At 50.1% G+C, this 117,097-nt stretch overlaps 3 protein-coding genes across 8 annotated transcripts; all 3 read right to left on the reverse strand.

Annotated features, from left to right (window-relative positions):
* Positions 1-4,752: 4,752 nt before the first annotated feature.
* LOC112545555 (stonustoxin subunit alpha-like) lies at positions 4,753-31,728 on the reverse strand. Of its 3 annotated transcripts, none has more exons than XM_075916918.1 (4): positions 30,426-31,029; positions 27,317-27,448; positions 16,970-19,006; positions 4,753-7,974 (listed from the first exon to the last, which is right to left on the reverse strand). In XM_075916918.1, the coding sequence occupies exons 2-4, from the start codon at positions 27,411-27,413 to the stop codon at positions 7,445-7,447; spliced, it is 2,664 nt and encodes an 887-aa protein (XP_075773033.1). In that variant the 5' UTR covers positions 27,414-27,448; positions 30,426-31,029; the 3' UTR covers positions 4,753-7,444. The 3 variants fall into 3 exon arrangements, with proteins under 3 accessions (XP_075773033.1, XP_075773031.1, XP_075773032.1); XM_075916916.1 differs by lacking the exon at positions 30,426-31,029 and adding an exon at positions 31,606-31,728 and having other exon boundaries at positions 4,754-7,974; XM_075916917.1 differs by lacking the exon at positions 30,426-31,029 and adding an exon at positions 31,594-31,716 and having other exon boundaries at positions 4,754-7,974.
* A 22,604-nt stretch (positions 31,729-54,332) lies between these two features.
* Positions 54,333-59,415, reverse strand: LOC142825179 (stonustoxin subunit alpha-like). The gene is made up of 2 exons (XM_075916952.1): positions 57,020-59,415; positions 54,333-55,198 (listed from the first exon to the last, which is right to left on the reverse strand). Exons 1-2 carry the CDS (start codon positions 59,022-59,024, stop codon positions 54,669-54,671), a joined length of 2,535 nt encoding a protein of 844 aa, XP_075773067.1. The 5' UTR covers positions 59,025-59,415; the 3' UTR covers positions 54,333-54,668.
* An 11,032-nt stretch (positions 59,416-70,447) lies between these two features.
* Positions 70,448-99,835, reverse strand: LOC102447044 (uncharacterized). Of its 4 annotated transcripts, none has more exons than XM_075916927.1 (4): positions 99,265-99,835; positions 82,018-82,195; positions 80,778-80,906; positions 70,448-77,640 (listed from the first exon to the last, which is right to left on the reverse strand). In XM_075916927.1, exons 3-4 carry the CDS (start codon positions 80,872-80,874, stop codon positions 73,919-73,921), a joined length of 3,819 nt encoding a protein of 1,272 aa, XP_075773042.1. In that variant the 5' UTR covers positions 80,875-80,906; positions 82,018-82,195; positions 99,265-99,835; the 3' UTR covers positions 70,448-73,918. The 4 variants fall into 4 exon arrangements, with proteins under 4 accessions (XP_075773042.1, XP_075773044.1, XP_075773043.1 ...); XM_075916929.1 differs by lacking the exon at positions 82,018-82,195 and adding an exon at positions 86,195-86,359; XM_075916928.1 differs by lacking the exon at positions 82,018-82,195 and adding an exon at positions 86,172-86,359.
* Between the last annotated feature and the right edge of the window lie 17,262 nt (positions 99,836-117,097).

A 117,097-nucleotide genomic window follows, 5' to 3' on the forward strand; every position in this document is an offset into this window, starting at 1 on the left:
CGTACACTGGGGCAGCATTTCTTCTTGGGATTTGCTTCTGTGCTGGTTGACGCTGTTTGCCATCACTTGTACCTGACTGTTCAAAGGAGCAGAAGGAGATCCTGTAATATTATGTATCCCGCTTTTAAGAAAAATCATGGCGTGCCTGATGTTAGTAGTTAATGTGGAATATCTGTAATTGTGGTGGATGTTTATGACATGTTCATGATCTTAATGTTGAACCAGTGATTTGATGTAAAACAAAATGGAGTCGGGTCCCTTTGACCCCTGGGCTCCATCTTGGGCTTTGCCCTCCCCCTGTGGGACATTCAGTGACCGTTGGGAACCGGTTCCAACCGGATTTTCCCGCCTTGCTGAGAGTTCCGCTCCCCTCAGGTTTCCCGCCAAGCAGCCTGCCCATGCCTGGGAGTGGCCCCCGGCGCTGCGTCCGCCCCAGAGCCTCTGTGGGGCCCACGGGCTGACGGCCCCGAGCCGCTTCCAGCCGCAGCCCCATCGGGCACTAGAGCAGATCTTTGTACGGGGGTCTCCTTGCCCTGCCTGCCCTGGCAGGGCCGGGGTTTGCCCCGCGGGGCCTGGGCTTCAAGCCCCCAGAATGAGTCGCTGGGTCGCTGTTTTCTCTGTTGTTTGGCTTACCGGGCTGTCACCTCTCGACCCCAAATCCCCTGAATTTGTCTCATCCTCTCACACACCTTATCCTGGTTCACTTTATGCACAGCCCCCCCTTTATCTGGGGAGGGGAAGGGGGTTACAGGGCACTGGGGCAAAGCGCAGGGGACAGACCCTGGATCTGTGGAACGGGGCTGTGACCTTCAGCACAGAGAAATCAGTCAGGGTACGTCTACACTAGCTCGTTAGTTCAAGCTAGGTAGGGTAATTAGGGCAAGCGGAGTTGCAAATGAAGCCTGGGATTTAAATATGCCGGGCTTCATTTGCATGTTCCTGGGTGCCGCCATTTTTAAATCCCTCTTAGTCCAAACTCCATGCCCGCGGCTACATGTGGCACGGACTAAGTAGTTTGAATTAAAGATCCTAATTCGAACTATCATTACTCCTCATTCCCGGGCCTCATTTGCAACTCCGCTTGCCCTCATTACTCTACCTAGCTCGAACTAGTGAGCTAGTGTAGATGTACCCTCAGACATCAAATATCCACACACCTTATTAACCTTTTAAATTCTCTGTGCTAACACCCCCCACCCCATCCTACCCCAACCCCTCACTGTATCCCTCCCTGGTCCATCCAGTCCTGGGGCACTTTATGTCCTTTGAAGCTCTGTCCTACCATCCCCAGGCGCCTCACCCCCCTCCACTCTTGCACCCCATTCACCTCTGTACATGACTGCACCCACATTTTGTGCCTGTACTCTCCTGTTCCCGCACATCTGTATGCATCTGCAGCCTCCAGCTTCCCCTCTACCCCTAACCACCCCACATAACCACACAGTGTTCCCTATAAACTGGGCATTTTTGTGGCTGCTCAGGAGAGATTCAGTTGCTGCCCAGCAATTTAGCAAAGTGCCCACTGCTTAAGGCACACACACCTTGGTGAACCTAAAAAAGTTATTCTGCACATGGATGGAAAAGATTAGAGGGATCTCCCCCCCCACCCCACATACACAGAGACCCTCCCTTCGTTCTCTTTTCTCTGCTCCCTCTCACACCCATCCTGCTCACATCCTTGGCCTCTGTCACTCTCTCCCCTTCCCCCCCCTTTTCCCTTCCAGCCCCCCATCCACAAACTGGGTGACTTAGCCAGCCCCTGGAAATGTGTCTCTCTGCAGGCAAGTGTGCACAGGCAGGCAGTGTCCGTGTGCAAGAGATGGCTCTGAGCGGTTTGGTTTCAGGTGCTTTGTTCGCTGGCCAGGTACATTCACTATTTCCAGGGTCTGTGCGGTGCCACTTCTGGGCAGTTCTCTCCCTCCCCTGGCAGCCAGTGACCTGCCCCCCGGTTCTCCCGCGCACACACTTTCTGCCGGGCTTTGGATCCAAAACTGTCAGCAGCTCAGAGACTCTGTCCCACAGGGACACAATGAGCTGCCAGAGCCGGGTCCCTTTATTGAGCCCTGCCCAGAGGCTCAAGGCCCCCCGCAGGGCGCTCAGCTGGCGGCTGGCGGAGGTGCCTTCTCCCTGAGCAGCAGCCGCTGCCTGCTGGAAATGGAGGAGCTCCCAGAGCAGGTAGGGAGGGAGAAATAAGGGGGAAGAGTTGTAGGGTAAGGGAGTTTGGGGAGATGAGGAGGAAGGAAGGGGGAATTGCTGGGGGTAGCCAGAGGGGGGTAGTTTGGGGAGTCCTGTCTCTGCCTGGAGAGGGGAGAGAAGCCGAGGTAGAGACAGAAACCAGCACTCCCCTCAAGTCTCCTGGGCTGGGAAGTGGGGTAGGGGGAAGCTGACTGCATGGAGTAGGTAGGGGAGATAGAGGGTGGGTGGCTGCCGGCATTGGGGTGAGGCAGGGGCAGAGAGTTTGTGCTCTGTGTCCTAGGCTGAAGTGGAGAGTTTGTGCCATGTCCTGTAACTCCCAGCTAGGCTGCTAGTGCCTGCAAGTCTGAAAAGCAGGATTTATCCCAGCCCCTGGCTGGACTGGGGGGAGCAGATTGCAAAGGGGTAGGTGGGGAGAGAGGGGGTGGGAGGTGTTGGCATTTGTGCAGTGAGGTAAAAGCAGGGGAATTTGTTTGGGGTGTCCTGACTCGCTTGCTGCAGTCCAGATGGGAGAGTGAGAGGGATTGCAGGGAGGGAAAGCAGACGACATGGGGTGTTAGTGTGCTGGGACATTTGCATGATTATATTTAAAAGAAAATTTACATTAGTGTTAATGGCTTCAGGAAGGAAGGAAGGAAGGAAATAAATTCTTTTAACAGAATCTTTTGGCGTGTTGAAGATTATCTAAATCTAAATCTAAACTCTGATATTAATTTTCTTTAATCTTGTGTTACGAATTAATACATGGTAAATTGTATTGCAGTAAGACCAGATCTTTGCTATCTGACAGAGTTCTGGCTCTTATGAGTCGGAAGTAGCAATTACTGTGCGTGATGCTAGCTGCTTTGTAGGATGAAACCTTATTTACAAGCTCTTTGAAACATGTCCACAAACTCTGAAGCTGGGTGTTAGTTTCCTCTGGGGCTTCTCTGTGAATTAGTGACACACATGCCAAGATCTTTAAGTTGTTAAGTGAAGGGTGTGTTCATTTTAATGTAATCAATTAAATGCATATTATTTATAATTGTTGTCCTGGAGCTAGATCCAGATTATTGATGCAGTAGTTTGGATATTAGGAAAATACAATGCATGTGTCCAAAGAAATGTGCATTCCTTCCTAGTTTAATGTCTATACCGTCACATTAGGCATATCAATTTGTACACAAGGGCTACGTCTAGACTGGCATGATTTTCTGCAAATGCTTTTAACGGAAAAGTTTTCCGTTAGAAGCATTTTCAGAAAAGAGCGTCTAGATTGGCACAGACGCTTTTCCGCAAAAGCACTTTTTGTGGAAAAGCGTCCCTGCCAGTCTAGACGCGCTTTTGCGCAAAAAAGCCCCGATCGCCATTTTTGCGATCGGGGCTTTTTTGTGCAAAACAAATCTGAGCTGTCTACACTGGCCCTTTTGCGCAAATCATTTGCACAAAAGGACTTTTGCCTGAACGGGAGCAGCATAGTATTTCCACAAGAACCCTGACAATCTTACATGAGATCATCAGTGTTCTTGCAGAAATTCAAGCGGCCAGTGTAGACAGCTGGCAAGTTTTTCCGCACAAGCAGCTGCCAGTCTAGACACAGCCAAGATGTAATGTTTCTGTCATGTTCACAGAGTTTTCATGTATCCTTATCAAAGTGACAAACCGATTATTCAGAGCCACCTTAACACTGTGTCCCTAATATTACGTTTTCCCCCTCATTCTTTTCCTATAAAGAATGTTATTAATCCTTCCGCCCCCATTACAAAAAAAATGTGGCTGCATTGGAGAGGAACCCGTTGGGGGCAATGAAAATGATGAGGGGACTGCAGCACATGACCTACGAGGAGAGGCTGACGAATTTTGGCTTGTTTAGTCTGCAGAAGGGAAGAGTGAGGGGCATTTGCTAGCAGCCTTCAACTTCCTGAAGGGAGGTGTCAAGAAAGATGGAGAAACATTTTCTTAATGGTGGCAAATGGCAGAATGAGGAGCAATGGTCTCAAGTTGTAGACAAGGAGGCCTAGTTTGGATATTAGGAAAATCTCTTTCCCTAGGGCCGTGTCCAGACTCAGGGTTTTTTTCAGGAAAAGTAGCCTTTTCCCGAAAAAACTTCCCCTGCGTCCAAACTCAAGCCGCGTTCTTTCGAAATTATTTCGAAAGAACGCGGCTTTTCTTTCGATGGCGGTAAACCTCGTTTCACGAGGAAGAACGCCTTCCTTCAAAAGTTCCTCTTTCGAAGGAAGGCGTTCTTCAATGTAAAGAGGCCGTCTTCGAAAGAGAGCATCCAGACTCGCTGGGTGCTCTCTTTCGAAAAAGCGGATTTTTCTTTCGAAAGATCCGCGTGCAGTCTAGACGCGATCTTTCGAAAGATGCTCTTTCGAAAGATGCTTTCGAAAGAGCATCTTTCGAAAGAAGCCTGCAGTCTAGACATAGCCTAGGAGAGTGGGGAAGCACTGGGATGGGTTCCCTAGGGAGAAAGTGGCATCTCCATCCCTAGGGGTGTTTAAATCATAGTTTGACAAAGCCCTGGTTGGGACAATTTAGTTGGGTTTGGTCTTGCTTTGGGCAGCGGGTTGGACTCAATGACTCCTGAGGTCTCTTCCAGCCCTTTGATTCTGTGTTTCTAAGATTCATGAAGCAACAGTCACCTCTGCTTGTGGCTTTCGATGCAGAGTCTCTAGCAGCTCATGAAGACCATGGACAGTGACACAGACATTCACAAGTACCACGTCTGGTCTGTATGATACGTTTTATTAGAGACAAGCGTCATTACAGTTACTCAAGCGTATAGAAGCCCTGCCAATTCCCATGCCCAAGTGACCAGTGTAGTCGCACTCTCAGCCTTACAGATGTTCCTAGAGTGATGGATTCCTCCCCCACTGAGGGTCAGGAGAGGGATGGTTCTTGCTGGGGATTTTCCCTGGGATGCTCCAAGTTCTGCTCACTCTGTGAACCTGCTTTTCTATTGTTATTTTGACCCCCTCTAACATACTCCACATGTGCATGAAGGGGTCAACCCTCTTTGTCCTCATCTGTATTTCCATCCCCTAGAACTACATGGTGCCCTGTTTCCCACAGGATCTCTCTAGTGCCTCTCATTTCCAGTGGCACCTGTGCACAGTGCACACCCTGCAGTCAGGACGTGCTGTGATCCATGTTACAGTGAGGTACAATCTCATTATCTCACAGAACATTGTGGTCGATTTTCCGTAACATCACCTGTGGGCCCATCTCTCCAGGCATCTTGGGCTCTTACGGGCACAGGGTCCTTCTGCAGTCACTTGTTCACGTCAAACTTTCCTATCCCCATGGCAAAGCTGAAATCTCACAGGCCTCAGCCTGCAGGCCTTGCGTTTCTGCTTCACTTTACTGATACAGCTAATGCTGAGCATCTCTCTGATAGTCCTGAAACCCTACAGCTGGCATCCAGCTAGCACCCCCTCAGTCTGCGTAACTGAGCATCGTAGTGACTCCTCGCCTCACACAGCATCCTGTGATGGGGATAGTGACATGACCTGATTGGCTTCCCCTTGTTCCTCCAGCTCATTCTGTGTCCGTCTTCAGCCACAACTGTTCTAGGATGGGGTGGGAATCACACTGCCAGTGGCAGCCTGGCACTGCCTACAGGTCCCTGTGCTTTCCCTCCTGCCATCGGCGCCATGTGCAGCCCAGCCAGACCCTCGCACAGACACTGCCTAAGGGACCCTTCCTGCCATGGGCCCCGGAGCCTGGGCCATGACCCAGAGATGGCTCCTGCCCCGGGACAGAGAATCTTAGGCCAGGCCTACACTATGAACTCACATCCTATAACTTAGTTGCTCAGGGGTGGGAAAAATCTGCTCCCCCAAGTGATACCCCTGCTGTGATGAAAAAAGGGAGTTTTGGAGGTTTGGGGGGGGGGGGCTCATACAGAAGAGGGCGCTCAGTGTCCCAAGATGTTACTGGTTCAATGAGAAGAAGGAGAGGGAGTTTGTTCTTACAGGGAACAGCACAGAACTGGGGTCCCAGCGCCTGGTGCCTGACAGATCAAGCTTGGGGGGCACAGCTGGGTGTGGCCGGAGGGAGGCCAATGGGCTGCAGAGAGGAGACCTTGGTTCCCTGCCCCACTCATTCCAGCCAGGGGAGAACAAAGGGCAGAGGAGAGGGAGAGGGAGAAGGAAAAGGGGGGCCCTGGTGACCCTGCTACCTGGGGAAAAGACAAGGCCGGGGTGGGGCTGCTGGAGAAGACTATCAAGGCTTGGCTGGATATCCTTCTGAACAGGACAGGGAGGGGGTAGGACGAGCCCCCTTGGCTGCAGGGGAGACTTAGACGTGGGGGGCTGGGAGAGTCAGGTCGACAGGCCTGAGGGATCCTTTGCTGCATTCAAAGCTCAATAAACCCTCCTGTTGGGTGCTGGATGAGAGTCGCTCTGGGCCGGGGACCAGGGCTGTGCTGTTCCCTCTGGGGGAGGGGGGGGCTCAGAGTGAGGGGAGTCCCCCAGAGGCCTATGGAAGAGACAGGGTAAAGGCTCTGAGAGACCCAGCCCAGGAGGTGGGGGACAGGCTCCGGGAAGAGATGGGCTCCCTGAGAAGGGAGGAGGGATCAGGCCAAGTGTGGGCCTGACCTGTGAGGCCGCGACACGTGCACGACCCAACCCGTGTAGCCGGCGCCGTGTCGACCTAACTGCAGCCCCTTGGGCAGGTGCAGTAACCACGGGTATGTCTAGACTACATGGCTCCGTCGACAGAGCCAGGTCGATGAGTTTACTAGACATAGCAAAATGAAGCGGCGATTTAATGTGGGGCACCCCTGGGCCTCACTGTCCCCCCACCTGCCTCTTCCCACCCCTGTTCTGTGGCTTCCTTGGAGAGGGTCCAGTGCACTGAAAAGGGGCCCAGCCTGCCAGAGCTGTAGGAAGCAGCACTCAGCCTGTGACAGCACTGTTGAAGTGGCAATGGAGCCATTCCACAGGCATCTAGACTGCCGGGGCCTAGACGGCCGGTTTCTCAATGTGCCGTGAGAGTCGACAGGACTGGAGATTAACATTTGCTTTAAAACTATTTCATTAGCGTGTTGCTGAGGATTATAACATTGCAGCTCGAAAAAATCATCCTCCCCTCTCCCCCGCCCCTGGCTGCCGTTGGGCAGGGGGGCCCTGGTTTCATAGCGCTGCGTAGGGACCAGAAATCTTAAGGATGGCCCTGGCCAGAGCCAGGCAGCGTGAGGACAAAGCAGGCTGGGCAGGATCTGCAGACCTTGCATGGGTGTATCCAGCCTGCTTTGGCAGGGCCCGGCTCAGGGGCAGAGGGTCAGCTGGAAGCCTGAGCCCCACACCCAGAGGAAAGGGAAGATTTTCTCCCCATTGAAACAGGCCTGTTGGAAAGTGAAGATCGGGGCCAGGTCATCAGCATAATTAAATGCCACCTGCCGCCCTTCATAGTCCAGGGAGACCAAGATCTCGCTGGGTTCTCTGCTCAAGGACAGGCGGGTGATAGGGGAGGTGTGAGCCCGGTAATCTATGGCACTGCCCCACTTCTGCACCACCCAGAACCCCTCCTCAGGGGTGAAGCCAACCTCTTCATCCCTTTGCACAGACTCCCTAGCCACCCCCACAGCCCAGTCTGCAGTGAGCCCTCCCTCCACCTTCACCAACCAGGAATGTTTCCCAGAGGGGAAGCCCTCAGAGCCCAGCACACAAAGCAAATAATCAAATCTCCGTGGATTGTGAGGCACCATCTGGCACTTTTCTCCCCGGCGCACGCTTCTTCCGTCAGCAGACAGGACGAGCTCAGGATGTGCTGTGGCTGGATCCAGAGACAAATTCACTGGGGAGAGACGGAATGGGAGTGTTTAGAGGCGGACATGGGTCAATGACGGAGGAATCAGGCAGTGTGACGTGTGTTAGCATGGGCCTGTTGGTTCTGCACTTTGTATTAGCTAAAGAACTACCCAGAGAGCGAGATTACATGGCAACACTTCACTGACCCCGCGATAAGATGCCTGGGGATACCTGGTGCCCCACAAGAAAGCCAAGTTCAGCAACACTGAACTGTGTGAATGCCAGGAGGTAGCAAGTTCAGGTAAATGCCCTCACAGCCTTAACTCTGCCCCCTGGAGCTGGGAATAGCCTCTGGGAATTAGCTGCCTGCATGCACTGTGCTAGGTATCACTGTGCTGACCGATGGAGGAATAAGTTGGTGCAGGGTGGGTGGAGATTGCGTCTGGCAGGTGTGGGGCGCTGCTTTCCATTACAGCACGAAGACAGAGTATGAGTCTGTGTTATGGGTGCCCTGGGGCATCGCTCAAGGGGGGCAGAGTTAAGGTTGTCCGGGCATTTCCCTTAGCTTGGTGTTTCCTTGTTTTCACAGAGGTGAGTTTTGCTGCCCTTGATGCTCTGGAAGGACGTGATTTGTCCCCAGGCAGCCTCAGCCCAGGGTTAATGACGTTTTCTGACATTTGATTTCCAAGATGTTTTTCAGCAGAAGGAGAATTGTTGGTGGGACAATCCCCACGTATTCACCTCCCCATAATGTCCCCTCCCGTGGCTGATCCCCCAAACACTCTCCCCTATTCCCCTGCCCCAGCCCCTCCCCTCCAACCAAACATTCATGGGACCATTTCTTCCCCAAAACAACAAGAAAAGATTTCCTGTCTTGGGGTCCTCTTGGCGCTGATTGGCAGAGGGCCCAGAGGCACATGAGGGTTGCAGGGCTCTCCTGGATCTGTTCTTTGCATTCTGGTTCACAGACAGTGTCCCGCGAGGTCCCTGCGGAAAGCCTGTGGCACGCTGGTTGCTGGAATCGCTGTGGGATGTGAATGTGGCTGAGAGGTCGGGGAAGCGTGGGTACCCTCACAGTCATGTCACTGTCTTCAGTGTTCTGCTGCATTCATGTCAATATACGTCCCATGTTAAATCCAGGCCAATATGCTTAGGAGCCAGGCAGTGTGACATGTGTCAGCGTGGGCCCCTCAGTGCTGCTCTTTGTATTAGCTAACGAGCTACCCAGAGAGTGAGATTACGCTTATTAAGTTTGCAGATGATACCAAACTGGGTGGGGTTGCAACTTCTTTGGAGGATAGGGACATAATTCAAAATGACCTTAGCAAGTTAGAGAAATGGTCAGAGGTAAACAGGATGAGGTTTAATAAGGAGAAATGCAAAGTGCTCCACTTAGGAAGGAACAATCAGTTCCATACATACAAGATGGGAAGCGACTGTCTAGGAAGGAGCATGGCGGAAAGGGATCTAGGGGTCATAGTGGACCACAAGTTGAATATGAGTCAACAGTGTGATGCTGTTGCAAAAAAAGCAAATATGATTCTAGGTTGTATCAACAGGTGTGTTGTAAGCAAGACTCGTGAAGTCATTCTGCCGCTCTACTCTGCACTAGTTAGGCCTCAGCTGGAGTACTGTGTCCAGTTCTGGGCGCCACATTTCAAGAAAGATGTGGAGAAATTGGAAAGGGTACAGAGAAGAGCGACAAGAATGATTAAAGGTTTAGAGAACATGACCTATGAAGCCAGGCTTCATGAACTGGGCTTGTTTAGTTTGGAAAAAAGAAGATTAAGGGGGGACATGATAGCGGTTTTCAAATATCTAAAAGGGTGTCACAAGGAGGAAGGAGAAAATTTGTTCCTCTTGGTTTCTGAGGACAGGACAAGGAGTAATGGGCTTAAAGTGCAGCAGGGGAGGTTTAGATTGGACATTAGGAAAAAATTCCTAACTGTCAGGGTGGTCAAATATTGGAATAAATTGCCAAGGGAGGTGGTGGAATCTCCCTCTCTGGAGATATTTAAGAACAGGTTAGATAGACATCTGTCAGGGATGGTGTAGACGGAGCTTGATCCTGCCTTGAGGGCGGGGGGCTGGACTCGATGACCTCTCGAGGTCCCTTCCAGTCCTATTATTCTATGATTCTATGATTCTATGGCAACAACACTTCACTAACTCTGTGATAAGATGCCTGGGGATACCTGGTGCCCTGCAAGAAAGTCAAGTTCAGCAAAATTGAACTGTGTGAATGCTGGAGGTAGCGAGTTCAGGTAAATGCCCTCACAGCCTTAACTCTGCCCCCTGGAGCTGGGAATAGCCTCTGGGAATTAGCAGCCTGCACTGTGCTAGGTATTGCTGTGCTGTACTGAAGGGGGAGAAATATGTTGATACAACTTGGAAGAGCTGTCATATGATAGAAGGGGAACTGGGGGCTGTGGCCCTCTGAAGTGTGTGTGCATGCGTGTGTGCTTGTGTACCTGTGTGCACGCTCTTCTCCCTAGCCCTTGTGCTGGTGATCAGAGGGAAGAGGTCACCTTGGAAGGCAATGACAATGCTGAGGGGGCTGGAGCACATGACCTATGAGAAGAGGATGAGGGATCTGGGTTTGTTTAGTCTGCAGAAGAGAAGAGTGAGCGGGGATTTGAGAGCAGCCTGCAACTCCCTGAACGGGGTTTCCAAAGAGGCTGGAGAGCGGCTGTTCTCAGTGGTGGTAGATGACAGAATGAGGAGCACTGGTCTCAAGTTGCAGTGCAGGAGGTCTAGGTTGGATATTAGGAAAAACTATTTCCCTAGACGGGTGGGGAAGCGCTGGGCTGGGTTCCCTAGGGAGGGGGTGGAATCTCCACCCCTTGAGGTTTTGAAGTCCTTGCTTGACAAAGCCCTGGCTGCGCTGATTGAGTTGGGGTTGGTCCTGCCTTGGGCAGGAGTTGGACCTGGTGACTCCTGAGGTCTCTGCCAGCCCTGGGATTCTGTGTGAGCATTAGGGTGCAGTGACAGTGAAAGGAGGGGAGGGATTGTGAGGTTTAGCAGCCCCTGTTCTCTCTGTAGGGTGGATGGAGATCGCGTAAGGCAGGCGGGAGGAGCTGCTCTCCCTTAAAGCACAGAGTGTGAGTCTGTGTTATCATGGGTGCCCTGTGGCATCGCACAAGGGGGGCAGAGTTAAGGCTGTCTGGGCATTCCCCTTCGCTTGGTGGCATTTGCTGCACTTGATGCTCTGGAAGGACGTGATTTGTCCCCAGGCAGCCTCAGCCCAGGGCTAATGACGTTTTCTGCCATTTGATTTCCAAGTTGTTTTTCACCAGAAGAATTCTTGGTAGGACACGGTGGCCAGTCAGGCTGTTGTAATAATCATGTATGTGGCCCCCCCAGCCAACCCCAGGTATCCACCGCCCCATAATGTGCCCTCCCCTGGCTGATGTCCCAAACTGCTGCGAAAAGCCTGTGGCACACTGGTTGCAGGAATCACTGCAGGGTGTGAATGTGGATGAGAGGGCAGGGGAGGTGGGGGTGCCCTCGTAATCATGGAACTGTCTCCAGTGTTCTGCTGCCTTCATGTCAGTCAGTGTGCCATGTTGAATCCAGGCCGACATGCTTTCTCCGGAGACTGATCTCAGTGCTGTGTTAAGCAGAGCTGGGTTCCACCTATGGGCTGCTGGTTTTCGCCCGTTGGGAATGTGGCTCTGCTCATTCCCCGGGTGTCCAGCGGAGCAGGGACTGGACACTGCAAGTCGATGCTCAGGGGACTGGAGCATGGGGAGGCATAAGGATCTTCTGCAAAAAGGATTTTTGCGCAAAACAGACCCATCCACACTGCTTGTTGTCATGCAAAAACCCCTTGCGCAAAAACAGACCGGAAGAGATTATGCAAATGAAGCATGAGAAAATGCTAATCTGCGCTTCATTTGCATTGCCTCTTCCAGCAAAACTCGTAGTGTAGAGTTAGCCCAATTGAGGATCCCTACGAGCAAGAGGAGAGATGGCTCAGACTCAGCGTATGGGGCAGTGTTGATGATCAGAGGCACAAACTGAGACTTTGGTGAAATACATCTCAGATTATGGCAGCTCTCAGTCTCTTCTTACTGTGTTTGTGTGGACTGAACTGTTCACATTTTACTTTTAGTTTTTCTTATGGTTACTGTAACCGTGAACAATATCCGTGGGTTATAAATAGCTGTGTTCTGTTATGAGAATTAGATTATTTGTTTCTTCATAAGATTTTATAAAGTTCTTAAATTCAATTCATTTCTTCCGTTTCTTTTGGAATGTGAAGGTAGGGAGGCTGGCACTGGCAGTCCTTGCTGAAATTCCTTACAGCAAGTGAAACTCTGTCTCCACTACTGCTGTGGGAGTGGGGTAATTTTCCACATTGGAGAAGGGAAGGAAAGCTCTTGCCCATGTCTATTCCATATTAAGTGACTCCCAAACAACATCCATGCAGGTAATTAAGGAAATCATAGGCAAACACTTGGAAGGTAATAAAGTGATAGGGAATAGCCAGCATGGGTTTGTGAAGAACAAGTCATGCCAAACTAATCTGATAGCTTTCTTTGATAGGATAACGAGCCTTCTGGATAAGGGAGAAGCGGTGGATGTCGTATACCTAGACTTTAGTAAGGCATTTGATACGGTCTCTCATGATATTCTTATTGGTAAACTAGGAAAATATAACTTAGGGTATGTCTACACTACCCCCCTAGTTCGAACTAGGGGGGTAATGTATGCATACCGCACTTGCTAATGAAGCCCGGGATTTGAATTTCCACGAGGCGTACAGATAGTTCGGAATAGCTTGCTAGTCCGAACTATCTAGTCCATGCCGCGTGTAGCCGCGCGGCACGGGGTTCGCACTAGCCGGCTTTTAAAAATGGCGGCGCCGGCTTTATGCTAATGAAGCCCGGGAAATTCAAATCCCGGGCTTCATTAGCACGTTCGGTATGCATACATTACCCCCCTAGTTCGAACTAGGGGGGTAGTGTAGACATACCCTCAGGTAGGGCCACGATAAGGTGGGTGCATAATTGGCTGGATAACCGTAGTCAGAGAGTTGTTGTTAACGGTGCTAAATCCTGCTGGAAAGAGATAACAAGTGGAGTTCCGCAAGGGTCTGTTTTGGGACCCATACTGTTCAATATCTTCATCAATGACGTAGATATTGGGATAGAGAGTATGCTTATTAAGTTTGCAGATGATACCAAACTGGGTGGGGTTGCAACTTCTTTGGAGGATAGGGACATAATTTAAAATGACCTTAGCAAGTTAGAGAAATGGTCAGAGGTAAACAGGATGAAGTTTAATAAAGAGAAATGCAAAGTGCTCCACTTAGGAAGGAACAATCAGTTCCATACATACAAGATGGGAAGCGACTGTCTAGGAAGGAGCATGGCGGAAAGGGATCTAGGGGTCATAGTGGACCACAAGTTGAATATGAGTCAACAGTGTGATGCTGTTGCAAAAAAAGCAAATATGCTTCTAGGTTGTATCAACAGGTGTGTTGTAAGCAAAACTCATGAAGTCATTCTGCCGCTCTACTCTACACTAGTTAGGCCTCAGCTGGAGTACTGTGTCCAGTTCTGGGCGCCACATTTCAAGAAAGATGTGGAGAAATTGGAAAGGGTACAGAGAAGAGCGACAAGAATGATTAAAGGTTTAGAGAACATGACCTATGAAGCCAGGCTTCATGAACTGGGCTTGTTTAGTTTGGAAAAAAGAAGATTAAGGGGGGACATGAGAGCGGTTTTCAAATATCTAAAAGGGTGTCACAAGGAGGAAGGAGAAAATTTGTTCCTCTTGGTTTCTGAGGACAGGACAAGGAGTAATGGGCTTAAAGTGCAGCAGGGGAGGTTTAGATTGGACATTAGGAAAAAATTCCTAACTGTCAGGGTGGTCAAATATTGGAATAAATTGCCAAGGGAGGTGGTGGAATCTCCCTCTCTGGAGATATTTAAGAACAGGTTAGATAGACATCTGACAGGGATGGTGTAGACGGAGCTTGGTCCTGCCTTGAGGGCGGGGGGCTGGACTCAATGACCTCTTGAGGTCCCTTCCAGTCCTATAATTCTATGATTCTATGATTCTATGTATAGGAGTTCAGGCACACGTTGCTTGTAGCACAGCACTGACAAAGCAGGGTCCTCCCTGGCTTGCAGATTAAGGGCATAGTCAATCATGAACATGTATACAGAAGACCATGTCATAGACCACAGATGTCCTGAGTCAGGACAGGAGCAAGGTATGCACTCAGTGCCTGCATACTTGTTGAGTGAGCCTTTACAACTAGTGGTGCCAAATCATAACATGCCATGATGCAGGAGGTAACTCCATGTGGAGACTGGAAGGTAACTCAATGTGGAGACTGGAAGGCACTGCATCCTGTCTGCAGTTGCTAGGAAGAGCTAGGTTGATATCTTAAAGGGCCTGGTACACTCCAGATAAAAGCCAGGGCATGCCAGATGCCCAAATCATGAAGCCTCCTCTCCTTGCTGTTGGTTTGTGGCTTACAGAAGAAAAAGAAGAGGAAAATATCCTGGTTAGCATGGAAGAACAAAACCATCTTTGGTAAAAAAAAGCCAGGTGGGGTTGGAACTGGACCTTATCCTTAAAAATACTGTGTATGGTGGTTCCAAAGTTCAGGTTTTAAGCTATGATCCCAGTCTGGGTGACGTCACCACCACAAGGACGGCAATCTTGCATGACAAATGAGTCGAAGGTGGATGGATAGGAGTGCTGTCCTTTTCTGGGCATTCCAGCATTTGGTGACTAGAGGGTTAAACGCAGATAGCTAGAAGGTGTTGGCAGGAAGCTAGGAGAGCCAATGGGAAAAGGTGTTGAGATTTGAATGGAAAGGAACCCTGCTTGCTTCTTTTGTGTGTGTGTGTGTGTGTGCGCGCGCGCGAGCGCATAAGTTAAAGCCAGGAAATGGGTGAATAAGATGACTTGAACCAGGCAGGATTCCGATGCCACAAACATAGAAATGGACTGGACCTTGAAGCATGAATCCATGTGTAGATAGGCAATGTCTATTTTGACATGATCAGATGATTTTCTTTGTTTTGAGGAGTTCTGTGGCACCTTATAGACTAACAGATGTGTTGGAGCATAAGCTTTCATGGACAAAGCCCCACTTCGTCAGATGCACGTAGTGGAAATTCCTGAGGCAGGTATAAATACACAGACATATAAAATGTGGGCTCAGTGCCTATAGATGAGGGGCAGCATATGGTGCCATGGAACCATTGTTGTTCATGTTAGCTGCGTTCAGTAGTGGTGCAGGGCCAGGGCAGGGATAAGCCGCCTTAACCTCACTACTCCACTGTCACGTTGCTGGATCTTGAGGGGAGCAGCCAGATCACTGATGCACCCATAGCTGGGGGTGTTGGCCCCAAAAATGGTATAGGAGGGGGCCATGTGAGGTATTGAATAGAAGCTTATTATCTGATAATCCTATGTACGCTGTTCATGAGTTTGTATAATGTCTGTGTGTGCAATTATTAGCATGTACTTGTATGGACACTGAAGATTTCCCTGCATGTGGTTGAGCATTGGGCAGGGCCGGGCCTGTGGACATGCTAATTACCGAGGCCCTGTGGGACAATGGCTCTCAATGGGCCGAGGACACACCTAAAGAATGGGGGCTGTCACCTGAGATTGGCCTCTGTCCAGGTGACCTGCTACATACTAGAAGAGGCCAGGAAGGAGGTATAAAGAGGCCATGCGGTCGATGCCATTTTGTTCTCAGCTCAGCACTTCATCCCAGAGGCAGCAGTGCAGGGATCGAAGAGCCCGGAAGACCTGTGAACCCATCCTGATGCTAGGATGTGCAACAAGAACTTTTAAACCAGCAGCTGTAACATCTCTGCTAGAGCCTTCATCGAGGACTGGGAGATTCGGTGCAGGTAACATAATAATCTTTAACAACCTTACTCTCATGTTTTTCTTTCTTGTGATAATAAACCTTTAGATATAGATTCTAAAGGATTGGCCCAGAGTGATTCGTGGGTAAGATCCAGAGGGTAAATTGACCAGGGATCTGTGGCTGGTTTCTTGGAACCGGACAGGACTTGTTTGGGGTAGGTGGGATTGGGTGCTAGGACCCCCCACCTGTGTATGAGGCCCGGGGCCATCTGGGGCACGGATATTGCTGGGGTGTCAGAGGGGTTTTGCTCATGAGGCTTCAGGCAGGCAGCTGAAGCGCTCTGTGGGACTGGTTTGTGGCCTGTTTGGAGAGGTCACCAGTCTGGGGGCTGTAAGGAGCCCCGGATTTGAGCAATTCGCCCTGAGCGGATGCCCTCAGCTGTGCCCAGACACGGCCCGGTCCGTCACAGTGAAATGGTGCCTAGTCAGAGCCTGCTTCCTGAATCTCTCTCCCAACCTGAACTTCCCCCTGCACACAAACTCCTTCTCTGAGCTTGCACCCTGAATCTTCTCCTGGATCCCAATTCCCCACCCATGGCTAAGCCCAGAGCCCACCCAGGCCAAACACCTTGACCCAAGACCAGAGCCTGCACCCCAACCTTCTGTCCCAGCCTGCTGCAAGTCAGTGAGGCTCAAAGGGGGAAGGAGGAGTAGGATGAGGCCTTGGAGAAGGGGTGGAGCTGGGGCAGGGACTCAAAGAAGAGGCAGGAAGGAAGCGGGGCAAGGGGATTTGGGTTTGAAGTAGATCTTACATTGCACTTCAATTGAAAAAGTGATCTTGTGTTTAAAAAGGTTAGAGACCCATTCCATAAACCATTCCCCACTCCATATACCTAATATTACACGTAGGAATGATACACACACCAAAATAAGATCAACAGATCCAGCAGATCATGACATGAAGATTGATAGATTAAATGAGGTATTTTGTCCCAAGCATCCTAGAGTTATGCATATCTGTGTCTATAGGTCCGTTTAATAAAGTGCTGGATGATGTCCATCACAATTCGCACATTATCACCTAGGATCAATCAATTTCCTTCCAGTGATAAATACAGCTTTACCTAAATTAGTTACCTCAGGGTCCTGTGCTAGGGAAGGGAGGGGGAGAATGTGCAAATATATTTAAATGTTACCTTTCTTTAGTGTTGAGATGTGAACCTCCTCGCTTGGGTCACTCACAGATCCGTCTGCACACACGGCCGACACCCGGAATCTGTAGGGCGTCTGTGGCATTAATCCATCAATGGTGCAGGATTCGGTTCTCTTTCCTGTCCTTCGCTCCAGCCATTTGGCTTCTCCAGCCTCCTCTGTGTATTCCACCTTGTACTCGCTTATACTGACTCCATCTCCAATGGCACATGGACTCTCCCAGGCCAGGGCCAAGGCAGATGATATTACAATTGATGCTACAGGTTTCCCAGGGGAGCTGGTAGGAGGAAGCGTCTTCACTATGTCACTCACATCACTGCTCTCGCTGAGCCCTGGTTTGCTCACGGCCGCGTATCGGAACTGGTACTGGGTGTTTGGACGGAGCCCTGTGACTGTGAGTGTCTCTTGTGTGTTACTGACATTCACAGCCACCCAGTTCTCCTGCCCGACAAGTCTGTACTCTGCCTGGTAGCCGCATATCTCAGCTCTGCCATAGGCTGCCGGTTTCAGCGTGAGCTGCACACTGTCACATTGGACTCCACCAGTCAGGAGAGGAAAAGGCTTCGATGGAGGCTGGAAGTCAGTGCTGAGCAAGTCTCCATCTGCATACAGGTAAATGGAAGCACCTGGATTGGACTCGTCTGGAACAGAGGCCACTATGAACCGGGTCTTCTTGTTAGATTCATTAACACGGGCAAAATCTGAAAAGCACTTTGCAGCTTTTCGAGCTTTTTTATATATTTCCTTGTCCTCAAACCAGGCTTTGGATTTTGGTTTCTCACTAGAAGAATTGGCTGGTGCAGGATCCTGAGTGTCCCTCATAGACTGGGTGCGAAGCCAAAGATCTAAATCTGCTAAATATGGCTCTTCGTTGTGTAAGGAGGTGAATGTAAAAGAAACAACAAAATCAAGCCCAGGGTTGAGCACTATTTTCTCTAGCTCACTCTGGGAGGGCACCACGCCTACATTGCTTAGGGCACTGAGATAGGAATTCACATAATTCATCTCTCGCTCCTTTGTGTTCAAGAATTCATTGAGTTTCTGAGTATTGAAGGGAGACAGGTTTCTGCGTGACAGAATGTCCACCAGGGCCCCTTCCTCTTCTCCTCCTCCACGGATGGACGGTAAGTGTCCTGCCAGCTCTTTCTGGAAAGTCTGTCTGTGTTGCATGCACAGACCTTTGAACTGTTGGACTTTCCTCTGGATTTCAGGGAAGGTTCTGGCAATTGGATTCTTCCCCATGTCGTTGCATCTCATGTCAAGTTCTGCCAGGTCCTCCATTGAAGTCTGAGCATCAGAAAGCAGCGTTAAGCTGATCTCACGCACCAGCTGAGCAGCTTTGGAATCCAGCTTGGTCAGCGGGTACAGCCAGACTCTCATGGCTACGGCCTTCTCCCCGTTCTCACCCAGCATCTTTGGAAGGGTGGCATAAATGTTCATGGCATCTTGGAAATTAGTTGGATTTCTCTCAAGAACAACATCACCATGGAACCTGCAGTTAAATTTGTCAGCATTTTTTTTGTCTTTTTCATCCATTTTGATTTCCGCTTTCCCTTCCAGAGAAACAAAGGGTATATTTTTAATTGCAATCTGGAGTGATCCCTCAATCTCGCGGACATTCTCAGAAGAAGAAACTTCTCGATCAAACACGAAGAAAGCCTGGGCGCCGTACAGCACAGCCGTGACCACGTGGGTGGCCGTGCCTTGGTCAAACACAGCAGGATAATAGACATTCCCTGCTCCTAATTGGCTCATGGTTAGGTGCTCAAACCTTGTTGTGGCCGAATACCGGAGAGTGACTCGGGCCTGTTGTTTGGATGTTTTGGTGTCATTTAAGTATTTGGCAGATCCACTTACTTCAATCATGCCCCCCAGGAAGCTGGCCTTGAGCGATGCCGTGACATTGAGGGCGTTGGCCTTATCCTCAATGGTGTCAGATGCGATGATCTCAAATTCAGCCCTGGGTTGTGGTTTTTTCTTTACATCCCTTTCAAGATCATTCGGGCGCCACAGAGTGATCCCTGCAATGTCAGAAAGAAGCACACGGTAATGTTGCTGATGGGTTACACAGCACACAACATCTATGCAGGGTTTAACTGTGTGTCATTTCTGAGACTGAAAAATAATGAGACAGTAAGGTTACCAGAGGGTTCAAAAAAATACCAGACACACTTGATCTCAGGTGGATTGTGGGAAGGGAACAGCCAGGAGGGAAGCAGGGCTGGCCAGGAGGAGGTTGGGGGGAACAGGTTGACTGAGGGAGATTGGCAGGTGGAGGGAACTAGCTAGCAGACAGCAAGGCTGTCTGGGAGGAATTTAGGGGAGAGCGGGGCTGGCCGGGAAGAGGAAACAGGGAGGGGAAACTGGCCAGCGGGGAGCTGGGCTGGTCAGGAGGGAGGTGGGAGAATCATAGAATCATAGAACCATAGAACTGGAAGAGACCTCAGAAGGTCATCAAGTCCAGCCCCCTGCTCTAGGCAGGACCAATCCCAACTAAATCAACCCGGCCAGGGCTTTGTCAAGCTGAGACTTAAACACCTCTAGGGATGGAGACTCCACCACTTCCCAAGGGAACCTATCCCACTGCTTTACCACCCTCCTAGGGAAATGGTTTTTCCTAATATCCAACCTGGAGCTCTCCCACCGCAACATGAGACCATTGCTCCTTGTTCTGCCATCCATCACTACTGAGAACAGCCTCTCTCCATCCTCTTTGGAACCTCCCTTCAGGAAGTTGAAGGCTGCTATCAAATCCCCCCTCACTCTTCTCTTCTGCAGACTAAACAGACCCAACTCCCTCAGCCTCTCCTCATAGGTCATGTGCTCCAGCCCCCTAATCATTTTGGTTGCCCTCTGCTGGATCTTCTCCAATGCGTCCACATCCTTTTTGTAGTGGGGGCCCCAGAACTGGACACAATACTCCAGATGTGGCCTCACCAGAGCTGAATAAAGCGGAGTAATCACATCTCTGGATCTGCTGGCAATGCTCCTCTTAATGCAACCTAATATGCCATTAGCCTTTTTGGCTACAAGGGCACACTGTTGACTCATATCCTGCTTCTCATCCACTGTAACCTCCAGGTCCTTTTCTGCAGAACTACTACTTAGCTGGTTGGTCCCCAGCCTGTAACAATGCTTGGGATTCTTCCGTCCCAAGTGCAGGACTCTGCACTTGTCCTTGTTGAACCGCATCAGATTTCTTGTGGTCCAATCCTCCAATTTGTCTAAGTCACTCTGGACCTTATCTCTTCCCTCAAGCATATCTACCTCTCCCCCTAAATGGCTGGCAGGGAACTAGCTGGTGGGGAGCGGGGCTGGCCAGGAGGGGGTTGAGGGAAGTGGGCCTAGCTAGGGGGAACCAGCTGGCGGGGAGTGGGCCTGGCCGGGATGGGGTTGTTGGGAGCTGGGCTGGCTGTGGTGGAACCAGCTGGTAGGGAGCAGGGCTGGCCGGGAGGGAGTTGGGAGGAGCAGAGCTGGCTAGGTAAGGAGCTTGGGAGGGGGAGAACCTGCCAGGAAGGAGTGGGGCTGGCTCGGGTGCATACAGACCCCAGAGTGCTGCCCGTCCCACGCACAGTCCTGGCAGGGCACATGAGTGAGTCTGGCCCCAGGCATTTCATCCCACCTTGGTCCTGGCCCCCTCCTCTCTATTGTGTAGCTGCATACTGCCTGGCTTACGCAGTATTACTCACGCAGTGTGAGCATGTCTACCAACCAACTACGGACATGCTGATACTCATAATAATAATAAAACTTACTTAATTAGAAAATATCAGACATTTATATTTTCTCAATTCATTTCCTGGACAGAAATCTCAAATACTGGACTGTCTGGTTCCAAACTGGACACCTGGCAACACTATAAGCGAGGGACACCAAGTGAACTGGCCTGGTATCACACAAACATGCCTAGTCAAGACTGAACAACATGGCTAACAACTTCCTCTTACTCCTGCCTCTATACAGGACTTTGGAAGACATGATCCTGTGTGATTTATTTTGAATAAAGCCCTCTCTGCAGTGACCAAGTTCACTCCCCACGCTGGGTTCGCTGTTCCAGGGAGCAAGTGCTACACTTACAGTTGAAATACCACGTCCATTAGAAACACCTGGCTCTTCGATTTAGGCAGCTTGGAATTGCCACATTTGACCTGGTCCATGGTCTGTTCAGCCCAGTGATCTCTCTGAGAATGGCCAGCCCCAGACCCTTTGCCGGAAGGTGCATGAAACATACTTTCTGTCAAAAAAGTGGCTTGCTTTGTTGACTGAACTGGCTGTAGTCTAGACACTCTTTTTCAAAAGAGGCTTTGTCGACAGTATGGCTGTGTCCAGACTCAGGGGTTTTTTCAGGAAAAGTAGCCTTTTTCCGAAAAAACTTCACCTGCGTCTAGACTGCAGCCGCGTTCTTTCGAAATTAAATCGAAAGAACGCGGCTTTTCTTTCGACGGCGGTAAACCTCATTTCACGAGGAAGAACGCCTTCTTTCGAAAGTGCTTCTTTCGAAAGAAGGCGTTCTTGAATGTAAATAGGGATTCTTCGAAAGAGAGCATCCAGACTCACTGGGTGCTTTCTTTCGAAAAAGCGGCTTGCTCTTTTGAAAGTTCCGCGTGCGGTCTAGACGCTCTCTTTCGAAAGAGGCTCTTTCGAAAGTATCTTTCGAAAGAGCCTCTTTTGAAAGAGGCTTGCAGTCTAGACATAGCCTATCTGTCGACAAAGCCTCTGTTGACAAAAGCCTGTTGTCTAGACGTACCCAAAGTGTCCAATCAGCTCTTGGAATATGTGAGACACAACTTCCTGTTTTGGAAGAAGGAGAAATAAGAAGGGGGCAGCCATTTTAGACTTAATTCTGACTAAAGGGGAGGGATTGGTTGCAACTCTGAAGGTAAAAGGCAATTTTCTAATATATTGATCTTCAGGAAAGGAAAGAGTAAGAGCAGAATAAAAATAATAGATGTAAAAAACAGACTAGTAAGGTCACCGGGGGAAAAATCTGAGGAAAAAGAGTAGTCTAGGAGAGCTGACAGTTTCCTGGTAAGACAGTATTAAAGGCACAAATGCAAATTCTCCCAATGTGAAGGAAAATTAGCAGGAGAACAATGTGACTACACCAGGAGCACTGTCAGAGGCAGCAGTGGGGGGGAGTAGGGGAAGGAAGGGGAGACTGACGTGAAGCATCCTCTGTCCATGGGGGGTCCACATTCCCCATAGACAGGGGTTGCTCCGGCATCTCAGGGAGCAGCCTCTGTGTGTGGGGAGTTTAGACCCCTGCAGACAGGGGGTGCTGCCACACGCACTGCTCCCTCTGTATTAGAACAGCAGCATGGGGCGACAGGCAGCCGTTCTGTGTGGGGAGCTGGTTTTAAAACTGGTTCCCCTTCTGACCAGCTCTGCTTTCTACCCTGCAGCAAGGGGTTGTCTGGGGTCTCCCTGGGAATGGGGCCAGGAGCAATTACCTGCTGCCCTGCCCCCAGGGACTATCAAATAGTTCTGTACCCACTAAGATTTGATGCTGTTACTCGACTGTTCTCTTACCTGATGGCTAACATGCCTCACAATGACTGCTCTTCGTAACCTGAGCCACAGGGAAGATGCAATCAGGTAACACAGGCTGGAGGAGAAGCAATGGGTGTGTTAGGGGCCAGGCCGCTGGAAGCAAATCAGTCTTGGCAGGCTGGGGGTTCAGAGCAATGGCTCCCCTCCCCCTGAAGATGGACTTTACTGAGTGCTCCGGATTTCTGGGCTCCCAAGCTCTGCTCTGCTCTGCTCTGCTCTGCTCTGTGTCCCTGTCGACTAACAAACCTGCCATTTGACATGCTGCCTGAGTTCCTGCTGGCTGCAGAACTGGGCACAGCCCTCTGGCTCCCCAGGGCCCTGCCTCGGCAGACTCACTGCGGGACGCGCAGTGTAGAGAAAGTTGCTGGGTGCTCTGAGGTGAGACCAAGGAGGCTGCGTAAGGTTCTTGCCCTGGGGACAGCACGCTCTGAGTGAGGAGGGGCTGCCCCGAGTCCTGATAGAGGAGTCAGTTCTGGAGTGTTTTCCCCACAAATCCATGACAGTTACAGCACAGGAAAGATGTGGACAAGTTGGAGAGTCCATAGCAGAGCAACAAAACCGATCAATGGTTTAGAGTCCATAGCAGAACAACAAAACCGATCAATGATTTAGAGTCCATAGCAGAGCAACAAAACCGATCAATGGTTTAGAGTCCATAGCAGAGCAACAAAACCGATCAATGGTTTAGAGTCCATAGCAGAACAACAAAACCGATCAATGGTTTAGAGTCCATAGCAGAGCAACAAAACCGATCAATGGTTTAGAGTCCATAGCAGAACAACAAAACCGATCAATGGTTTAGAGTCCATAGCAGAACAACAAAACCGATCAATGGTTTAGAGTCCATAGCAGAGCAACAAAACCGATCAATGGTTTAGAGTCCATAGCAGAACAACAAAACCGATCAATGGTTTAGAGTCCATAGCAGAGCAACAAAACCGATCAATGGTTTAGAGTCCATAGCAGAGCAACAAAACCGATCAATGGTTTAGAGTCCATAGCAGAGCAACAAAACCGATCAATGGTTTAGAGTCCATAGCAGAGCAACAAAACCGATCAATGGTTTAGAGTCCATAGCAGAGCAACAAAACAGATCAATGATTTTTCACCTTTGAGCAGAGGTGGAAAACCAGGAATGGTCAGTCCAAAGAGAAAACGACCGAGGAGAGCCCTGATAACAGTCTTCACATTGGTCACAGGCTGTTAAAAAGGGGAGGGTGAACTGTTCTCTGTCCCTGCTGAATGGGGAGGGAAGCGGGAGAACAAAAAGTAACCCTGGTACAGGTGTCCAAGGGAAGTTGTGGAATCCCCGTCACTGGAGGTTTTGAAGTTCAACAAACACCTGCCAAAGGTGGTCCTGGTGCATCTATTCCTTCCTCGGTGCAGGTAGCGGGACTAGATCCCCTTCCCAAGTCCCTACCAGCCCTACATCTCTGATTCAACTAGCTGGGGGCAGACACTTCCTCATGCTCATCACATCACTTTAAGTGTATTTCCTTTGTTCACATTAGCTGCATTTTAAATTCATTGAGGACCCTTTGTTCTATGAGAGAGTAAATCGGTGCCATGCTGCCCCACTCGTTGTTCTGCCACCCGGTAGCATATCCCCCCACTTCTCTCTCTAGGAAATGTTCTATCTTGTGACTCCTGCATCTGTGAAATCCTCTCCAGGCTGCAGCCAGTCTCATCACCAGTCTCTGCCCCTCCACTTCTGCCCCATGCTCTGTGATGGGCTGGCCAGCACTGGTGCAGCTTCCTGGGGAAGGTGGATGGAAGCAGGATTTGCACAAGCTCTCCACTATCACTCGCAGGGGAGGGGCAAAGGCTTCAGGACCAGGCTGTGTCCATGAACACACCCACTCTGCCTCGGGCCCCAGCAGACTGAGCTGTGTGGCCCAAGGGATCCATCTGGCTGGCGTGGGACACAAATCACTTTGTATTGAATGCAGGGGCAGTGACATGGGCTTATCCTCATGGCCTGCGGGAAGGGGAGCAGGACGGTGCTCAGCCTGTGCTGCCTGAGGGTCGTCACCCTCCACAGAACAGAACTTGCTATTCCGGGGGTGTCAGATGCCAGCCGCCTGCGACAGTCCGAGGGGACAGGTGTCCTGCTTGAGGGGATGCTGCCCAAGGGTGCAGGCCATGTCTTAACCCACTCACAGACAGGGCCAAGCAGGCACCATGTGGAATCTCTTGTGTTGTTCAGGGATCACTAGCTCTGAAATCACCGTTGTGGGGCCGTGGTCCTGCCCAGCCTGACAGTCACTGGGAGCTGGAGGAACCTGCAGAGACCGACCTGCAGGGCTCACAGGGAAGAGGCAGATGCAGCAGAAGTGATGTTGTGAACTGATGGGGGCTGCCAGGTCAGGTGATGGAGCAAAGGGGGAGGGGCTGGCAGGGCCACCAAGGGAGCAGAAGGGGAGGGGCTGGAAGGGCAGCTGAGGGAGCAGAGCGGTCAGTGATTGCTTGAGCATGCAGGGGAGTTATCAGGAAGGCAAAAGCACAATTAAAATTGCAGCTAGTAAGGGATGTGAGGGGTAACAAGAAAGGTTTCTACAGGCAAATTAGCAATAAGAGGATGATCGGAGAGGGGGTAGGGCCCTTACTGGATGCGGGAGGTAACCTAGTGACAGATGATGTGGGGAAAGCTGAAGTACTCAAGGCTTTCTTTGCCTCTGTCTTCACCAATAAGGTCAGCGCCCAGACTACTGCACTAGGCAACGTAGTATGGGAAGGAGGCAGGCAGCCCGTGGTGGAGTAAGAGTAGTTTAAGGGCTATGTCTAAACTACACCATCTATCGTCAGAGGCATGTAAATTAGATGTATCAAAAGTGCAAATGAAGCTGTGATTTAAAAATCCTGTGCTTCATTTCCATAATGGTGGCCACCACTTTTTTCCAAAATGGGGCTTTTTGAAAAAAATTGGCAGTTTAGACAGGGCATTTTCGACAGCAATGCCATTTTCAAATATCCTGTAGGAGGATAGACTCTTTCGAGATGGGGCATTGCTGTCGAAAATGCGCCATTTAAACTGCCAGTTTTTTTCAGAAAGCCCCATTTCAGAAAAAAGTGGTGGCCACAATTATGGAAATGAAGCACAGGATTTTTAAATCACAGCTTCATTTGCACTCGATACATCTAATTTCCATCCCTCTGACGACAGACATGTGTGATTTAGGTGTAGCAAAGGACTATTCAGAAAAGCTAGACATACACAAATTCATGGGTCAAGATTTAATGCATCCATGTGTACTGAGAGAGTTGGCAAATGTCATTGCAGAGCCTTTGGCCATTATCTTTGAAAATTTGTAGAGATCCTGAGAGATCCTGCATGACTGGAAAAAGGCAAATGTAGTGCCCATCTTTAAAAAAGGGAAGAAGGACGATCCAGGGAACTACAGACCAGTCAGCCTTACCTCAGTCCCTGGAAAAATCGTGGAGGGGATCCTGAAGGAATCCATGTTGAGGCACTTGGGAGAGGGGGAAGTGATCAGGAATAGTCAACATGGATTCACAAAGGGCAAGTCATACCTGAGTAATCTGATTAGCTTCTATTATGAGGACATGGGGAACTCAGCGGATGTGATGTACTTTGACTTTAGCAGAGCTCTTGATACAGTCTCTTGCCACCAAGGTAAGGAAGAATGAATTGGATGAAGGTGGATAGAAAGCTATCTAGACTGTCGGGCCCAATGGGTAGTTATCAATGGCTTGATGTCAGTTTGGTGATCAGTTTCAAGCAGAGTGCCCTAAGGATTGGCTCTAGGGCCAGTTTTGTTCAACTTTTCTATTAATGATCTGGATGAGGGGATGGATTGCACCCTCAGCAAGTTTACAGATGACAATAAGATGGGGGGAGAGGTAGATAGCAGCCTTCAACGGTATGAAGGGAAATTTCAGAGAGGATAGAGAGAAGCTGTTCCCAGCGGTGACAGATGGCAAAACAAGGAGCAATGGTCACAAATTACATTGATGTCTTAGTTGGATATTAGGAAAAATTATTTCCCTAGGAGGGTGGGAAAGCACTGGGATGGGGAGGAATCTCCATCCCTAGAGGTGTTTAAGTCTCAGCTTGACAGCCCTGGCTGGGCTGATTGAGTTGGGATTAGTTCTGCTTTGGGCAGGGGGCTGGACTCAATAACCCCGGAGGTCTCTTCTAGCCCCAAGATTCTGTGATTCTACGAATTGTCTCCCAGTGGTGCCCAGGGTGAGGTGTAATTGTCCAAAGTCACTGGCTGGGGGCTGGAGCCGGTTCTGTGCTGCACTGTTGAACATGCACCCCTAGATATTGAGCCCAGCCCTGCTTGCTGCTGGCTCCACCTGGCAGGGGGTTACATACAGTGCCCTTGGGGTCGTTTGGTGGCATTTCCATCCCATTCCTCCTGCCCCTCGCACCCTGGCTTGGGCTGCCCCCGCACAGAGCGGGTGTTTGCACTGAGCTGGGCACAGCCTGGCCCAGGCCTTTCCTGGGGGTTACCATTGCTGTGGAGCACCAGGAGGTGTGTGCGTAGCTGGAGCTATTCCTTCCAATGCCTCCCAGTGAGCCCCAATGTGCTGGGTGCAGAGAGGGGCCTTTCCAATGAGACCTGCCCCCTCGTACAGGGAAATGGGGAGGTAGGAGCCAGGTCTGTGGCTCTGCCCCTTTTCCTAGCCTGACAGCGCTGCCAGGGCACTGCATTGATGCTGCCGTGGCCGGGGAGCCGATGGGCAGTTTCCCTTTTCTCCTAGTGCCCTGAGAAGGGCCAGCTCTGCAGGGCCCGTTCCTCCCCAGCGACAGGTACCTGGGATGAGGGCGTCCGTGCGGCAGTCGTACAGCATCCCCAGCTGGAAGGGGCGGCCCAGGGCCGGCATCTCAATCGTGTCTCCTGACCCGGCCATCGTTCAGCACCCAGACGCTCGCTCCTCTCTCTGGCCTGCGAGAAATAGGTTGGACGTTAGGAAAAACTTCCTACCTGTCAGGGGGGGTTAATCACTGGAATGAACTGCCCAGGGGGCTGTAGAATCTCCAACCCTGCAGATATTGAAGAGCAGGTTGAAAAGTCAGGGATGGGCTGGATCAGGGTTGGGGAACCTTTTCTGGGTCGGGGGCTGCTGACCCACAGGAAACTCAGTTGAGGGCCACACACAAGTGAGAAGCAGAAAAAAAACCCCAGCGTGGCCCCAACAGAGAAGCAGAACGACCCTCCCCACATTCCCCTCGCACACCAGACCCTAGATTTTCTGTGCTCCGGCCCCACAGGCAGGCAGCAGGGGGACTGGAGCACCAGCGCAGACTCCCCAGTGTTGGGGGGCGGAGGGGCTGAGCCTTGGGTGCTGGATCCTGGCAAGCTGAGGGCTGCATCCTAGGCCTGAGGCTCCCCACCCGTGGTCTAGACGGTGCTGGGTCCTGCCGTGAGTGCAGGCGACTGGACTCGATGAGCTCTCGAGGTCCCTTCCGGTTCTAGTGTTCTGTGAGTCTGTGAACTAATTGGGTTACACTTCATGATGATTCTAACTGTTCCATTTTAAAGGCTTCAGGGTGTAGCCGAGTTAGTCTGTACAGGGTGAACTTCAAAAGCAACACCTGGCTAACAGCACATGTAGATGGGATCGTGAGCTTTCGTGGGCTGCCAGTCATCTGAAGAAGTGGGCTGTGCCCACGAAAGCTCATGATTTGTCTTGGGGCAATTCATAAATTCAGGTGAGAGCCTGCAGTAACCAGGGAGATCCCGTCACATGCAAAATGATTTCAGATGCATTCGGAGGGTGTGTGAACAGGTGCCATTGGTTCAGTGTTTGCATTGGGAGGAGAGCTGTCTCTGGACGCATGGAGGGGGCTCAGGGTGCTAGACCCTGCCCCTACAAACTCCAACATGGTCTGAACTTGGCTTAATAAACACACATTGCCAGAAAACCAAGCTAGTTCCAAAGCATCACATTAGCGCTCATCAGGAACCTGGCTGCTCAGGCCATGGAGCTAAAGGCCTTTTGTCCGCAGCTACAGTCACTGGCATGAACCAGACTCACTCAGGAGGTGAGACAGCAGATCTAGAGAAGTCATTATTCCCCTTTATTGGGCTCTGGTGAGGCCACATCTGGAGTACTGTGTCCAGTTCTGGGCCTCTCACTATAGAAAGGATGTGGACCCATTGGATAAAGTCCAGCGGAGGGCAACAGAATGCTTAGGGGGCTGGAGCACATGACCTACAAGGAGAGGCTGAGGGATTTGGGTCTGTTTAGTCTGCAGAAGAGAAGAGTGAGGGGGGATTTGAGAGCAGCCTGCAACTTCCTGAAGGGGGGTTCCAAAGATGCTGGAGAGAGGCTGTTCTCAGCCATGACGGTTGGCAGAATGAGGAGCAATGGTCTCAAGGTGCAGTGGGGGAGGTGTAGGTTGGATATTAGGACAAACTATTTCCCTAGGAGGGTGGGAAGCACTGGGCTGGGTTCCCTAGGAAGGGGGTGGAATCTCCATCCCTAGAGGTGTTTAAGTCCCAGCTGAACAAAGCCCTGGCTGGAATGATGTAGTCGGGGTCAGTCCTGCTTTGGGCAGGGGGCTGGACTCAGTGACCCCTGAGGTCTCTGCCAGCCCTGGGATTCTATGATTCTAGGATTCAGAGAAAACCTGAGTCCTATAGGTTCAGAAACAATAATGTAAATAAATCACCATTGTACGGTCTCATGATTGTAGAGCCGATTTCGCAATGGGGAGGCCGTGGGTTCTGAACGCCCGGGGGCGCTGACACCACTTCAGAGCAGCACAAACAGGATCAGAGTTTCGTGTCTTTCAAGGAGGTTGCAGAAATCTCAGCGAAATCTCTGACTTCAGTGAATTCTGCACTAGCTGCTGTGGCCGACCCCAGGGCTGCCCAGGCCTGGCCCCAGATCGAGCTGCTCAGATGGCCACTGGGACGGACACGCCCGTTGCTGCTGGAGCGGTTCTGCAGCCAAGTGCACTGGTGGCCCTGCAGCCATCTCTGCCCTCTGCTCCCGCAGCCACTCTTAGGAGCTGGCCTGAGGGGGTGCCTGAGCGATGGCTCCTGAGCCTCCAGCAGCAGTGGTATCCCCAACAGTGACACCCACTGCCCTTCCCCTCCTCCCTCCCCCTCCCCCAACGCTTAGTCAGGGCTGTTCAAAGTCCTGACAGGTCATGGGCTGGGGATTTGTGCCTGGTGCCTCTGATCTGTCCCTGACTTTTACTCATGTAACCCCCATTTTCCTTCCTGGGTCCTTGAGGGTAGGTCACACTCACAGGCGTGCCTGGGCACCTGATGGTTTTAACATAGAAGGAGATCCTGAGTACCCCAGTGGTGATGTTGTTTAGTTGGGGAATCCCTATACAGCCCCTTGCTCATAAAGAACATACAATAGCAGTGCCTCCACCTGGCATGCCCTGTACACACTTAATGGTGTGCCTTGGGAGCCTCCAAGAATACAATTATTCCAGTAATAATCTGGATCTAACCCCTGGACAAATGATTATAAATAATATACATCTAACTGCTTACATTAAAATTAACCCACCTTCACGTAACAACTTAAACAAACAGGGTTTAACAGATTAACAGTGAATAACATCAATTAACAAAGTACACAGAAGTAATAGGAACTGATCTAGCTGCATTTGCACTGCCACCGTTTATCCCACCCCAGAGTGTGCACTCCTCTGGATTCAGAGTCCAGACACTTGAAGATCTCCTGCTGGAGTGGATATTCTCTGTAGGTTGTGCGTGGGTGAGCCCAAGCTGTGCAGCCAGCTGCAAACTCCCTCTGCCACTGGAGCCAGCATTTCATCAAATGCCAGGAGCTCTAGTTCTCTGGGCTGGCCACTCTGCCTCTCTTTGGACCCAGAGTTAGTCAGTATCTCTGAGGTCTGTCCCAGGCAGCACTTTCCCAAAGAGCCCAGTTACTTACAGCCCGCTCCTGTGTGCTGGTTGTGGTGTATCCTTCTGAGCCAGAGGCACAGCCAGACTTTCTCTCCAATAGGGCTGCCCCAGAAGCAGCCTGCTCGATCTAAGTCCCAAAGGCTCTCAGTCCCAGGCTGTAGCTGCAACACAACAGCTCCTGGACTGGATAAAGCTCCTCCACAGCAGCCTGGCTCCTCTGTCCCAAAAATGGAGAGCCCCCAGGCTCCTGAGACCCTCTCTCCACATGCCTGGACAAGCCTTCCCTTCCTGGTTTCCTCAAGGGCTCATGGGAGTTGTAGTCTGTAGGGCTAGATTTCAGCACACAGATCCTCCCAGAAAAAGCCAGAGGCACCTTTAGTAAGGGGACTACACTAAAAATATCTGTGACTTAATTACAGCCTGACCTGTCACATGTCAGAAATGTACTGACCGGTGTTCAAGTTATCTGCCCCAGTGTGTCACTTGGTGCATGGTGTGACAGACCGGGCCGGGTCTGGGCACAGCTGAGGGCATCCGCTCAGGGAGAATTGCTCAAACTTGGGACCTTCCCAAACTGGCCATACACCAGTCACACTGAGCCCTCCAGCTTCCTATCCAGCCATCCTGAAGCCTCATGAGCAAACCCCTCTGACACCCCAGCTCTTCCTGTGCTGCAATCAGCCCTGGGCCTGCACACAGATGAGAGGTTTTAGAACTCAATTTCACCTACCCTGAACAGGTTCTTTCTGTCCCCAGAAACCAGCCACAGGTCCCAATCAATTTACACTTTGGATCTTATGCACAAGACCACTCTGGGCCAATCCTTTAGAAGCTAAAATCCAAAGGTTTATTAATAAAAGAAAGGAAATCATGAGAGTAAGGAGAATACATTACATGCATCGAATCACCAAGTTCTCAATGCAGGCTCTCAGCAGAGATGTTATAAACTGCTATTTTAAAAGTCTCTGGTGTACATCCTATGTCAGGACGGGTCCACAATTCTTTCTGGCTCATGGTTCCCTGCAAGGCTACACGAAAAGCTTCCGGAATAATGTATCCCACTCAGGACTACACACAAACCTTCAATCTCCATTAAATAGCAGACAGAAGTGTCACCAGGAAAAGAACAATCTAACAAACAAAAACTTCCAATGTTTGCAGAGGCCAATAGCTTCCATTCTGACAAAACGACTTACTTGAATCCTTACCTGGATCAGTCCCTTGACTCTAATCATAAAACTTCAGCAGGCGAGTTCAGGAAACTTTGCTGCTTTCTCCAGGAGCTTGGCACAGAATCTTCAGCAAACCTGAAAGTGAAACAATCATCACGTGACACCCATACCCGCCTCCACTAGCACCGGGTTGTTGCATTTCTGGGAAAGCTTTCAGACACAGAACATCCCTGTCCTAGAGGCCAAAGGCCCCTGTGCTCTAACCAGGTCACTTTTGCAGGGACACAATTTCTAGGGAGATAAAAGCAATTTCTAGATAAAAAGGATCTAGAGCTAACAGCCCTGTTTGAAGAGGAGCACACTCTAGAATGTGTTTACAAAACTGATTTTTGAAAGAAGGGGGTTTGGGCTGAAAAATGTGCATTTGGGTCACTGAAACATTGTGTGAACTCACCTTGAATTGGTCAAATTGTTTGAGCTGGATTTTTTTCAAATAGTCAAAACTTTTTGATTCAAAATAACTTTTCCTTTCAAAAACGACAAGGAGGCCTGTGGCACCTTATACACGGAGGTATGTCTACACTACACCGTTAATTCAAACTAACTTAATTCAAATTAGTTAATTAAAATTAAGATACATCGAATTAGCGCATCTATACACAAAAACTAATTTGAATTAGCAAAATGCTAATTCGAATTAGTGCGTCCACACTGATTGGACGCTGGGTTACATTTAAAGGCAGCTGAAACCAGTTCCAGCAGGGCATCAGGTCAGTAGTTGCTTTGTGTGGCTGCTGTCTGAGGCCAACTGAGGCTCGTGCTTAAAGGGACCCCCCTGGACCGCTGGTTCTCAGCTTTTTCGCTTGCTTGCCAACCTCGCCGAGGGACAGCAAAGCGTCTTCCTCTCTGCCTGTCTGTTTTGGTCGTTCTCATTGGGAACACTGAAGCACTCGGCACCATGGAGCCAGAGCTGCACCTGGGCATTCTAATGTAGTTTTTGGATTTGTTACTGCAAGCCTGGCACCAATGGCTGGAGGCTGCCTGGCATCAGCTAGTGCACGTCAGTCTCCTGCCCCTTTCCCTGGACTCCCTGGGGGCCATAGAGGAGCCACAGCAGCGCCCAGATGCCAGCATGCCCCGCCGCATTTGGCGTCTGGACACCAGCAGGGACTGGTGGGACCACATCGTTCTGGAGCGCTGGGGAGACCAACAGTGGACCCAGAACTTCAGGATGAAGAGGGACACCTTCCTGGAGCTCTGCGAGTGGCTCGCCCCTGCTCTGCAGCGATGGGACACTCGCATGAGGCCCGTCATTCCCCTCCACAAGTGGGTGGCTATCGCCCTATGGAAGCTCTCCCCGCCGGACAGCTACCAATCCATCGGGAACCAGTTCGGCGTGGGGAAATCCACCATCAGAGCAGTGCTCATAGAGGTATGGCACTCACTGGCCACTGGAGCGGCAGGGGGAGGAGGGCTGCAAGGAGGAGATGGGCTGCCCGAGGGAAAATGGGGGGGAGGAGGCAAAAGTCCCCTGCACTGGAGGGTTTGGTCTGTCCCGACTGTACTATACACCACTCTCGGCAGCCAGGATCACAGCGGGGGTTGCTTCTGGGATTGGGGTGTGGTGCAGTGACAGGGAACGAACACCCCAGCCACCTGGGCACCCTAGTGATTCTCGGTTTCGTGTGTCTCTCTGCAGGTGGTCAAGGCCATCAACCGGGTGCTGCTCCGCATGGTCATCTGCCTCATCGACCTGGACCTGGTCATCCAGGGGTTCAGTGCCTTGGGCTTCCCCAACTGCGGAGGGGGGGCAATCAATGGGACGCACATCCCTATCCGTGCCCTGGAACACCAGGCCTCCTGTATATAAACTGGAAGAGCTACTTCTCGGTGCTCCTGCAGGCCGTGTCTGACCACCGGGGCCAGATCATGGACATCAATGTGCGCTGGTCTGGCAAGGTACACAACACCAGGGTGTTCCACAACTCATCTGTGTGCCAGAGGCTGCACGCCAGGACCTTCTTCCCCAACCGCCACATCAGGGTCAGGGACGTGGACATGCCCGTCTGCTTGGTAGGGGTTGCAGCCTACCGCCTACAGCCCTGGCTGATGAAGCCATACACAGGGCACCTCAAACCCTCCTGGCAGGCCTTCAATGCCAGGCTCACCAGGGCCTGCATTGTGGTGGAGGGGGCCTTTGGATGCCTGAAAGCCAGATTTAGATGCCTCCTCATCCGCCTCAACCTCGCCGAGCACAATATCCCTCCCGTGGTGGCAGCATGTTGTGTGCTGCACAATTTACGTGAGAGGAAGGGGAAGGCTTTCCTGCCAGCCTGGATGGCTGAGGCAGAACACTTGGCTGGCCTGTATGCACAGCCCCGCACCGACGCCGTCCGGGAAGCCCAGCGGGGGGCTGTCCAGATCCGAGAAGCACTGCGGGAGAGCTTCCAGGTGGAGGAGGACTGAACTATCCCTGGAATGCCTCACTGGGGCCTTCTTCCACCCTCACCTCCTTCCCCTTTCCCCTCCCTAACCCTCCTTCCTAATGTAAAATAAAAACACCTTTTTGCCCACATAAATCTCTGTTTATTGCACAGAACTGAGGTGGGGGGAGGGGGAAATGAGGGTGAGAGAGGGGAGGGGGAAACCTGGGAGGAGGGAGATGGAAGGGGGAGGCAAGGGGGGGAAGGGAAGGGAAGGGAAAGCTTAGGGTTGGGGGTCCTTCTGGCTCTCCCGTCTCACAGCACTGTGGGTGCAGAGGTGTCAGGGGGAAGTGGATGTAGAGGGTGGGTTGGGGGAGGGGGTGGAGGAAGCGGGAGAGGGAGCAGGGGTGGAAGGAGGAGCGAGAGCTGGGACGGCCGCAGGGGCCGGAGCAGGAGGAGGCAGGAACCTGTCCACCAAGGTCTGGAGGTGGCCTCTGAGGGCACAGCCCTGCTCCTCCAGCACCTCCAAGCTCCACTGCCGCAGGTCCTCCCGGACCCAGTGCTCCTGGATGCGGAGCTGGTGCTCCAGTAGCCATGGGTGCTGCTGATGGTACTCCTCCTGGTTCCAGGTGTGCCTGCTGGTCCGGGTGCGGGTGGCTGTTCTAGACAGGGTGGTGCACCCTGCACTCACAGGTGCTGCAGCTGTCATGAAACAAGAGCAGTGGTCAGTTCTCCCTGGGGACACAGTGGATGAAACTCAGCCCTCCTCTGCAAAGCAAGGTCGGTGTGTGGGGAACAAGCCAGGGCCCCTGTATGACACCCAGCTGCTGCTCCATGGTGGGCAAGGCCCAGGCGCATGGTCCCTGCACTCCCTCTCCCTCCCTCCCCCCCGCCCCACATGAGGGGACCATGATGGCACTCATGTGGAGCCATCCCCGGCATCAGACGACACAGCTGATGGGCTCTGTGGGATGACTCGGGGGTCCTGGGTGCTGGGCAGGCTCCCTGCAGGCTCCTGGCTCTTGGCATCCTCCTCCTTCTCCTCCGTGTCAGGGACGGGTCCCTCTGCCCCAGGGTCGATCACCACCTGGGGGGCATGGACTGTGTGAGCCCCCAGGATGCGGTCCAGGGCCTCATAATGAGGGCAGGTGTCTGGATCAGCCCCTGGTTGGGAGCCCCTGATGTAGGCATGCCGCAGATCTTTAATTTTGCAGTGCACCTGCTCCTGGCTGCACATGTGGCCTCTGGTGGCCAGGCTGGCAGCCATGCAGCTGTAGATGGCCGCATTCCTGTCCTAGTGCGGAGATCATGGGCATTGGAGGCCTCCCTCCAAACCTCAATGAGGTCCACGATCTCTGTGGGCGCCCATCTTTTTTGGCCCCTGGCAGGCTCCTGGGGGCTTCCAGCTTGGTCCTGGGGAGTGGTGGAGGGCTGGGTGGCAGCGGGTGCCTGGCTCATGGTGTGCCAGGTACAGGGTCTGCTGGCTGGATACTGGCAGGCTTGCAACTGGCACAGGCACTGTGGCCAGAATCTGCCCCTTTAAGGGCTCTGGGGCTGGGAGGGGGGCAGAAGAGTTTTCCTGGGCTGGTCCAGAGTGGCCACCGGGGGAACCTGGGAAGGGCTAGCCTCCAACTAGTTCAAATTAAGTGGCTACACAGCCCTTAATTCAAATTACTTAATTCAAATTTGGCGTTACTCCTCGTAGAATGAGGTTTACCTAGTTCAAATTAAGCGCTCCACTAGTTCGATTTAAATTCGAACTAGCAGTTTGTATGTATAGCCACTATTAAAGATAATTTGAACTAATGACTGTTAGTTTGAATTAACTTTGTAGTGTAGACATACCCTTACAGATTTATTAGTCCCAAAGGTGCCACAGGATTCCTCTTTGCTTTTGCAGATCCAGACTAACATGGCTACCCCCCTGATACTTTTCCTTTCAAAATGTACTTGCATTTTCTTTCTTTATTTAAAAGGTAGAACGATGTAGAAAATGGAAAGAAACATGGTGTTCTAAATTAATTGTTTTGGGGGGGGGTTAAATTTTATTTCACTATTACCTTTTGAGGAAACAGCTGCCTGGGTTACTTAAGATCAGTCAGCATTCAGTAATCTCTTGGGGAAATGAAACAGCTGAGCAAGCAATTTTTTAACGGTTAAGAGGAAGAGTGTGTAATTCACCCTTTTCTAGCTGGAAGACCTCCTGAGGTTGCCAGAACCGGAGTCTGGAATCAAATGCTTCACCTCTTTGTCTCAGGCTATGGGCACATCTAGACCAGTGGTCACCAACCAGTCGATCGGGATCGACTGGTAGATCTTGGAGCCTCTGGCAGGTGATCCTGACTGGTTTGGCCAAGAGGCTGTCAAGTGCCGGCACTTCAACTGCCCTTCCTCACACTGTTGCGCAGCTCCTGTCCTTTGTCTTGGAACTGCCCCTTCCCCTGGGGAGCATCCTGCTTTCTGCACAGATGTCAAGATGCCCCCTCCCACTCTGTATCCTTTCTCCGCAGAGCAGAGAGGGGGCACAACAGGAGTTGGGATTGAGAAAGTTTGCTGATTGCTTTTGAGAGTGGTCCATGGCCAGGACAGGGGGGAGCCTGTCTTAGCCCCACTGCACCACCACCCAGGAGCCACCAGGGGAACTCTTACCCCAGTCATTAACCCCCTCCTGCACTCCAAGCCCCGAGCACCCCTGCATCCAAACACTGTCCCAGAGCCTGCACCTAGAACCCCCTCTCCTACATCCCAACTGCTTGACCCAAGAGCAGCTCAGAGCTCCTCTCGCACTCCAGATCCCTTAATCCAATACCAGAGCCAGCACCCCAACCCTCTGCTCCAGCCTGATGAAAGTGAGGGAGGATGGGCAATAGAGGGATGATAGAGTGAGCAGGGGCGGGGTTTCGGAGAAGGGACAGGAGGGAGGCGGGACAAGGTGTTTATATTTGAGGTAGATCTTGGACTGCACTTAAATTCAAAAAGTGATCTTGTGCTTAAAAAGGTTGGAGACCACTGATCTAGACTGCAGAGTTTTTTCAGAATACCAGAGGCATCCCAAAAAACTCCACTGTGTCCAGGGAATGTGTTTGCTCGTATGTGTGTGTGTGTGTGTGTGTGTGTGTGTGTGTGTGTGTGTGTAGAACACACGCCTTGTTTTACGAGGAAGAAGGGATCATCCAAAAAAGGAGGCTTTTCTGCCATTTGGCCCCATCCACATGGCATTTTGCATACCTTTATCTCATAGATCCTTGTAGTCTAGACATACCCTATGTCTACACTACTGCTTTTTCCAATTGTTGCTCCGGAAGAGTCTTTTCCAACATTTGGGGCCAAATGGCAGAAAAGCCTCCTCTTTCACAGGAGCCCTTATTCCTTGTAGAACGAGGTATACAGGGCTCCCCGAAGGACGCGTCTGCTCTTCCGTGAAAAAATGCAGAAGCACAGATGTGTTCCCCGAATGCAGCAGGGTTTTTCTGGATACCTGAAAGCACTCCTTCCCTTGTAGCGTGGACATAGCCTCATTTTTGCAACAATTACTAGATCAGTCTGTCAATGTGCTCCATACCCGTACATCTTTGCACAATAGTTACACACTTCCCTGAATTTTTTCACCAAATTGTGACAATCGTCCTACTGACAGGAAACATCTTTACTCTGTCATTAGATCACTCCTTTCCTTTCTCAGCTCTGAAATGATCTAGACAGTGCCTGGTCCTGCTGTGAGGGCAAGTGACTGGACCTGATGACCTCTAAAGGCCCTTTTCAGTTCTTGTGTTTTATGATTCAATGGAAAGAAACGGGTTGTCCTAAATGAATTGTTTTAGTCTTTTTTATTTCACCATTGCCATTTCTGGTAATGCTGCAATGTCTGGTTACTAGATGACTGGGAGACCCAGCTAGGATTCACCCATCTCTGGTCAATGTTAAGACCGTGGTCTGTGGAGAAAGGACCTCAGTGACATTACCAACTTGAGAAAATATAACATAAGAATATCAGAGTGGCCAGGGTGGGTCAACCAAAGGTCCATCCAGCCCAGCGTCCTGTCTGTCCACAGTGGCCAGTGCCAGGCACCCCAGGGAATGAACAGAACTGGGAATCATCCAGTCATCCCTCCCCTCTTACCCATTTCCAGGCACTGACAAAAAGAGGCCAAGAACCCCATTCCTACCCAGCCTGGCTAACAGCCATTGCTGGTGTTGTCTGATCAAAGATTGCTCATGAATTTCCAGCTACCACCTTTAGGGTTGACAGCTTCTTTGTGCCAGGATCAGGCCCAGTGTTGGCTTCTTCTGTGGTTAGGAACTCTGATGGGCACAGATGCAACACTCACACTATAGGAACTCCTGCTCATTTGCAAATATAGTTTGTTCATAAATTTAGCAGAGTCACAAACACTCATATTTCATAAGACGAATAGGGAATGTGAATCTGTATTTCCATACCACAGACTCACCCCGTTCCTCCTAGAGCAACCCGACGTGTTAGCCATCATCTTCCTTATCAGCACCAAGGGCCTCATTCTGGCACCTCCCAAAGATGGCATCTCCTCCTACCGCCCCGGGTTGGGATGCCCCTCTTATCATCTCCCACGCTGACTTTATGTTAGATGCACATTCAGTCGGGGATGTTTCCTTTCTCTTTATTTGTATTTCCTCACCTTACTAATGGGGAATTGTCTTTTCCAATAGTTCAAGATGTCACCGAACTCAACTTACTATCATACGCGTCAGTTCGTTACCATGGGCCACTTGTGGTTGTCTGTCACATTTATTATTTCTGTCTTACCTCATTATTCCGTCTGGTCTCAACCTGTTATTTCAGGTTTTTCTCGAAGTAATGATGTATCTGCTACATTTGAGCGGATTCCTGAAAGCACCCCATAGAACGTCACCCTCCCTTATCACCCAATTTATGCACTCTGATTATAACTAGTGTGATACCACAAAATTATTATTAATATTTATCTTGTGCACACTTGTGTGCAAAAACCAGCCTTCTCTGCTGAAATATCCTCATTCGCTGGGCATCTTTTAAAGGTGCCACCACATGTCAAAGGACCTGTCCAAGTGCTGATTGGACAATCTGGGAAGCTATTTAATGCATAGGATGTTAGTTACACAGTCTCATAGGACAAGCCAGAATACCTGCTTTATTTGTACTGTACTTTTATTGTGCAGTAAAGTTCTATCAAATATTAAGTCCTAAAATATTAACTATTTGTTTAAATGATGTAAAAGAGGAAGCGGCAAGAGAAAGTCAAATACATTCTTTTGTAAAATGTAAACTTGTAACAATCTCTAGCTTGTGAGTAACAAAGGCAGCTGAGATACTTCCTGTGGAAAGCAGAAGGAATACACGTTGCTGGTTTCTTTTACTAGATGAGGTATGATTGAAATCGCAACTAACTCAACTCCCATTTTTTTGTCATGATGTGCAGCAACAGAATCAGAGCCGATGTTTGTGATTACATCTGGCCAATACAAACATATATAATTAACAATATTAATACCTGTATGTCACCTAAGGGTGAAATTACCCTCCGTCCCTTTGTGACACGTGTTTCCTTTCCTATTGCCTCCCACTTACAGAGTTGGGGAAAGGGGCCATGCTGGGCAGGAGTTTGCTTTCATTCCCCAGGGAGTCAGTCCCAGGTGGGGGCCTAAAAGCTAAGTCCTGACACTTTGGGCTTCGGCCCAGGTCATGGTGCTCTGGCTGCAGACCCAGGCTCTAGCAAATCTCAGCAGGTCTTGGTAACCCCACTGCCATGGGGCACAACCCACTAGACTCCTGATTTGGAGACACATTTTATCTTGAGCCTGTTTACCGAACCACTGCGCACCGGGTATTTATGGCTTCCTGAGTCCTGGGAGACACCCGGCTTGCTGGCCTGTCACAGCATTCTTGTAACCTGCCCAGAAGAGTCCAGCATGGCTGCAAAATACAACCGGGGGTTGCTTCTTGGCTCCTGTCTCTCTAACCAGCAGCAAATTATAATTATGTCCCTTTCTTGCTAAAAGCAACAAGCCCTTTGAAATGTAACAGTCAGAACCATCATTAAATGTAACCTGGTTATTTCATACACTCACAGAACACTAGGACTGAAAGGGACCTCAGGAGATCACTGAGTCCAGTCCCCTGCCCTCATGGCAGGACCCAGCACCATCTAGCTCAGGGGTGGGGAGTCTCAGGCATGGGGGCCAGATATGGCCTTCAGCTTGACTGGATCTAGCACCGGAGGCTCAGCCCGCCCCCCCTCCCCCCATGGTGCTGGATCCAGGCACAAAATCTACTAGCCTGGCCCCCCAGGCTGTGGTGTGTGAGGGGAATGTGGGGAGGGCCTTTCTGCTTCTCAGTCAGGGCCACACTGAGGGGTTTTTCTGTTTCTCACTTGTGTGCGGCCCCCGACTGATTTTTCTGTGGGTTAGTGGCCCCTGACTCAAAAAAGGTTCCCCAGCCCTGATCTAGCCACCCCTGACAGGTGTCCGTCCAACCTGCTTGTGACGGGGGAACTCACCCCCGCACTCCCAGCTTTGGAAACCGAGGCCCCACGCCCCACACACAAGATTCGCCGGTGCCGAGAGCATGGCGTGGCACGGTGGCAGGGGCAGCGGAGCCAGGGCTGACCGGCTTGGTCCCCGCACATGCGCCGGCCAGCCAGGGTGGAAGCTGGCGGGCGCTAGGACCCAGGAGACCGGGGGCAGCCCCAGCTGGGGTAGAGAGCGTCAGGACGCCGGGCGGGGAATTCAAAAGGGAGGCGGGGAGGGCACGAGAAGGGGGGGCAGTGGGAGAGCAGGGGGATTCTGCTCTCAGCCTCCTACACAGGGCCAGCGAGGAACCCTGATGGTGGCAGTGCAGTGCCGGGAACAGGAGGGGAAGAGATCGGCACCGGCAGATGGCAACCAGGAGAGGGGGATCAGACGGAGGAGCCTGGGGGTGGAGGCTTCCAATGGGCAGCAGTGTTCGAGCGGCCACACGGAGGCACTGACGCCGACCGAGGCGGCCGACCAGACAAGAGAGCCCTCGGGGAGAAGGTCGCAGGGAGTGGACCATGGGAGTGGAGCGGTAGAGGCCAGGAATAGGGGCTAATCGGGGCCAGCCGGGGCAGTGTCCCCTGAACTGAAGGCGCTCCTGAGCCCCTGAGAGATAATGAAGAGCAGGTTGGACAGACACTTGTCAGGGATGATCTACAGCAGTGGTCTCCAAACTTTTTTATGCCCAATGTAAATCACTTTTTAAATGTCAGGACAAGCCAAGATCTGCCTCATCCTTTCCCCAAGACCCCACCCCTTCCTTGAAGTCCTACCCTCTCTGTTTTCCCCCCTCTCCAACACTTGCTATCCCCAGCCCTTCTACACTTTCAGGGAACAGCTGCACTACCACTTTTTTTCAATCCTTCTGTTGAAGGTTTTTCCAACATTTGGCCAGTCTAGACTGTGTGGGTACGTCTAGACTACAGGCTTTTGTCGACAGAAGTTTTGTCGACAGATACTGTCGACAAAGCTTCTGTCAACAAAGAGCGTCTAGATTACATTCAGTTCTGTCGACAAAGCAAGCTGCTTTGTCGACATGATAGTGTAGACGCAAAGGACAGTTTACATGCAATAACACCTTCTGTCGACAGAATTCTGTCGACAGAAGGCGTTATGCCTTGTAAAATGAGGTTTACCAGCGTCGACAAAACTATTGCGTCGACAAAACTGCTGAGTTCTGTCGACAGAACTCAGCGGTAGTGTAGATGCAGGTATAGTTTTGTCGACAAAAGTCCACTTTTGTCGACAAAACTCTATAGTCTAGACACACCCTGTAAGTGTGTGAGTGCCCGAGGGCAGGAATAAATGTGTGTGAATGAATGGAGGGGTACGTGTGTGTGTGTGTGTGTGTGTGTGTGTGTGTGTGAGAGAGAGAGAGAGAGAGAGAGAGAGAGATCTGATTCCCCTTTAGTTTAAACATTTGGTGACAGCTCTATCCTCTTTAGCTCTACTTTTGTAGTGCAATAGTGAAGTGCTAATTCCTCAAGCAATAAACCCATGCTAGTGTAACCCTAGGCGGTCTCCAGTGGGAATTTTTGGGGGTAACACAATGTTCCCCTGAATCTTTTCCATCCATACATGCAATGCTTTTTATTTTGTGCACTGGAGCATGTGTGAATTTTTATAGATGGGCATTATATTTGCCCCTTTCCAGTCTTCTGGAATCCCAGTATCCATTATTTTTTAAAAGTGGTAGCTAAAGGCTCAGATAACTCCTCTATCAGCTCCATAAGAATTCTAGGACACATTTCATCAGCCCTGGTGACTTGAAGACATCTAACTTTTCTAAGTAATTTTAATTTGTTTTTTTTTTATTTTAATTTCTAAACCTACCCTATTTCTACTACCACACACTAGCTACGTCTAGACTGGCCCCTATTACGAAATAGCCATGCTAATTTCCAACTTTGGAATAGGGAAATTCGCGGGGGATTTAAATATCCCCCGTGGGATTTAAATAAACATGTCCGCCGCTTTTTTTCCGGCTTGGGGAAAAGCTGGAAAAAAGCGTCTAGACTGGCGCGATCCTCCGGAATAAAGCCCTTTTCCGGAGGATCTCTTATTCCTACTTTCAGGTACACAAAAGGAGGGGATAGGTGAAACTGGTTTGAACCTGTTGTAAGGCCTGCAAAGGGACTGTGAAGGGACAAATAATGATTGGAGGGAATTTGGTGCAAAGGGGTGTGACCTGTATATGCATTCATTTGTAAGTGGTCAGTGAAAAAGGGGTAATTACCATGCAAGGCAGTACAAAAGACCTTGCCTTTTGTTTGGGCAGTTGCAAAAACTTTTTCCTGAGTATCCTAGAGATTTTTGCCCTGGAATGCATTCCTGAATAAAGCTGGTTGCTTAAGAAGGGTGCCTGGAATTGATTTGGTAGGGGTTTTGGGCCCCCATCCGAACCCTCGGATTAAATTCTCCATCAGTCTCTATCTAGACTCTGCCCTTCTACTATTCCCTGCATACTTGCATTTATTAGCTTATATGCATCCTTTGTAATTTGACCTAGATTCCATTTTTATACAACTACTTTTTTATTTTATATCCTGTAAGATCTCCTGGTTACACCAAGGTGGTCCCTTGCCATACTTTCTATCTTTCCTATGCAGTGGAATAGTTTGCTTTTGAGCCCTTAATGTCCCTTGAAAAACTTCCAACTCTCTTCAGTTATTTTTCCTCTTAGCCTTGCTTCCAAGGCTCCACTTGACCTGCTGCTCACAAACAGGGAGGAAATAGTAGGGGAAGTAGATGTGGGTGGCAACCTGGGCAGCAGTGATCATGCTTTGGGCAGAGGACTGATGACTTCTGAGGTCTCTTCCAGCCCTAGGATTCTATGACGTTATGAGTTCAGGATCCTGACCAAAGGCAGAAAGAGGAGCAGCAAAATAGAGACCCTGGACTTCAGAAAAGCAGATGATGATTCCCTCAGGGAACTGATGGGCAGGATCCCAAGGATGCTAACATGAGGGGGAAAGGAGTCCAGGAGAGCTGTCTGGTTTTTAAATGGCTTCTATGATTCCATGATTATTATGGCCGCCCTCTCCCTCAGGGCTGTGTGGCACAATGGTGAGGGTAAATCACTCCCCTCTCACTCCCACCTGGGACACAGCTCAAGTGCTCAGAATCTCCCCACAGACACACACACACTGCACCCAGCCAGAGCAAGGCAGGGGCTGCGGCTGTGGGGGGAGGTTTCTAGTAGCAGTATGCAGGAGGAGGCAGGCTGAACCTTTCCCCGGTGACTAACGGGGAAGCTGTAAAATGGCCGCTTAGTGACTGGGTCTGAGCGACGGCCCCTGCTGACTGACTCCTCCACTTCTCCCAGAGCAGGCCCAGCCTGGGCAGCAGCAAAACTGTCTCCCTGCAGCCTGCGTGCCCCAGCCTAGCCTGCTCAGTTTGCCATGGCCCAGTCAGCCCCAACTCAGGGAGCTGCTGTGAAGGGGGCAGCTTGAAATGGTGGCTCCGGGGACATGGTGTGTGGGGTCCCTGGTGGAAAATCCTCTCATCTGTGCTCCAGCAGCCTGTTCTCCCAGCACCAAAGGACAAGGAGGAGTGTAAAGCCCTGGGGAGACCCAAACACACCCCTGGCCTCTCTTATTCACACCCCACTGTGGGCTTTGTCTCCAACCATTTCTTGTTGCTCTGGACTAGACATTTTAGCACATTTCAGATGTCTTGGTGCTCAGCCCCATGAAACAGCCCTTTCCCCTCCACACTGGCTTTGCTGCCCGTTCCCTCACCCAGACTCACTGCTGCCAGGAGTTACACAAGTGTCTCTCTGCCACTGGCCAGACTGGGGTGTGAAGGACAGAGGTGGGAAATGCCCTGCAGAGGTCCCACAGCAAGATGAGGGCAGGGCCAGAGAGAAAAACCAACAGTTCTCACACTTGTTCTCACCAGCAGACAACAACCCCCCAGAAGCAGGACCAGAGCCAGAAATTGAGAGGGAGGGAAATTTGAATTCAAACAGTTTCTGTTAGAAAGTCCTGTGAATGTTAAACAGGTTTAATATTTGAAATCAGGAATCAATTTGGATGAAAATTCTTTAGAAACTTATATTTTATTCCAAAACAAAAACATCTCCTAGTTGTTACACGCAGTTACATAGGCTAATGTTTGGAAAAGCAGATGCATTTTTTCGGCATCCCTATGAACTTCATTTCACTAGGAAGAAGGGATGCTCCAAAAGAAGGTTTTTTTTCTTGAAATTTGGCCCCATGTAGACGGGCCAAATTTCAGAAAAGTCTCTTTTGGGAGTTCCAATTTATCTTTGCAGTGTAGCCTTAGCCATAGTCTCATTGCACACAATATGCGATATGGTGATCCAGAAGCTAGAGAAGATGCTTCAGCCTAGGCAAAAGAGTTGCCCCTCTTAATGATTTAAACACTATAAAATACCAATACAATTGGCTATTCCACCTGTTACACAGCAGAGCCCCATTGGTCATAGGAAATTGGGACATTATGAAAACAAAAATTATATGAGGAGAAAGGAGAAGTGTGAGGGTTCGTCACCATCTAGCAGCCACAGTAGGAACCCCGTGTTTCTAGTCCTGCGTGTGCTGGGGCAGCATTTCTTCTTAGGATTTGCTTCTGTGCTGGTTGACGCTGTTTGCCATCACTTGTACCTGACTGTTCAAAGGAGCAGAAGGAGATCCTGTAATATTATGTATCCTGCTTTTAAGAAAAAATCATGGAGTGCCTGATGTTAGTAGTTAATGTGGAATATCTATAACTGTGGTGGATGTTTATGACTATATGTTAATGATCTTAACGTTGAACCAGTGATTTGATGTAAAACAAAATGGAGTCGGGTCCCTTTGACCCCTGGGCTCCATCTTGGGCTTTGCCCTCCCCCTGTGGGACGTTCAGCGACCGTTGGGAACCGGTTCCAACCGGATTTTCCCGCCTTGCTGAGAGTTCCGCTCCCCTCAGTTTTCCCGCCAAGCAGCCTGCCCACGCCTGGGAGTGGCGCCCGGCGCTGCGTCCGCCCCAGAGCCGCTGTGGGGCCCATGGGCTGACGGCCCCGAGCCGCTTCCAGCCGCAGCCCCATCGGGCACTAGAGCAGATCTCTGTACGGGGGTCTCCTTGCCCTGCCTGCCCTGGCAGGGCCGGGGTTTGCCCCGAGGGGTCTGGGCCTCAAGCCCCCAGAATGAGTCGCTGGGTCCCTGTATTCTCTGTTGCTGCCTCTATACCTCAAATCCCCTGAATTTGTCTCATCCCCTCACACACCTTATCCTGGTTCACTTTATACACAGCCCCCCCTTTATCTGGGGAGGGGAAGGGGGTTACAGGGCACTGGGGCAAAGCGCAGGGGACAGACCCTGGATCTGAGGAAGGGGGCTGTGATCTTCAGCACAGAGAAATCAGTCAGACCCCTCACGTCCACACACCTCATTCACCTTTTAAATTCTCTGTGCTAACACCCCCACCCCATCCTACCTCAACCCCTCACTGTATCCCTCCCCTGGCCCATCCTGTCCTGGGGCACTTTGTGCCCTCTACAGCTCTGTCCCACCATCCCCAGGCACCTCACCCCCCTCCACCCTTGAACCCCATTCACCTCCGTACACGGCTGCACCCGCATTTGGTGACTGTACTCTCCTATGCCCCCATATCTTCATGCATCTGCAGCCACCAGCTCCCCTGTACCCCTAACCACTCCACATAACCGCACAAGTTCCCTATAAACTGGGCATTTTTGTGGCTGCTCAGGAGAGATTCAGATGCTGCCCAGAAGATTAGCAGAGTGCCCGCTGCTCAGGTTTGTATTTGTACTGGTGGTGCACATGCACACACGCCTTGGTGAACCTAAAAAAGTTATTCTGCACATGGATGGAAAAGATTAGAGGGATCTTCCCCCCCCCCCCACACAGACATACACAGAGACCCTCCCTTCATTCTCTTTTCTCTGCCCCCTCTCACACCCATCCTGCTCATATCCTTGGCCTTTGTCACTCTCCACCCCCACCTTTTCCTTTCCAGCCCCCCATCCACAAACTGGGTGACTTAGCCAGCCCCTGGAAATGTGTCTCTCTGCAGGCAAGTGTGCACAGGCAGGCAGTGTCCGTGTGCAAGAGATGGCTCTGAGCGGTTTGGTTTCAGGTGCTTTGTTTGCTGGCCAGGTACATTCACTATTTCCAGGGTCTGTGCGGTGCCACTTCTGGGCAGTTCTCTCCCTCCCCTGGCAGCCAGTGACCTGCCCTCCCTCTCTTCCCCCCACACTTTCTGTCGGGCTTTGGATCCAAAGCTGTCAGCAGCTCAGAGACTCTGTCCCACAGGGACACAATGAGCTGCCAGAGCCGGGTCCCTTTAACGAGCCCTGCCCAGAGGCTCAGGGCGCTCAGCTGGCGGCTGGCGGAGGTGCCTTCTCCCTGAGCAGCAGCCACTGCCTGCTGGAAACAGAGGAGCTCCCAGAGCAGGTAGGGAGGGTGGAATAAGTGGCTGTGGGGGGGGGCGAGTTGTAGGGTAGGGAATTTGGGAAGATGAGGAGGGAGGGGGGAATTGCTGGGGGTAGCCAGAGGGGGGCAGTTTGGGGAGTCCTGTCTGCCTGGAGAGGGGAGAGAAGCCGAGGTAGAGACAGAAACCAGCACTGCCCTCAAGCCTCCTGGGCTGGGAAGTGGGGTGGGGGGAAGCTGACTGCATGGGGTAGGTAGGGGACATAGAGGGTGGGTGGCTGCCGGCATTGGGGTGAGGAGGGGGTGGAGAGTTTGTGCTCTGTGTCCTGGGGTGAAGTGAAGAGTTTGTGCCATGTCCTGTAACTCCTAGCGAGGCTGCTGGTGCCTGCAAGTCTGAGAAGCAGGATTTATCCCAGCCCCTGGCTGGCCTGGGGGGAGCAGATTGCAAAGGGGTAGGTGGGGAGAGAGGGGGTGGGAGGTGTTGGCATCTGTGCAGTGAGGTAAAGGCAGGGGAATTTGTTTGGGGTGTCCTGACTCACTTGCTGCAGTCCAGATAGGAGTGAGACTCTCTGTGTCTGTCCGGGTTGGAGGGAGGGAAAGCAGGCGACATGGGTTGTGAGTGTGCTGGGACATTTGCATGATCACATGTCAAACAAAATTTACAGTGGTGTTAATGGCTTCAGGAAGGAAGGAAGGAAGGAAATTCTTTTAATGGAATCTTTTGGAATGTTGAAGGTTATCTAAAACTCTGATCTTAATTTTTTTAAAATCTTGTGTTACTAATTAATACATGGTAGACTATATTGTATTGCATTAAGGACAGATCTTTGCTATCTGGCAGAGTTCTGACTCTTATGAGTCAGAAGTAGCAAGTCCTGTGTGTGATGCTAGTTCTTTTGTAGGATGAAACCTTATTTGCAAACATGGATCTGTCTTTAAATCCAGAAGCTGGGTGGTAATTTGCTCCGGGGCTTCTACTCTTTGAATTGGTGAAATACTACAATTAATGTTTCAAATCAGGAGAACTTTTATGTGTTTGTACAGTTCTCTGGTTCACTAGTTCTTGCACAGCATGGATCCTAAACATTCCCCAGAGAAACTGTATAAGCCTGAGTGAATGCCTTTTACTCTCCTTTCCAGTGTCAGTAAATATTATATTATTTGCAAGGAGATCATGACTGTTTCTAGTTGAATCATAGATTTCTTTAGCATCTTAAAGCTGTGCTATGTGTGCATTTTGGTGTGTTCACTAGCTTGTGTTGTTAGAAAGAATGATGATACAGTGTACTCCAAGGGTCGTGTTCATTTTATTTTTATTTGATTTCATATTAAACAATCATAAGCATATAAGCATTGTTCCTTGTTAACTATCCCTTGTTTTAATAATGTGTCTTCCACACCTCTGGAGTGTTTTATATATAAAAATGTAACTCTTCTGACAAGTACCACAGGCAGCAGCCAGGGCTGGGTTCAATATCTAGGCATTTTTCTCCATCCCTCTATCTAACACAGAACTGGTTCAAGTCCCCACCCAGTAATCTGGGAAATTCCCACAAAACTCCTGTATGCCTCTGGGATGCCATGCTTCCCTACTCACAAGCACAGACTTTGAGTGTTGAAAGGAAACTTCTAATAAAAGGGGAAAGAAGTTAGGGTTGCATTAATTTTGGAAAACACAATAAACAGGATCCGTAGGAAAACATCATCAACATAGTTCACAACTAAACCCACGAGTAAATATCCCAGCTCAAGTAGGCTAGGCAGTGTCCTTTTCAAGGCTCTCAAGTCTAGCTATGTAAATGTCCCTTCCCATGCCCAGCCCTTCTCTGCACCCCACTGAGTCCCGACCCTTGGTCAGGGCAGACCAGAGCTCAGAGGGGATCTGCAGAGGTCCCCTCCCTTCCTAGGGGGGTAGGAGGCATCTCCCCCACTGCGCTGTGACTCGCCAGCCACCTGCTCGCTGCTCTCTGGCATTGCCCTGCTGGCCAGTCGTCGCCCTCTCACTGCCGCCGCTCTGCTGGCTGCTCCTCCCACCTCTCTTTCACCACCCTGCTGGCTGCTCATCCCATCTTCCACTGGCTTGTGTGGATTTGACTCTGGGCCAAACCTAGTGATCTGAGCTCTCAGTGATTTCAGCTCTTAGTCCAAAGCAGAGTCCAGCCACAAGAGACCCCAGCATTCACTGGAGTATGTTTACATACACAAGGGACTCCGTATGGAGCCTTTCTTCAACTCTCTCATTGAAACAGTGGGGAGGAACAGGCTGAATGGTCTTACAGCTCACGCCTGGAGGACAAAAGCTTCAGAGGGGTAGCTCTGTTAGTCTGTAACAGGAAATCTTAATAAGCCATGAATAGTCTAGCAGAACCTTAGAGACTAACAAAACATGTAGATGGCATCATGAGCTTTCATGGGCACAACCCATTCTCAGATTAATGGAATTATTAAAGGTCCAGTTTCTAACTAAATAATGGATGGGGGAGAGAGAGGGAAAAAAGGGGAGAAAGGGAAAAGAACAGTCAGTTAGATTGTCCATGCTACATGAAGCTGATAGAGAAGGCCCAAAGTGTTTTAAATACCTATTGTTTGGTTTTTTATGTCATTAGGATGTGGAAAGTGGAATGCAGCGGGCTATCCACCCAATGTCTTTGTTCATACCTCTGTGGAAGGAATCAAACTTACAAATGAAGTTGAGCTCTGAGGCCTCCTTGTGGAGTTGGCTTGTGAAATTGGCCTGAAACAATAGGGTGACTTTGAGATTCATTAGTGAGTGCCCAGGCAAGTTAAAATATTCCACAAGAGGTTTCTGTGTGTTGCCTTTTTGGAGATCGGATTTGTGTCCATTAATTCTTTCTCATAGAGACTGTCCAGTCTGGCCAATATACTTGGCAGAAGGGCATTGCTGGCATTTGATGGCTCAGATCATATTGGTGGATGCTCAATTATATGAGCCTCTGATATAGTGGCCGATGTGGTTGGGTCTAGTGATGAAATTGCTGGTGTAGACGTGTGAACAGAGTTTGCCCCGGGCCTGATTGCAGGGCTAGATGAGTACCATGGAGATGTGCTACACGGTTACTGGAAGGAACTTGTTTGAGGTTCAGGGGTTGTCTGTAGGGGAGGATCGGCCTGTCCCCCAAGGCCTGTGAGAGTGAGGGGTCATTTTCGAGACTAGGTTGTAGATTATGGCCACTGCGCTGCAGGGGTTTAAGTTGGGGGCTGTAGTTGATGACAAGTGGTGTTCTGTTGTTTTCTTTTCTGGGCATGCAGCCTGGCTGACTCATCTCCCTACCCAGTTTAATCTATAGGGCTCTGGCAGTAGAGCCTCTGTCCATCCAAGTGTATTTCCACTGACAAGGTCTCTCCTTTGAACTGAGTTAAACACGGTGTGACGGAGCGAGACAGCCCCACACTGAATCCGCAGGGCCCAGCTAGGTTTACCTGGCTGCAGAGGCCCCTGCCCCGCAGCCCTACTGAGCTTGCCCAGGCTGCAGCTCAACTATAAAAGCCTGGGGAAGGGCTCAGTGTGGGCTGATGACCGGAGGAGGAGGACCTATGAAGGAAGCTCTTGACCAGCAGAAACCCAAGACCCCAGGAGAAGCAAGCAGAGACGCCGAGGTGAGTTGGGACATTGCAGAGGCTGCCCACCAAGAAGACATCACCCCAGGGAGGGCAGCAAACCTGGCCAGTATGTGGAAAGTAGCTGCAGTGAATCAGGTAGGAAGTGGCCTAGGGCAAGAGCGGGAGCCGCCTCTTCCGCCCCAGGAACCTCGACGCGTTTCGGCAGGACTTCCCCACTGAGGGAGTGGCATGCCGTCTTGTCACTCACGGGACCCTGGGTCAGGACCCGGAGGAGTAGGGTTGCCCCGGATCCCCCTACCAGGGGTGTGACCCCGCTATAACCCTGATCTGCCAGTGCAGGCCTTGCCTTAAAGGGCTGCCCTTTGAGACTATGTTTGTGGACTCAGGCCGGTGAGCCAGGTTCTAGAGAGGTAGACTGTATCTAAGTTCGTGGACTTGGGATCCCTCCCTGTCTGCCAGTGGGAGCAGGAGGGAGCACCCCACCACACATGGTCTGACCTTTCTTCATTTCCACAATAGCTTCAAGCATTGCTGGACATCTCCCGCAAGTCCTCCATGTAGTGCTAACACAATTTGTGACCCCACAACAACTAAAGTGCTTAGAAGAGGCAAAACACCAGGGAAGCAGGAGCAACTGCATTTGCATAACCACACCCAGGATTTCTTTCTCTACAGCTGTCTTTAATGGAAGCATTGATTCAGACCCTGCTTACAACTATGTGTTTTGTGTTTGTACTGGTAATACACACCCACACACTACCTCAGTATTACACATACAAAAATTCAACCTGCCCAAGGATAGGAGATATTAGGGAGAACTCTGTTCTAGAGTTCTGGTTGCTTTTCACTTTCAGCTCCCGCTTCCCCAACACCCAGCCATCTGAAAGAAAAAACACAGCCTATCCTGGCCCTTTTTTGGAGCCGTAATAGGATTTTAATTATGTATCATGTTTTGTTTTCATTGTCCCTACCCTTTCCATAATACACAATGCATGTGTCAAAAGAAAACGCACATTCCTTCATAGATTAACGTCTATAACATCACATTAGGCATATCAATTTGTACACAAGGTGTAATGTTTCTGTCATGCTCACAGAGTTTTCATGTATTCTTATCAAAGTGACAATCCACTTACTCAGAGCCGCCTTACCACTGTGTCCCTAATATTACCTTTCCCCCCTCATTCTTTTCCTATAAAGAATGTTACCAATCCCTCTACCCCCATTATAGAAAAGGTGTGGCTGCATTGGAGAGGGTCCAGTGGGGGGCAATGAAAATGATGAGGGGACTGCAGCACATGACTTAAGAGGAGAGGCTGATGGATTTTGGCTTGTTTAGTCTGCAGAAGGGAAGAGTGAGGGGCATTTGATAGCGGCCTTCAACTTCCTGAAGAGAGGTGCCAAGGAAGATGGAGAAACATTTTTCTTAATGGTGGCAGATGGCAGAATAAGGAGCAATGATCCCAAGTTGTAGACAGGGAGGTCTAGTTTGGATATTAGGAAAATCTCTTTCCCTAGGAGAGTGGGGAAGCACTGGGATGGGTTCCCTAGGGAGAAAGTGGCATTTCCATCCCTAGGGGTATTTAAATCATGGCTTGACAAAGCCCTGGTTGGGACAATTTAGTTGGGTTTGGTCTTGCTTTGGGCAGCGGGTTGGACTCAATGACTCCTGAGGTCTCTTCCAGCCCTTTGATTCTGTGTTTCTAAGATTCATGAAGCAACAGTCACCTCTGCTTGTGGCTTTCAATGCAGAACCTCTAGCAGCTCATGAAGACCATGGACAGTGACACAGACATTCACAAGTACCACGTCTGGTCTGTATGATACGTTTTATTAGAGACAAGCGTGATTACAGTTACTCAAGCGTATAGAAGCCCTGCCAATTCCCATGCCCAAGTGACCAGTGTAGTCGCACTCTCAGCCTTACAGATGTTCCTAGAGTGATGGATTCCTCCCCCACTGAAGGTCAGGAGAGGGATGGTTCCTGCTGGGGATTTTCCCTGGGATGCTCCAAGTTCTGCTCACTCTGTGAACCTGCTTTTCTATTGTTATTTTGACCCCTTCTAACATACTCGGCATGTGCATGAAGGGGTCAACCCTCTTTGTCCTCAGCCGCATTTCCATCCCTCAGAACTACAGGGTGCCCTGTTTCCCACAGGCTCTCTAGTGCCTCTCATTTCCAATGGCACCTGTGCACAGTGCACACCCTGCGGTCAGGACGTGCTGTGATCCATGTTACAGTGAGGTACAATCTCATTATCTCACAGAACATTGTGGTAGATTTTCCGTAACATCACCTATGGGCCCGTCTCTCCAGGCATCTTGGGCTCTTATGGGCACAGGGCCCTTCTGCAGTCACTTGTTCACATCAAGCTTTCCTATCCCCGTGGGGAAGCTGAAATCTTACAGGCCTCAGCCTGCAGGCCTTGCATTTCTGCTGCGCTTTACTTATCTACCTAATGCTGAGCATCTCTCTGATAGTCCTGGAACCCTACAGCTGGCATCCAGCTAGTGCCCCCTGAGTCTGTGTAACTGAGCATCACAGTGACTCCTCGCCTCACACAGCACATCTGTACAGGGCCAATGACATGAGCTGATTGGCTTCTTCACCCCCTTCCAGCTCATTGTGGGTCAGAGCCTCCAGGTGCAGCTGTTCTAGGATGGGCACAGATCACACTGCCAATGGCAGCCTGGCGCTGCCGACAGGTCCCTCCACTTTCCCTCCCGCCATCTGCGCCATGCACATCTCAGACTGACCCTCACACAAAGACTGTCGAAGGGATTCTTCCTGGCACTTACACCAGTGCCTGGGCCATGCCAAGAGACGGCTCCTGCCCTGCAACAGAGAATCTCAGGCCAGGTCTACACTATGCTACACACCAGCCTATAACTTTGTTGCTCAGAGGCGTGAAAAATCTGCTCCCCCAAGAAATACCCTTGCTGCGATGAAGAAAGGGAGTTTTGGCGGCTCAAGCAGAGGGGAGAACTCAGTGTCCCAGAGTGTTACTGGTTTAAGAAGGGGATGGGGAGGGGGTTTGTTCTTACAGGGAACAGCACAGAACTGGGGACCAGCGGCTGGTGTCCAGCACACCCAGCTCAGAGGGCACGGCCGGGTGTGGCCAGAGGGAGGCCAATGGGCTGCAGAGAGGAGATCTCAGTACCCTGCCCCACTGGTTCCAGCCAGAGGACAACAAGGGCAGAGGAGAGGGAGGTGGAGAAGGGGGGCCTTGCCTGGGGAGAAGACAAGGCCGGGGTGGGGCTGCTGGAGAAGACTATTAAGGCTCGGCTGGACAGACTCTGACAGGACAGGGAGGGAGCAGGCAGAGCCCCCTTGGCTGCAGGGGAGACTTAGACGTGGGGGGCTGGGGGAGCCAGGCCGACAGGCCTGTGGGATCCTTTGCTGCATTCAATCTCCATAAACCCCCGTTTGGTGCTGACTGGGAGTCGCTCTGGGCTGGGGACCAGGGCCATGCTGTTCCCTCTGGGGGGGGGGGCGGCAGGGGCTCAGAGTGAGGGGAGTCCCTGAGGGTCAGAGACAGGCTGGAGGCTCTGAGAGGCCCAGCCCAGGAGGCGGGGGATGGGCCCCGGGAAGAGCTGGGCTCCCGAAAAGGGGCAGTTGCACAGCAGCAGGTGCTACCCAGGGACCGTACAGGCCAGCGTGGGCCTGACCTGTGAGACCGCAATACGTGCACAACCCAGCCCGTGTAGCCGGCGCTGTGTTGACCTAACTGCGGCCCCTTGGGCAGGTGCAGTAACCACGGGAGACGCTGTCCCCTTGGCACAGCAGCATCTTCACTGAGGCGCTGCAGCCATGCGGGTGCACCAGGGCAGCTTTTGGGAGGAGACAAGACCCCCCACTCGAGCCCAGAAGGAGGAGTGACAGAACCCCTAGCTCTTCCAGAGGGAAATATGCAGCTGTGTGGGACACTCAAAAATGTGGGGCACCTCTGGGTCTTACTGTCCAGCCACATGCCTCTTCCTACCCCTCTTCTGTGGCTCTGATTCCTATTGCCCCCCCCCCCTCGGGCCCTGGTTTCATAGCGCTGCGTAGGGCCCAGAAATCCCAAGGACGACCCTGGCCAGAGCCAGGCAGCGTGAGGACAAGCAGGCTGGGCAGGCCCTGCGGATCCTGCATGGGTGTATCCAGCCTGCTTTGGCAGGGCCCCGCTCAGGGGCAGAGGGTCAGCTGGAATCCTGAGCCCCACACCCAGAGGAAAGGGAAGATTTTCTCCCCCTTGAAAGAGGCCTGGTGGAAAGTGAAAACTGGGGCCAGGTCATCAGCATAATGAAATGCCACCAACCCCCCTTCATAGTCCAGAGAGACCCGGATCCTGATGGGTTCTCTGCTCAAGGACAGGCGGGTGACAGGGGAGGTGTGAGCCAGGTAGTCTCTGGCACTGCCCCACTTCTGCACCACCCAGAACCCCCCCTCGGGAGTGAAGCCAACCTCTTTCTTCCTCTGCACAGACTCCCTAGCCACCCCCACAGCCCAGTTTCTGGTGGGTCCTCCCTCCACCTTCACCAACCAGGAATGTTTCCCCGAGGTGAAGCCCTCAGAGCCCAGCACACAGAGCAAATAATCAAATCTCCCTGGATTGTGAGGCAATGCCTGGCTCTTGTCTCCCCGGCTCATGCTTCTCAGGTCTGCAGACAGGACAAGCTCAGGATGTGCCGTGGCTGGATCCAGAGCCAGAGTCTCTGGGGAGAGACAGAATGGGAGTGTTAGAGGCAGGCACGGGTCAATGATGGAGTGAAAATGTCACCTGGCCCAGAGCTGAGATTCAAATTTTTCCCCCTGCACACACCTGCTTAGGAGCCAGGCAGTGTGATGTGTTAGCATGGGCCCCTCAGTGCTGCTCTTTGTATTAGCTAACGAGCTACCCAGAGAGCGAGATTACATGGCAACAACAATTCACTGACCCCGTGATAAGGTGCCTGGGGATACTTGGTGCCCCGCAAGAAAGCCAAGTTCAGCAACACTGAACTGTATGAATGCCGGGAGGTAGCGAGTTCAGGTAAATGCCCTCACAGCCTTAACTCTGCCCCCAGGAGCTGGGAATAGCCCCTGGGAATTAGCTGCCTGCGCTGCACAGTGCTAGGTATCACTGTACTGATGGGTGGAGGGATACGTTGGTGCAATGTGGAAGAGCTGTGATGTAATTGCCAGCTGCTTTCAAGAGTGGTGCAGAGACAGGGCAGGAGTGAGCTGCCTTAACCTCACTGCTCCACCACCTGGAAGCCATCTCAGTTAAATAGTGCCTAGCCAGAGCCTACTTCCTAAATCCCTGTTTCAGCCCTGAACCTCCTCCTGCACCCAAGCTCCTTCCCAGAGCTTGTACCCTGCCCTGGGCTAAGCCCAGAGCCCCTCCCACATGCCAAACACCTTGGCCCAAGACCAGAACCCGCACTCCAATTTCCTGTCCCAGCCTGGTGCAAGTGAGTGAGGATCAGAGGGGGAAGGGAGAACAGGGCAAGGCCTTGGAGAAGGGGTGGAGCAGGGGCGGGGCCTCAAAGCAGAGGTGGGAAGTGTGGGGGAAATCTCGCTCCCCTGGGGTACAGAGCCCCCAGAAGGGTCCGAGGCTGGAAGTCAAATCAGTGAGGCAGGAGAGAAACCTAGAAGGAAAAACTGTATTATGTATGCATGCAGGCTGACAGCTACCAGAGAACAATAGCAGTCAGCCCGGAGATACAGGTTTAGGAATTCTTTCTACAGTATGTTCAGACAGTTCAGTTGTTGATTGTTTTCTTTAACATATCAAAGTCTCAGCAGAGGTACTCTGAGACATTTCTGTTCACACCAGGAGTGCTAGAAGTAAGTTTCACAGAACAAAGCCACATCAGAACTTGAGTGGAGAAGTCTACAAGGCAAACTGTGACAAAGATAAGGGTTTACATGACAAATTGTGACAGACTAGGAGTATCCATGAACTTGAGAGAGGCATTGTAAGGGTCTTGATTAGAGCTAATTTGATTTCTCTCTGTTACAGGGAGAGAGGCCTGGAAAACTTTTAACCCTTACAGCAGTTTTCTTTTAGAGAATTTTGATTTCCTTCACAGTCCCTCCTTTAGACACAATTGGAGTTATTTGATTTTTCTCCCACAGAAGGAAGTGAGGCAAGGGGATTTGGTTTGAGGTAGAACTTACATTGCACTTCAATTGAAAAAGTGATCTTGTGCTTAAAAAGGTTGGAGACCCCTGCCATAAACCATTCCCCACTCCATATACCTAACACTACACAGAAGAATGATACACACACCAAAATAAGATCTACAGATCCAGTAGATCAGGACATGAAGATTGATAGATTATATGAGGAGCTTCTCCTAAGCATCTTAGAGTTATTCATATCCCTGTCTATAAGTCCATTTCATAAAGCGCTGGGTGGTGTCAATCACATTATCCACCTGGGATCAAGCAATTTCCTTCCAATGATAAATACAGTTTTCCCTAATTAGTTACCCCAGGGCTGTGTTCTAGGGAAGGGAGGGGGAGAATGTGCCAATATATTTAAATGTTACCTTTCTTTAGTGTTGAGATGCGAATCTCCTCACTCGGGTCACTCACAGCTCCGTCTGCACACACGGCTGACACCCGGAATCTGTAGTCTGTTTGTGGCCTCAGTCCATCAATGGTGTAGGACTCAGTTTTGTTTCCTATCTTTTGTTCCAGCCATTTGTCTTCTCCAGACTCCTCTCTGTATTCCACCTTGTACTCACTTATACTGACTCCATCTCCAATGACACATGGACTCTCCCAGGTAAGAGCAAGGGCAGATGATACTACAGTCAGTGCTACAGGTTTCCCAGGGGGGCTGGTAGGAGGAAGCGTCTTCACTGTGTCGCTCACGTCGCTGCTTTCGCTGAGCCCTGGTTTGCTCACGGCCGCATATCGGAACTGGTACTGGGTGTTTGGGCGGAGCCCTGTGACTGTGAGTGTCTCTTGTGTGTTACTGACATTCACAGCTGCCCAGTTCTCCTGCCCGAAAAGTCTGTACTCTGCCCAGTAGCCGCATATCTCAGCCCTGCCACAGGCTGACGGTTTCAGCGTGAGCTGCACACACTCCTGTCTGACTTCATCACATGATGGAGGAAGAGGCTTTGATGGAGGCTGGAAGTTGGTGCTGAGCAGCTCTCCATCCCCATACAGGTAAATGGAAGCGCCTGGATTGGCCTTGTCTGGAACAGAGGCCACAATGAACCGGGTCTTCCCGTTAGATTCATTGGCATGGGCAAAGTCAGAGATGCACTTTGCAGCTTCTCGAGCTTTTTTACGTATTTCCGTTTCCTCATACCAGGCTTTGGATTTTGGTTCCTCACTGACAGAAGTGGCTGGTGCAGGATCCTGAGTGTCCTTGATAGACTGGGTGTGAAGCCAGAGATGTAAATCTGATAAATATGGCTCCTCGTCGTATAAGGAGGTAAAAGTAAAAGAAACGACAAAGTCAAGCCCAGGGTCCAGCACTATTTTCTCTAGCTCAGTCTGGGAGGACACCACTTCTATATTCTTTAGGGCACTGAGATAGGAATTCACATAATTCATCTCTCGCTCCTTTGTGTCCAGGAATTCATTGAGTTTCTGAGTGTTGAATGGTGAAAGATTATTGCGTGACAGAATGTCCACCAGGGCCCCTTCCTCTTTCCCCCCACCACGGATGGAGGGTAAGAGTCCTGCCAGCTTTTTCTGGAAAGTCTGTCTGTGTTGCTTACACAGACCTTGGAACTGTTGGACTTTCCTCTGGATTTCAGGGAAGGTTCTGGCAATCGGATTCTTCCCCATGTCGTTGCATCGCATGTCCAGTTCTGCCAGGTCCTCCATTGCAGTCTGAACATCAGAAATCAGCGTTAAGCTGATCTCATGCACCAGCTGAGCAGCTCTGGAATCCAGCTTGGTCAGAGGGTACAGCCAGACTCTCATGGGTACAGCGTTCTCCCCAAACTCACCCAGCAACTTTGGAAGGGTGGAATAAATGGTTATTGCATCTTGGAAATTAGTTGGATTTTTCTCAAGAGCAAAATCACCGTGGTACTTGCAATTAAATTTGTCAGCATTTAATTTGTCTTTTTCATCCATTTTGAGAGACCCTGCCCCTTCTACAGAAAACGTGGGTAACTTTTTAATTGCAATCTGGAGTGTTCCTGCGATCTCTTGCACACTCTCAGAAGAAGAAACTTCTCGATCGAACACGAAGAAAGCCTGGGCGCCATACAGCACAGCCGTGACCACGTGGGTGGCCGTGCCTTGCTCAAACACAGCATGATAAGTGACGTTTTCTGCTCCTAAATGGCTCATCGTTAATTCCTCAAACCTTGTTGTGGTCAAGTACTGGAGAGTGACTCGGGCCTGTTGTTTGGATGTTTTGGTGTCATTTAAGTATTTGGCAGATCCACTTACTTCAACCCAGCCCCCAAGGAAACTGGTCTTGAGCGATGCCGTGACATTGAGGGCGCTGGCCTTGTCCTCAATGGTGTCAGATGCAATGATCTCACATTCAGTCCTGGGCTGTGTTTGTTCCTTTACATCCATTTCAAGCTGTTCCAGACCCCACAGCGTGATCCCTGCAATGTCAGAGAGAAGCACATGGTAAAGTAGCTGACGGGATATCCAGCACACAGCGTCTATGCAGGGTTTAACTGTGTGTCATTTCTGAGATTGAAAAATAACAAACGTGGTGTCACTAATCATGGGTAGTGTGAATGGTTGGCATGAGTGAATGAACAGTAAGTGAGCTGAAGACAGGCCATACTAAGATTCAAGACAGTGCCCTGGAGGATTATGGACTTGCTTACAACTTTGAGAGAAAGGGCTGTGTGAAAGAAGAAACTGTGTGCGCTGAGGAGACAAAATAGTACAGAAGGAGGCAATGTTCCCAGATAAGAAGGAGTAACAAGGGAGAGACCTAGTCAAGGATATTCTATTGTTTATCACTCATGTGAGGCAAACGGCATTGGGTGTTATAAGCAGGACTCTCCAAGATCGGTCGGGAGAACACCTGAAGGAGGAGAATGCATCCTATGGACATCACCCCACACAGACTGCGTGTAACCAATGGATATCACTCCACATGGACTGATTTCCACCTCCCCCAAGGGGATATAGACCACACCATTTTTCACCGGGAGTTGGAGTCTATTGATTCGGCATATTGGGGTGATGTGCATGTCAGACTTCCACCTCCATCAAATTAACCAACATTACCTGGGGTTTGGCCAGCCCCAGAGGGTGAGTGGTATGTGTGAATGTGTTTATGAGAGTGTGTGTTACCATTGGGTTGAGAATTAGACTGTTAACTATTCAACTTAAGTTTAATTGCTTTTAACCTGCCTTTTAAATGACTAATTACTATATATCGCTTTTAAAACTAAAACTGCTCCTGAACAATTGCTGGCAATAAAACTTGTTAAAGGTACATTTGAGCTACTGTGGATCTTGGTTCTGTGTCACTGATTAAATGCCTGGTGTGCAACCTGATCAACCGTACAACAGCGTCCTCTTGTGACAGTAGGACACCAAGTGAACTGTCTTGGTATTACACAAATGTGCCCAGTCAAGGCTGAACTACATGGCTAACAACCTCCTCTTACTCCCGCCTCCTTCCAGGACTTTGGAAGATGTGACCTGTTGTGATTTCTTTGGAATAAAGCCCTCTCTGGAATGATCAAGTTCACTCCTCACACTGGGGTTCGCTGTTCCCGGGAGCAAGTGATACCCTTATGGTTGAAATGCCACGTCCATTAGAAACACCTGGTTCTTCGATATAAGCAGCTCGGAATTGCCATGTTTGATCTGTCTCCATCTAGCCCAGTGTTCTGCCTCTGAGGGTGTGTCTAGACTACAGGGTTTGTTTTTTTAAAAGTGGCCTTTTTTGAAAAAACTTCCCCTGCATCTAGACTGCAGCTGCACTCTTTTGAAAGTAAATTGGAAGAACGCGGCAGTTTTTTCGACTGCAGAAAACCTCATTTCACGAGGAATAACGCCTTTTTTCGAAAGTGCTCTTTTGAAAAAAGGCGCTATGTAATGCAAACTGCTTTTTCGAAAGACAGCATCCAGACTGCCTGGGTGCTCTCTCTCGAAAAAGCAGCTTGCTTTTTCAAAAGTACTGCTTGTAGTCTAGATGCTTTTTTTCAAAAGAGGCTTTTTTGAAAGTATCTTTGAAAAAAGCCTCTTTCAAAAGAGGTTTGCAGTCCAGACGTACCCTGGGAGTGGCCAGCCCCAGATCCTTCGCCGGAAGGCATATGAAACCCTGCTCTTCTCTGGGACAATCTGCCCTCATGAAGGTCTCACTGGTCTGGAGATTGACTTCAACCTTGGGCCTGAGGTTTTCTATCCCTTCCCCCACGTTTCTTTCATTTTTACAATCCCCGTATTCTGGCTACCCCCATGAACGTCCAGTCCCACCGAACGTCTAACCTGGCTCAGGACACGTGCCCGGTGAGAAGGCGGCAGCTGGCAGATGAAGGGGCGCGTTTGTCCAGGCAGGACATCAGGGGGATGGGCTCTCTAACATGAAGGCTTTGCACAAGGAAGAGCCTGCAATGGCCCTTGCCAAGCCCACTACTAGCCCTTGATCTGCCTGCACCTGGGGAGCCCTGACCAGACGAGGCCTCCTGACTGGAGGTTGCTACCCAGACCCTCCTCCTCGCTGGCTGAGAATGCACCCGGCACATCCCTGTGAAACAGCCCCGCAGGGGAAACCCACCAGCAGGGATGTCCCCGGGGGGTTGCAAGGTCCATAACAACCCTCTCTCCACCCAGGGCCCCACCCTCACCCCGCCTCTTCCTTGTCCCACTCTGCCTGTTCCCAGGGACATATTTCAGATTTTGCTAGGGGAGTAGAGGGGCTGTGCATGCCCTGAGGGGGGGGAGAAAGTGAGAGCCTGGGGGAAGACTGAGGGCAGCAGCTTCAGCAGGGTAACTGAGCATGCTCAGTAAAATTCAAAAAGCAACTGGGGGGCATCCTCCCCCCCGCACACACACATGCCACCTCTTTCTAGGGCTACTAAGGCACTGGGAAACTGTGTTTTTTGGCAGATAACTAAGCAGTTAGCTGACAGGAGCACTGTATCTAATTCCTACATAAAAGAAAAAAATTAAATAAACATTAGACCCACTCAGCTCTAACACCAACCTGTGACAAGTCACTTAAGTGACACTGGTTAGCCTTCACATTTTAATATATAGTCTTACTTTGTTACTGATTCTGTGGAAAAAGACAGACCCCCCCCCCCCCCCCCCCCGCCAGGACTTTTGGGCTCTGTCTCAGCTCTGGGTTACAGAAATGGGCAGATACATCTGGGCTCTATATAAAAACATAAGACCGGCCAGACTGGGTCAGACCAATGTCTCTCCTAGCCCAGTGTCCTGTCTACCCAGAGTGGCCAATGCCAAGTGCTTCAGAAGGCACCAACAGAAGAGGCAGCCATCAAATGATCCACCCCTTGTTCACCCTCTGTTGAAAGTAGGAATAAGAGATCCTCCAGAAAAGGGCTTATTTTCCGGAGAATCCCATCTAGACTGGCGCTTTTCTCCGGCTTATCTCCAAGCCGGAAAAAAGCGGCAGCCATGTAAATGCAAATCCCGTGGGGGATATTTAAATCCCCCGCGGAATTTGCAATTCCGACGTGCTACATTAGCATCCCTTTTCCAGAAGGGATGCCAGTGTAGACACAGCCTCCATGAATGACCTCAGGTTGAGAGATGACTCAGTCACTGCAAAGGGTTGCTCTCTTCTCACAGGAATCAGGCTGCTTCGGTCCCAGAATTTCCCCTCCCCGCGAAGGGGTGCAGGGCTCAAGATGCAGACCACACAACTGCACCAAAATTCAAACTGTAGCCTCTCAGCACAGTATTCAGATCCACACAGCAGGCAGCAGCCCTGAACTCGCTGCTAGAGCAGAGCTGACCATGTGGTGACTCCTCTCACCCAAGGAGCTGAAGCCAACTCCTCCTGGCAGGGGAAGCCTCCCAGCAAACTCCACAAACTGGGAATCAACAGTGGAGACATAAAACCCAGCTGAGGGATCCTGCCGTCAGGTCCCTAGAGGCCAGTCCTCAGGGGGAACCCTGCATGCAGGCCTGGGGCTTACTAGGTCCCACACAGCCAGTCCCCCCCACACACACTTGTCGTGGCTGTCTCCAGACTCCCCTCAACAATGATCTCTCCTTCCCCCTGGAGGGGCATCTCACTCCCTATGGGTTGCAGGGCAGACTCGGACCCTGGTAGGGAGGGGGAGCCAAGGCAAACTCAGAGCCTCTCCCTGATTACCTCAGTAATCTCCTTGGGGGTTACATTAGTGAAGAAGTAAATAGCATTTCCGTATTTTTTTTCCCACAGCAGTCATGATTTTCTAGACCTCTACCATATCCCCCTGCCCTTTGGTCATTTCTTGTCCAAGCTGAAAATCCCAGGCTTGTTAATCTCGCCTCATGTAGAGGCTGTTCCTTGTCCCTCATCATTTCTGTTGCCCTTTCTAGACCTTTTCAAAAAAATCCACTGGATCTTTTTTTAGATGCGGTGACAAGATCTGCCTACAGTAGTCAAGATATGGGCACACTGTGACAGGGCGTTTGCACTGCACTGGCCCTTTAAGGGCAAAAGCCCAGCTCTGAGTGAGGGCTGAGAGCAACGCCCCAGCTGAGGCAGTTCTGGCTAATGAGGGCCCAGCTGGGGGCTCTAAAAAGAAGGACTCCTTGCAGGAAAGGGGGAGCTCACTGCTGCTCTGCAGAGTTTGCAGTAGTAGTAGGGCTCTGACTGCCAGGGAAGTAGGAGGCTTCCTGGAGGTAGAGCAGGGCTGGGGAAGTCAGGAAGAGCTGGGGAAGCTTCGGCCAAGCAACCCCCAGGCTGCAAGGCCTGAAGCTACTAGGGCTGTAGAGAGGCAGCCAGGTTAGGCAAAGGCAGCAGGTCCACACCCCTTTGCCAGTGATGAGTGGCCATTACAGACTGCGGTTTTGCTGAGGCAGGGGCTAGATGAAGATTGGACCTGGGTCACTGAGGCAAGGTGGGAACAGGGAAACTGGGGTGTTCCTGGGAGGAGAACCAGGAGCCCTGGGGAAGGGAGGACCCTGGAGTGCAAGCAGGATAAACGCCCACCCCCCAGAAGGGGGTGCAGAGAGACTGGCATGGGCACTGCTGGAGGGCCATGTCCTGAAGCAGACACCATGGTCAAAGAGAACACAGGGAGACACCAGCTAGAAGGAGGCATCCAGCGAGGCAAACAAGCTAATTCCTAGAGCAACCAGCTGGAGGCACCATGGGAAAGAGTCGGCCCTATGACACCCACCATGACCATATATAGATGCAATAGGATGTGTTCTTGTCTTAGTGTCCATTCCTCTCCTAATGATTCCCAACAGTCTGTCAGGCTATGTCTACACTGGCAGCTTCTTGCGCAAGAACGTCTTACACAAGGGTTCTTGTGCAAGAAGACGTCCACACTCCCATGTGCGAGCTGTGCCTTTGCGCAAGAGCACCCATGGCAGTGTGGACATTCTCTTGCGCAAGAAACCTCTGATGGCCATTTTAGCCATAGGGGTTTCTAGCACAAAAAACCCCTGCTGTGCATCCACACTGCCCTCTGCGCAAGAGCTCCTGTGCAAAAAGAGCTTACACTTGTACGAAAAGAGCGTAGCTCTTGTGCAAGAAGCCCTCTCAGAATGGAGAGAGGTAACTAGTGGTGTCCCCCAAGGGTCAGTCCTGGGACCAATCCTTTTCAACTTATTCAGAAATGATCTGGAGAAAGGGGTAAGCAGCGAGGTGGTAAAGTTTGCAGATGATACCAAACTGTTTAGGATAGTCAAGACAGAAGCAGACTGTGAGGGACTCCAAGAAGATCTCACCAAACTGAGTGATTGGGCAACAAAATGGCAAATGAAATTTAATGTGGATAAGTGTAAAGTAATGCACATTGGGAAAAATAACCCCAACTACACGTACAGTATGATGGGGGCTAATTTGGCTACGACAAATCAGGAAAGAGATCTTGGAGTTATCGTGGACAGTTCTCTGAAAACTTCCACACAGTGTGCAGCGGCAGTCAAAAAGGCAAATAGGATGCTAGGAATTATTAAGAAAGGGATAGAAAATAAGACACAGAATGTCTTACTGCCCCTGTATAAAACTATGGTACGCCCACATCTTGAATACTGTGTACAGATGTGACCTCCTCACCTCAAAAACATATTTTCACCTTGGAAAGGGTTCAGAAAAGGACAACTAAAATGATTAGGGGTTTGGAACGGGTCCCATATGAAGAGAGGTTAAAGCGACTGGGACTTTTCAGTTTAGAAAAGAGGAGACTGAGGGGGGATATGATAGAGGTCTATAAAATCATGAGTGGTGTGGAGAGGGCGAATAAAGAAAAGTTATTTATTAGTTCCCATAATAGAAGAACTAGCGGACACCAAATGACTGGATAACCGTAGTCAGAGAGTTGTGGTTAACGGTGCTAAATCTTGCAGGAAAGGGATAACAAGTGGAGTTCCTCAAGGGTCTGTTTTGGGACCCGTACTGTTCAATATCTTCATCAATGATGTAGATATTGGGATAGAGAGTACGCTTATTAAGTTTGCAGATGATACCAAACTGGGTGGGGCTGCAACTTCTTTGGAGGATAGGGACATAATTCAAAATGACCGTAGCAAGTTAGAGAAATGGTCAGCGGTAAACAGGATGAGGTTTAATAAAGAGAAATGCAAAGTGCTCCACTTAGGAAGGAACAATCAGTTCCATACATACAAGATGGGAAGCGACTGTCTAGGAAGGAGCATGGCGGAAAGGGATCTAGGGGTCATAGTGGACCACAAGTTGAATATGAGTCAACAGTGTGATGCTGTTGCAAAAAAAGCAAATATGATTCTAGGTTGTATCAACAGGTGTGTTGTAAGCAAAACTCGTGAAGTCATTCTGCCGCTCTACTCTGTACTAGTTAGGCCTCAGCTGGAGTACTGTGTCCAGTTCTGGGCACCACATTTCAAGAAAGATGTGGAGAAATTGGAAAGGGTACAGAGAAGAGCGACAAGAATGATTAAAGGTCTAGAGAACATGACCTATGAAGCCAGGCTTCATGAACTGGGCTTGTTTAGTTTGGAAAAAAGAAGATTAAGGGGGGACATGATAGCGGTTTTCAAATATCTAAAAGGGTGTCACAAGGAGGAAGGAGATAATTTGTTCCTCTTGGTTTCTGAGGACAGGACAAGGAGTAATGGGCTTAAAGTGCAGCAGGGGAGGTTTAGATTGGACATTAGGAAAAAATTCCTAACTGTCAGGGTGGTCAAATATTGGAATAAATTGCCAAGGGAGGTGGTGGAATCTCCCTCTCTGGAGATATTTAAGAACAGGTTAGATAGACATCTGTCAGGGATGGTGTAGACGGAGTGTGGTCCTGCCTTGAGGGTGGGGGGCTGGACTCGATGACCTCTCGAGGTACCTTCCAGTCCTATTATTCTATGATTCTATGAAATTAATAGGTAGCAGGTTTAAAACTAATAAAATAAAGTTCTTCTTCACACAGCACGTAGTCAACCTGTGCAACTCCTTGCCAGAGGAGGCTGTGAAGTCTAGAACTGTAACAGAGTTTAAAGAGAAGCTAGATAATTTCATGGAGGTTAGGTCCATAAAAGGCTATTAGCCAGGGGATAGAAATGGTGTCTCTGGCCTCTGTTTGTCAGAGGCTGGAGAAGGATTGCAGGAGACAAATCGCTTGATCATTGTCTTCGGTCCACTCTCTCTGGGGCACCTGGTGCTGGCCACTGTGGGCAGACAGGCTACTGGGCTAGATGGATCTTTGGTCTGACCCAGTACGGCCGTTCCTATGTTCTTATGTTCTCTTACCACGCCGTACTGTAATGCTACGTCTGCACTGGCGCATTCTCACGCAAAAACTCTTCCAGAAGAGAGTGTCTACACTGGCATGTGCTTTTGCGCAAGAGCATCCAAGCCAGTGTAGATGCTCTCTTGTGCAAGAAAGTTCTGATGGCCATTTTAACCATAGGGCTTTCTTGCACAAGAAATTCATCTTGCCTGTCTACACTGGCCTCTTCTGGAAGAGCTCTTGTGGAAAAGGGCTTCTTCCTGAGCAGGAACATCAGAGCTCTCACTCAAGAAGCCCTGATTTCATACATTAGAATGTCAGTTTACTTGCGCAAGAACACATGGCCAGTATAGACAGGCAGCAAGTTTTTACACAAGAGAGGCCGCTTTTGCGCGGGATCGCGCCAGTGTAGACACAGCCTAAATCTCCTTGCGCAAAAGCGGGCAGGCAGTGTGGACTCTCTGTGGATTCTTGTGCAAGAATAGCCATTCTTGCACAAGAACCCACCAGTGTAGACATAGCCTTAGTGTTTCTGTTTTTACACTGCCCTGCCCATTGAGTGGGTGTTTTCAGGGAAGTATCCACAATTGACTCCAAGATCTTCCTCTTGGATGGTAAGAGCTATGTTAGACCCCCTCATTTTTGTATGTCTAGTTGGGATTATATTTTCCCATGTGCATTGCTTTGCATTTATCAGCACTGCCCCGTGTTGCCCAGTTATCCAGTTTGGTGAGGTCCCTTTGTGACTCTTTGCACCCCTCTTTGGACTTAACTATATTGAGCCATTTTGTAGAACCTGCAGATGTTGCCACCTCACAATTTACCCCCTTGTCAAGAACACGTAGAACTTATGAGCACAGATCCAAATTCAAATCCCAGCAACACAACCCTCATTGCTACTCCTCCCCCTCCTCCCCCACCTCTGTGAAGTACCAGCAATGTTTCCATGATGAACTAAGGATCCTTCAACTACTTGACTGACCAGCCTTTGGTTCTTCTCAATCGCCTGCCTCCCTCCTTTGATAACAAACTCCCTGCCCAAAGGCAAAGCTGCAGGCAGCTCAGACTCTGTCACAGCTAAGAGCTGCCTCTGGAGCCAAGGGCTGCAGCTTCCAGCAGAACCCACAACCCTCCCCCAGTGGTGCCCTTGCCTGTTCACCCATAGCCATGGGGGAGATGCGACCAGTTAACACAGGCTGGAGGAGGAGCAATGGGTGTGTCAGGCTGCTGGAAGCAAATCAGTCTTGGCTGGCTGGGGGTTCAGGGCGATTGCTGGAGCCTGGGCTCTTGACTCCCCTGCCCCCCCAAGATGGACTTTACCTACTGCTCTGGATTTCTGGGCTCCCAAGCTCTGCTCTGCTCTGTGTCCCTGCCGACTAACAAACCTGCCATTTGACAGGCTGGCTGAGTCCCTGCTGGCTGCAGAGTTGGGCGCAGCCTCTGACTCCCCTGGGGCCCTGCCTGGGCAGACGTGCTGAGGGAAGCGCAGTGCAGAGAAGGATGCTGAGTGCTCTGAGGTGAGACCCAGAAGGGTCGAGGCTGTGTAAGGTTCTTGACTGGTGTCAGCAAGCTCCGAGTGAGGAGAGGCTGCCCCGAGTCCCCGACAGAGCAGTTCTGGAGTGTTGTCCCCACAAATCAATGACAGTCACAGCACAGGAAAGTTGTGGACACTTTGGAGAGTCCAGAGGACAGCAACAAAACTGACCAACGGTTAGAGAATGTCACCTTTGAGCAGAGGTGAAAAACCAGGTATGGTCAGTCCAAAGAGAAGATGACTGAGAAGAGTCCTGTTGCAGTCTTCACGTAGGTCACAGGCTGTTACAAAGAGAAGGGTGAACAAAACTGTTTTCTGTCCACACTGAATGGGGGAATAGGGAGAGCAGGGAGGACAAAAAGTAACTAGCTTATGGAGCCAGCTTGTGGAAAATCCATCCCTGGAGATATTTAAGAGCAGGTTAAATAGCTTCAGGACCAGGCAAAGGCTTCAGGACCAGGCTGTGTCCATGAACACACCCACTCTGCCTCGGGCCCCAGCAGACTGAGCTGTGTGGCCCAAGGGATCCATTTGGCTGGTGTGGGACACAGATCACTTTGTATTGAATGCAGGGGCAGTGACATGGGCTTATCCTCATGGCCTGCGGGAAGGGGAGCAGGACGGTGCTCAGCCTGTGCTGAAAGCGTCATTCACAATTGTACGGGACTCAATACACTGGGGGGGGTCAGATGCCAGCCCCCTGCAACGGTGAGAGGGGACAGGTGTCCTGCTTGAGGGGATGCTGCCCAAAGGTGCAGGCCATGTCTTAACCCACTCACAGACAGGGCCAAGCAGGTGTCATGTGGAATCTGTTGTGTTGTTCAGGGATCACTAGCTCTGAAATCACCGTTGTGGGGCCGTGGTCCTGCCCAGCCTGACAGTCAATGGGAGCTGGAGGAACCTTCAGAGACCGACCTGAAGGGCTCACAGGAGAGAGGCAGATGCAGCAGAAATGATGGTGTAAACTGGTGATGGATGGCAAGGCGGGTGAGGAAGCAGAAGGAGGTCTGCTCATCAGGGCGGATGGGGGGGGGAAGATGGCAGGGTGACTGATGGAACAGACCAGGGAGGGTCTGGTAGGGTGGCTGAGGGAGCAGAGCTGTGATGGAGCAGAGCGGTGATTGCTTGGACAGATGACTAGGGAGGAATATAAATATCTTGCTCAAGAATGCAGGGGAGTTATCAGGAAGGCGAAAGCGCAATTGGAATTGCAGCTGGCAAGGGATGTGAAGGGGAACAGGAAAGGATTCTACAGGCATGTTAGCAATAAGAGGGTGATCAGAGAGGGTGGGGGGCCCCTACTGGATGAGGGAGGTAACCCAGTGACCGATGACGTGGGAAATGTTGAAGTACTGAATGCTTTCTCTGCCTCTGTCTTCACAGACAGCTCAGCTCCCAGAGAAATGCACTAGGCAACGCAGTAGGGGAAGGAGGTGGGCAGCCCATGGTGGGGAAAGAACAGGTTAGGAACTACTTAGAGAAGCTAAACATACACAAATCCATGGCCCGGATATAATGCATCTATGGGAGTTGGCAAATGTCATTGCAGCACCTTTGGCCATTATCTCTGAAAACTCGTGGAGATCGGGAGAGATCCCGGATGAGTGGAAAAAGGCAAATGTAGTGCCCATCTTTAAAAAGGGGAAGAAGGATGATCCAAGGGATGACAAACCAGTCAGCCTTACCTCAGTTCCTGAAAAATCATGGAGGGAATCCTCACGGAATCCATTTTGAAGCACTTGGAAGAAGGGGAAATGATCAGGAACTGTAAACATGGATTCACAAAGGGCAAGTCGTGCCTGACCAACCTAATTAGCTTGTATGATGAGGTAACTGGCTCGGTGACCTCTCAACCAAACTTGCAGATTGGGCAGGGCATAATGGCTACTTACATGTGAAACAGAGACAGGTCACTTGATCATGTGACCAGCTCCAGTTTGGGAGACACCAGGGATTTAAAGGTGCCATGAGGCGGACTCCATCTTGTCTTCAGTCTTGTTACTGATCCCAGATTCAGCCTTCCTAGGTACAGCGAGCCGGGAAGGATTGTTGACCCATCCTGACAGGATTTACACCACTGACTTTTAAGATAGCTGTTTATAACATCTCTGCTAAGAGCTGGATCAAGAACTTGGTAATTGATTCAGGGGGTAGCTGTGTTAGTCTGTACAGGAGAAACTTAAAAGACAACAAATAGTCTGGTAGCACTTTAAAGACCAACAAAACATGTAGATGGGATCATGGGCTGTGCCCATGAAAGTTCATGATACCATCCAAGGCTGCGTCTAGACTGGCATGATTTTGCAGAAATACTTTTAACGGAAAAGTTTTTCCATTAAAAGTATTTCCGCAAAAGAGCGTCTAGACTGGCACGGATGCTTTTGCACAAAAAGTGCTTTTGCGCAAAAGCATCCGTGCCCAGTATAGATGCGCTTTTGCACAAGAAAGCTCCAATGGCCATTTTTGCCATCGCACTTTCTTGTGCAAGAAATTAAGGTGCCTGTCTACACTGGCCCTCTTGCACAAGTATTCTTGCTCAAGAGGGCTTATCCCTGAGTGGGAACACCAAAGTATTTGTGCAAGAAGCACTGAATTCTTACATTAGAACATCAGTGCTCTTGTGCAAATTCAAGCAGCCAGTGTAGACAGGCGGCAAGTTTTTGCACAAAAGCAGCAGCTTTTGCGCAAAATCTTGCCAGTCTAGACACACCCCAAATGTTTTGGTAATTGATGTATATCATGTATTCTCCTTAACAATCTCACTCTCAACTTTTTCTTTCTTTTGTTAATAACCCTTTAGATTCTAAAGGACTGGCCCAGCGTGGTCTTGTGGGTAAGATACAAAGTATAAGTTGACTGGGGACTGTGGTTGGCTCTTTGGGACCAGGAGAACCCATTTGGGGTAGGTGAGATTGGGTTCTATAACCCCTCACCTGTGTGCAGGCCCGGGGCTGGGTGTAGCACAGGGAGAGCTGGGGTGCCTGAGGGGTTTTCCTTGTGAGGCTTCCTGCTGGCCGGATTGGCAGCTGGAGCGCTCGGTGTGACTGGTTTGTGGCCTATTTTGGGAAAGGTCTCCAATCGAGAGCTGTAAGGAGCCCCGGTTTTGAGCAATTCACCCTGAGCGGAGGCCCTCAGCGGTGCCCAGGCTTGGCCCAGTCTGGCACACCAGTCAAAAAACAACAATAACCCACTTTGCAAACAGTAACAGCAGTAACAACCGTGCACGTGTGTGTTGGGTGGGGAGATGCGAGGGAAGGTCAGGGCGTGTTTGTGAGAGTGACAGACACACGCAGTGTGTGTGTAACAGAGATTTGCATCGCCAGGCTCCCTCCACCCCCTCCTCTCTGTGTGGAGACAGGGTACCGGAGTGGGGGGGGACACCCTGACATCAGCCCCCCTCCTTTTCTCCCTCCCACCCCTGCCCAGCAAGCAGAAGGCTCCCAGGGGGCAGCTCCAAGGCAGAGGTCAGGAGCAGCAAGACAGCAGGGTGAAGGGCAATGGAAGTGCCAGCGCTTGAGAGCTTCCTGGCCAAACCAGTCAGGATCCCCCGTCAGAGGGTCCACGATCTACCAGTAGATCCTGATCTATTGGTTGGTGATCACTGCTGTAGTGAAACTCAGAGCCCTGCTGGCCCTGGGGATCTGATCTCAGCCCCAGAAATATCTCGTCCCCTTCAGTAGGGTTGTACAGGACTCCATAGTGCCTGCTCCTTGGGTTGGCTGGGAGCAAAGGTGGATGCAACAACTTCAAAAATAAGAGGAGGAGTTGCTAAGTAGCCTAGCTGGGTGCTGGGTGTTGCTTCTGTCACCTTAGGTGGGTGTGGAAGAAAACATTGTCCCCACTCTGCGTTTGTAAGCAGCAAGTAGACAGAGGCAGTTTTATTACGAGCTGCAGCAAGGGAAAAACTGGTTCAGATGGGGGGAAGCCCCCCTCCTTCCGAGGCAGATCTTCGAATAGGAGCAATTCTGAAGCAGTATCTATACTGTCTATTAGATATAATAACAATAACAATTCGTCTCCTTCCCATTACAAACACCTATGACTAACAGTTATTTAGTTCCACCCAGATGCTCCCAGATGCCAGAGTCAGCGTCCTACCCTTATCTCCGTATGGAGGCGAGAGGCGAAGGCAGCGTCTAATTCCAGATCTCGCCTTGTCAGGCCACAGACTTAGCCTGACTCTTGCTCTCTTGTTAACAAGACCAAGATGGCTGCACACAAATTCCCTTATTCCCTTTTCCTATCTCCACACGGGCTCGACATCACTGCCCTTCCCAAGTGCTTTAAAACACCCCACTCCTGTAGAAAGTAGCTGGGGACCCAGAGCTCAGTGGTTGGATGGGCAGCAAGCATTGCCCAGGGCCAGCCTCCCTACATTCAAGTCCCCAGAGAAACTAAAGAAAGGAATGTAACTAAATAACGTTAAACAATCTTATGATGAAGAAACAAATAATAATCTAATTCTTACCGCACAACCCAGCTATTGTATAACCCACAGACCCACGCGGGCTGGGAGTGGCAGCCTCACGCAGGGTGGAAGTGGCAGTGGGAGGGTAGGACGGCTGCTCCTGGGGAACTCAGGGTGATGCTTGTAGTAAGTTGAGGGTCGGTAACATGGAGTGAGCAGGCCTGAGTAGACCTGTAACATAAAAACAGAAGCAGGCCTAGAATATAGTGAGCAAGACTTTGGTTCAGTAACACGGCAGCCAAGAAAGAGGCCCTAGGGATAACTGTCTGATTGTGTACATTTGGTGGAGCATGGAAGGACACAGAGAGGCACCGAGTACAGACTATAAGCCAAAGGGGAGTAGCGGAACATCTGAATGAGAAATGCACCTACTGACCTAGGTTCAGGACTGGGTCGAAGTTGACAGCATGAAGGATAGTGAGTCCCCCTTCTGTAAGCTGAGGGGTGGTAACGAGGCAACAGAAGGTAGCAACCTGGTACATAAAGAAGTGATGGAAGTTGTTTGCACCTATCTATAGAAGGGCACTGCAAATGGTGAACACCGACTGACCTGGGGGAGGGTGCATTAGGCACCTGAAACAGCAGGTGGCATTGCTGAGACTTACAGAATGCACAGGGGCTTAACACTGGCTCACCACTGTTAATATCTGTCATTTGGAAATAGCCCTGCTATGTGTTGGTACCTTGTCAATGCTTGTAGCATGCACAGTGGCTCAGTGTTGAGTCTTTTCTGTGGACCACTGTTACTGCAGAGCATTTGGCAATAAACCTGCAAGATTGATTTCATCCTTGCCCGAATCTGTCATTTCCAGGGGCTCTCAGAGATCTCCTGTGTTGCCCCAAGTGCACAGAATCTTACCATTTTAGATGAAGGGAGCACACACACACACGTGCATACAGCCGAAAGTTTATCATCACCGATGGATTGGAGGTCCTGTCAGGAGTGCACCAGGACAGCCTTGCAAACCTTGACAGACAACACTGACTGTTGACAATGCTTATGGGTAACTGGTTAACTGGTTACCTGTTTACATCCCTACTAAAAATAATAATAATCAATCAAACACCAGTTCTGAATGCAGGAGGGGTTTAGTGAGGTCTGGAGCGGGGAGGGCGGGTCTCCCACCTGGGGGTTTCGTGTTAGACTGAACTCTGAAAAAGACAGACACAAATGCCTGATCCAGATCAAATCTCATTTTATTAAACTAAAACTACGGCTACATGATTTAATAAAAACTCATAATACATGAACACACGGGGAATGGAGCAGAACACACTGCATGTGGATACACAGGGCAACAAATAAAGCCCATTTAGCTACAATGGGTATGAAATGCGCATTGCTGAAAGAATAGAGAAACTGCTGCTTCTGTCACTGGTGCCGACTTTCCCTCCCCAAATCCCAGGGACCAGATTCTGCTGTTAGGAACACTGGTGCGAACCGAAGTCAGTGGAATAAAAAGTTGGGTAGGTCAGAAAAATGAGGGTTACTGAATCTTAATAGAAAATGTTATAAAACCAGCAAGAGACCCTAGTCCTGGATCACGGCGAAGCTACATGCTTTGGTTAAACTGGCTATTAGGTTTCCATGAGGAAGCTGAAAATGTTTTTAAAGAAACCAACTTCTAACCATCCCCACTTTTCCTTTCACATATGTTTTGAATGCAGACCGTTTTTCCTCAAGCCTCTTGTACAGATCCTTCTCGCCTGGCAGCAGGGGCTCCTTACTGGCAATCTTTCTTATTATCTCTGCCACTTCCCTCACTTCCTTCAGGGTTTTTATTCTCTCCTGGTACCCAGGCTTCAGTTCCTGTTCCTCCGACAAGATCAGCAGGTCAATGTATTCCGGGGTGGACAGCGGGTTGGGTTTCAGAGCGATTTCCTGCAGACGTTGGAGGCTGCGAGATGATTTATCAATAAGCTTCATTAATATCTGTTCCACTGCAGCGTATTCCTGAGACAGCTTTGCAATCACGCCCTGTGTGGACAGCACCTCCCCAGACGCCTTCTCGTACTTCTCCTTCAGTTGTGCATAGGTCTGTTTCTCTTTCACTACTGTGTATTCCCACTTGTACTTTTGATTGAAATGAACATTCCAGAAACATTTCCCAGGGCACACCGTGCAACATCCTGTATCGCTGTTTATAATTGCACACTCAAGCTTCTCAGCATCATTAGGGATCATACAGGGATAGTGACACGTATAGTGACACTGCTGGCAGTTGGATATATAATCACCTGTCCCAGAGATGTCTGTTTGCACCGGCACTGTTTTCTCCACCTCATACTCAAAGTCTTTATTGGCCTCCATGTCATCCTTACGCTGCTCCAGAGCTTCCTGTGTCTTGCGCAGTTCTTCCAGCTTCACCAGGCCGGCTTTGATTTGTGGCTGCAGCCCTTCCACAGCCGCCTCCAGCTTCTTCCGCTCCCTGAGAACCTCCTGCGTTAATGTCAGACTTCTGATTTCCAGCTTCGATAAGGCCCCAAAAAATGTCTTCATGCTCATGGCTCCCATGTCCCAGAACATTTTATCAAAATTAAAACTGTCCTTGTCAGCTGCAGTATTACAGGCGAAAAGTGCGGAGTTATTGAACTTGAAATGAACAGGGTTGCCTTGAGCATCTTTAGCACAAGGGACATCGGCTGTTTTAATGGCCTCTAGTACAGGGGCGGGTTGTCCATCAGCGAAGGTGACCAGGATTTGGATGTTGTCTTTTATGTCTTTCCCGAAAATAGAGAGCACCGAGTCAAACACGTACATCTGGGCGTGGGTCAGACGAGCTAGTGCAGCCTGAACCACAACGCAGACAGCGTCGATGTGATCAATGGCCCCTGGAGTGGAGAAGAACTCTTGGATCTGCCTTGTTATCGCCTTGTCTTGCTCTATCCCTCTGGTGTCGCCAAATCCCGGCGTGTCTATTATAGTCAGCGAGTAGGGGACTTGGAAACCCCTTGTGTGATTCACTTCATAGGCCGTCACCTCAGATGTCTGGCTCTGGGCCTGGCTTCTGTTTGTTATTTCATGGATGAGCTGGAACCTGAATTCATCCTTCCATTGCACACCCAGGACGTAGTTGATCATCCCGTTGATGAGAGTCGTTTTCCCCGACCCGGTGGCTCCCATCACCATAATCACTTTGTTAGGGATCTGCAGGGTCTCCTTCCCCAGCCTGTACTTTGGATTTGTTGCACGAGAATCAAACACCTTCTCTATGGGCAGAGCATACACCGTGGGCCGCCCTTCTCCTATCTGAGTGCTCTTTCTCAAGAAATCTTGTGCTAGTGTCTTTGATTCCTCTCCTGCTGTTGTAATTGAGACCTCCTCCCCGGGGTCACTCACAGCCCCGTCCGCACACACGGCCGACACCCGGAATCTGTAGGGCGTCTGTGACCTCAGTCCATCAATGGTGAAGGACTCGGTTCTCTGTCCCGTCCTTCGCTCCATCCATTTGTCCTTCTGCTCACCCCCGGTTTCCTCTTTATATTCTACCTTGTACTCGCTTATACTGACTCCATCGCCAATGACACTTGGACTCTCCCAGGAGAGGGTGATGGCTGATGATTCTACTATGGTTTTTTTTGGCTTTCCAGGTGGGCTGGTGGGTAACGTCTTCACAGGATCACTCACGTCACTGCTCACACTTCGCCCTGGTTTGCTCACTGCTGCGTATTGAAACTCATACACGGTGTTTGGATGGAGCCCTGTTACTGTGAAGGTCTCCTGGTTACCGTTTGTATCCACAGCTGTCCAATTCTCCTGCCCTACAATCCTGTGCTCTACACTATAGCTGGATATTTCCTTACATCCAAAGGCTGCCGGTTTCAGCGTGAGCTGCACACAGTCATGTCTGACTCCACCAATCAGAAGAGGAAGTGGTTTTGAGGGAAGTTCATAGTTAGCGCTGACCAAGTCTACATTTTCATAGAGGTAAACTGAAGCTCCTGGATAATCCTCATCTGGGACAGAGGCCACAATGAATCGAGTCTTCCCATTAGATTTATTCACACGAGCAAAGTCTGAAACAGATTTTGCAGCTTTTCGGGCATTTCGGTTTCTTTCTTTGTCCTCAAACCACAGTTTGGGTTTCTCACGAACAGAACTGGCTGATTCAGGATCTTGGGAATTCTTCAGAAACTGGGTCTGAAGGCAGAACCTTAACTCTGATAAATATGGTTCTTGTACATGTAGTGAAGTGAACACAAAGGCTACGACAAACTCATTCGCAGGATCCAGAACTATTTCATCCAGTTTGTTCTGGGAGGACACCACTTCCACATCCCTTAGGATAGAAAGATAGGAACTGACAAAATTCATTTCTCGTTCTTTTTTATCCAGAAATTCGTTGAGCTGCTGGGTATTGAATGGTGACTGGTTTTTGTAGGTTACAATGTCCACCAGGATCCCTTCCTCTTTTCCACCTCCACGAATGGAGGGTAGGATTCTTGCTAGTTCTTTCTGGAAAATCTGTCTGTGTTGCATGCACAGATCTTTGAATAGCTGGATTTTCTTCTGCATTTCAGGGAAAGTTCTCATTTTCGGATTCTTCACCAAGTCGTTGCATCGCATGTCCAGTTCTGTCAGTTGCTCCAGGGCCATTTGAACATCAAAGATCAGCGCTGTGCTGATCTCACGCACCATCTGAGCAGCTTTGGAATCCAGCTTGGTCAGCGGGTACAGCCAGACTCTCACCGGTACGGCCTTCTCCCCGTTCTCACCCAGCAGTGCTGGGAGGGTGGAGTATGTTTTCATGGCATCTTGGTAAGTAAGTGGATTGTTCTCAAGAGCAAAATCTCCATAAAACTTGCAACTAAATTTTTCAGCCTGTGCTTTTTCTTTGTCATCCATTCTGAGAGTGCCTTCTCCTTCGATGGAAACGAGAGGTATCTTTTTAATGATAACATGTAGGTTTCCCTGTATCTCTTGTACATTCTCAGATGAAGAAACTTCTCGATCAAAGACAAAAAAAGCCTGTGCCCCGTACAGCACAGCCGTGACCACGTGGGTGGCCGTGCCTTGGTCAAACACGTCAGGGTAAGAAACATTCTGGCGACCTATATGGCTCATAGTCAGCTGCTTGAACTGTGTCGTAGTTGAGTACTGGAGAGAAACGCGGGCTTGATGCTTTGATGTCTTGGTATCATTTAAATACTCTGCAGAGCCGCTCACTTCCACCAGGCCAGACAGGAAACTGGCCTTCAGCGATGCAGTGACATTGAGAGCTGATGCCTTGTCTTCAATGGTGTCCGATGCAACAATCTGAAATTCAGTCTTGGGCTGTGGCTTTGCATCTATATCATTTCGAAGCGTCTCCAGGTCCCATAAAGTGATGCCTAGAACAGTAGAGATGGGCACATGGTCAGTGGCAGAGAGGGTAAGAGACCTTTCTACTCTGTAACTGCCAGGTGTTTTCTAACATCACAATAAGAGCTGAATGTCCCTGAACAAAGTGTCAGATCTGGCTTCTTCTAGTGTGTCCGTGTGTGAGATGAAACATACATTAGTGAACACTGAGAGACTTAAGTCCACGAATTCTTTGCAACACCAAAGCTTTGGATCTCTACTAAGAAAGTCGTTGTAGAACTGTACTCATGTCTGTATGTAAACAGATCTTTTAACCAATACTCACTTTTCCAATACATTTCAGTTTAGCTAAAATGTATTCTTAGCTTAGTAAGAGTTGGCTGTAAGTTTGTATTTGGGTAAGATCTGAAACATGCATTAGCCTAGGAGGTGATGTGTCCAATCCTTTGGGACTGATCGAACTTTCAATCTGACCTTTGTCTCTGGGGACGAGCCCAAGATTGGGTTGCTATGGAAACAGTTGCTGGCTTCTGAGTAACCACTAAGGTATCATAGAGGCTGCTTTGCGCTAGCTTGGTAAATCCAAGCGGCCAGCTTTGGGGAGTGTCTGACCCATTCTTTGCAGTTTGCTCTAACTGAGCAATCGCAGCGTGCTTCCTTGACCCCAGTCATGGGGTGTGATTTACAATTTCATGGCGCTGTTTTGAGCCCTACCTTAATAATGTTTCTGTTGTGCTTTTGTAGGCCAAGATTATCACAAGATTAAATCAGGGTTTAAAAAAGAGCAAGATAAATTCATGGAGCTTAGGTCCATCAATGGCTAGTAGACAAAATGGGTAGGGTTAGTGTCCTTAACGTCTCTCTGTCAGAAGTTGGAAATGGAGGACAGGAGAGGGCTTGCTAGAGGATTCCCTGTTCTGTTCATTCCCTTTGAAGTACCCGGAATTGCCCACTGTAGGCAGACAGGATACCAGGCTAGATGGACCTTTGGTCTGACCCAGTGTGATGTTTCAGAGGGGGAGCCGAGTTAGTCTGCAACTGGAAAAGTGAAAAAAAAAACCAAACTGTCCTGCAGCACCTTAGGGTCTGTCTACACTACCCCGCTAGTTCGAACTAGAGGGTAATGTAGGCATACCGCACTTGCAAATGAAGCCCGGGATTTGAATTTCCCGGGCTTCATTTGCATAAGCGAGGAGCCGCCATTTTTAAAACCCCGCTGGTTCGAACCCCGTGCAGCGCGGAAGCCTAGTTCGAACTGCCTAGTTCGTGCCCCGTGTAGCCGCGCTGCACGGGGTTCGAACCAGCGGGGTTTTAAAAATGGCGGCTCCCCGCTTATGCAAATGAAGCCCGGGAAATTCAAATCCCGGGCTTCATGTGCAAGTGCGGTATGCCTACATTACCCTGCTAGTTCGAACTAGGAGGGTAGTGTAGACATACCCTTAGAGACTAACAAAACATGTAGATGGGATCATGAGCTTTCGTGGGCTCAACCCATTTCTTCAGATGAATGTTGCAATATTCCCTATGCCTTATGCAAATATGCTTAGAATATGAATGTCATGACTGTGATATGCCTTATTCAAGATACCTCATGTTACATATCATTGGAAAGGTTAAGAGTCACTGAATATGATTATTCCACTTGAAAGCACGTGTCCTTTTTGCAGAAGAACTTAAGAATATTGACCCAAGTACTTGAAATTTCATATCTGTTGCTTTGGGACACTCCTGCTGCTTATGCTCAGTTTGACGGACCGGCAGGATGAGATAATGACCAGTAAAGGAACGGAACCTTTCTGCGCCTGTGGGTCAGCCAGTGAGGAATGGCTACGGGGCCTTTCAGAGACAAGTGACCCTGTCAGCTGATAGTGGAACCCAGCTTGAATTCTGTACTGATACAGGGCTACGTCTAGACTGGCATGATTTTCCGGAAATGCTTTTAACGGAAAAGTTTTCCATTAAAAGCATTTTCGGAAAAGCACGTCTAGATTGCCAGGATGCTTTTCCGCAAAAGCACTTTTTGCGGAAAAGCGTCCGTGGCCAATCTAGACGCGCTTTTCCGCAAAAAAGCCCCGATCACCATTTTTGCAATCGGGGCTTTTTTGCGGAAAACCAATCTCTGCTGTCTACACTGTCCCTTTTGTGCAAAAGTTTTTCGGAAAAAGACTTTTGCCCAAATGGGAGCAGCATAGTATTTCCACAAAAGCACTAACAATCTTACATGAGATCGTCAGTGCTTTTGCTGCAATTCAAGCAGCCAGTGTAGACAGCTGGCAAGTTTTTCCACAAAAGCAGATGATTTTGCGGAAAAACTTGCCAGTCTAGACACAGCCCAGGAGTGGCTGGGAGGGGTCAGAGTAGGGAACGGAGGACTCCCGCCTTGTGCAAATCCTATTGATGGGTGGGAAGTGGGAGATCCTGGCCATCGGTTCTCCTGGTTACCCCACCCAAGAGGACTGCTGGAAACAGCTGGGACTGAACTGGAGGAAGAGACAGGGATCAGGCTGGAAGGGCATCTGGCCTGTGAAGAATATTACTAGAACCCCCATAGGGTGAGATCATCTGTGTAACTAGTTTCTTTAGTGTACCTCCCTTAGATGTGAGCTGTGTGTTATTTTCTTAGTAACCTCCCTTGTTTTGTTGGCTGCATCTCTGGCCACTTAAACACGACTTTTCCCAGGTGGCACCCTGACTTCTGGTTTCTAAGATCGCAGAGTCTATGTAATTTCTAACTCAGGGGCCGTGTAAGAGGCTGTGCCTCCCTTCCTTCACGCTGAGGAAAGAGCTGAACTTCATTTACATTGATGTCAGTGCTGCAAAGGGTGGGGGGAGGAACATCTGGGAGCTGCATTAAATCCCAGAGGTGTTCTCAGCGTCTGTACTTCAGCAGCTGAGTGTGGGCCTGCTTCTGTCTTTGCTGGAGGAGGCTGCTGGCCCTGGTTCAGCAAGGCCAGGCAATAGCAGGCCCAGGCTGGCAGAGAAGGAATCTCAGTGGGGTCGAAGTAGCTGAGATGAGTCCCAGGGACCCTGCCCCACCACACCCAAGGTGGCTGCTTTTACGCAAAGTATTTGTAACGTGGTCCAGAGGGGTAAGAACAGAACATGGGCCCTGGCTACAAGGCTCACCCAGACCCAGCTCTGGAGCTCAGGGCTGCCCTGGGGTTACCTGGGATGAGGGCGTCGTTGCGGCAGTCGTACAGCATCCCCAGCTGGAAGGGGCGACCCAGGGTGGGCATCTCAATTGTATCTCCTAACGCAGGCATGGCAACGTCCTAACGCTCTCCTTGGTATCGGCCTGCAAGAAATAACTTGTGTCACACCTGGGCCAGTGTCTGATCCATCCCCCTGGCTGTGGGCTCCACCCCTCTGTGACCGGGGGCGTTGGGTTCATCCCACCGGCCGTGTGGGGGTGTGAGTGTGGGTCTGTGTCACGCTCAGGGGCATCGTGCGCAGGGCTCAGAACCCGATTCCCAGCGGGAACTCGCCCTTGTAGAGCCTGGACACGGGGCTGGGTTCACTCCTGGGTGCGTCACTGTCACGACTGTGAGATGCCGGGGTCCCACTGGCCAGTGTGAACAGAGCTCTGGGCGGGAGGTGCTGGTGCAATGTCGACAGCTCCTACTTTATAGGAATGTGCTACAGGTAGCACTTTCGTATTGGTACGATCACATGACACTGGCCCGGTGGCTGCGGCATCAGCTCGTTGGGGAGCTCAGCCCGGGAAGGGCGGCTGGGAGAAGTGGAGTTAAAGGAGGGAGCAGAAGGGCGAGAGGAGATGGCTGGGCAGGCTGAGACAGCAGGGACTGAGGCCTGACTGCTTTCCTCTGAAAGCCTCTTGTCTTCCCTGCTGACCGCCGACATGCAGTACTGCCCCTCCCCTCTTGGCTCTGCGATCCCACAGTGCTGCTCCCCAGTGCAAATGGGGCTGCTAGAACTATCTTCCCAGCCTGCCGCTCTGAGCAGACCCATCCTCCCTCGCTCGGTCCCTCCTGGGGCACGTCTCTGCTTCACTGCATCTGTTCAAACCTCTCGTCCTCAGCTTCACTGCCCTGCCCAATGCAGCCCCGGCTGCCCCCGACTCACCCCGGATCCATCCCCGCATCCTCGCTGCTGCGCCAGTAATGCCGGTCTCAGTTCAGCCGCTGCTGTCCAGCCGGCTTTGTGCCTGCTCCCGGGGTCCCCTCCCCACGGGGAATCAGCGCGCCATTTCAGATTGTGATAGGAGGGGAGACCTGTGCATGCTGTGACGGGGCGGGGGAAGGAGAGAGTGAGAGCATGGGGCAGCGGGGTGGAGGAGGGCAGATGGAAGACAGAGGCTTCAGCGTGTTACTGAGCATTGGCGGCTCCGCTGGGTCCAGGGAGAGCAGGGTCAACCCCCACTAGATGAATCCACCTGATCAGCTCACCCGGAGCTGGGGCCCTGCTTCGCCTGCAGCCTCGGAGCACTTGAAGCAGGATTGTCCCAAGATGGACGGTAGCTTTGTACAGACAGAAGCCTGGGGGCCGGGCTCTCACAGGACAGGGATGGGGAGGGGCACCCGTCCTCTGTATTAGCAGAAAGCCCTTCCCCAAGGAGAGCAATCCCTGTGAGGTGGAGAGAGAGGTCGTCACCATTCAATGGGCAATGGAATTCCTATGCTACTAGCCCCCCCCCCCCCCCCCCGGACTGCTAGTCACAGACCATGCACCCTACAGTGGCTGCACACAAGGAAAGGCCCAGTGCCGGGCCGTGCGCTGGTGCCTCCCCTGCAGCCCTGCCTGTTTCTGATCCAGCACGGAGCAGGGAGAGAGAACGCTAACGCAAACTGTCTGTCCCGCCCGGGAGTGGATCAAGGGCCCAGCCCTAGAGACTGGGAGCTGCACTTGCAGGTGGGGGGCGAGGTATGTTCTGATTAGGGTTGGCTGCTCACTGACCCAGAGTGGGGAGAACCCCTCCCCAAGCCCTGGTGGGCCAAGCCTAGCCCCGCCCCTTTACTTGACTGGAAGGCAGGGGGCGGGACTACCAGTATAAAAGCCCAGGCCAGGAGCTCAGTCAGGCCCCAGCCACTGGAGGAAGCAGACGCCCACCCCAGGCTCCCAAGCTGGGAGGCCACTCGGGACTGGCCCAGACCACCAGGACCCCAGACTGCCGAGGAAACCCTGCTGAGCTTCCCCAAGGATTCAGACCCTGATGACCCCAGGACTGGGATGGGGCCAGGTGCATCCTGAGAAGGAGTCCAGAAGTGGCTTGGGGCAGCCAACGATAGTCAGGCTGAGCTAATGGTGCTGTAGGGAGTCAGAGTGTTGTGGGCCACATCTCCGCTGACCCCCGTGGCAGCCAGACCTGCCTCTGCCTGTGCCCCGGGTGAGGATGCAGTGGAATGGGGCGGGGCTGTGCCCTCTGTCAGCCCAGTCTCTGGGTGTCTGCTCCCCCTTGCCACTACGAACTGTGTCTGACTGTCCTGCCCTGTACGAAGGGCCTGGGCTTGAAAGGGAACGTTGGGTGTTTGAGTCATGTGTCTGGCCATGTCCCAGGGGCTGCACTTACAGGCTGGGGTCCAGCCAGCCCACAGGGTGCGGGCCCTGGATTGGATAGGGAACATTTGCTTGCCCCTGGGCATACAAAGGCCAGGAACGGGGTGGGTGCTGGCCCAAGCATAGGCCTGAGCCGCAGGACAGAGCTGTTGGCCTACACCCCACGGCTAGCCTCTGAGGGAGGAGAAGACACTGAACAGGGCTGACGGCCCATCAGCAAAGCCAGTGGAAACCTTTCAGTTGGCTTGTGGGGAACAGCTGCTGTGAGCCAGCAGGAAGGAACCTGGGGCATCGGACTCCTTTGGGGTGGTGCTGTGGTTTGACACTGCTGGGAACTGAGCTAAGTGAGGTCTCATAGGGTACGTCTAGACTACAAAGCCTCTGTCGACAAACAGCGTCTAGAGTACAGCCAGTTCTGTCGACAAAGCAAGCCGCTTTGTCGACATGAGAGTGTAGACGCAAAGGACAGTGGAGATGCAATAACGCCTTCTGTCCACAGAACTCTGTCAGCAAAAGGCGTTATTCCTCGTAGAATGAGGTTTACCGCCCTCGACAAAAGTGCCACGTTCTGTCGACTTACTGGTGACAGAACTCAGCAGTAGTCTAGACGTAGGTATAGGTTTGTCAAAGAAAGTCCACTTTTGTCGACAAAACCCTGTACTTTAGACACACCCATAGAGTGTGAAAGGGAGCCTGAACCTTTGCATAAAGGTCCCCAGGCTGCAGCACTCGGCCGCTCTGCTTTCAAGAGGCGCTGGGCCAAGCTACGTCCCTGTGTAACCCCCACTACCCAGCAAGCCCCTCACCTCCCTTCTGGGGAGCCCACAGAGAGAGATTCAGGAGTCTGTTACTATCTCCCCTAAGAGGAATGGCCATTGAGCTCCAGGCTCTGTTCATAGCTCTAGAAATACCCGATTCATTCCCAGAAGGTGACCCAGGCCAGGTTCTCCTTCCCCTTGGGTTCCCTGACTCTGCCCACTAGACATTCTTCTCCCAGCTCCCACAAACGAATCCAGAATCCTGGCACCAACGCCCTAGTGCGAGCCCACAGCTAGTAGTGCAACCCTGTGGGGCTAGGACCTGCCATCAGCATACTCCTGGTGGAGTGAAAACATTCTGTGCTGCAGAACCAGAGCAAGGCTGAGGGCTCAGACCTGGCTGGGGCAATCCATGCATTCAGGGGAGAGCCTGCAATGACCAGGGAGATCCTGTCGCATGCAAAACAATTTCAGATGCATTCGGAGGGCATGTGGGAGTGTGAACAGGTGCCATTGGTTCAGCGTTTGCATTGGGAGGAGAGCTGTCTCTGGACACAGGGAGGGGGCTCAGGGCGCCAGACCCTGCCCCGACAAACTCCAGCATGGCCTGAACTTGACTTAATAAACACGCATTGCCGGAAACAAACCCTAACTCCCCATGGCGTCACATTAGCGCCCACAAGGGACCTGGCTGCCTCAGGCTAACGAGCTACAGGCCTTTTGATCATGTGGCAGTGGCAGGTACCCCCTGACCCTGCACCCCATCTGCTACAAGTTGAGACTCCACCAGCCAGTCGAACAGGGAGGGTTTATTCCTTCCGCGCCGTACAGCACAGCCCAGGTTCAATGCGGGCATCGAAGTGAGGGGCCAGGCAACCTCAGACCCTTTGGGGTGGGCTCCACAGGGCCCCGAACTCCAGTGCTCAGCTCAGCCTCTTCTCTTCGTGTTTTCCTGTCCAGACTGACTGTTCTCCAAGCCACCCCCTCCCTTCGTTCAGACCCCTTTCCTTCCCAGGTGAGAACTGGTTGGGTCACTGTCTACATGGGCAGTGTTTACAGACACAGGCCAGTAGGGGTCACCCAGAGCCCACAGCCCAAACATAGCGACCAGTGAGTGTACAGCCCCCCCACATCACAGTCTGCAGCTACAGTCACTGGTATGAACCAGGCTCACTCAGGAGGAGTTAGAAGTTGTTCCAGTCCCGTGGTTATTTGGGCCCCGTGATTTGAGATGGGTTTGGGGTGTCCCGTTCCAGTTCCCCCGCCACAGGCTCGGCCCCGCACTGTCCCCTAAGGAGCAGGAACAGCAGCGGGGCCAAGAACTGCCTGGGCGAGGGGATGGAAGCCCTGTGACCTCTAGCGCAAGGGTCACCAACCAGTCGATCGGGAACTGCCAGAAGATCTGGGAGCCTTTGACGGGTGAGCCTGGCTGGTTTGGCCGGAAGCTCTCAAGTGCCGGCACTTTCATTGCCCTTCCCCCGCTGTCATGCTGCTCCTGCCCTCTGCCTTGGAGCTGCCCCCCGGGGAGCCTCCTGCTTGCCGTGCAGGCTGTGGGAAGGAGAAAGGGGGAGGAGGGCGCTGATTTCAGGGTGTCCCTCCTCCTCTCACTCCTGTACCCTGTTGCCACACAGAGAAGGGGATGGAGGGAAGCAAATCTGCACTCACAGGGTATGTCTACACTACCCCACTAGTTCGAACTAGGAGGGTAATGTAGGCATACCGCACTTGCAAATGAAGCCCGGGATTTGAATTTCCCGGGCTTCATTTGCATAATCCGGGTGCCGCCATTTTTAAATCCCGGCTAGTTCGAACCCCGTGCAGCGCGGCTACACGCAGCACGGAGTAGCTAGTTCGGATTAGGCTTCCTCATTCCATGAGGAGTACAGCTAGTTCAGATTAGAAGCCTAATCCGAACTAGCTACTCCGTGCCGCGTGTAGCCGTGCGGCACGGGGTTCGAACTAGCCGGGATTTAAAAATGGCGGCACCCGGATTATGCAAATGAAGCCTGGGAAATTCAAATCCCGGGCTTCATTTGCAAGTGCAGTATGCATACATTACCCTCCTAGTTCGAATTAGGAGGGTAGTGTAGACATACCCACAAAGTGTGTGTGTGTGTGTGTGTGTGTCAGTCTCATACACACACACGGGGGGAGAAGTTGTTAGTTCTTTTATTGCTTACAAAGTGAGTTCTTTTTAGTTTGGCTGGTCCATGCATTTCAGAATTTTCATTTCTCTCTTACGCTGACATTTAATTCTTTGGGCAGCGAGTTTTAAAATGCCTAACAACCTGCAGTGGCTGAGGTCATTCACCCTGTGGCAATTGCTGCTCCTGGAAGTAGCTGGTATGTCCCCGCGGCCCCTGACAAAGGCCAGATCAGTGGGTCTCCACGTGCTGTCCTAGTCTGCAGACACCAGACTGCAAGTCCCATTGATCAGACGGGGAACTGTGGCCGGTAGCAGCTGTGGGCTCTGTGCCTGTAGAATGAGGAGCGTGGAATGAGAAGTAATAGTTAATTCAAACTAAGGAGTTAGTTCGAATTAACATTTAACTGCCACGTGGAGCTGTAGGCAGTTAATTTGGACTAAGGGGGATTTAAAAATGGCAGCGCCCGGGAACATGCAAATGAAACCCAGGATATTTAAATCCTGGGCTTCATTTGCAACCCCGGTTGCCCTCATTTGCCTACCTAGCTCGAATTAACGAGCTAGTGTAGACATACCCTAATAGTCCTAGCCTTCACAGCCTCCTCTGGCAAGGAGTTCCACAGGTTGACTACGCGCTGTGTGAAGAAGAACGTTCTTTTATTAGTTTTAAACCTGCTACCCATTAACTTCTTTTGGTGTCCTCTAGTTCTTCTATTATGGGAACTAATAAATAACTTTTCTTTATTCACCCACTCCACACCACTCATGACTTTATAGACCTCTATCATATCCCCCCTCAGTCTCCTCTTTTCTAAACTGAAAAGTCCCAGTCGCTTTAACCTCTCCTCATATGGGACCCATTCCAAACCCCTAATCATTTTAGTTGCCCTTTTCTGAACCCTTTCCAAGGCCAAAATATCTTTTTTGAGGTGAGGAGACCACATCTGTACACAGTATTCAAGATGTGGGTGTACCATAGTTTTATACAGGGGCAGTAAGATATTCTGGGTCTTATTTTCTATCCCTTTCCTAATAATTTCTAGCATCCTATTTGCCTTTTTGACTGCCGCTGCACACTGTGTGGAAGTTTTCAGAGAACTATCCACGATAACTCCAAGATCTTCCCTGATTTGTCATAGCCAAATTAGCCCCCATCATACTGTACGTATAGTTGGGGTTATTTTTCCCGATGTGCATTACTTTACACTTATCCACATTACATTTCATTTGCCATTTTGTTGCCCAATCACTCAGTTTGGTGAGATCTTTTTATGACTCTGGCCACAGTGCCTGAGCCAGTTGCAAGCCTGCCAGCACCCAGCCAGCAGACCGTGCACCTGGCACACCATGAGCCAGCCACTTGCTGCCCAGCCACCTGGCCCTCCACCGCTCCCCAGGACCAGGCTGGCGGCTCCCAGGAGCCTGCCAGGGGCCGCAAAAGGCGGGCGCCTTCCTGGTCTAGTGCGGAGATCGTGGGCCTCATGGAGGTTTGAGGGGAGACCTCCAATGCCCACGATCTCTGCACTATGTGCAGGAATGCGGCCATCTACAGCCGCATGGCTGCCAGCCTGGCCACCAGAGGCCACATGCGCAGCCAGGAGCAGCTGCGCAGCAAAATTAAATAACTGTGGCAGGCCTATTCCAGAGCCTCCCAACCAGAGACTGACCAGGAGGCCTGCCTGCATTTTGAGGCCCTGGACTGCATTCTGGGGGGTCAGACGGTTTGTGCCCTCCTGGTCATCATCGACCCCGGGGCAAAGGGCCCTGCCACTGACACAGGGGAAGAGGAGGACGACGGCAGCCAGGAGCCTGCAGGGAGTGTGCCCTGCACCCAGGACCCCTGAGCCACACCGGAGAGCCCGTCAGCAGCCTCATCCAAGTCTGGGGAGGCCTCCAATTGTGAGTGACATCATGGTCCCCCTAATCAGGGCCAGGAGGGAGGGGAAGCCCAGAGACCGTGCGAGTCGGCCTTGACGACCACAGAGCAGGTGGCAACCTGTGCATCTGCCATGCCATCCAGGTCATGTGGCCCCAGCTGGGTGCCATGCAGGAGCCCTGGCCTGTTCCCCACATGCGTCTACGCGTGAAGGCACATGACAGGCTCATGATCCCGGGGAGAGACACTGCACACTGCCCTTTCTCCAGACGCCCCCTATACACAGAGGCAGGGCACATCTCCCCTCTTCCCCCCCCCCACACAGTATAGGCAGCACAGGGGCTGGGGTGCAGTCCTGGGCCAGCTCACACTCCCGGGGATAGCACCTGCCATCCTCGCCTTGCAGAGAGGGCTGGATTTCACCCACTGTGTCCCCAAGGAGAACTGACCACTTCTCGTTTCACTGCAGCACCTGCGAGTGCAGGACACACCACCCCGCCTGGACCATCCACCCGCACCCAGGCCAGCAGGCGCACCTGCAACCTGGAGGAGTTCCAGAGGCAGTAGCTGTGGTTGCAGTGATGCCAGGTCCACAGCCAGGAGCAGTGGGTGCAAGAGGATCTGCAGCTGCGGCAGGAGAGCTTGCAGGAGCTGCGGGAACAGGGCCGTGCCTTCCGCGAGCACCTGCAGGCCCTGGCGGACCGATTGTGCCTCCTGCTGCTCCAGCCCCTGCAGCTACCCCAGCGATCGCTCCTCCTCCCACCCCTGCTCCCCCTCCTGCTTCTTCTGCACCCCCCCGTCCCTCCTGCACCACCCTCCACACCCATTCCCCCCCAGGAAATCCGAGGCCCCCGCACCTGCAGTGCTGCAAGACGGGAGGGCCAGCAAGACCCCCCAATGCTGAGCTTCCCCTCCCCCTTCCAGCTCCCTCTTCCCAGGTTTCTCCCCCTCCCCCCGCCCCAGTTATGTTAAATAAAAAGAGTTTTTTGTGGCAACACGGGTGTTTTTATTGTATATCAGGAAGGGGGGTTAGGGAGGGGAAAGGGGAAAGAGGTGGGAGTGGAATGTAAGGCACATGGCCCCAGTGGGTCACGCCAGGGGGACTTCAGTCCTTGTCTGCCTGGAAGCTCTCCCACAGGGCTTCTCGGATGTGGACAGCCCCCCGAAGAGCCTCCCCGCTGGCAGCCGAGCGGGGCTGTGCATATTGGCCAGCCAGGTGGGCAGCCTCTGCCATCCAAGCTGGCAGGAAAGACTCCCCTGACCTCTCGCATAAATTGTGCAGCACACAGCATGCTGCCACCATGTGCAGAATATCATGCTGGGAGAGGTCGAGGCGGGTGAGGAGGCATCTAAATCATGCTTTCAGTAAGTTGAAGGCCCCCTCCACCACGATGTGGGCCCTGCTGAGTTTGGCGTTGAAAGCCTGCCGGGAGGGGCTGAGATGCCCCGTGTAGGGCTTCATCAGCCAGAGCTGTAGGGGGTAGGCGGCATCTCCCAGCAGGCACGCTGGCATGTCCACGTCCCCGACCCTGATGTGGTGGTCGGGGAAGAAAGTCCTGGCTTGCAGCCTCTGGAACACAGAGGAGTTGCGGTACACCCTGGCATTGTGTGCCTTGCCGGACCAGCCCACATTGATTTCCATGAACTGGCCCCAGTGGTCAGACACGGCCTGCAGGATCATGGAGAAGTACCTCGTTCTGTTGATGAAGAGGGAGGCCTGGTGGTCCGGGGCACGGATGGGGATGTACGTACCGTCGATTGCCCCCCCCCCCCCCCCGGCAGCTAGGGAAGCCCAGGGTACCAAAGCCCTGGATGACCACGTCCAGGTTGGCGAGGCAGACGACTCTGCAGAACAGCACCCTGTCGATGGCCTTCCCCACCTGCAGAGAGAGACACAAAACCGAGGGTCACTGGGGTGCTGGGATGGCTGGGAGTGCTCGTTCCCCACCACTGCCCCTCGCCCCACTCCCTGGAGCAACCCCCCCTGCAATCCTGGCCACTGCAGGTGGTCTGTAGCGCAGCCAGGACAGACTGAACCCTCCCGGAGAGGGCACTTACACTACCTCCCCCCCCCTGTTTTCCCTGGGGCAGCCCATGTCCTCTGTGCAGCCCCCCCTTCTGGCCCAAAGGCTGGTGGGTGCCATACCTGCATGAGCACTGCTCCGATGGTGGATCTCCCCACGCCAAACTGGTTCCCCACGGATCGGTAGCTATCCGGCATGGAGAGCTTCCAGAGGGCTATGGCCACCCGCTTGTGGAGGAGGATGGAGGGCCTCATGCCTGTGTCCTGTTGCTGCAGAGCAGGGGCGAGCCACTCGCAAAGCTCCAGGAAGGTGTCCTTCTTTATCCTGAAGTTCTGGGTCCACTGTTGGTCTCCCCAGCACTCCAGGATGATGAGATCCCACCAGTCCCTGCTGGTGTCCAGACGCCAGATGCGGTGGGGCACGCTGGCGTCTGGGTGCCGCTCCTCCAGGGCCAGGGGGCTGGCCTGCAGCAGAAGGTGCCAGGCAGCCTCCAGCTATTGCTGCCAGGCTTGCAGCAAGACATTTAACATGAGTACCAGAGTGCCCAGGGGAGGCTCTGGCTCCATGGTGCTGACTGCTGTGGTGTCCCAAACGAGAGCGACCGAAGCAGGTGGGGAGGCAAATGCTTTGCTGTCCCTCAGCGAGGTAGCCAAGCAAGCGGGAAAGCTGAGAACCGGCTGTCCAGAGGGGTCCCTTTAAGCACGAGCCTCAGCTAGCCTCAGACAGCAGCCACACAAAGCAACTACTGACTTGATGCCGGTTTCAGCTGCCCTTAAATGCGATCCAGCATCCAATCAGTGTGGAAACACTATTTCGAAATAGCAAAGTGCTATTTCTAATTAGATTGTGTCAAGATGCGTTATTTCGATTTATCTTATTTCGAATTAAGTAATTTGAAATAAGTTAATTCGAAATAGCGCTGTAGTGTAGACATACCCTAGTAAGACATGATTTCCCTTTACAGAAACCATGTTGACTTTTGTCCAACAAATTATGTTCTTCTACGTGCCTGACAATTTTATTCTTTGCTATTGTTTCAACTAATTTGCCCGGTACTGAAGTTAGACTTACCGGTCTGTAATTGCCAGGATCGCCTCTAGAGCTCTTTTTAAATATTGGTGTCACGTTAGCTACCTTCCAGTCATTAGGTACAGAAGCTGATTTAAAGCATAGGTTACAAACCACAGATAATAGTTCAGCAATTTCCCATTTGAGTTCTTTTAGAACCCTTGGATGAATGCCGTCTGGTCCCAGAGATTTGTTAACATTAAGTTTTTCTATTTGTTCCAAAACCTCCTCAGATTCATCACACACAAAGGACGATGCACATTTAGGAATTTCCCCCTCATCCTCAGCCGAGAAGACTGAAGCAAAGAAATCATTTAGTTTCTCCGCAATGGCTTTATTGTCCTCGATTGCTCCTTTTGTATCTCGATCATCTAGGGGACCCACAGGTTTTTTAGCAGGCTTCCTGCTTCTAATGTACTTAAAAAACATTGTTATTTCTTTATGAGTTTTTGGCTAGCTGTTCCTCAAAATCTTTTTTTGCTTTTCTTATTACATTTTTACACTTGATTTGACAGTGTTTATGTTCCTTTCTATTTATCTCACTAGGATTGGATTTCCACTTCCTGAAAGATACCTTTTTGTCCCTCACTGCTTCTTTGACATGGTGGTTAAGCCACGATGACTTTTTTTTAGGTCTCTTACTTTGTTTTTTAATTTGGGGTATACATTTAAGTTGGGCCTCTATTATGGTGTCTAAGAAGTTTCCATGCAGCTTGCAGGGATTTGGCTCTAGTTATTGTGCCTTTTAATTTCTGTTTAACTAATGACGGAGAATTTAATCCGAGGGTTCGGATGGGGGCCCAAAACCCCTACCAAATCAATTCCAGACACCCTTCTTAAGCAACCAGCTTTATTCAGGAATGCATTCCAGGGCAAAAACCTACAGGATACTCAGGAGAAAAAAAGTTTCTGCAAAGTTTCTGCAAATGCCCAAACAAACGGCAAGGTCTTTTGTACTTTCTTACATGGTAATTACCCCCCTTTTACTGACCACTGACAATTGTATGCATATACAGGTCATGCCCCTTTGCACCAAATTCCCTCCAATCATCATTTGTCCCCTCACAGTCCCTTTGCAGGCCTTACAACAGGTTCAAACCAGTTTCACCTGTCCCCTCCTTTTGTATACCTGTGTTCAAGCACGTACCTCTTTACAAAGACCAGACTTTATCAGCAGGGGTCATACTGACAACAGTTAAGTTTATCCTTCACTAACCTCCTCATTTTTGTGGAATTCCCCTTTTTGAAATTAAATGCCAGAGTGCTGGACTGCTGAGATGTTCTTCCCACCCCAGGAATGTTAAAAGTTATTATATTATGGTCACTATTCCCAAGCGATCCTGTAATAGTTCTCCTGGACCTGATCTTGCGCTCCGCTCAGGACGAAATCGAGAATTGCCTTCCCCTTGTTGGTTCTTATACCAGCTGCTCCAAGAAGCAGTCATTTAAGCCACTGAGAAATTTTATCTCTGCTTCTCTTTCTGAGGTGACATGTACCCAATCAATATGGGGATAATTAAAATCCCCCATTATTATAGAGTTCTTTATTTTGTTAGCTTCTCTAATCTCCCTCAGCATTTCAATGTCAGTATCACTGTCCTGGTCAGGTGGTCAGTAATATATCCCTACTGCTAATTTCTTATTACACTGGTCTACAATTTTTTAGAAGTTGTCTGCTTCAGAGATATAATGTGCGATTTATTATGTATTTTGATGTGCTGAATTCAAATATGACAATTAAAACAACTGATTTGCTACTGTTTCCAAGATACTTACATTTTTACATTTTACATCTATGTATATTGTGTAGATAGTAGAGATTTAATCATAACTTGTAAACCTAGGTCTTTTCATGTGTTTATGGTTGCTTTATATGATAATGTTTCACTTCTCCTGTTTATGTAACACTTTAAAAATCAGGAAAAGGGTTACATAAATAAAATTTATTATGAAACAAAAGGCAAAAAACTATTATGTACATAGTTCAGTCCTATTCAGTGTCTACTCGGCGCTTCTTGGCTTGTCTCTTGTATTCATTAAATGGAGCATCTCTTGTCACTGTCCAGCAATAGTCTGCAAGTATTGATGGGCTCCATTTGCCCTGATAGCGTTTCTCCATTGTTGCAATGTCCTGGTGAAATCGCTCGCCGTGCTCGTCGCTCACTGCTCCGCAGTTCGGTGGATAAAAATCTAGATGAGAGTGCAAAAACTGTATCTTTAGTGACATGTTGCAACCAAGGCTTTTGTATGACTTGAGGAGGTTTTCCACCAACAACTTGTAGTTGTCTGCCTTGTTGTTTCCAAGAAAATTTATTGCCACTAACTGGAAGGCTTTCCATGCTGTCTTTTCCTTGCCACGCAGTGCATGGTCAAATGCATCATCTCGAAGAAGTTCACGAATCTGAGGACCAACAAAGACACCTTCCTTTATCTTAGCTTCACTTAATCTTGGAAGTTTTCCACGGAGGAACTTGAAAGCTGCTTGTGTTTTGTCCATGGCCTTGACAAAGTTCTTCATCAGAACCAGCTTGATGTGTAAGGGTGGTAACAAAATCTTCCTTGATTCAACAAGTGGTGGATGCTGAACACTTTTCCTCCCAGGCTCCAATGACTGTCGGAGTGGCCAATCTATCTTGAGGTAGTAGGAATCTTTTGCACGACTATCCTATTCGCAGAGAAAACAACATTACTTTGTGTATCCAGTCTTCAGACCAAGCAAGAGAGCAACAACCTTCAAATCGCCACAAAGCTGCCACTGATGTTGGTCATAGTTTATGCACATCAAAAGTTGTTTCATGTTGTCATAGGTTTCCTTCATATGGACTGCATGACCAACTGCAATTGATGGCAAAACACTGCCATTATGCAGCAAAACAGCTTTAAGACTCGTCTTCGATGAATCAATGAACAGTCTCCACTCATCTGGATCGTGAACGAAGTTGAGGGCTGCCATCACACCATCGATGTTGTTGCAGGCTACAAGATCACCTTCCATGAAGAAGAATGGGACAAGATCTTTCTGACGGTCACGGAACATGGAAACCCTAACATCACCTGCCAGGAGATTCCACTGCTGGGCTACGTCTACACTGGCCCCTTTTCCGGAAGGGGCATGTAAATTTCATGAGTCGTCGTAGGGAAATCCGCGGGGGATTTAAATATCCCCCGCGGCATTTAAATAAAAATGTCCGCCACTTTTTTCCGGCTTTTAAGAAAGCCGGAAAAGAGCGTCTACACTGGCCCCGATCCTCCGGAAAAAGCGCCCTTTTCCGGAGGGTCTTATTCCTACTTCAAAGTAGGAATAAGAGCCTCCGGAAAAGGGCGCTTTTTCCGGAGGATCGGGGCCAGTGTAGACGCTCTTTTCCGGCTTTCTTAAAAGCCGGAAAAAAGCGGCGGACATTTTTATTTAAATGCCGCGGGGGATATTTAAATCCCCCGCGGATTTCCCTACGACGACTCATGAAATTTACATGCCCCTTCCGGAAAAGGGGCCAGTGTAGACGTAGCCCTGTAGTCTGGAGCCCAACGGCTCTGCCTTATTCTTGGGTAGTTCCAAATCCCTGACAAGGTCATTCAGTTCACCTTGTGTTATGAGGTGAGGTTCAGAGGAGGAGGATGGGAGAAAATGTGGGTCCTCTGACATTGATGGTTCAGGACCAGATGTTTCATCCTCATCCTCTTCCTCGTCTGACTCAAGTGAGAATGATTCTGGTGCATCAGGAACCGGCAGTCCTCCTCCGTGGGGTACTGGGCCTATAGCTGATGGAATGTTTGGATAATGCACAGTCCACTTTTTCTTCTTTGACACACCTTTCCCAACTGGAGGCACCATGCAGAAGTAACAATTGCTGGTATGATCTGTTGGCTCTCTCCAAATCATTGGCACTGCAAAAGGCATAGATTTCCTTTTCTTGTTCAACCACTGGCAAAGATTTGTTGCACAAGTGTTGCAGCATATGTGTGGGGCCCACCTCTTGTCCTGATCTCCAATTTTGCATCCAAAATCAAGGTGATAGACTTTCTTAACCATAGTGGTTATACTGCGCTTTTGTGATGCAAAAGTCACTTCACCACAAACATAGCAGAAGTTATCTGCACTGTTCACACAAGTACGAGGCATCTCTGCTCACTTTGGCTAAACAGAAATGTGTCCCTTTGCAAAATCAAACTCTGACAAATAAGAGAGCACGACACTGTATGATTTCTAGAGCTGATATAGGGCAATTTGTTCAGCAGAGTGATGTAAGCTTCGTTATGATTGCATCATCCATGCCTTCTAGGAATAACATGATGCAATTCATATCATGTATGATGCAATACCAGCTTCAGATTGCATCATTCATTGTTTTGCCTAAAAAGCAAGTACTGTCCAAACCCAGTCATAGATTTATTCATAGATCCAGTCAAAGATGTATTTTAGTCATTTCTGGTTTAAATTGAGATCCCTTCCCTTTATAACGCACTTATCCTCCGCCATTCGCAAGTCAAGGGTCATATATACTGACCCAATAGCATATCTTGAAAACTAGAGTCAATCAACAATTTTAAGCATCATTTTCGTTCTCAGTGACCCAGAATTAGTAAAGTTTGACTACATTAATTTCAGAAGCATTTTGGCTGTAGAGCAGTGTTATTGGAGCATTGAATTACTATCCATAGCGATTCTATTGAAAATGTTGATTCATTTAATATTTTTATTACATTTGATTCTACATTTTCTTTCACATTCAGTGCCACTCTGCCACCCACCCGGCCTGCTCTATCCTTCTGATATATTTTATATCCCGGTATGATTTTGTCCCACAGATTTTCATTGCAGGAGGAGTAACGGTAGTTCGAATTAGGATCTGTAATTCGAACTACCTGCTCCGTGTCGCGTGTAGCCGCGGGCACGGAGTTCGGACTAAGGGGGATTTTAAAATGGCGGCGCCTGAGAAGATGCAAATGAAGCCCAGGATATTTAAATCCCGGGCTTCATTTGCAACTCTGGTTGCCCTCATTAGACTACCTAGCTCGAACTAACGAGCTAGTATAGCCTTACCCTAATAGATTAGTAAGACATCATTAAAAAATGGAAACTAGCATTCTATGATTCTATGAATTTCCCTTTACAGAAACCCATGTTGACTTTTGCCCAAAAATTATGTTCTTCGATGTGTCTGACAATTTTATTCTTTACTGTTGCGACAAGGAGTCCTGTGGCACCTTATAAACTCACAGATTTATTGGAGCATAAGCTTTTGTGGGCAAAGACCCATACCATCAGATGCATGTAGTAGAAATTCCAGAGGCAGGTATAAATATACAGGCATAAGAAGAGTTCCAATCAAGAGTAAAGTTAGAGATAATGAGGTCAATTCAGTCAGGGAGGATGAGGCCCACTTCTAGCAGCTGATGTGAACATCAAGGGTGTGTATAAACTATACCCCTCTGTGGGCAGAGGAATGTAAATTAGACACATTGAAAGTACAAATGAAGTCATGATTTAAATATCCCACACTTCATTTGCATAGTGGAGGCCGCCACTTTTTCAAAACAGGGCATTTTAACCCCCCCCCCCTCCCCGCCAGCAGTTTAGATGGGGATCTTTCAACAATAAATCCCTTTTTTGAAAGATCCTGTACGCCTCAAAAATTGAGGTTTACAGTATGTTTCAAAAAAAGGTTTTATTTTTGAAAAATCCCCATCTAAACTGCTGGGTTTTTTCGAAAAGCCCCATTTTGAAAAAAATGGCAGCTGCCATTATGCAAATGAAGCACGAGATACTTAAATCCCAGCTTCATTTGCAATATTGACATGCCTAATCTACATCCTTTTACCAAAAAAGGGATGGAGTTAAATCACACCCCAAGAGAGAAGAAAGTGTTTATAGTTTGCTAGCCATTCACTATATGGCAGGACCAAATACTGTCTAGACCAGTGGTCCCCAACACAGTGCCAGTGGGAGCCATGGCGCCCGCGGGGGCATTCGTGTGCGCCCACCAAGTGCTCGGGGCTGGCCTGGCCCCGGACATGTGGCGCATGCATGGTGCCAGAGTGGGCCCCGGGTGCATGGCGCACAGTGAGCGCCGGCCCCGAGAGCACCGTGAATTGGCCGCCCCCGCTCTGGGCGCGTGGCGCATGGGAGGAGCGCCAGCCCTGGTCCTGGGTGCACGGCACTTGGAGGGGGGGCGCCAGCCCCGGGCGTGCAGTGCTTTGGAAGGGGGGAGGAGTCCGGTCCCGGGCATGCGGCCCTTGGAGGGGGCCCTGCCCTCTGGCACCCGGCGGGTGAACAGCCATGCTCCCTGGTGCCCGGCAACCTCAAATTGTTGGGGACCACTGGTCTAGACATCCCTGATAGACATTTATCTAACCTACTCTTAAATATCTCCAGAGATGGGGATTCCACAACCTCCCTGGGCAATTTATTCCAGGGTTTGACCACCCTGACAGGTAGGAACTTTTTCCTAATGTCCAACCTGAACCTCCCTTGCTGCAGTTTAAGCCCATTGCTTCTTGTTCTATCCTCAGAGGCCAAGATGAACAAGTTTTCTCCCTCCTCCTTATGACACCCTGTTAGATACCTGAAAACGGCTCTCATGTCCCCCTCTCAATCATCTCTTTTCTAAACTAAAAAAACCCAATTCCTTCAGCCTTCCTTCATGGGTCATGTTGTCTAGACCTTTAATTGTTCTTGTTGCTCTTCTCTGGACCCTCTCCAATTTCTCCACATCTTTCTTGAAATGCAGTGCCCAGAACTGGACAGAATACTCCAACTGAGGCCTAACCGGCGCAGAGTAGAGCAGAAGAATGACTTCTCGTGTCTTGCTCACAACACACCTGTTAATACATCCCAGAATCATGTTTGCTTTTTTTGCAACAGCATCACACTGTTGACTCATATTCAGCTTGTGGTCCACTATGACCCCTAGATCCCTTTCTGCCGGACTCCTTCCTAGACAGTCACTTCCCATTCTGTGTGTGAGAAACTGATTGTTCCTTCCTACGTGGAGCACTTTGCATTTGTCTTTATTAAACTTCATCCTGTTTCCCTCAGACCATTTCTCCAATTTGTCCAGGTCATTTTGAATGATGACCCTATCCTCCAGAGCAGTCGCAACCCCTCCCAGTTTGGTATCATCTACAAACTTAATAAGCATATTTTCTATGCCAATATCTAAATCGTTGATGAAGATATTGAACAGAGCCGGTCCCAAAACAGATCCCTTCAGAACCCCACTTGTTATATCTTTCCAGCAGGATTGTGAACTGTTAATAACTACTCTCTGAGTACGGTTATCCAGTCAAAATGATGGTGTCAAATCTCCCTGGACACAGAGAATATTTAAATGTAGCCATCCTACAACAAAAAAACTTCAGACTTAAAAGAGAAACTGCTGAGCTACAGTTCATCTGCAAATTTGACACCATCAGTTTAGGATTAAACAAAGACTGTGAACGGCTAGCCAACTAGAAAAGCAGTGTTCAAACCTTCACATCAGCTGCTTACTCTTGATTGGTACTCTTTTCTTATGCCTGTACATTTATACCTGCCTCTGGAATTTCCACTACATGCATCTGACAAAGTGGATCTTTGCCCACGAAACTTATGCTCCAATACATCTGTGAGTCTATAAGGTGCCACAGGACTCCTTGCTGCTTTTGCAGATCCAGACTAACACTGCTACCCCTCTGACTTTTTACTATTGTTTCAACTAATTTGCGTGGTACTGACGTTAGACTTACCAGTCTGTGATTGCCAAGATCGCCTCTGGAGCCCTTTTAAAATATTGGTGTGACATTAGCTATTTTCCAGTCATTGGTACAGACTCTGATTTAAAGGATAGGTTACCAACCACAGTTCATAGTTCCACAGTCTCCCATTTGAGTTCTTTCAGAACTCTTGAGTAAATGCCATCTGGTCCCCATGACCTGTTACTGTTCAGTTTATCCAAAACTTCCTCTAATGACACTTCAATCTGGGACAATTCCTCACAATTGTCACCTAAAAAGGATGGGTCAGGTTTGGAAATCTCCCCAATATGCTCAGCCCATTTAGTTTCTCTGCAATGACTTTCTCATCTTTAAGTGCTTCTTTTGTAACTCCATCATCCCAGGGCCCCTCTGGCTGTTTAGCAGCTTTCTGCTTCTGCTGTACTTAATAAACATTTTGTTTTTACCTTTGGAGTTGTTGGCTAGCTGTTCTTCACACTCCTTTTTCATTTTTCTGATTACATGTTTACACTTAATTTGGCAGTGTTCATGCTCCTCACTAGGATTTGACTTACCTCAAGGGTCCAGTATTTGCTCCTCCTTCACCAGGCAACCTCTCTCTCCAAACTCCCTGTTTGCTGCCTCTGTTTGCAAAGCTCCCTGGTCACTTACTCTCCGGCTTTATAAAGCCCTGGCCTTCCTGATAGCACCACCTCCTGTCTAAGGCTCAACCAATGAACAGAGATTTCAAACCTTGTTTGGAAGTTCACAGCTTCCAATTGTTGGCCACAGAACATGGTCCTTCAAACAAAAAGACAGACAAAAACTCCACACAAAGCAAGTAACCCCCACGCACACACCACAGACATCCACTTCTCTCAAGAGTCCTGTATTTGCTCCTTCTTCCCCTGGAGAACTCCCTCTCCAAACGCCCTGTTAACTGCCCCTGTTCTCAAAGCTTGGCTCTAATCATATCACTTAGGCAGGAGAGTTCAAGAAATTGTGCTGCTTTCTCCAGCAGCTTCGCACACAATCTTCAGCAAACCTGAAAGTAAAATAATTATCAAGCACACACACACACCACCCCTACTTGCTGCATTTCTCGGAAAGCTTTCAGTCACAGAACACCACCGTCCTAGAGACCAGGGGCCCATAGGCGCCAAACCAGGCCACTTTTGCAGGGACAGGAATTTTGCTGAGATAAAAGCAAAGGATCTAGAGACAACAAACCTGTGTGAAGAGGAGGACACTCTAGAATGTGTTTACAAAACTGGCTTTGCTTCTTTGTTTGCTTTAAAATGTGTATTTGGGTCACTAAAACGTGTGAACTCACCTTGAATTTGCCCAATTGTTTCAGCTGGATTTTTTGCTCAATCTAGTCAAAATGTTTTGATTCAAAATAATTTTTCCTTTCAAAATTTACTTTCAATTTCTTTCTTTCTTTAAACGGTAAAATAACCTAAAAATGGAAAAAACCACCGTGTTCTAAATGAATTGTATTCTTTGCTTTTTTTAAATTATTTCACCATTGCTCTTTCAGGAAACCTTTTCTCCCTGAGTTACGTAAGAGCAGGGAGCACTCAGTAAGCCCTTGGGGAACTGGAACAGCTGAGCCAGCAATTTCTTAAAGAGGAGGAGGAAGAGGGTAGAATCCTAGCTGAAAGACCTCCTGAGATTGCCAGAACTGGAGTCTGGGAGCAGATACTCGACCTCTTCATCTCATTTTCGCAAAAATTACTAGATCAGCCTGTTGATGTGCTAAATAGCCATAAAAAAAGGGGGGGATGGAGAATAAGATGGAGAATATCTTATTGCCCTTTACATAAAATAAGCGGTCGGGGTTGCCAAATGAAATTGATAGGTAGCAGGGTATTTTTTTTAAAGGCAGTATCTTCACACAATGCACAACCAATCCGTGGAACTCCTAGCCAGAAGATGTTGTGTAGTCCAAGACTATAACAGGGTTCCAAAAAGAACTAGATACATTCATGGAGGTTTTGTTCATCAAAGGCTCTTAGCCAGGATGGGCAGGAATGGTGTTCCTAACCGCTGCTTGTCAGAGGCTGGAAATGGGTGACAGGAGAGGGATCACTTGATGATTACCTGTTCACTCCCTCTGGGGCATCTGGCATTGGCTCTGTGGGCAGACAGGACACTGGGCTGCATGGGCCTTTGGTCTGAGCCAGGGTGGCTGTTGCTATGTGATATGTTTAGCGAATGTGAAGGCGAGAGCTAGTTTTGCCGATACAATGTACATGTAAAGCAATGCTCTTTGGCCGCCCTTCCTAGCCTGCAGTCAACATCAAGCAGCTAGAACTATGGCCTTTCTGTCTGACCGTGACGTGAAGAGGCCTCTCCGGGAGCCTCTGTGAGACTGGCTCTTGCCTGCCCATCACAGAGGTGGGCCATAATTTTTGCAGAGAGGCCACTCCAAGAGTGTTGGTAAGCACATTCCTCTGATATTAAGGGAAGGGCTGGGGGCAGAGGTTGGGTGCAGCAGAGGTGCAGGGATGTAGCAGGGGAAGCAGTGTCTGGGATGGAGTTTGGGTGCAGCCCCAGGTCAAGGGAGCTGCAAGAGCAGCTGGCGGTCCAGAAGTTGTGGGCTACAGCCTGTGGCATGTTGGGAGACGTGCCTGGTTCCTGCCAGGACAGGCCTTCTGCCCCAGGTGTGCGCGCAGGCTGCAGGCAGAGAGGAGGCTGCAGGGCCGTGACCCTGCTCTACGGTCTGCACAGACCAGAGCCTGTTCCTGGTGCTGTCAGAGTGGGGCCGGTCTGAGGTGACACACACTGACACAACACGCAGGGCACATAAAGGAACACACTGACACGACGCAGAGCACACAAGGGGACGTGCTGATACACAGCACACAGCACACACTGACACACATTGCAAAACACACAAAGGAACACACTGACACACAACACAGAGCACAAAGCACCCTCAGGCCCAGTCTCCCCGAGCTGTGTAAAAAGTCACAAGCTTCCCCTACCCTGAACAACCTCTCGCTGGGCCAGTGAACGGGGGTGGAGGGGTTTCCAAATGGCTCAGCAGCTTCCTGCCCAGGCTCTCAGAGATGCGGCCCTTGCATACAGCAGGCTGCAGAATCCCCCATCACGTCCCGCATGTGGGGCCAGGGCTGCTCCGGCGAGTGAGGGACCCCAGCTGAGCTGAGGCAGGAGGCTGCATCCGGCCAGGGCACTTGTCGCTGAGCGTGGGCGTGAGGGAATGTTGGGGGGCGGGGATGGGCTGGTCTGAGGGCTCAGTACAAGGCCTGGCAGCGGTGAGGCTGCTTTTCACAGGGGCAGTGGAGCAGGAAGATTTCAACAGCACAGAGCAGCCGGGGGCCTGTCAGGTGCAGGCCTCACCCCTGGGCTCTGCCCAGGTTCAAGCTCCTGGGGAGTGTGGCAGGGACTCTGAGGTAAAAGTCCTCAGAGCCAAGTGAGAGCTGCCACGGAGCCAGCTCCCGAACCGACTAGAAACCGGAGCCCCCATTCACGTCCTAGGCAGAAAGAAAGGAGCTGGACACGAGTGTGTGTGTGTAACCCACACACCTAGTGTGGTTACTGAGCAATGCAGTGGCCCCGAGCCCACAGCAACAGCTAAGCTCAAGAGACCTCTACAGCAGGGGCTGGGAGCCAGCTGGCTTTTAGCTCAGAGGGTCAAATCCATGCAGAGACAGCAGGGACACAAACGCCAGCTCAGTGCAGGTCTCTGTCTCTGTCACACACACACACACACACACACGGGACAGTGACAGGAAGGAAAAGAGAAACTCGCCTGCAGGGGACACTCCGAGCCTGTAGCTGCTGCTGGGGCAGAGACCGGAGGGCAGAGGGAGCAGAAACCAAGCAGAGGGCAGCTGGTGACCCAACCACTCAGAGACGTGTGTGTTGTGCAGGATACAGATACAAAACCAGAGAGGAAATGTGGAAACAGCACAGTGTAGCTACCACCACCCTTCCGCTGTCGCATCGCAGGTATCCGGGCAAGAGAGACCAGACTGTGCAGCTCCATGTCATGGAATCATAGAACCATGGAGCTGGAAGAGATCTCCGGAGGTCAGCAGGTCCAGCCCCTGCCCAAGGCAGAACCAATCCAGACAAATTCAACCCAGCCAGGACCTTCTCAAGCTGAGATTTAAAAACCTCTAGGGATGGAAAATCCACCACTTCCCTAGGGAACCCATCCCAGTGCTTCACCACTCTCTTAAGGAAAGAGTTTTTCCTAATAGCCAACCTAGACCTTTCCCACTGTAATTTGAGACCATTGCTCCTTGTTCTGTCAACCATCACTACTGGGAACAACCTCTTTCCATCCTCTTTGGAACCTCCCTTCAGGAAGTTGAAGGCTGCTCTCAAATCCCCCCTCACTCTTCTCTTCTGCAGACTAAACAAACCCAAATCCCTCAGCCTCTCCTCATAGGTCATGCGCTCCAGCCCACTCATCAGTTTAGTCACCCTACACTGGACCCTCTCCAATGCGTCCACTTCCTTTCTACAGTGGGGGGAGGAAGGGGCCAGAACCGAACACAATATTCCAGATGTGGTCTCAACAGAGTCCAATAAAGGGGAATAATCATTTCTCCAGATCTGCTGGCAATGCTCCTCCTAATGCACCCTAATATGCCATTAGCCTTCCTGGCTACAAGAGCGCCCTGTTGACTCATCTCCAGCTTCTCATCCACTGTAACCCCAGTTCCTTTTCTGCAGAACTAGTACATAGCCAGTTGGTCCCCAACTGTACCAATGCTCGGGATTATTCCATCCCAAGGGCAGGACTCTACACTTGTCCTTGTTGAACCTCATCAGATTTCTTTTGGCCCAATCCTCTAATCTGTTTAGGTCACTCTGGACCCTATCTCTGCCCTCCAGCGTATCTACCTCTCCCCCTAGCTTAGTGTCGTCTGCAAACTTGCTGGAGGTGCAATCTATCCCCTCAGCCAGGTCATTAATAAAGATGTTGAACGAAACCGGTCCAAGAACAGATCCATGGGGCACTCACTGGAAACCGACCACCATCCTGACATTGAGAACCAATCCAGACAAATTCAACCCAGCCAGGGCTTTGTCAAGCTGAGATTTAAAAACCTCACTACCGGCTAGGCCTGACAGTCTAGCCAGCTTTCTATCCATTTTACCGTCCATTTATCCAATCCACATTCCCTTAACTTGTTGGCAAGAATATTGTGGAAGACCGTATCAAAAGCCTTGCTAAAGTCAATGTACCATATATACCGGCGTACAAGACAACTTTTGATGTTAAAAAACATCCCCCAAAAATCGGGGGTCGTCTTATACGCCGGTTATACAGGCGGCGGGGCATCCCAGGCGCGCCTAGGCTGCCCCGCCGCCCGAGCCCCTCCGCGGCTTTGCAAAGCCTCGGGGGAAGCCAGTGGCGGGGGCTGTCCCGCTGCCGGGGCGTCCTCAGAGGCTTTGCTCCCGGTGTCCCTGGTCTGCTGGAGACGGTCCCCAGCAGATCAGAGGCACCGGGAGCAAAGCCGAAGCAGCAGCGGGTGCCACACTTCTGAGTCTTTGCTCTGGCAAAGCCTCAGAGGCGCGGGACCCCGCCGCTGCTGCGGCTTTGCTCCCGGTGCCTCTGGTCTGCTGGGGACCGTCTCCAGCAGACCAGGGACATCGGGAGCAAAGGAGGCGGAGTGGCGCTGGGGTATAAGACGAAACCCTATATTTTAACTAAAAAATTAGGGGGTCGTCTTATATGCCCAGTCGCCTTATACGCCGGAAAATATGGTATATCACATCCACTGACTTTCCCACGTCCACAGAGCCAGTTACCTCATCATAGAAGCTAATCAGATTGGTCAGGCATGACTTGCCCTTCATTAATCCATGTTGACTATTCCTGATCACTTCCCCCTCTCCCAAGTGCCTCAACATGGATTCCTTCAGGATCCCCTCTATGATATTTCCAGGGACTGAGGTAAGGCTGACTGGTCTGTAGTTCCCTGGATTGTCCTACTTCCCTTTTTAAAAGATGGGCACTACATTTGCCTATCTCCAATCAGCCAGGATCTCTCCCAATCGCCATGAGTTTTCAAAGATAATGTCCACACTGAGCACTCAAAAAACGGGGCCCGAAGCTGAAGACCTGTTGAATGCCCAGGAGATACCCATGGTTCACCCTGTCGAACTCCAGGGACAGGAGGATGAATGACGGACAGTCCCTACACCCAAGCTCCAAGAGATCCCAGAAGAACTATAAATTATCAAAGATGCTGTGGCCCGGGATTTTGTTGGTCTGGTTGGGGGGGATCATGTCCACCAGCATGGACTGCAGTTGCAACAAGATGGCCTTTTCTATGACCTTTTAGTCTGTACTGATGAGCAAGACGAGACGCCAATTCCGAAGGTCACGGAGGTCCCCCTTCTTCGGCAAAAAGGTGAGCGCACCTCACATGCACTAGAGGAAGGACCCTGCTTGCCAAGGACTTGGCCCAGATGGTGACATGTGCACGAGACGGAGGGAATCTTCATGGGAATGAGACAGAGGGAATGTTCATGGGAATGAGACGGAGGGCTTCCGCGAACTCGGCCAGAGTGAGAGGCAGCTCTAGCCGGAGGCCATTGGAGGACCTGGGCATACGGGTGGACCTACCTCCGTCCTGCCCTTCCTCCAATGGACCTGGATCCCTGTGACTCTGCAGGAGACCTATGCTACTGCTAGGTACGCGCTGAGGGGGAGGAGGGAAGGGGACAGCATGGAAGTAGACATGCCCGGATTAGCGTGTTTCAGGCTGGAGTGCCTGCTGATCCAGCAGCAGTGAACTGCTGCCTCTAGGGCCCTGGGCCAGGGCACAGTGGAGTGGGCAGTCCTGTGCCACCCCCCCCACCACCACCACCACCTACCGCTTGGGTTTTAGCCTCCCCCTCTCCACCATTGCCGGCGAGCTTCCTGCAACCCTCATGAGCCAGGAAGCCTGAATTGTGTAGATTATTTACAGACTGACTTCCTGCAGACACACCCTATGCCAGAGCTGGGCCTTGATAACCTCCTGGGCCTTATCAACTGTTTGCTGGCTGCCCCACCCTGATCAAGAGCTGGGCCTTCCTAAACCGAGGCTTGGCAGCCTGCCCTGAACTGCGGCCTGGCCCCTGACTGTCATTTGCCGGCCTGTCCGAAACCAGGTTATTGTTCACATTTGTCACCCTGCCCTGAGGCAAGAGTGGGGACCCCGGACTGCTCATCGGATGTTAATTCCCCCCAGAGACTGAGCCTGGTGTAGTTGGGTGGAGTGGCCACCCACTGACCCCGAAGCGGACGCATCCCTCCCGCAGCTGACTAGCTTACACATGGTGGAGAACGTGGGCACTGAGCCAACTCCTGACAGCCAGGGGATTAGCCACACCTCGTTAGAAAGAAAGAAAGAAAGAAAGAAAGAAAGAAAGAAAGAAAGAAAGAAAGAAAGAAAGAAAGAAAGAAAGAAAGAAAGAAAGAAAGAAAGAAAGAAAGAAAGAAAGAAAGAATAAATATTTATATATATCAATCTGGAGAAAATGGATCTGGAAAAAAAATGTAAGCATTGGATGGAGAGCCAGCAGAAACAGCACCAGCAGCAGGAGCAGCAGCGACAGTCCTTGCAAAGGCCGGCTACTCAACAGCAGGAACTCCAGCTACAAGGATTCCAGCAGCTGGCCGCCCTATCGGTCCAACCCGACCGACCAACCCCAGGGGCTACTGGAGAGCTGCCGCAGCTCACCGCACCCATACGGCTTGCTAAAATGATTAGGGGTTTGGAGCAGGTCCCATATGAGAAGAGGTTAAAGCAACTGGGACTTTTCAGTTTAGAAAAGAGGAGACTGAGGGGGGATATGATAGAGGTCTATAAAATCATGAGTGGTGTGGAGAGGGCGGATAAAGAAAAGTTATTTATTAGTTCCCTAAATAGAAGAACTAGAGGACACCAAATGAAGTTAATGGGTAGCAGGTTTAAAACTAATAAAAGAAAGTTCTTCTTCACACAGCGTGTAGTCAACCTGTGGAACTCCTTGCCAGAGGAGGCTGTGAAGGCTAGGACTATAACAGAGTTTAAAGAGAAGCTAGATAATTTCATGGAGGTTAGGTCCATAAAAGGCTATTAGCCAGGGGATAGAATTGATGTCCCTGGCCTCTGTTTGTCAGAGACTGGAGAGGGATGGCAGGAGACAAATCGCTTGATCATTGTCTTCGGTCCATCCTCTCTGGGGCACCTGGTGCTGGCCACTGTCGGTAGACAGGATACTGGGCTAGATGGACCTTTGGTCTCACCCAGTGCGGCCATTCTTGTGCTAAGATGGGGACTGACGATGACTCAGAAGCTTTTTTGGGGACCTTTGAACGGGTGGCACTGGCCGCTGGCTGGCTGCTAGAGCCATGGGCTATGCTTCCGACCCCCTACCTCGTGGGAACTTCCAGACCGCAAATCAAGGGCTTCCTACTGGGGAGGCCCAAGACTATGGATGCGTAAAAGCCGCGATCCTGGACCCCCTGAGACTTTTCAGCAGCGCCACGGGGTGGTAACTATCCAGCTGGGGCCCGACCCAGGGCAGTCGCCCTCACCATTGGAAGCCTCGCTCGACGGTGGCTGTGCCCGGAGCAGAAGTCCATCGAGGAAATTGTGGCTCAAATTCCTTTAAAGCAGTTTCTCCAAACCCTCCCAATGCAAAGCCAAGCGTAGGAAGCCTAGTCCGAACTACCTAGTTCATGCTGCGTGTAGCCGTGCGGCACGGGGTTCAAACCAGCCGGGATTTAAAAATGGCGGCGCCCGGCTTATGCAAATGAAGCCCGGGAAATTCAAATCCCGGGCTTCATTTGCAAGTGCGGTATGCCTACATTACCCTCCTAGTTCGAACTAGCGGGGTAGTGTAGACATACCCAGATGTCCCAGAGACATTGTGGGCAGCCCACGTGAATGAAGTGGGGTTGCTAGCCTTTGCAACACCAGTGCAAGTAATATACAAACACAACAAGCCTTTCCTGAGGGTACCCCAGTATCCATTGTCTAGGGAGGCAGAAGAGGGCATTAAGCCTGTAATCTCTTTCCTCCTTGAACAAGGGATACTTGTTTATACAACTTCACCATGTGATACACCTATACTACCTGTGAAAAAGGAGGAAAAATTTGACAGACAGGGTAAGCAAATCTATAAGAGCCATTAACAAGTTTGTAATCCCTAGATTTCCAGTAGTGCCTAACCCTCCTACTATTCTTTCCTCTATTCCACCCACTTCTAAATGGTTCTCTGTAATAGATTTATGTTCTGCCTTCTTTTCTATTCCAGTGCATAAGAATTCCCAGTTTCTCTTTGCCTTTTCCTTTCAGGGTCGTCAATTAACCTGGACACGTTTTCCCCAAGGTTATTGTGAAAGCCCTACTCTGTTTTCCCAGTTTTTAAAAGCTGACCTTAATTCTATCCTTTGGTATATATGGTTGTGACAATTTTCTTCCACTATTTGATCTGAGGAAGTGGGTCTGGCCCACAAAAGCTCATCACCTAATAAACCATCTTGTTAGTCTTTAAAGTGCTACATTGTCCTGTATTTTGTAGCAAAGAAGTTACTGAAGGAGATCATTCCTAGGTTTGGAATACCCTTACGAATTGATTCTGACAGAGGGAGCCACTGTACTGCATCCCTTATGATGGCCATCTGCAAGGCTTTGACTATCTCTCAACAGTTCCATACCCCGTCCCACCCACAGGCTAGCGGCCACACGGAAAGAAGAAACCTAGACATAAAACGACGGTTAGGAAAGGTCTGCGCTGACACTGGACTGAAGTGGCCAGAGGCCCTACCTTTAGTGCTAATGCATCTTAGAAATACACCCAACAGAAAACACAATCTCACACCTTATGAAATAGTCTTTGGCCGACCCATGGCAGTGGAGCTATCTCCCCCAAGGGCTGTAAAAAGCCTAAGTGAGGAGTTCGACTCCCTGACTGAGTATGTTATCCAACTAACTAAGCTTGCTTCTAGCTTGCACCTGCAGGTGAAGGAAGCCCTCCCAGTACCTACTGATGTACCGACCCACAACATCCAACCAGGTGACTACATGTTTGTGAAGGAACATCGCGGAAAGAATTGCCTGGCAGCCCAGTGGGAAGGACCGTTCCAAGTGCTGCTCATCACCCACACAGCAGTAAAGGTGAAGGAGGGCCCCTCGTGGATCCACACAAGTCATGTACGCCGAACTGCAGATCCAACAGAGCTGATTGACCCCGTCACCCAGGACCCCTCCCCGGAGGAATCACCTGAGGACGAGGTTCAGCGGACCGAGGTGGCAGACTCTCAAACCAGACTGTCACCAAACCAGCCTCCACCAGGAGCTTCAAGATACAACCTGAGAGGTAGGACTGTGCCAGAACAGACCTACAGGTGAGCCTGGCGCCCCGTAGCTCTCACAAAGGGGAATCCATTCCAGTATTGAGTGAACTGAGAGACTACGAAATCTCGAAGAGCGCCTGCAGAGGCAAGCCAAACAATACTAATTGATTAAGCTTAGTTAAAGAGACTGCTTTGCTAGTTGCTCTAATTACTGTATTATTATTATCCTTCTACTTTAGAGATTTAAGATACTATAATAGGATGAGGATTGTTTTCCTTCTTTTAGTAGTCAGAATAGCCTTAGTATATAACTTTCCCCACCCTCATCGGGAAGCCCTGCAGAAGGTTGTGTCCCTCACCAATGCAAGTGACTGTTGGATATGTGAACAGCTTATCAAAGGCTCTGGAGGCCTTTTACCATTACAGTTTATCCCAACTCCTGCGTCCCTGTGGGCCAGACCCCTAAAATTCAGATTTCCTGGTAGTCAGTACTCTACAGGAGAGCGGGAGTGGGTAGATGCCCAGGATGAAAACACTGTGCCAGGAGTACATAGTCATGGGGGGAACAGGCAGATTTGGCGTAACAATCTAATTGCCTCAGGAATTCCCCTAAGTCAAGCATTACATCCATCAGGGACTATGTTTCCATTGTGTTTTGAAAGCAAATTTGGCAGTGGTAAAGATCTGGGGTGGATCCCAGAAAATACCTGCTATCGTAGATAAGGTTAAATCCAAAAAATGGGCAGTTGGCCATTTACCCAGCTGATAAAGAAAACCTCCCTCTAAGATGAGAATTATCCATCACCTTCCACATGACCACTACACATACCTATCCTCTGAACAACATTACTATCAAACCCATAAGATTTAACTCCCCCTTGTGGGCAAATGAAACTAAAAATTGGTATAATCACTCCCTGTTCCTAATTGTGGATAATGGAGCCTTATCTGCCAATTCCAGGAAGGCACCGAAATGCTCAAAGGAGTCCCTAATCTCTAACATGGCTCTGGAATGGATTCATCTTCTCACCTTTTGTGCATATAACCTGATGCAGGGCCACAATGCCTCAGGATGGCCTCAGTTCCGTAGGCTCTGTGATGCTCTCTATATAAAACAAGGCATAAGGATTGAAGGCACGTGGTATAGGGATAACATTTTAACTCTGATCCTCAGTGAGCCTCGTATGTTTTTCATATGTGGAAACTTTGCTTATAAGGCTTTACCACCTGGATGGAAGGGCAGATGCACTATAGGCTACGTAGCATCGGTAGCTGCATTAGTTAAGGATCTCCAGGCAGATACCATTACAAACCTAGGCAGTTTTGTGCACAGAGTAAAGCATGATACATCCAATGCTGTTAACGCATTAGTAGAATGGCCCACTCTTTTTCATTCCATTGTACGTGCTATACTTCCAGGTGTGGGTGTTAATGAATTGGAACGTGCCATTTGCAACATCTCTAGGGTATTGGAACAGAGCTTTAACGCCACCTTTGAAGGTATCCAATCCCTAGAAAGGGAAATAGATTCTGTAGCAAAACTAGCCAGTCAAAATCGACAAGCACTGGACTTACTCCTGGCTCAGCAAAGAGGAGTTTGTGCTATTGTTAACACCTCCTGCTGCTTCTATGTTAATAAAACAGGCATTATAGAATAAGATCTTTTGAGAATAAAGTCAGCAATCAAGGTATTAAAAAGGACCAGTGAAGTCCAAGCAGGGGAACCCTTGAATTGGCTCCCAGATATTGGAGGGTGGTTCGGAGGAATCTTAAAAGCCTTGCTGAAATATAGTGATAGGAATGTAGCCGTGTTAGTCTGGGGTAGTTGAAGCAAAATGCAGGACAATGTAGCACTTTAAAGACTAACAAGATGGTTTATTAGATGATGAGCTTTCGTGGGCCAGGCCCACTTCCTTGATCTGAGGAAATGGGCCTGGCCCACGAAAGCTCATCATCTAATAAACCATCTTGTTAGTCTTTAAAGTGCTACATTGTCCTGCATTTTGCTGAAATATCTGATAATCATTATTGTCATATTTGTGATAATATATGTGCTCATTAACTGTTGCATTACCTGCACTAAATATACTAAATATATAACAAATCCCAAAGATCTGCTCACAACAGAACCAAAGAAAAACTAAATGTTAACAAAAATCTGAGGAACTGTCCCGGATTGAAGTGTCATTAGAGGAGGTTTTGGAACAAATAGAAAAACTTAATGTTAACAAATCTCCGGGACCGGATGGCATTCATCCAAGGGTTCTAAAAGAACTCAAATGGAACATTGCTGAGCTATTGTCTGTGATTTGTAACCTATCCTTTAAATCGGCTTCCGTACCTAATGACTGGAAGGTAGCCAACGTGACAGCAATATTTAAAAAGGGCTCTAGAGGCGATCCTGGCAATTACAGACCAGTAAGTCTAACATCAGTACTAGGCAAATTAGTCGAAACAATAGTAAAGCATAAAATTGTGAAGCATGTAGAAGAACATAATTTCTTGGACAAAAGTCAACATGGTTTCTGTAAAGGGAAATCCTGTTTTACTAATCTATTAGAGTTCTTTGAAGGGGTTAACAAACATGCGGACAAGGGGGATCCAGTAGCTATAGTATACTTGGATTTTCAGAAAGCCTTTGACAAGGTCCCTCACCAAAGGCTCTTGTGTAAATTACATGGCCATTGGATAAGAGGGAAGGTCCTTTCTTGGATTGAGAACTAGTTAAAAGACAGGAAACAAAGGGTAGGAATAAATGGTAAATTTTCAGATTGGAGAGGGGTAACTAGTGGTGTACCTCAAGGGTCAGTCCTGGGACCCATCCTTTTCCACTTATTCATAAATGATCTGGAGAAAGAGGTAAGCAGTGAGGTAGTAAAGTTTGCAGATGATACCAAACTGTTTAGGATAGTCAAGACAGAAGCAGACTGTGAGGGACTCCAAGAAGATCTCACCAAACTGAGTGATTGGGCAACAAAATGGCAAATGAAATTTAATGTGGATAAGTGTAAAGTAATGCACATCGGGAAAAATAACCCCAACTATACGTACAGTATGATGGGGGCTAATTTGGTTACGACAAATCAGGAAAGAGATCTTGGAGTTATCGTGGACAGTTCTCTGAAAACTTCCACACAGAGTGCAGCGGCGGTCAAAAAGGCAAATAGGATGCTAGGAATTATTAGGAAAGGGATAGAAAATAAGACCCAAAATATCTTACTGCCCCTGTATAAAACTATGGTACGCCCACATCTTGAATACTGTGTACAGATGTGGTCTCCTCACCTCAAAAAAGATATTTTGGCCTTGGAAAGGGTTCAGAAAAGGGCAACCAAAATGATTAGGGGTTTGGAACGGCTCCCATATGAGGAGAGGCTAAAGAGACTGGGACTTTTCAGTTTAGAAAAGAGGAGACTGAGGGGGGATATGATAGAGGTGTATAAAATCATGAGTGGTGTGGAGAGGGCGGATAAAGAAAAGTTATTTATTAGTTCCCATAATAGAACAACTAGAGGACACCAAATGAAATTAATGGGTAGCAGGTTTAAAACTAATAAAAGAAAGTTCTTCTTCACACAACGTGTAGTCAGCCTGTGGAACTCCTTGCCAGAGGAGGCTGTGAAGGCTAGGACTAGAATAGAGTTTAAAGAGAAGCTGGAAAAATTCATGGAGGTTAGGTCCATAAAAGGCTATTAGCCAGGGGATAAAATGGTGTCCTTGGCCTCCGTTTGTCAGAGGCTGGAGAGGGATGGCAGGAGACAAATCGCTTGATCATTGTCTTCGGTCCACCCTCTCTGGGGCACCTGGTGCTGGCCACTGTCGGTAGACAGGATACTGGGCTGGATGGACCTTTGGTCTGACCCAGTACGGCCGTTCTTATGTTCTTACGTTAGGGGTTGGGAACAGGTCCCATATGAAGAGAGGCTAAAGAGACTGGGACTTTTCAGCTTAGAAAAGAGGAGACGGAGGGGGGGACAGGATAGAGGTCTCTAAAAGCAGGAATTGGGTGGAGAGGGTGCATACAGAAAAGTTCTTCATTAGTTCCCATAAAGAAGGACTAGAGGACACCAAAGGAATGGAATGGGTAGCAGGCTTCAAACTAGTAACAGAAAGTTGTTCTTCACGAAGCAAAGAGTCAACCTGTGGAACTCCTTGCTGCAGGAGGCTGTGAAGGCTACAACTAGAACAGAGTTGAAAGGGAAGTGAGATCAAGTCATGGAGGTTGGGTCCATGGAGTGGTATTAGCCAGGGGGTAGGAGTGGTGTCCCTGCCCAAGGTTTGTGGAAGGCTGGAGAGGGATGGCACGAGACAAATGGCTTGGTCACTGTCTTCGGTCCATCCCCTCCAGGGTCCCTAGGGTTGGCCGCTGTCGGCAGACAGGCTACTGGGCTAGATGGACCTTTGGTCTGACCCAGGACGGCCATTGTAAGCTCAGGGCTCAGGGTCGGGGGTCTCAGTGGACCCCCTTGATTCTCTTGCACACATGCTCCTGGGTGGCCAGGCTGGCAGCTCTCTTGCCCAAGCCGGCCACTTTCCTGTGCCTAGTGCGGAGATCGTGGACAAGGTCCACGATGTCCGCACTAGCCCAGGCGGGTGCCCGCCTCTTGCAGTCCCAGGCAAGCTCCCGGGAGCCGCCAGCCTAGTCCCGGGAAGAGGGGGAGGGCTGGGGGGCATCGGGTGGGTGGATCGATCTGTGCCAGGTGCAGGGTCTGCTGGCTGGGTGCTGGCAGGCTTGCACCTGGCACAGGCACCATAGCCAGACCGTGCCCCTTTAAGGAGTCCAGGGCCGGGAAGGGGGCATAGAGTTTCCCTGGTGTTGGCCAGAGTGGCCACCAGGGAAAGCTGGGGAGGGCTAGCCTCCCACTAGTTTGAATTAAGGGTCTACACAGCCCTTAATTCGAACTAGGTAGTTCGAACTTGGCTTAATCCTCGTAAAATGAGGTTTACCTAGTTCGAACTAAGCGCTCCGCTAGTTCGAATTAAATTCGAACTAGCGGAGCGCTAGTGTAGCGCCTATTAAAGTTAGTTTGAACTAACGTCCGTTAGTTCAAACTAACTCTGTAGTGTAGACATACCCTCAGTGATTTCAGCTCTTAGTCCAAAGGACAATCCAGCCACAAGAGATCCCAGCATTCACTGGAGAACATTTACATACACAAGGGACTGCATATGGAGCCTTTCTTCAACTGTCTCATTGAACCAGTGGGGAGGAACAGGCTGAATGGGTCTTACAGCTCATGCCTGAAGGGCAAAATCTTCAGAGGGGTAGCCCGGTTGTCTGTAACAGGAAATCTTAAAAAACAATGAACAGTCTAGCAGCACCTTAGAGACTAACAAAACAAGCAGATGGTCTCATGAGCTTTCATGGGCACAACCCACTTTCTCAGATGACTGGAGTTATTAAAGGCCCACTTTCTAAATAAATAGTGAATGGGGGAGAGAGAGGGGAAAAGAAGGGAAAAAAGGGAAAAGAATCGTCCCTGCTACATGAAGCTGATAGAGAAGGCACTAAGTGTTTTACGTACCTATTGTTTGGTTTTTTATGTGTAGTCCCCTTACTAAAGGTGTCTCTGACTTTATTTGTGGGAGGAGCCTGTGTGTGGCAATCTAACTCTAGGGACTACAATTCCCATGAGCCCTTGAGGAAACCAGGCAGGAAGTTTTGTCTCGGGCTCTCCATGTGGAGAGAGGGTCTCAGCAGTCTGGGTACTTTCCTTTTTGGAACAAAAGGAGCCAGTCTGCTGTGGAGGAGCCTTATCCAGTCCAGGAGCTGTTGTGCTGCAGCTACAGCCTGGGACTGAGAGCCTTTGGGACTTAGATCGAGCAGGCTGCTTCTGGGGCAGCTGATTGCCCTAGAGAGGAAAGACTTTGGCTGTGCGTGTGGCTCAGAGGAATGACACTGCAACCAGCACACAGGAGGGGGCTGTAAGTAACTGGGCTCTTTGGGAAAGTGCTGCCTGGGACAGACCTCAGAGATGTAGACGAACTCTGGGTCCAAAGAGAGGCTGAGTGGCCAGCCCAGGGAACCAGAGCTGCTGGCATTTGGTGGAACCTGCTCCAGTGACAGAGGGAGTTTGCAGCTGGCTGCACAGCGTGGGCTCACCCACGCACAACCTACAGAGAACCTCCACTACAGCTGTAGATCTTCAAGTGCACCCAAGCAAGCATCTGGGATTCTGAGTCCAGAGGAGTGCACACTCTGGGGTGGGATAAATGGCGACAGTGCAAATGCAGCTAGAGAAGTTCCTATTACTTCTGTGTACTTTGTTAATTGATGTTATTCACTGTTAAGCTGTTAAACCCTATTTGTTTAAGTTAAGTAAAGGTGTTCTCATTTTAATGCATATTATTTATAATTGTCCTGGAGTTCGATCCCGATTATTGGTGGAATAATTTGATTCCTGCAGGCTCCCAAGGCACACCATTAAGTGTGTGCAGGGCCACCCAGGTGAAGGCACTGCTATTGTATGTTCTTTATGAGTAAGGGACTGCAGCAAGGGGGTGGATAGGGCTTTCTTCAACTAAACAGCATCGCCACTAAGGTACTCAGGATCTCCTTTTATGTTAAAACTCTCAGGTGCCCAGGCATACCTGTGAGTGTGACCTGCTCCACAGTGACCCAGGGAGGAAAAAGGGGGTGACATATATTGTTAGGCTGTGGAATGCAGCGGGCCATCCACCCAGTGTCTTTGTTCATACCTCTGTTGTAAAATCAAACTTATAAATGAAGTTGAGCTCTGAGGCCTCCCTGTGGAGTTGGCTTGTGAAATTGGCCTGAAACAATAGGGTGGCTCTGAGATTCATTAGTGAGTGCCCAGGCAAATTAAAATGTTCCCCAACAGCTTTCTCTGTGTTGCCTTTTCGGAGATCTGATTTGTGTCAATTAATTCTTACTCATAGAGACTGTCCAATTTGGCGAATATACATGGCAGAGAGTCATTGCAGCCATTTGATGGTACAGATCATATTGGTGGGTGCACAATTATATGAGCCTCTGATGTGGTTGGGTCCAGCGATGAAATCGCTGGTGTAGATATGTGGGCAGAGTTGGCACCAGGGCTGATTACAGGGGTGGGTTCCTGGGTGAGTATGATGGAGGTGTGCTTTGTGATTACTGGAAAGTGTTTGTTTGAGGTTCAGGGGTTGTCCGTAGGTGAGGACTGGCCTGTCTCCCAAGCCCTGTAAGAGTGAGGGGTCATTTTCGAGACTAAGTTGTAGATTGTTGCTAATGTGCTGGAGGGGTTTAAGTTGGGATCTGTAGGTGATGGATGACAAGTGGTGTTCTGTTGTTTTCTTTTCTGAGCATGAAGCCTTGCCTACTTACCTCCCTCCTCAGCTTAATCTATAGGGCTCTGGCAGCGGAGCCTCTGTCCGTCCAAGTGTATTTCCACTGATAAGGTCTCTCTGAACTGAGTTAAACACAGTTTGACTTTTCTACATTCCTACAATAGCTGCAAGCATTGCTGGTCATCTCCCGCAATTCCTCCATTTAGAGTTAACACAATTTGTGACCCCACAACAGCTAAAGTGCTTAGAAGAGGCAAAACACCAGCAAAGCAGGAGCAACTGCATTTACATAACCACACCCAGGATTTCTTTCTGTACAGCTGTCTGCAATGGAAGCATTGATTCAGACCCTGCTTACAACTATGTGTTTTGTGTTTGTACTGGTGATGCACATCCACACACTACCTCAGTATTGCACGTACAAAAAGTCAACCCTCCTATGATAGAAGATGTTAGAGGGAACACTGTTCCAGAGTTCTGGTTGCTTTTCACTTTCAGCTCCCGCTTCCCCAACACCCAGACATCTGAAAAAAAAAACAAACCACAGCCTATCCTGGCCCTTTTTTGGAGCCCTAATAGGATTTTAATTATGTATCATGTTTTGTTTCCATTGTCCCTACCCTTTCCATAATACACAATGCATGTGTCAAAGGAAAATGCACATTCCTTCATAGTTTAACATCTATAATGCCTATAACATCACATTAGGTGTGTCAATTTGTACACAACGTGTAATGTTTCCATTGTGCTCGTGGAGTTTTCATGTATCCTTATCAAAGTGACAGTCCGATTATTCAAAGCCA

Source organism: Pelodiscus sinensis, unplaced genomic scaffold (genome assembly GCF_049634645.1).
Source record: "Pelodiscus sinensis isolate JC-2024 unplaced genomic scaffold, ASM4963464v1 ctg40, whole genome shotgun sequence".
Classification (NCBI taxonomy): Eukaryota; Metazoa; Chordata; order Testudines; family Trionychidae; genus Pelodiscus; species Pelodiscus sinensis.

Bases quoted from the DNA above. Each gene is read 5' to 3' on its own strand.
- LOC112545555 (XM_075916918.1), bottom strand. From the start codon at position 27,413: ATGGCCGGGTCAGGAGACACGATTGAGATGCCGGCCCTGGGCCGCCCC. The intron at 19,007-27,316 runs GTACCTGTCGCT...CTGACATTGCAG, and splicing joins CACGGACGCCCTCATCCCAG to GGATCACTCTGTGGCGCCCG. The intron at 7,975-16,969 runs GTAACATTTAAA...GTCTCTCCCCAG, and splicing joins CATCTCAACACTAAAGAAAG to TGAATTTGTCTCTGGATCCA.
- LOC142825179 (XM_075916952.1), bottom strand. From the start codon at position 59,024: ATGGATGTAAAGGAACAAACACAGCCCAGGACTGAATGTGAGATCATT. The intron at 55,199-57,019 runs GTAACATTTAAA...GTCTCTCCCCAG, and splicing joins CATCTCAACACTAAAGAAAG to AGACTCTGGCTCTGGATCCA.
- LOC102447044 (XM_075916927.1), bottom strand. From the start codon at position 80,874: ATGCCTGCGTTAGGAGATACAATTGAGATGCCCACCCTGGGTCGCCCC. The intron at 77,641-80,777 runs GTAACCCCAGGG...CTACTGTTCTAG, and splicing joins CAACGACGCCCTCATCCCAG to GCATCACTTTATGGGACCTG.